A 144,179-nucleotide genomic window follows, 5' to 3' on the forward strand; every position below is an offset into this window, starting at 1 on the left:
ATGTGATCTGATTCTCCAACATGATTGTTTTTAAAGGAATTGCATTAACATTTTGCAGTCGCATTCTGCCTACGTCTGGCTCCTGCCAAGAGCTTTGTGATCGAATCTTCTAAGCTGGTATTATTGCTGAATGACAATCCCTTAGCGATATAAGTGGTTTTGTTACTCAGACAGAATGCAGTGTTCAGACAGACTGAATTGATTGCTGCTGGCACTCCCAAATCCCTGATGCCCAGTCAGCATCAAACTCCTGCCACTGGTCCTTTCCCATCATATTTTATGTTTAAAAGCCATTTTACTTCTATTATTGACTAACTGAGTTCATTAAAAGGCTATTGAGTTTATTTAAAGAAGAATGATTTGGTGAGTTGGTGAGAAGGGGAGAACGTTATTGAATGAAATTACATATTAAATAACTTGTACAGAAAGTATCCTGCAAACAATTTTAAAGTGAGGCATTGAAGGTTGGGTGTGCGGAGTGGTGGTAAAAGGATTCTCAGGGGTAAAGCTTAAAATGCAAGGAACAGCAACTTTGCAGATGTACCTGTGGTTAGTTCCAGTAACAATAACATAAGCATATCTCATCAGGACATCAGGGCTTAGCAACTATCTGATCCCCTCTGTCTATCACTCCCATCAATTCCATGCCCCAATCACCCCCATCAATCCCCTCCCAGGATCACTCCCAGCGAACCCCTCCCCAGATCAGTCTCAGCGATTCCCCTCCCCAGATCACTCCCATCAATCCCTTCCCCAGATCACTCACATGGATCCCTTCCTCAGATCACTCCCGTCCATCCCCTCCCCAGATCACTCCCACCGATCCCCTCCCCAGATCACTCCCATCAATTCACTGCCCTGAAGCAATCCTATTTTTCAAACAAGTATCCAAATCTCTCTTCAAACAAATTACAAACTGTCTCAAGAAAGACCTGTGGTGGAACATTCTACATCCTAACCACTCTGTACCAGGATATTTATTCTAATCTTTCCTGTAATGCTTGATGCAGCTGTCTTCTGTTTGTATATGGAACGTAATCCACCTCCTACAAGCACATTTATTCCAATTAGATCTTTGTGTATCGAAGAAACAAACTTACAACATCTTCACATTCTATGCACTGCCTGTCTTCTCATTAGGCATTCAAACTGTAAGGTTAAAGATACTTTCAGTTATCTTAAAACCTTTTACTAAAGATCAAGCCAAGTTTATCCTTTCCGTTTAAAATTGTACAGAGGTGATGAGTCTTAGATCTAGAACTCTTGGTGGGAAAGTGGGAGTCCCACAGAGCTCTACCTGATTCTGTCATGGACAGATACATCTGCAGCTGACAGATTGGTTAGGATGAGGTCAAGTATGTTTGTCCTTCTTGTTGGTTCCCTCATCAGACCCAGTCTAGCAGTTATGTCCTTTCGGACCTGACTAGTTCAATCAGTATTGGTGGTGGACATTGAAATTTCCCACCCAGAGTACTCTCTGTGCTCTTGCCACTCTCAGTGCTTCCTCAATTAAACATAAACTTAATAACTCAGAACCACACTTAATGAGAACTGATGGAGATTTTAAACATTTCTGAGTTCAGTTTTTCTGGCCTAAACAAATCCACATGATGAGTTTTTAAACACTTCTTTCCATTTGAGCAGTAATCCACACAATTCGACATTACATATCGGCGTTAAACTCAAACTAGACAATAGTCTGCAGAGAAGGTTGGAGAAGAACTGCATATCCGGCAGAGACTGTGGAAAGAGAAATGTTTCAAGACCAGTAAGATTCTTCTTCTGAACTGTCCTGATGAAAAACCTTACCTGACTTGAAACATTAACTGTTTCTCTCCACAGATACTGTCAGACTTGTTGTGTTTCTCCAGCTTTCTACGTGTTTTCCACATCTTCAGTATTTTGCTTTTACACAATAGAATCATTTAGCTGGCTTATCCCTTATTGCTAACTTTGGTTTTCCTTAATGAAGCTTATTTTCCACTGAACTAACAACTATACCTCCCTAATTTTCTTCTTATTCCATGTAATTGCTATTCTATCAAGTCAAATCTTTCATCGGAAATCTGCTTCTCTTTCTGTATCATTTGCACCAACAAATAGGATGATGTGAGCTCAAATTTTTAATATGAAATGGTTCAATGTACAATAATACATATTTAATTAAGTTTCTTATTACTTCATCCTGGAATTGATTATGCTGTCCTTACCCAGCAGCCTACTTGTATTTTAAAATGACTTGTATTTCGCTGCTTAATAGGCAATAGTTAAAGGTTAACATTACTACAATATGAATATAAATCAATAGTAATGTACATTAGCAGACTTCAAGATAATCTGAGTAACTCTTGCCTTACAAAACTCCTGCCCTGGTCTTGGCGCTTAAAAAAAAATTCCTATATCCAAATACATACCAAGTCCCAGTCACTCATCATCCTGTATTCACTGACCTACATTGACTCTTGACCCACCAACTCAGACTTACCTTTATCATTTTAAGAACTCTCATCATGGGTTTTGAATTCTTACCCTGCCTTTCCTCTCCTAGCCGTCTAACCTCATCCAGCCTTCCAGCCCCCTCAACTGGGTTCCTCTTATGCTAGACTCTTAATGTCATAGAGTCAGAGAGATGTACACACAGAAACAGACCTGCAGTCCAACTCATCCATGCTGACCAGATATCCTAAATAAATCCAGGCCCATTTGCCAGCTAAATATCCCTCTAAACCCATCGCATTCATATACCCATCCAGATGTCTTTTAAATGTTGTAATTGTACCAGACTCCACAGCTTTTTCTGGCAACTCATTCCATACCTACATCACCTTCTGCGTGAAAAAGGTTGCCCTTTTGGTCCCTTTTAACTCCTTCCCCTCTCACCTTAAATGTATGTCCTCTAGTTTTGGACTCCCCCACCCCGGGAAACGACCATGACTTTTAACCCTATGTCCATCATGGGTTTATAAACCTCTATAAGATCAGTCCTCAGCCTCCAATGCTCAAGGGAAATGAACCCCAACCTATTCAGCCTCTCCTATAGCTCAAACCCTCCAACCATGGCAATATCCTTTTCTGAACCCTTTCACATTTCACAACATCCTTCCTATTGCAGGGAGACAGAATTGCAGACTATATTCTAAAAGTGGCCTAACCAATGTCCTGTACAACTGCAACATGACCACCCAATACCTATACTTGATACTTTGACCAATAAAGGCAAGCATACCAAATGCCATCTTCATTATCCTGTCTACCTGCGACTCCACTTTCAAGGAATTATGCACCTCCACTCCGAGGTCTCTTTGCTCAGCAACACTCCCAAGGACCTTATGTGCACAAGTCATGCCCTGATTTGCCTTTCCAAAATGCAGCACCTTACATTTATCTAAATTAAACTCCATCTGCCACTCCTTGATCAATTGGCCCATCTGATCAAGGTCCTGTTGTAATCTGAGGTAACCTTCTTCGCTGTCCACTACACCTCCAATTTTGGTGTCATCTGCAAACTTGCTAACCATACCTCCTAAGTTCACATTGAATCTTTTGCTTGGGTCCTGAACGTCTTTGACTCACCATCTCTTTCTCTCTCTCTTTCTCTTTAAAGCTGTTTGAGACAAGTCTTAAAACTTACTTAAATAAAACAAAGAACTGTGGATGCTGGAGATCTGAAACAAGCAAAAAAAGACAGAAATTGCTTGAGAAACTTAGCAGGTCCGGCAGCACCTGTGGAGAGAAAGCAAAGAGAACAGAGTTCAAGTGTCACTGGACTCAAAATATTAACCTTGCTTTCTTTCCACAGAATTCCTTCAGTAATTTCTGTTTTTAATTTTTTCTTAAAACTTAACTGTTTGGTCACCTGTTTAGTGTGGCCTTTTCTGGAGTATTGTGTACAGTTCCAGTTGCCCTGCTATAGGAAGGGTATTGTTAAATTGGGAAGGGTGCAGAAAATATTTGCAAGGATATTACTGGGACTGGAGGGTTGGAGTTATAAAAATAGGCTACAACACTTTTCCCTGGAGCATAAGAGGTTGAGGGGTGACCTTATAGAGATTTATAAAATTAACTAGGTTGCAATGAGTTACTAATTCTGAAGGTCTGTAACTTATTAAATGTCTTTTTATTGCCTCAACTAGCCTCACTAATATTTTCTATCTCACAAGCATGCCAGAGAGCTTGATGTTGAGAAATCAGGGATGACGTCTACTCATTACTACTTTCTTTGATGGACCTCCATGTTGGACACCAGGCACAATCTATGGGTACACCTCCCCACAACCATCTGATGAAGGAGCAGTGCTCTGAAAGCTAATGCTTCTGAATAAACTGGTTGGACTATAACCTGGTGTTGTGTGATTTTTAACTCCCTCAGTACAGCTGTGATAAGCTCCGTAATCAATAACACAACTCCCCCACCTCTTTTTCATTCTTCTCTATCTCACCTCAAGTATTTAAATCAAGCTGCCTCTCTTAACTAAGTTAAAAATCACACAACACCAGGTTATAGTCCAACAGGTTTAACTGGAAGCACACTAGCTTTCGGAGCGATGGTCCTTCATCAGGTGATTGATGAAGGAGCGTCGCTCCGAAAGCTAGTGTGCTTCCAATTAAACCTGTTGGACTATAACCTGGTGTAGTGTGATTTTTAACTTTGTACACCCCAGTCCAACACCGGCATCTCCGAATCATCTCTCAACTAAGTCTCTGTAATAGCAACAACATCAAAACCGAAGGTGCTTGCATGACCCACAGCTAATTAAGACATTCAAATTCTGCAGTAGGAGGCACCAAATACTGTGCTGTGATAGACCTAGCATCGGGTTCACTGCATGTGCAGAATGTTTCCCTGCAGTGGGCCTAACAACAATTCAACTCAGCCAAAGTCCGGACCCCAGAAATCACAAATTACAAAAGTCACTGTGTTCTTAAAATCCTGAAGGTGGACTCAGTTGGGAGTGCACAGTAACTTGCCTGCTGCAGTGGGACATTGTACACAATAAGTCCCACCCACACAGGCAGCACAGGCTTTGCTGCCATATCAATAGCTTGTTTATCCCCCTCATACAATAGCGTTAAGCCTTATTGTTGATTCACAGCTGGCTGCAGATTCAGAGTGCAATGAGATGAGATGTAGAGACGGCGTAAGATAAACAGAAGTGAACTGAGAGCCAATCCAGGGGTTAACATGGCAGCCTGAAGTGTCAACAAATTGAGGCCTGTCTTTGGACACTGCAGTGCATCACTCAACATTCCCAAGCATTTTATAACCCACAAAGTATTTTTTATTGAAGAATATTTGATGCAGTAATATAGAAAATGCAACAGGCAACTGGTACACAGCAAGATGTCTCATTGAATGCATTTATTGGGTACTTTGATATATTGAAAGAAAATTCAATGATAGGGTCAGGGTTAAAATAAGCTAACAGCTGAGTTTATATGGGAGAATGGTTGCTAGATGTTCCGGGCTTAGAATGTTTAAAAAGAACAGGGAGGATGGAAAAAGAGGAGGGGATGTAGCCTTGCCAATTAGAGAGTGCATCACAGCTACAGAAACGAAGGTTGTTGAGGGAGATTTGTCTACTGAGTCTGTATGGGGGGAAGTTAGGAACAGCAAGGGAACAGCCACCTCATTGGGAGTTTTCTACAGACCCCCTAATAGCAGTAGAGAGATTGAAGAACTCATAGGCGGGCAGATTTTGGAAAAATGCAGATGTAGCAGGGTTGTTGTTCTGGGTGATTTCAATTTTCCTAATATCAACTGGAACCTCCTTAATGCAGATGGTTTGGATGGAGCCGTTTTTATCAGGTGTGTTCAGGAGGGTTTCCTTACTCAGTATGTAGACAGACCGACAAGGGGAGAGGCCATTTTGGATTTGATGGTCGGTAATAAGCCAGGACAGGTGTGAGACCTTGCAGTGGGAGAACACTTTGGTGACAGTGATCACACACGCCTCACATTTAGCATAGCCTTGGAGAGGGAAAGGAGCAGTTACCGAGGGAAGATATTTAACTGGGGAAAAGGAAATTATGACACTATCAGACAGGAGTTGAGAAGTACAGGCTGGGAGCAATTATTCCACAGAAAGGGCACAGCAAACATGTGGAAACTGTTTAAGGAGCAGTTGTTGTGAGTGATGCACGAATTCGTTCCTCTGAGACAAGTAAGAAGGGGTAATATTAAGGAACGTTGGATGACCAGAACAGAGGAGTTTCTCGTCAAAAGGAAGAAGGCAGCTTATGTAAGGTGGAGGAAGCAAGGATCTAGCACAGTTTTAGAGGATTACAGGCTTGCTAGAAAAGAGCTCAGAAATGGACTGAGGAGAGCCAGGAGGGGGCATGAAAAATCCTTAGCAAGAAGGACTAGGGAGAACCCAAAGGCATTTTACTCATACATGAGGAATAAGAGAATGATCAGGGAAAAGGTAAGGACGATCAGGGACAGTGGAGGGAACTTGTGCGTGAAGTCTGAGCAAATAGGTGAAGCCCTAAATGAGATTTTTGCTTCAGTTTTCACTAATGAAAGGGACTTTGTTGTGAATGAGAACTTTGAGGAGCTGGGATACAGGCTTGACCAGATCAAGATTGATGAAGTTGATGTTTTAGAAATTTTGGCAAACATTAAGATTGGATAAGTCCCCAGATTTATCCTAGGCTGCTCCAGGAAGCGAGAAAGGAGGTTGCTAAGCCGCTAGCAAAGATCTTTGCCTCCCCACTCTCTACGTGAGTCGTATTGGAGGATTGGAAGGAGGCGAATGTTGTTCTACTTTTCAAGGAGGGGAATAGGGAAATCCCTGGTAATTACAGACCAGTCAGTCTTACGTCCGTGGTCAGCAAAGTTTTGGAAAGAATTCTGAGGGATAGGATTTATGACTATTTGGCAAAGCATAGTGTGATTAAAGGCAGTCAGCATGGCTTTGTGAGGGGCAGGTCATGACAAGACAAGATGAAGAAGGAGGTGACAAGACAAGATGAAGAAGGTCGAACAGTGGATGTGGTGTATGTGGACTTCAGCAAGGTATTGATAAGGTTCCCCGTGGTAGGCTCATTCATAAAGTCAGGAGGTATGGGATATAGGGAGATTTGGCTAACTGGATTCAGAATTGGTTGGCTGACAGAAGGCAGAGAGTGGTTGTAGATGGAATGTATTCCTCATGTAGGTCAGTGTTGAGTGGGGTCCTGCAGGGATCTGTTCTTGGGCCTCTGCTCTTTGTAGTTTTTATAAATGACTTGTATAAGGAGGTTGAGGGGTGGGTTAGTAAATTTTCAGATGACACAAAGGTTGGAGGTGCCGTCGATAGCATCGAGGGCTATTGCAGGCTGTAGCATGACATTGACAGGATGCAGAGCTAGGCTGAGAAATGACAAACGGAGTTCAACCTGGATAAATGCGAAGTGATGCATTTTGGAAAGTCGAACCCGAATGCTGAATATAGAATTCAAGACAGGATTCTTGGCAGTGTGGAGGAACAGAGGGATCTTGGTGTTCAAGTACATAGATCCCTCAAAGTTGCCACCCAAGTGGAGGGTTGTTAAGAAAGCATATGGTGTTTTGGCTTTCATTAACAGGGGGATCGAGTTTAAGAGCCCTGAGGTTTTGCTACAGCTCTACAAGTCCCTGGTGAGACCACACTTGGAATATTGTGTCCAGTTCTGGTCGCCCTACTACAGGAAAGATATAGAGGCTTTGGAGAGGGTGCAAAGAAGGTTTTCCAGGATGCTGCCTGGACTGGAGGGATTGCTTATGAAGAGAGGTTGACTAAGCTTGGACTTTTCTCTCTGGAGAGAAGGAGGAAGAGAGGTGACCTGATCGAGGTATACAAGAAAATGAGAGGAATGGATACAGTCAATAGCCAGAGACTTTTCCCCAGGGCAGGATTGACTAGCACGATGGGTCGTTGTTTTAAGATATTAGAAGAAAGGTATAGAGGGGATGTCAGAGGAAGGTTCTTTATGCAGAGAGTTGTGAATGCATGGAATGCGTTGCCAGCTGTGGTGGTGGAAGAAGGAGAGTCATTAGGGACATTTAAGCGACTGCTGGACATGCACATGGATAGCAGTGAGTTGAGGGGTGCATAGGTTAAGTTACTTTATTTTACATTCGGATTAATCCTCGGCATAACATCGTGGGCTAAAGGGTCTGTTCTTTGCTGTACTTTTCTATGTTCTATGTCACAAACTGCAATGTGATGAGGACCAAATAAACATTGATCAGGACATCAGGGAGTCAACTCCTCTTTGAATAGTGACATTGAATCTTTTACAGTCTCCTCAGAAGGAAGATGGATGCTGGTCTCATCTGAAGGATAGCATTGAAGAGCAACACATCTGACCCTGAGCATGAAGCAAGAATGAATCTAATTATGGGAATCCGCCTGCACAAAGTGAGCTTTGATGAATGATACAGAGTCATAGAAACAGACCTTTTGGTCCAACTCATCTGTGCCGACCAGATGTCCCAATCTGACCTCGTCCCATTTGCCAACATTTGGACAACATCCCTCTAAACCCTTACTATTCATATTTCAATAATTCAAACATGTTTTGAATAGTGTGCTGGTCTGAGAACAAGCCTAAGGAATGACATGGTTGGAACTAGTGGCTGTATGACAAGGCAATTACTATCCTGTGGTGGCTGGCTAAATCCTGGAGTCTCCTAAAACAATGTTCTATACCATAACTGGAGAAAATGCATTTTGCTTCAAACAATTGCTGCTAAAATACAAGAGGTTAGCATCCCTGCACCTTCTCCAGTCAAATGCTGATATGTATCAGTAAGCCAGGGCTTAGACTAATATTCCACTGAAAGTGAGTTCACATCTCACCATGACAATCTGACAACTTGAATTCAATTTGAAAATATCTGGAAATAAACAAAAATGCCCAAACGACGTGAATGTCCTTTGAGAAACAAAACCTGCTATCCTTAACAGTCTGGCCTGTGTGTAACTCCAGGCCTATTTTAACATGGTAAAAATACTCAATCATTCAGACAGATTTGTGGGGGAAAAAAGGTAAGGATTCAGATATCTGACCTTTTCTCAGATTTCAGCATTCACAGTAGTTTGATGTTGGGCTATAGTTCACTCTGAAGTTGAGAGTCAAAAAGTGCAGCACTGGAAAAGCGCAGCAGGTCAGGCAGCATCCGAGGAGCAGGAGAGTCAGCATTTCCGGGATAAGCCCTTCATCAGAGCGGGCGAGGGCATTCCTGATGAAGGGCTTATGCCCAGAATGCCGACCCTCCTGCTCCTCAGATGCTGCCTGACCTGCTGTGCTTTTCCAGCGCCACACTTTTTGATTCTGACTCTCCAGCAACTGCAGTCCTCATTTTCTGCTATTCACTCTGAAGTTGCCTAGCAAGCTACTGAGTTGTGTCAAATCTGTACAACAATTGCTGCCCTCGCCAGCAACACCCACATCTCCAGAATAAAAATATAGAGAATGATCTGTATTACACAAGTAAGTCTTTGAGCAGGCTTCACAATAGCAGAAAACAGGTCAAACACTATTCTGATGATCTAAACATTTACATAATCCATTCCATTGGCCAAAGCTGAAATCAGGTTCTTTATTTTACATTAGAATTGTCTGCATTCTTTGTCATGAAATATATGTGTTACGCACAGAATGTGTCTCCTGCCCTGTGCCATTTACAGCAGTTACAAAGTTACATCTGTAGCTGTATAGGCACCCACTAGTGTAATATCATGAGCTCCTGTTATGAAACTCCAATCGCCTGTTGCGAGAAATTGCCTCTTCCGACACGCAGTCAGTGAGGCATCAGGCACTTACATTGACTCGGTAATGTCATTAAGCTGCAGGGGTCTTTAAAGGGCTGCTGGTTGCCTTGGAACCTGCTGAATTGCTGAAAAGGGGTTGGACTGTATGAAAGGAGAGCAGTGATTGATTGGCAAGTGGAATCTGACTGGTAGAGATGTTGATCTGGAGAAAGCCCCAGATGGATGATGACTGAATGTTAACTACCTAGCTACCAGCCAGGTTGACTCTGATTGGTGAAGGCATTGATACACTATATATACACAGTGGCTCAGTGGTTAGCACTGCTACCTGACAGCACCAGGGACCTGGGTTCAATCCCAGCCTTGGGTAACTGTCTATGTGAAGTTTGCTCCAATTTCCTCTCAGTCACAAAGATGTGCAGGTTAGGCGGATTGGCCATTAGAAATGTGGGGTTGCAGGGATAGGGTAGGTCTGGGAGGGATGCTCTCTGGAAGGTTGGTGTGGACTCGATGGGCTATATGGCCTGCCTCCATGCTGTAGGGATTCTATGATTCTATGTACAAATGATCTGCTAACAATGTCTTGCAAGTTCATCAATGCTGGTGACATCGGATGTACCACCCAAGCTCCATCCTTCTGCCCTACATCAGGTCCATAATAAAAGTGTTCTAAAGCTGACAGACTAAAATCATGTTCAGTGTATTCCACCTCCACAATGCCAATGCCAATGCCAAAAAGGAATTGCAATCTATGTGGAAGGTCAGAGATTAAAGTGCGATCCCAACACAACTTGCGAGTGATTCTCGGGAGGACTTTGTCCTTCTGAGAATACCTGAATGACGTGACAGCAAAGATCAAAGAAACAAGCTACTACTGAACATACTACAATGCTGTGAAACACTGAACCTCTGATCTTACCGTATCAGACTCCTCAGCAGAGGTTTGTGCACCTCTTTGGAAAAGGCCACTGTACACACATCTTACAATCAATTGAATGAATCAATGTGTGTAAAAACTGGATCCCTCCAGGCAAACCTCTCCCCAGCTTTCTCTGCTCAATTACACCCCTCCCCCATATATCTGCTGACTGTTGAAAACCAAAGTAGGCAGGCAGGAGGCTGGAAGAACACAGCAAGTCAGGCAGCATCAGGAGGTGCAGAAGTCAACATTTCAAGTGTAACCCTTTTACAGGACTATCACAGGCTAGTTGAGACCATCCATGCTCGATCTGACTTCCCATTCCATGCTGACATACTGAATGCACCTCTTCCCTGCCCTTCAGTTTGGTGTCCCATATGGCTCAACCTTCCTGAGCAAAATCTGTTAAACATCCTTTGGTTCGAGGATGGGACAAGTTGAAAACAAGTTCCTTTTGACAACCCCCATTTGATAAATGCAGGCTTTGAACTACAAGGGTTGTTTTTCAGAATGGAGGCTTGTGACCAGCGGTGTTCCACAGGGATTGGTACTGGGTCCACTTTTGCTTGTCATTTACCTAAATGATTTAGATGAGAATGCAGGAGGTGTGGTTAGTAAGTTTGTGGATGATACTAAAATTGGTGGTTTAGTGGACAGTGAAGAAGGTTATCTAAGATTACAAAGAGATTTTGATCAATTGGGAGTCGGTCGGTTTATAGTAAATGTCCATGTTGATTCGGTCGCCCGAGATAGAAAAGGAAAGGTCTAGGCCGAATCAACATGGACATTTACTATAAACCGACCGACTCCCACAGCTACCTAGACTACACCTCCTCCCACCCTGCCCCCTGTAAAAACGCCATCCCATATTCCCAATTCCTTCGTCTCCGCCGCATCTGCTCCCAAGAGGACCAGTTCCAATACCGTACAACCCAGATGGTCTCCTTCTTCAAAGACCGCAATTTCCCCCGCAGACGTGATCGACGATGCCCTCCACCGCATCTCCTCCACTTCCTGCTCCTCCGCCCTTGAGCCCCGCCCCTCCAATCGCCACCAGGACTGAACCCCACTGGTCCTCACCTACCACCCCACCAACCTCCATATACATCGTATCATCCGTCATCATTTCCGCCACCTCCAAACGGACCCCACCACCAAGGATATATTTCCCTCCCCTCCCCATCAGCGTTCTGAAAAGACCACTCCCTCCATGACTCCCTCGTCAGGTCCACACCCCCCACCAACCCAACCTCCACTCCCGGCACCTTCCCCTGCAACCGCAAGAAATGCAAAACTTGCGCCCACACCTCCCCCCTTACTTCCCTCCAAGGCCCCAAGGGATCCTTCCGTATCTGCCACAAATTCACCTGCTCCTCCACACACATCATTTATTGCATCCGCTGCACCCGATGTGGCCTCCTCTATATTGGGGAGACAGGCTGCCTACTTGCGAAACGTTTCAGAGAACACCTCTGGGACACCCGGACCAACCAACCCAATCACCCCGTGACTCAATACTTCAACTCCCCCTCCCACTCCACCAAGGACATGCAGGTCCTTGGACTCCTCCATCGCCAGACCATAGCAACACGACGGTTGGAGGAAGAGCGCCTCATCTTCCGCCTAGGAACCCTCCAACCACAAGGGATGAACTCAGATTTCTCCAGTTTCCTTATTTCCCCTCCCCCCACCTTGTCTCAGTCAAATCCCTCAAACTCAGCACCGCCTTCCTAACCTGCAATCTTCTTCCTGACCTCTCCGCGCCCACCCCCACTCCGGCCTATCACCCTCACCTAGACCTCCTTCCACCTATCGCATTTCCAACGCCCCTCCCAAAGTCCGTCCTCCCTACCTTTTATCTTAGCCTGCTGGACACACTTTCCTCATTCCTGAAGAAGGGCTCATGCCCGAAACGTCGATTCTCCTGATATTTGGATGCTGCCTGACCTGCTGTACGTTTCCAGCAACACATTTTCAGCTCTGATCTCCAGCATCTGCAGTCCTCACTTTCTCCTTGTTTAGTGTTATAGAACAGAGAGACCTAGGCATTAAGGTTCATAATTCTTTAAGTTTGCCTCAAAAATAGATAGGGTGGTTAAGAAGGCATTTAGCATGCTTGCCTTCAATTCTCAGACCTGTGAATATAGGAGTTGGGACGTCATGCTGAGGTTGTACAGGACATTGGTAAAACCTCTTCTAGAGTACTGTGTATAGTTCCCGTCACCCTATAATAGGAAGGATATTATTAAGCTGGAAAGGGTTCAGAGGAGATTTACCAGGATGTTGCTGGGAGTGGACAGTTTGATTCATAAGGAAAGGAGAGGGTGAATAGGCTTGGACTTATTTCACTGGAATGCAGGAAGTTGAGAGGTGATCTTATAGAGGTTTATAAAATCATAAGGGGCATTGATAAGATGAATAGCAGAAGTCTTTTACTTAGGGTGGGGATTTTCAAGACTGGGGGCATAGTTTTTTTTATAGATTTTTTATTGAAAATTTAACATTTTTACAAGTTTACAAAAATAAACAAAACTCTCAAGTACAAACATTGATATACAATTAAATCTTAAATAAATAATAATCAATATTTAACAAAAGAAAAATACCAAGAGAAAAAAAAACAAAACTCAACTAACTACTAATCTAACCTACAACTAACCAGAGTGTATAATTAAGTCTCTTACATTATTCAAATAAGAGAAAGAAACAAAAACCAACAGATAACACAGAAATTGGATAGTGAGATACATGCTCGGAATGTGTTAATATCAAATGTAACAAAACCCGTATTCGTGTGGGATTCCTCTCCGAAGGGGCCCCGGACCAGCCAGGTTCGCAATCTCAATTAAATAAAAGCCCTTGTTAGGATAGCCGAAATATCTGTATTTATATAATTCAAGAAGGGCTGCCATATTTTATGAAATAATTCGGTCTTTCGGTGCACCATATTGGTAAGGAAGTCAAGGGGAATACATTCCATAATTAATCTGTGCCAATTTGGAAGTCCAGGGGGGCCCTCAGCCGCTCAATTTACCAAAATATTTTTCCTTGCACAGAAAGAGAGAATAGAAAATAATCTCTTCCCGTGCATATCCAGGGAGGGTAAGTTCTAAAAGCCCAAAAGGAGAGATACAGGGTCCACTTTAATTTCCGTTCCTAAAATTTCTGTCAGGGTACTTGCTACTTTAGTCCAGTATCTACGGATCTTATGACAGGTCCATAGGCAATGTACAAGAGTGCCCACCTCTATTTTACATTTGGGACACATTAGAGATGCTCCTCTCTTAAATTTTTGCCAATCGATCCGGTGCTATATGGGCCCTATTAAGTATCTTCAGCTGGATAGCCTGAGTTCTGTTGCAGATGGTGATTCTTCTGGCGTTTCTATAGAGATTTCTAGCCCCAAATCCTGATCCCATGTTTTAAGCAGATTGTCCATATCTCCCGATACTTCATCATGTAGTAAATGATAAATAGTACTGACGGAAGATACCCCATGGTCGTAGCACTCTACATTCTCTATCTGATTTATAATGGCTATCTAATAACGTAGTCTTCTTCTGTATATAATCTTGAATTTGGAAGTATCGAAAGAGGTCTCCATTAGGTAATCAGAATTTCTGACGCAGCTTTTCAAAAGACATCAGGACCCCTTCTTTAAATAGGTCCCCTAAACATGAGATACCCCTGAATCTCCAGAGTTTTAAAGTGGCATCTATAAACCCTGGTTGAAATCCCCATGCTTCCACTATCGGAGCATAGGGGGATGTTTTATGTGAGTTGCCCTCATTTTGCTGCATTATATTGCAAGCTTTAATTGTGTTTAGTATTATAGGGTTTTTACAGTGGTCCATAATGATTTTCCTCTTGTCTGAAAATAAAAGGTTAATAAGTGGGCATTTTACTTGAGAAGCCTCGATGTCCAGCCAGATTGATTGCGGGTCAGACAAGACCCAATCAGCTATGTAACTTAATAGAGAACTTAACTGATATTTCCTAAAATCTGGGAAATCCAATCCTCCCCTTGCCTGTGGAAGCTGTAGCTTCTTCAGCTTAATGAGGGGCCGTCTATGATGCTGCACAATCCCATGGAGCATCCTCCCTAACAAAGTCAAAGACCAATCAGTTCAAAATACAGCAAATTAAGAGGGGACACTACTTTGGAATTTGCAAGGGAAATAGAAATGTATCAAGAAACACCGAGAAGCTGCCTATTGAAGGTACGTTCTCACACACATACACAAGGTAGTGCCCAGTTTTGCCTCTTATTGTTATTCTACAATTATTCTTTATTTTTCTGTCTGCTTGTAGAAAATGGCATATTAATTTTGCCAGGAAATTTTGCCTGCAACTGCTGAATCCATATGAAGATAGAATCTGTAGTTTTTAACCTAGAAGTGATAAATGAAATGGAGGCAAACATAACCTTTATTATTGTTTCTCAACTCAATTCAGTCAAATTAACTCACTGGTAACATGGCTGAATGACAAAAAGATCCGTTCCACTGCTTAAGCACATTAATTTCTTGAGGTGGAGTCTTTGGGAGGAAATACTAAATGACATCTCTCTTTTTTGTTTGTTTTCATATAAAATATTGAGCAACACTATCTACCAAGAGCAGGGGGTCTCCATGTGACCTGGTCAATAAGAGTTAAAAAGTATTAACAGATTATTTATGCTATTTGTTGTTTGTGAGGATTTTGTAGCTCTGTTGGATTACAAAGAAGGTATTTAAATTTCTGAAGGGCTTTATGATGTTCTGAGAAAATTAGAGGCATTATCTGGAGGCAAGCTGATTCTAACATGCAGTTATTCAAATCGGGGCAGCACAGTGCCCAGCACTGTTGCCTCACAGCACCAGGGATCAGAGTTCGATTCCAGACTCAGGTGACCATCTGTGTGGAGTTTGCAGTTCTCCATGTCTATGTGGATTTCATCTGGGTGCTGTGGTTTCAGCTCACAGTCCAAAAAGGTGTACATTAGGTAGATTAGCCATGGGGAATGCAAGGTTATAGGGATATGGTATGGGGTGTGTCTGGGCTGGGATGCTTTTCGGAGGGTCAATATGGACTTTATGGGCTGAATAGCCTGTTTCCACACTGTAGGGATTATTATTCGATGAAATATGGGTATGTAGTGGCTCAAGTAGCATAACTTTTTTTTATTAATTCAGAAGTTGTGACTGGGTCAGCTTTTATTGCCCATCTCCATTTGCCCTTGTAAGCTGTTCATGGGCATTAACATCAATACTAGGGAAACTGAAGGCTATGTTATGTGTCTGTACCTGAACCATGATGGGGCCAGTGTTCCAGCAAACTGTGGAACTAGGGAAGTAGACAGGGTTTTAAATTATACAAAGCAGGTGAGGGAGTAATCTTCTGTAGTTGTAGCAAGTCAAGGGATAGAGTCAAAGCAGTAGAGCAAATTCTTAACAAGAGAAACGAAGGCCACAGAATGAACAAGGAAGGAACAAAGAAATCAGAGAGTTCACCAACAAGCAACACTAAATGCTGTAGAGATAACAAAAAGATAAAATTAATGACTCTATCAGAAAGGACATAGCATTCATAACAAAATAAACAAATTGATTATGCACATTGAAGTTATTCAATATGATCTGATTGCTATTACAGAGTTTTAACTGCATAATGACGAACATTGGATACTGAATATTGAGGGGTAAATGCCATTAAAGAAGAATAGGAAGCTAGGTAAAGGTGAAGAGGCAGCACTGTTAATCAAGTATGGCATTTGTGAAATAGTAATAGATGACCTTGTTTTACCAATTCTGAAGAAGGGTCACTGGACCTGAAACATTAACTCTGCATTCTCTTCACATATGCTACCAGACCAGCTGTGTTTTTCTAGCAATTTGTTATGTTTCTGATTTCCAGCATCAACAGTTCTCTGGTTCTGGTTTAGGAGATCAGGATGTAGAATCAGTTTGGATGGGGATGAAGAATAGAACAGGAAATAAGTCACTAGCTCGGCTCATTTACTGCTTCTTCAGTCTAACCTTGATGGTGGGGAAACTATTAGAAGCAATTCTGAGGAACAGAATTAATCTGGACTTGAAGATGCAGGAAGTAATCAAGAACAGTTGCATGGATTGGTTCGGGGGAAGCCAAGTTGACAAAATCATTGAGAAAAAAGAGATGTACAGAACCAAAACAGACCCTTCGGTCCAACTCATCCATACCAACCAGATATCTTAACCGAATGTAGTCCCATTCACCAGGACTTAGCCCATATCCCTGTAAACCCTTCCTATTCATATACATATCCAGATGCCTACTAAACTGTTGTAATTGTAGCAGTCTCCACTACTTCCTCTGACAGCTCATTCCATACATGCACCATCCTTTGCATGAAAAGGTTGCCCCTTAGGTCCCTTTTAAATTTTTCCCCTCTCACCATAAACCTATGCCCTGTAGTTCTGGACTCCCCCACCCAGGGAAAAGACCTTGACTATTTACTCTATCCATACCTTTTGTGGTTTTATAAACCTCTATAAGGTGACCCCCTCAGCCTCTGATGCAAGGGAAAACAGCCCCAGCCTATTTAGCCTCTCCCTATACCTCAAACCCTCCAACCCAGGCAACATTCTTGTAAATCTTTTTTGAACCCTTTCAAGTTTCACAATAGCCTTCTGATAGGAGGGAGACCAGAATTGCACGCAATATTCCAAAAGCGGCCTAACCAACGTCCTGTACAGCTGCAACATGACCTCCCAACTTCTATACTCAATGCTCTGACCAATAAAGGTAAGCATATCAAATGCCTTCTTCACTATCCTATTTACCTGAGACTCCACTTTCAAGGAGCTATGAAACTGCACTCTAAGGTCTCTTGTTCATCAACACTCCTTAGGATCTTACCATTAAATGTATAAGTCCTGCCCTGATTTGCCTTTCCAAATTGCAGCACCTCACATTTATCTAAATTAAACTCCATCTGCCACTCCTCAGCCCAAGGGCCCATCTGATCAATGTCCCATTGTACTCTTGAGGTAACTTTCGTTGGTGTCCGCTACACCTCCAATTTTGGTGTCATCTGCAAACTTACTAACTATACATCCTATGTTCACATCAAAATAATTTATATAAATAACAAAAAAACAGTGGATCCAGCACCGATCCTTGTGGCACACTAATGGTCACAGGCCTCCAGTCTGAAAAGCAACCCTGCACCATCGCTATCTGTCTTCTACCTTCAAGCCAGTTCTGTACCCAAACGGCTAGTTCTCTCTGAATTCCATGACAGCTAACCTTGCTAACTAGTCTACTACGAGGAACTTGTTGAATGCCTTACTGAAGTCCATATAGATCACGTCAACCTCTCAACCTCTCTGCCCTCATCAATTCTCTTCATTACTGCTTCAAAAACTTAAGTTAGTGAGACATGATTTCCCACGTACATCTTCAATTTCCTTCTCCACAGTAAACTATGCTCCACACAAAGTCACCTTGCTGATCCTAAAGGGCCCTATTCTCTCCCTCATTACAATTTTATCCTTAATGTATTTATAAAATCCCTTTGGATTCTCCTTATTTGCCAAAGCTATCTCATGGCCCTTTTTTGCCCTCCTGATTTCCCTCCTAAATATACTTCTACTGCCTTTATACTTTTCTAAGGATTCACTCAATCTCTGCTGTCTACACACAACATATGCTTCCTTCTTTTTCTTAAGTAAACCTCAATTTCTCTCATCATGCAGCATTCCCTACACCTACCAGCCTTGCCTTTCACCCTAACAAGAATGTACTGTCTCTGGACTCTCGTTATCTCATCTTTGAAGGTTTCCTATTTTCCAGCTATCCCTTCATCCATGAACATTCACACCCAATCAACTTCTAAAGTTCTTGCCTAATACCGTCAAAATTAGCCTTCCTCCAATTTAGAACGTCAACTTTTATATCCAGTCTATCCTTTCCTATCGCTCTTTTAAAACTAATAGAATTATTGTCTCTGGCCACAAAGTGCTACCCCACTGACACCTGCTTTATTTCCCAAAAGTCGGTCAAGTTCTACACCTTCTCTAGTAGGTACATCCACATATTGAACCAGAAAATTTTCTTGTACACACTTAAATTCCTCTCTATCTAAACACTTAATATTATGTTTAGAAAGTTAAAATTCCCTACCATAACCACCCTATTATTCTTACAGATAACTGAAATCTCCTTCCAATTTTTTTTCTCAATTTCCTGCTGACTATTGGGGCATCTATGATACAATTCAAATAGAACATTACAATGCAGTATAAGGTCATCATCCTTTCTTATTTGTCAGTTCCATCCAAATAACTTCCCTGGATGTATTCCCAGGAATATCCTCCCTAAGTATAGCCATAATGCTACCCCTTACCAAAAACACCATCCCTTTCCTCTCTTGCCCCAATTTCTACCCTTCCTTTAACATTTGTATCATGGAACATTAAGCTTCCAGTCCTATCCATCCCAGAGCCATATGTCTATAACTGGTATGATATCCCACACCCATGTTCCTAACCATGCCCTGAGTTCATCTGCCTTCCCGGTTAGGCCTCTTGCATTGAAATAATGCAGTTTATCAGTACTACCTCATTTTCTGCTTTGTTCCTGCCTGCCCTGAATGTTTGACTTGCTTCTTTTCCCAACTCAAATTTTCCCAATCAGTCCCAAATTCTTTTGAAGTAGTAACAAGTTGTTTAGATGAGAGCAATGAATTCAATGTGGACTACTTGGACTCCAGCAAGGTCTTTGGTAAGACCCTAAGGGAATACTAACAGCAAAGGTAAAAACCCATGGCCTCCAAAGAAATTTGACTAAGTGAATCCAGAATTGTCTAAGTGGTCATAAGCAGAGGGTAATGGTGGAGTATTATTTTTGTGACTGGAAGTCTGGGATCAGTGGTGTTCCACAAATATCAGTGTTAGGAACCTTGATGTTTGTGGTATAAATAATTTAGACTTGAATGGAGGAGGATTGATCAGTAAGTTTGTGAATGATATAAAGATGGATGGAATGATAAATAGTGAGGAGGATAGCCTCAGATTACAGTAGGATGCAGACAGGTTAGTCAGATGGACTGATCAGTGGCAAACAGAATTCAATTTGGATAAATGTGTGTGATGACTTGGGCAGGACAAACAAGGCAAGAGTGCTCAGTGATTAGCACTGCTGCCTCACAGTGCCTGGATGTGTCTGCGTGGAATTTGAATGTTCTCCTTGTGTCTGTGGTTTCCTCCCGGAGTGCAAAGATGTGCAGCTGAGGTGAATTGGAGTGGGTCTGGGTAGGTTGGTCTTCAGAGGGTCAGCATGGACTCAATAGGCCAAATGGCCTGCTACCACTCTGTAGGGATTCTATGGAAATACATGATGAATGGGAAGAACTGATGATCAGAGGGACTTGGTATGCATGTACACCGGTCCCTTAACGCATCAGGGGAGGTGGAAATAGTGATTCAGAAGGAATACTTTAACTCTACACCTCAGCTAATAAAGGGCAGGGAGATTATGTTGGAATTGCATAAACATTTGTTAAGCCGTAGCTAGAATACTGTGTGCAGTTCTGGAATCCAAATTATGGGAGTGATGTGATAGCACTGGAGAAGGGTGCGAAGGAGATTTACCAGGGCGTTGCCTGAGCTACAGAATTTTAGTTACGAATTGAGGGGCATTTTTCCTTAATGGAGGTATCAATGACCATGGGCATAGACTTAAGGTAAGAGACAGGAGGTTTAGAGATGTGGGGAAAAAGACTTTCATCCAGAGCATGATGGAAATCTTTACCATGCTTACAGACAGTGAGTTAAAGACAGAAACCCCCATGCTATTTTAGTATAATTTGGTAGTGTGTACACTTGTGATGCCAAGGCACACAAGGCTATGGGCCAAGGTTTAGAAAATTGGATTCAAATAGTTTGGTGGTTGTTTTTGACCAACACAGACATGATGGGCTAGAATGCCTTTTTGTGCTGTAGACTTCTTTGATTTGATAGAAAATTCACATTAGACTTCCATTTAGAGCACACTTTCAGTTCTGAAACCACATCTTGGTTAGGATGCATTAGATTTGGTGGTGCTATAGAATAGCAATTGATTTAGGGTGCAGGTTTGCTTGCTGAGCTGTAGTTCAGATATCCAGATGTTTCATTACTTGTCTAGGTAACATCAGTGGCAACCTCCAAGTGAAGCAAAGCTGTTGTCTCCTGCTTTCTATTTATATCTTTCTCCTGGATGGGGCTCCTGGGGTTTGTGGTGATGTCATTTCCTGTTTGTTTTCTGAGGGGTTGATAGATGGCATCTAGATCTGTGTTTGTTTATGGCGTTGTGGTTGGAGTGCCAGGCCTCTAGGAATTCTCTGGCATAGATGCCACCGATCAACCCCTCAGAAAACAAACAGGAAATGACATCACCACAAACCCCAGGAACTCCATCCAGGAGAAAGATATAAATAGAAAGCAGGAGACAACAGCTTCGCTTCACTTGGAGGTCACCACTGATGATGTTACCGAGCCAGGTAATGAAACGGCTGGATATCAAACCTACAGCCCAAACCTCAACCTGAGCTACAAACCTTGCAATAGGAATGGATTTTGAGGGATTGATGCCTAACCAAGAATTAAATCATGAAGGCAGATACATAGAGTAGAGTTGTAGTTCCTTAGTATAGAAGGTTAAGAGGTGATATAACAGAGGTTATGATGAAAGGAGTTTAAAAAGGAAAATTACTACTTCTGGTGTGTGGAATCCAGAAACAAAGCAATCTCAAAATCAGAACAGTTTGCAGATGACACCTGGAGATAATTTTTTTTACCCCCTGCACAAATGGCAGCAGAATCTTGCCTCCAAAAAAATTGAAAATTTCCAAGTTGGGATTGATATTTATTAGGTAAGGGTGGAGTGTTACAGAAACAAATGAATGTGTACTTGGGCATAAGATACCAATCAGCCAATGGAGTTTGAGAAGTGGTACAGTTTAATCACTTTCCTATGACATATCACAAAGCATAGAGCTCCAGGCCACAACTCCATCAATAACAGAGGGTGTCTCCAAAGCAGGAGACAACAGTAAAACAAAAAACAATTCTGATAGGCCTCATCTGATATACATCAGCCATGTTATTTGCAATACTTAGAAACTGATGGGTTGTGGAAACACACACATGGCACTGCAGACAGGGTCACTGGGATAAAACCAACTGAGCAAGGCTGCCTCCCAAATGGAAAGGAATTTCACCCATTGTTCTTGGGTGTTCAGGCAGGGTTGGGGAAGGAGTAAAAAGCATATAAAAACTTACATTTTAACTTCTGTACAGGTATATTAGAGACCTGGTTCACAATGCAAAGGGATGCCAATATCATAGGTTTAATTCCCACACTGGCTGAGGTTACCATGAAGAACTGTATCATTCTCTCCCCTTGCCTGAAGCATGGTGGCCCTAAGGTTAGACCATCACTAGTCGCCTTTCTCTAAAGGAAGAGCAACCCTATGGTCTGGTAAGATTATGACAACTTTTACCGATTAGAGGAATGCCATGAGAGGAGGAAATGAATTTGAGACTTACAACCGCTTCAGTTAGGAGTGTAAAATAACCTTAAGAAACTTCAGCTCAGAGTTAGAGTTGAATTCCAAGATGTTGATCTTGTACAGCATCAAGGAAGAGAGAGAGTTGAATTAGAAGGTAGTGACATCCCTTATATCAGGCAGTAAAACAGGTTTAGTTAGTAGCCAGGGAAAAGTAATAAGATGCAAGAAAGAGAGTAAGGGTCTTGATCAACTATTCACAGCAACAGAAGCTTGAATTATCTCACAAAAACGAGAGCTGGGATCATTGTTTGAATTTATACTAATGATTCAGATTTCGAAAACATGTGCAGGTGACACTATTTGGGCAGAACATTATATATATGGAGGGATACAAATTATGCCATTCAAACAAACTTGCAAAGTATTGAATGAATTTAATAGTTTAGAAATAAGGTTTAGTTTTAAAAGAAATGAGAAATAGGAAGTTAAACTTGTAACAGTCCTGGTTAGATCACTTGGAATACAGTGTCTAGTTAGGGTTTTAGTAGCATCTGAAACAAACTGCTTCCATTTCTTGGGGAAACAACTTCAACTGAAGGCCATCGATCAAAGATACCACCATAAAATGAAATTGTGGGATTCACAAGCAACGTATTTCCCTAGAGAACAGGAAGTATGTGGAATTCCCTAGGCCAGGAAGTAATTGAGATAAATAACGTTGATGCATTTAAGGTGACAGATGAGGGAGGACAGAGGTTTTTGCTGGAATGTTAGGTGAAGGAGGATACATGAAGGCTCAGTGAAGCATGAATGCCAGCATGGTTTACTGGGATTGAATATGCTGTTCCTGTACTCTATACAATTTTGTATTTGAAATTAACCCCATCTTTGAACCAAAGTCTATTTTCTTGACTGCTTCTTTGCAAAATTCAGTTCAAGCTAAACGATAAAGATCTGGTTTCAACATATTTATCACTCTTTGGAATGAGAGAACAGGATGGAGGTTCTGTAAAGTCGCCAAACATCACCATTTAGAAAGGAGTAGTTGGTCCTGTGATTTGGAGAAAGTGAGGATTGCAGAAGCTTGAGGTGAGAGAGTCGAAAAGTTGCACTGGAAAGTGTGGTCTTATGACTTATTAACGCTGATCAGACTCTTATGAACACAGTTATCATTAATCAATTGTAAATGTTCTGTCAATATTTTCACTGGCACCATTTTACTGCTTCAGTTAAGATGTTACAGGATACTGATGCTTTGTGGTAAATAATGAGTCCACACAATATAGTCTTACTATTTTAATATAGCTCATTGAAAATTTAAAATTTCCCATCACTTTAGTACAAATGAATTCACTCCCCCAACTAGGGGAACAAGTCAGTTACTGCCAATATGATACATGTAATCAAAAATAATACATTTACAGTGGATAGATTCCTGGAAGACACCAAAGGTGCACCACAATGGAGCGATTTTAGCCTGCAGCATTGGAAACTGAACATCCAATGGGATTTTAAAATACACTGGTCAGGATAACCATTCGGAAAGTAATTGAACAATAGTTTATAAAGAACTAACTTGCATTGAGAGAGCACCTATCACTACCTCAGGACGTAAAAGCAATTCTGAAGTGTAGTCACTGTTGTAATGTAGGGAAATTCAGCAGCCATTTTGCATACAGTAAGACTGCACAACCAGCAATTGGATATTGACCAGATGATCTGTTAACTATCATGTTGTTTGGAGAGATAAATATGGATTAAGATGCACTGTAGAACTCCATGCAGCTTTAAATTACTGCAACAGGATCTTCATATCCATCCAAAAAGGGATATGGAACCTCAGTTTAATGACTTGAGCTCACTTACCCTAGGGAAAATACACATGCTATTCACCTTATCTGTCAGAGTCATGATTTATTAAACCTTTTATAAAAGGTCACCCCTCAACCCCCAATGCTCCAATGTAATCAGTCCCAGCCTAACTCTTGTCCTGGCAACAGCCTGGTAAATCTTTTCTGAGCCCTCTGCAATTTAATAATATCCTTCCTGTAATAGGGCAACCAAAACTGAACACACTACTCCAGAAGAGGCCTCACCAACACCCTTTATAACCTCAACATGACGTCTCAACTCCTTTACTTAAAAAGGAGTGAGCAATGAAGGTGAATGTGCTAAATGCTTTCTTCTGAACCACCTTGCCTACTTAAGTGTCGAACTTTCACCTTAGACCGTGAATTACGGCAAGGTTAAGACCAAGGATAGCAATCTGCTTTTTTTGTTCAGATGGGTACCTTGGGGGTTGGGTTTTCTACCAAGACAGACAGACAGACTGACCAGTTTTAGTATAAATAATCTTCAGCAGAGGAAAATTATCCCTAGTTTTAGTCATTGCCAGAAGTTCTGCAGTTTCTACAATCCATTTTTAAACAACAGTCCTGGAAAGATGCTAGGATTGAGACTGCAATTTGCAAAGTTCACTTACAAACACTTAACACTTGTAATACACATTTCATTGTACTCCGTTTTAACAAGACATTTAAAAGATGTAGGATTTATATTAAAAACAGGCCACCAAGGAGCATTATGGCAGCATGTTATGTGCTAATACATGAACTTAACGAATTAGAACTTTTACAAGGTTAATTCCAAAGGGAACGTTTCACACAATCACCACTTTGAAACTATTTGCTCATTTGTTCTAATGAACGTCTTACTAATACAATGAAAGTCAAGGAGTATCTCTCATCTCGTCATCCTACAATTGCTAGAGATGGACCAAACAGAAGGATCAACAAATTGGAGGGCATACAATATATAATCCCAATAATGGGTTGATGTATAAATGAGCAACGAGATCAAATTGCCTAATAGTATAGGTAATTAAAACAAAATCTCACTAGCCTTCATTCATTTTGTCATGTGGACGATATGGCAAATATCACTGACAGTTTATTTCCTTCTTTCACTCTTCCTCGCCACCCCCCTCAACAGTTTCTAAACTGACACAATCTTTAAATGCAAAACAAAAAAAGGACTACAATCTAACTACATGCAGTATTAAGTTAGTTAGTTAAAAAAAAAAGGTAAAAATCGAGGTAACCTTTATTTCAGTTGACCATAACCCATTTACAGAGACTGGATTTCTGGAGGGGGCCTTCCAACTGGTCTGTGCAACTTGGGCACAGCTCAGTTTGTCTAGTGTTTTTACCATTCCTCCTGGTTATACCAATGGTTGGAAGAACCCCTGACCCCCTCTATAATAGTATGCTAAATTACCAATAACATTAAGAGCATTGGCCATTGGAACGGCCAGATATCCCAAAGCTACCTTGATACTTGATTTGATGACATTGCTGTCATCTCCCAGATAGAACAATACTTTTCATTTTGGTTGAAACGGATCAATGAAATCTGTTTCTGGCAAGGACAGCCCAACTATTGCTTAAATAGCAAAGAGCTGGAGAAGGATCCTGAATTACAAACAGGCATTTCAATAAAACCAAAGTGGAAACACTGTCAAATCTTTATTCTTGAATCTTTGGTACATTCGATTTTTTTTTTTTAAGTCTAAAATGAGTGAGTGAAATGTGTCCCAATTAAAAAAAAACACAAACTTAGATATCTTTAGAAAGTATTTACAATAGAAATTACAATATAATACAATAGAAGTGTCAAATTTATAATTATAACATCAAGTTTCCATGAAACTCAACACAATGAATCTGTGTCAATTTGCATTATGGTGTTTGTAGCACGCAGGGCAAATTAGGAGTAGGCTCAGTTGTAAGTAACAGTGCCTTGTTTTTAAAAAAAACTTGAATTACTCAAGCGTAGGGTTTTAATACCTCGTTTTGCATCAGAAGGATGATTTTGGTAAACCATGGCATTATATATATATTTCTTTCTTTTAAATTCACCTTTTTATACCCCAGATCCATACAAAAAAAAACTTTCTAGAGAGTAATAATACAATATATACAGCATCTTCACACACATCAGTCTAAGGGAACAAGTTATCCAAGCAGTACCATCCATTCCACAAACACCACAATTTGGGCATCACTCACTTACACTATGTAACAAGTCTTTGCTGTTACATGCTATCAAGTCATCAAATGAGCACTTGTAGTGTTATTTACAGCATGTGATGAAATGCAAATTAGTTTATAGCTGTTTAATTCCTCTTGAAAAAGGATAAAAGGAAAAGGAATAAACCACCTCTTAAGAGGGCAGGGGTGGGACAAGGCAGAAGTGGGTAGAAAGAAAGAAAAGGACACCTCACACTGCTGGTTAGAAATAGTGTAAAAATCACAAAATTTGAACATAAAAATTAAACATATGGCAGTATTCCATACACAAACAGTGCCATAACAGCTGCACTAAAGAGGCCAGAGACTGGGACAGTCACAAACCAGGCCAGGAAAATGTTACGAAATAAGTGCCAGTCCACAGCTTTGCGTGATCGGATCCATCCCACAGCCACCACAGATCCAACCTGGGGAAGCAAGTTATAACAAATATACATTAGCATAAATCAAATGGTGATGATGGCTGTGGGGGTTTTGTTCTAAGGAAACAAGAAAAAACATGATTGAAGAGTAGACCAATACTAAGTGACCAGAAGCGTGTCAATAAGCCAATCAGCAAAACCATGCAAGTCACAGACACACTTTGCATGTATTCAATAGAGTGCTTGAGTTGCATATTATGCATTATAATTAGAGACTGCACCCTATCAGATCAACTTGACTCTCAACCAACTGCGAGTACTGAAACACTCTTAAAAACCAAATTATTTAAATTGAAAAATTTTCAGTTGGATATAGTTTTCAAAAAGGCACCATCGTGCACTCCTTACATGTAGATTGTATCAAATCGGATGGTTCTGAAACATCAGAATCTTGATGCTTAGGACGCTGTACTCTTAATGACATGTCTGTATAGTGTGCCCATATTTCCTTTAGGTAAGGTTTCCCAGCTACAGGAGTGCAGGATCAGTGATATCATCGGTTTGAGTTTGTCGCAGTATCACAGGTTTGGAAAAGTCACTGGTCTACTCTTGAGAAAGATAAATAAAATAGGCTAGTTAATATACTAACATTTATTTTGTGATGCATTAGGTAGTAAAACCAAGAAGTTAATATAATAGTTGGAGAGCAGAGCAAGTTAAAAGACCTCTAGCAAAAACACGTTTACTGATGCAGTTTGCCTTCAAAACAAACGATTATACACTGAAGGTGGTCCTTCCTCTATCCCCGACAGTGGATACAGAATTTCTCTATACAGACCAAGTACAAGCCAAAAATTGACCATCAGAATAAGTTGAAGCATTTCAAATTCTTGACCAGGTGCAGTCCATTTAGGGAAAAGCAGAAAAAGATTCAATTTATTCTGGTCTAAGAGGGAAAATAATTTAAGGTAGAAAAATGATTGTCTTTGCGAAAATCTCCAGATTTCACGATTTGTCTACCCTCAACTAACTCAATTATTTGAACACCGAATAAGAGATTTAAAATTGAGGCCGAAATACACTGTTTGATCCAATTCCTTTTCTATCACTTATTTCCCACTCCCTATTTATTTCACTAATAGCAACACAGCAGAACTCTGGACTTAACTGACCTATACTTGCTGACCATTCAATGGGATCACAAACATTAAGGAGTCGGTTAGTATTGGGCACAGGCATTCTTGTGAACATCTGGATATTTTGGAAAATTGCGGGAAAGACATACCTGGTTTCCAAATTCACTGGCAAATTTCAAAGACTATAACTATGGGTGAGGTGCCGGAGGCTATAAGCAGCAGCCTGGGAATTACATCAGTAAGTTATTGGAGCTGATTCAGAAAGATTGCATTTAAATACATTGGGAGTCAAGGACTGATTAGGGATAGGCAGCATGGTCTCACAAACTTGATTAAGTAACCAAAAGATTGATGAAAGCAGAGTGGTAAACATTGTCTACATGGACTTTAGTAAAGCCTTGGTCAAGGTTCTGCATGATAGACTAATCAGTAAAGTCAAATCACAGGGGATTCTGGGTATGCTTGCCAATTTGATACAAATAGGCTTAACAGCAGGAGACTGTGGTGGTGGTGGAGGGCGTTTTCCCAGGCTGGAGGCTTGTGACTAGTGTGTTCCACAGGGATTGGTACTGGGTCCACTTTTGTCTGTCATTTATATAAACAGTTTGGATAGAATTTAGGATACATGGTTAGTAAGTTTGCAGATGACACCAAAGTTTTGTAGAATAGTTGATAGTGAAGGTTATTTAAGAATATGAACAGATCTTGATCATTTGGGTTAATGGGCTAAGAATAGGGCGGCACTGTGGCTCTGGTTAGCACTGCTGCCTCACAGCACCAGGATCCCAGTTTCAATTCCAGCCTTGGGTGACTGTGTGGAGTTTGCACATTCTCCCTGTGTCTGCATCGGTTTCCTCCCACAATCCAAAGATGTGCAGGTTAGGTGAACTGGTTACGCTAAATTGCCCATAGTCCAGGGTGAATGGGTCTGGATGGGTTACTCTTCGGAGAGTCAGTGTGGACTTGTTGGGCCGAAGGCCCTGCTTCCATACTATAGGGAATCTAATCTAATCAAAGTGGCAGAGAAGAGATTAATTTGAATAAATGAGGTATTTTTGGAAAAAACAAACAAGGGCTGGACTTATACAATCAATCAACGTAGGACCCTGGGTAGTATTGTAGGACAAAGATACCCAAGGGTTCAAGAATTGTTTGAAATTTACATCATATGTGGACAAGTTAGTTAAGATGACATTTAGCATGCTCGCCTTCATTGCTCAGACCTTTGAGAATAGGTGTTGGGATGTCATATGGAGGTTGTATGGGACATTGATGAGCCCAGTTACGAAATACTGTGGACAGTTCTGGAGCAAAGGAGGTTGAGGGGTGACCTTATAGAAGTTTATAAAAGTCAAGAGGGGCATAGATAAGATCCATAGCAAGGTTCTTTTCCATAGGGTGGTAGGAGTTCAAAACTTGGGGACATATTTTTAAAGCGAGAGGGTAAAGTTTTAAAAAAAATAGTTTGTGTGTGAAATGAATTGCCGGAGGAAGTGATGGATGCAAGTACAGTTACAAGTACAAGAATAGGAAGGGTTTGAAGGATATGGGTCAATCACTTGGAAGTGGGACATGTTTTGTTTGTGAACGCAGTCAGTGGGGAGTAGTTAGACTTGACTCTTGACTAGACCAGTTTACATAAAATGCAATATTGTAAGCCATGCAAAGTCAACGTCAACACTGTCACATGCTAAATTATTGCATTATGTATCATTTACAATGCAATTGACCAGGAAAACAGCACACACTTCCCTGTCACTGGGGGTGCTACTTAGACAGGAGGCTGGAAGAACAGAGGGAGCCAGACAGCAGTTGGCAAGTCGACGAACACACAGAGCGAGAGATCGATCGCGCGAGAGAGAGAGATTGCAAGAGAGATCTATGGCACAACTGCTGGTAGGAAGACATGATAGGTGAGCTCAAGTGTGACATGCAAATTCATCATTTCAAACAAACATATACAAAAGAAAGTATAGGTCCAAATAATATTTTACTGCCATGTCAATTATTCACCATATTTAAACTGCACTGAAACCTGGTGTACACACAGCATTAAAAAAAAGCTATTCTATCCATTTTTTTAAAAAATCTAAAACTTAATCCTTTTCACAAATTGACTAGTTTGAGGGGGAGGTCTCCTGCACACTACACAAAGAAGGCAGACTGCAACAATCAGCATGGTTTTAGTTCATTGGTTTGATGTGCTAAAGGTGGTAGCAAACGATCACTGCATTAACATGACGTGAATACCTTGCAATGAGTGGAACTTATTGGAATGCCCACATTTGAGGCTACAAGTACAGTTAGCGCACTCATTACTTCAATGCAAAATCCACTGTGAAGAAATAGAAAATATATAAAAGTTTGTAGTAGAAAGAGCATGTGAAAGACATACCATCACAAACATGCAATGTGGAACCAAGTGAGTGAGGGAGAAGTGTTCCACTAAACACCAACCTCTACCCCAAGGAAAGTACTGCAAATCAGGACACAGTGGCAAAAAGAGCTCACCTTGAGTTAAAGCAGCACAATAACCATCAGCTAAACTATTCAAGGCCATCGAGCGACACAAAAAGCATTTTTGGACAGTCTGTCAGCAACTGTAAAGGGAGTGCAGTTTGAGCTTTAAATTAGCCTATGTCCCGATCGACAGTGCAAAGAAAGCACAAAAAAGATTTGTTCACCATAAGTCAAGTGAAGTGATTTTCTTTCAGTCAGGACAGAGCTTATGTTATAGTAAGGTTTTCAAAACTAGATGGAGAGATAGGACCAACTTAAAGGGATGACCTGATTATTACATTTGCAGTATGAGACCTAAACTGCATAATTACTGACTGCTTGCCTTTCCTACATCACAACTATTTTGAAAATATGCCATCAGTTGTAAAGCACTAAGTCATAAAAAGGTATAATATTAATACAAATCACGTACACCACAGCAGTAGGCCATCCTGTCTGTCAAGTCTATCCCGGTCTTCTGAACAGTTTCCTTTAACCATTTTTTTGGGCCACATTAATATTTTTAAAAAAACTCTACGTTGGTCACAATTATTGCGACAATGACTTGATCAACAATAGTTATCAGCTGATATCATCCCAGTAGTGACAAATATGTTTTTCTAACAAGGAGGGCATCATGGCAAAATCCAAATAGGTCCTCATCCACATTATCCAGGAGGAACCACTAGTACAGTAATCAGCAGCAGCTAAACTTGTCTGTGGATAATGGGGGATTGCAGCCAGTTACAAACAAATATACTGGGATTTTTTGCAATTACATACCGACCAATACCTGGAGTTTAAATTCTCTTCCATTGGTGAAAGCCCCTCTCATTTTCTTCTGCTCAAGTTATTAAGATCAATGAACAGAAGCTTGGATAGAGAGATTTTATTTAAAAAAATGCTCCTTTAAAATCTCAGCTTTAGCGAGATTATAGCAAGACTATAGAATTAAATAGCTGAAGGCACAGCATTAACAATGGATGACTGAATTGGTGATGGGCAGGAGGCCAGAACTGGAAAACTGTGGAAATTGCCTCTAGTCTCTCACAATGATGCTTGTCCTCTGCCATCTGTCTAGAAATATACTTCTAATCACCAGCTTTTAACCCTGTTAGTACTTCCTGACGAGTTTATGGGAGAGGCAAGGAACAGGAACGAAGGTAGGAAATCAACATGCATTGCCGACACTCCATCTAACTCACCCTTTATTTTACGAAGTGTGATATAACTCAAGTGGAGTTCACTTTGTCTGATTCCATCAGGGTAATGTTAGCAGTAGAGTACCAGTCTATGCCTTTGAAATTCAAGTCAATTTACCACAAAAATGCTTTTTGCAACCAAGCCTGGCACCAAATTAGGTGCAAAATGATCTTCTTTGCTTTCCTGCCTCAAGATGAGTCATGCCACCAGGAACTGATGAGAGTCAAACCTCAGAGTAGTACGGACTGAACTGCTCATGTTGCAGTCACAGGGCATACGCATACCTTGCAGTGTGTGGTACTGATTGGAAGTCCAACATTGGAAGCAACCACAACTGTGAACGCCGAAGCCAACTCAATAGTGAATCCACTGCAGGAAGCACAAAACAACACTTCACAGTCATTCAAGTCTCTCAAGATTAATACCATGAAGCTTCAGGCAGCATGCAAGAGTCTTAACGCAGCTCTGGACAAGCCAGTGCAATCTTTTTGATAATATCCTGCGGTCATGTGGATTTTTTTTTGGAAAAATCAAAAATAAAATCATTATAACAAGGTAAAGGCAGAATACATTCATATTTGTGCTGAAATAAGTTATTGCTGGCATCAAACAAATTAATTATGTATGAGGTTTAGTTCACATGTATGAAACAGGCTCTACAGGATTAGAGTCTGATTTAGTAGCATGCTTATGCATTAACTCAGCACCATACTGACAACCATGCTTACCAGTGTGACATCACATGGAAGGGCCTCCAACTCTTCTCCCAAACATACCACCAAAAACCACTGCATACTAGAGAAACAAGTGTGTCACCCAAAATGGTGCAGCAACTCAAAAGCACGCCAGTGGCTACTTCCAAGAGTTGAGAATTTTACTGATATGGTAAAATCAGTGTAACTTCCATTACTCCCAACTTTTAAACTCTTACTCTGGTTAATTAAGTTCAGTCCTGCCATACAAGTTAAAGGATTTCATGTCAGAATGTACACACATCAAATCCAATGATTTTTTTGTTTAAAAAGGAACAGTAATGAAACACAGAACAAAAGGAAGAACTGTTCATGCAGTACTTCCTCATGGATTCAAGTGATTGATCTGTAGGGGTGAAAAAGGTAAAGTGAGCCCAATATGTGCTTGGTGGTGGTAGAAAGGAAGTTTTTCATTCTCTGAAGAAACCACATTAAAAGGATATAAAGGAATAGCGATGTAGGAATTTATGCCATTGAGTGTTTCTTAGCAAATTACTGTTTAGACTTAGCAAGACTTGCTTAACTGGTCTGGAGAACATCTAGGTGGTTTTGGACTTTAAAAATTTTTTTCTGCGGATATGCAAACCAACACATTGCCCATTGCTAAACACCCAAAAGATTTTGATGGTGAGCAACCTTCTTAGACCACTACAGTCCTTCTGGTGCGGGTACACCCACATGGCTTTTAGAGAGCAAATCACAGGAATTTTACCCAATGACACTGAAGAAAATAGCGATGTAGTTCTAAGTCAAATGGCAAGTAGCTTCCCGTTGGTAGTATCAGCTGCCTTCTAGATGGTAGAGGCCACAGATTTAGAAGGAGCCTTGGTAAGATGCTATAAAGCAATCCAGACATCATGCATATTTCTGCCATGTGTATGCCAGTGGTGGGAGAGGTGCTGATCAACTGGGTTGCTTTGTCATGTGATGCTGTGGAGCTGAATGTATGCTCTTTTGGACTCACTTTTGTGGACACAAAGATATTCCATCACACTCCTGATTTTGGCAGAGAAGGTAGTACTTGGGCTCTGGGGACTCCGGAGACAACTTACTCACAGAATTTTCAGCCTCTGACCTGTCATTGTTACAGTACTCATATGGCCATCCAGTTTAATTTCTGGTTAACAGCAAACCCCAGGATGTTGACAGTGGGGAATTCAACAATGGTAAGGCCATTGAGCATTAGGGAAGAGGAGAATTATTCCTTGGAGATGGCAGTCATCTAAGCACTGTGACACAAGTTACTTGCCACTCTTCAGCCCAAACCTGAAAGTTATTCTGTTCTTGATGCATGTGGATTATTTCAGTATCAGAGGATCAAATACTACTAAACATTAAAATGTTCATTGTGTAGACAGTAGTTTCTGACTCTATGATGGATGGCAATGGGTACCTGGAGAAACTCCTGCAATGTCCTGGGACAGACACCAATAATGTAAATATACCCATGTCCAATTCTCACCCACTACAAATTATCAGGCCTCTTGCCTGATAATATCTAAATGTTACTTAGATATTAAAAAGGGAAGGTACTGTTGTATTGGAGCTTAGTTATTCTGTTTTTGGACCAAGTCAGTAAACCAAAATCAGTAGCTAAGTAGCCTGAACAGAACCCAAACAGAGCAGACAGCAGATTAATGGTATTTTAAATATTCTGCTGGATAAGCAGTCATCACTCTGCATTGAGCGCAAGATGGGGTGAAAACTGACTGGATTAGCATCAACTTTTCCTGTTTTTTTTGTGGATTAACGCACCTAGGAAGTTCTTGGGTAACTGTCAGAAAAGCACCTGTATTGCATCATATTGGCTAGGATCACAATTATTGAGCCTTGCAAGATCTTGTGGGGTAGTGGCAGCATTCCTACCTTTCAGCCAGGAGACCAGGGCTTAAGTCTTATCCGTTCCAAGGGTATGCAACAACATCTCTGTATGGGTTGATTTAAAAAAAAACAAATTCACAGCTAATTCAGAAGCAAATGCCTTCAGTACTATCGCTGGAATAGAATCAGGGCCCATAGTCTTTACAGTATTCAACACCTTCAGCTGATTCTTGATATCACACAGCGTATTGCATCGGCTGAAGACCAGCATCTGGGAACTTCAGGTGGTAGCCAAGGTGTATAATCCACATGACCTTGCTGGGTGGAGATGGCCAATACTGTTTCAGCTTTGTCTTTTGCACAGAGGTATCCCCATCATTGAGCATAGGGATAATTATGGAAAATCCTCCTCCATTTAGTTAACTGTTCATTACCATTCACAAACAGATATAGTTGGACTACAAAGTTAGTGTGATCTGTTTGTTATGGGATCAATTGGTTTTGTCTACAGTTTTACTTCTATTGCACAGTATCCTTCTTTGTAATTTCAACTTTGCATCACAATTTACATATCCTTCATGCTGCTCCTGCACTTCTTATTGAAGCAGGATTGATTTCTTGGGCTCAAAAACGTTAGCATGGAGGATAAGCTATACCACAAGGTTATAGATTGTGGCTGAATAGGATTCAGCTGCCACAGATCTATCCCATTAGACACAGTGGTAGTGCCATATACTATTTCTAAAGATACCTGTATGTAAAGGTGGATGTCTTGTACCCAATCAGTACATTCCATCATTGACTTTATTCAAGAGTCCAGAACTCTCCAGCAAGAGCTGCATCCATAACCATCTAGGAATACCAAGGCTAAAGCATATATAATGCTGGTCACAAATACCACACTCATCATTACATAATATATAAAATCACGTCAGTTGTTTGTTGAACTGGGCAATTACCTCACTATTCAAAAACCCAGGAGCACATGAAAGACATATCCAGATTATCTGTGACAGTTGATGTACTTAATTTGAAGAATAAGACTGACGTTTTGATTTTTGTGTGACAACTGCAGGGTTTAAATGGGAGGGCCTGTCAGGCTAGCTGCTAGACAGTTGGTTTCCTTTTTGTTATTCTCAACATGTGGGCAAAGCCAAGATCTATGCCCTTGCACAGATGAGGTCAGAAACATTCAAGATGCCTTCAAGTGCCAACTAGTATTTGATTTGCCAACCGGAGACATATTTGGCACTATCACATGATGGAAGGAGTTTGGGGTACAAGAGAAAAGGGCTGAGGTACACTTCTCAATGTTGAGCATGCCAAGAATACAATAAATATAACATTTGTCAAACTACCACCATAACACAACATGCAAATGTTCTGGATACCACCAGCTCTTACCTTGATGGGGTGATTGGAGTGAGATCTTTGCCCAATGTTTGAATGACTCGCCTCCCCCAGACCCAGAGACCAGCACAGATACCCAAGCCTCCATATAGCAGCAACCAAATTGGTGTAGCAGCATTCTGCAGCACAGCTCCCTCCTGATAGATCAGCCAAAGAGCAACAAGGGGACCAATTGCATTGCTTAAAGAGAATAAAAATAGATCAATGCCAGAAAGAAGAAGCAGACATCTCAATTTAAAATAAACAATAAGAATTACACTCATGTTTGAACATTAAAAGTTTTCAGTGATATTTCAGCAACTTATGCACCCAGCAGGAGCAGCTAGTAAAAGGCATGTTCTGGGGATGGTCCTGTTCATACTATCTAATCCCCACACAGGAAAGGGCAGATGGAGATAGGAGACTACTGCCAGCTTCTCTCTCTCATCCCCTTGTGAACGTGGGGGTGAAGACAGACTGCATCAGTGTGTAAACAGCTCATTCATTGATATGGGTGTACCATCACTCACCTAAACAGAGCATCAGTAGGTTCCCAATTCAAGCCCCACCTCCACAGACAAGCCAAAAAAATGGACTCCTCACTTGTAATCATTAATTTTCAGAGGGTGACTGACAATATTTAAAACCATCAATAAAATTGTACTTGCAAACCAAATGATTAAACCTAAATTTTCTGCTTCAAGTTTAATCTGCATTTACAGCACAAATCCAGCAACTTCATGCCACTCATTATACATTCATAGGAAGACAGGTGGTGAAGAGTTGTTTGTTCAAAGTTAACAGTGGAGAGGCACACCAGAGAATGAAACTTTTAGAGGAGAGTATAACTATATCTTTACTTTACTAGCAATTTATAGTGCTAAGAACCAATCACTTCACTGTTATGGTCATGTCAAATTCTGACCTATTGTTTCATTTTCAGGATATGCAGGTTGCTCACAAGGCTACATTTACTGCCCCTCCCTAACAGCAGCTCATTGAAACACTAAGTTTCAGCCATGTAGTTATAGGACTGAAGGCTCATTTTGGGCCAGAGCAAGTAAAGACTGCTAATATTTTTAAGGGAAGAAGTCCTGCAAACTAGAGGTGCCTCATGACAGAATAATTCTGCGCTCACTTTTATTGGTACTTTCAATTTCCAAAATTTGTACTCCTATTCTGTAGATTATTCTTCCAGTAATATAATCAGCATTACAGTCCTGCAACATAATCACCATACATTGCATACATTCTGAAACACAGAAAGGTGAAAATATGTATCCTTTTAGTGTTGCTCACCTGAAATTCAGTCAAGAGCTAGAGATATTTATCTCTGCCATATTAAATCTACTAATGTCTGCATAGTAGTTGCTGTTGTGTAGAGTTGACAAACAGACTTCTGGGCAACCAAAATAGGCCTAGATCCTGATCAGGATTTATAATTGGTCAAGTTAGGAGTCATTTGTGTGTATTAAAATATGCATCTCAGATGCAGTCTTCTTTACAAAAGGTTAAACACATTTGAGTGTAGACAGTATCAGGATTTCAAATGTATCCACAACATCTCAGTCAGAGCAGACACACTAGATGGAAATAGTCAGTATTTAAACAAGCCAGAGTGCAAAACCAGTTCATGGAAGCAACTTCTGCAGTACAAACTATTCTTAAACTGAACTGTGCCTGTAGCGGGCTCCAAGACATGTAATAGTTAATGTGCATTTCTCCGGATCCCGAGCTTCAGGATATTTACTGGGGCTGCCATGTTCAGAACTCGAAGGAATCAGCAGCACTGATCACAAATGCCAACTCAAACCCCATGTTTAAACTCAGATTTTAAAAACAATAACAAAATGTTAATGCTTCCAGGCTGGTTCCTCAGCTACAAACAGACAGTGGAGTTGCCTTCCAGTTTCCTTCCCAGGAACTCTTACATGAGACCTGGTAAGAAGATTCAACACTAACCATGTAGGGACGCGGCAACTCCCACCTTGATGGGGCAAAGGTCAGTGTAAGTGGGTTTAAAAGGAGGGAGATTCTACAGTTTAAAAAAAACGGGCCCAACATATCCAGAATACATCATCATTACTTCCAATACATAGAAGGGGTAGAAGAAATTCTAACACCAGAAGACAGATGAACATCTTTTTTGGTCAATAATCTTAAGGATGTTTAATATGCAGGTAGCAAGTCATGAACAAGGTCATCCAAAGTTCAAAATGTAACAGCATTACCATCAGTAGTTCTATAGTGGGAAACTTCACCATCATTTATATTTGTTAAAATTCCAGTGAACCCAGTTTGTCTTTGGAGAAGGAGAACCACCAATGATTTACCCTTAACTTTTAACTCCCTCCACTGCCTTGTCATTTAGTATAGTAATCATGGACAAGTAATCAACCTATTGCTCAGTATTTAAGAAATCCAATAATTTGAATTAAGCAATAGTAAATGCAAATTCAGCAATGAATTTTATTTATTTCCCTTCAGGATGTGGGTACTGCAGACAAAGCAGTTAGTGACTGCCCACTCCAGCCGCCTGGATAGTTGCCCAACTTGCTAAGCTATTTCAGATGGAAGCTTAGAGTTAATGACATTGGTATGGGACTGGAATTACAAATGAAATAAGCATGGAAAGAGAAGTGCATTTCCTTCCTTAAAAAAATTATTTTTAAAAAAATCATTGTTTGTTCTTTTCATCTTGAAATGACAATCCAAGATCCTATTCTGACTGGAAGGGAGACTGACAAAGAGAATCATGGAATACCTTGTGTAAACTAAAAAAAATTACAATTTAATCAAAAAGGTAAACAGATCATGAAGGGATAAGTGAGCGGGGGGAGGGCGCGCAGTGGTGTGGAGTGAATTATGCAATTAATCTGACTCAAAAACAGCATCGTGTGGAACTCAATCAAATCATTCCGGAAAGTTGAACGTCTCCTTGCATGCTTGTATTGAATAAAAGATAGTTCGCTTGAGCAAGACATCGGACTCAAGTTGTTGGATTTAGGGGTGATCCCTCATCCTTTACAATACTGGTCATGGATACCTGCCGTATGTATTAAATATACACATGTTTTATATATAGACCAATTCTCAAACTAGTTACTCATTCTCTAGACTGCCACTCTAGTAACATAATCACAATGCAATATAATATGCCAGACCATTGGAATAAAGCAACTTGGGCCTAAGAGCTGACTACATTTGGAAGAGAAAGCCAGATGGTAGCTCTCATTTCACTTGGATGGGAAACAGCTGGGATGGGGGGGGGGGGGGGGAGGGAGGAGCTGGTAAGCTCAGGCCAAGGAGCAGAATGTCAAGTGACTCTCCAGAAGGGTGACAGCAACAGAAGTGGTGTCATGTGTCCAGCTACAAGTCCAAGTACTATGTGGTCTCCTGCAGCTGCCAAGGTGTTAGCACGTGCAGTGGGAAACTATGTTTGCTATAGAACTAAAGAAAGAACTTGTATTTAAATAGAGGCTTTCACAAGCTCACAGCATTCCAGAACTCTCTGCAACCAGAAATATTTTTGGATGTGTAGCCACTGTTACAGCACAAGGAAATGGAGCAGTCAGTTTTACACTTAGCAAGTCCTGCAAACATCAAAGCAGTAAATAACCAATTAATTTGTTAAGCAGCTATTGAGAGATCATTATTACCCAGGAAATTGTGGAGAACTTTTCTTTGAATGATTGTAGGACTTATTTTTGTACCTACCAGAGGGAACAGGTGTTAAGATATTATTGGGGGTGGGATGAAAAAAAGAAAACAGCAAGAGTGAAAAGGATAGCAAGTGCAAACACTAGAGACAGAGTAGGCCCCTTATATTACACACACTTCATAACAGTCAGATCACACCCATAAAAAGAACAAACACTGAGTTGACAACATACTCCAAATAGACTACGTTCACTTTTAAATTTAACTTCAATGCTTATCACATCCTGCTTTTCCTAGAAGTGCAGCAGATCTAGTTCAACGTCATTGCAGTTATCAGGGACAGATTTTAACAGCTTACAAGTGCTGCTACTTAGCTTGGAAAAATACAGCTTCAAATCTTGGATGTAGGTAGTTGTTGATTCAAGCTCCAGCCTCATCGGATTCCCAACAGTGCAGCAATTGTATTATCATCAAGAGGTGTAAGGCTTAAAACTCACAGCTTTGATTCATAGGCAGTGTCCCCACTGAGCATTTTATTGGTTCAAATGGAATTTCTTTTGCATCATTTACTAGTTTTCTACTGAAAAAAAGTCAAATCATTCTGACCCAACTCACTTGTGATAGACAATAGTTGTTGAAAGCATCTCCTTAAATCCCCATTTCAAGCAACCCAATTCAATTCCATTTTTCTAACTATCAACCTTACCTCCCCATCCCACCAAAGAGCATTAAACCACAAGTTATAAGACTCCATCAAAGTCAACTTGTATAAAATACAACATCTGGAGTTAAAAGTGGTCGAGCTCCATGATTAGATTTAAGGCCAATGAAACATGACGTCTGCTAGGTCAGTTTTGGAGTTTTAACAGTGGTTCGTAACCCCAACAATTAACAGATGCTGACGAACAAGCTGTGAATTTCTCAAAGTTACAGCCAGCATACTTCGGGGAAGTGTTACAGTGATGTAAAAGGTAATCACGTCCTTGCCATGTTTACTGAACTTGTTGCAGGTCCAATTTCACTTTCTGATTAAGTTTCTATATCTATCTACATAGAGGACTCCTATTTTTACAAACTTAAAACAAAGTAAATAAATAGTTTTACAGTTACAAGCCTCCCAATTTAGAAAGTCAGCAATAAAGCACTCAAAAGACAGAGTCCACCCTCATGTGTAGATTAAAGTGCATATCTAGTTTCCATTCTACAAAAGATGTTCAAGCACTGCAGGAAGTGGAGAAAATAAGTTTTACGAGGATCTTATCAGAATGGATAACTAGCAACGGTCGAGCAGACTACAGCACTTTTATGCAGGGAAAAATAAAATCTGATAAACCCTTTCAAAAATATTTAAAGGCCTAACAATGATTTGGAAAGATTGTCTGTGTGGAGCTTGCACATTCTCCACATGCCTGCGAGGGTTTCTGCCAGGTACTCCAGTTTCCTCTCAGTTGACAGATGTGCCAATCAGATGGATTGTCCGAACTGTCCAGGAATGAGTAGGCTAGGTGGGTTAGCCATAGAAAATGCAGGGTTATGGAGTTAGGGCAAGGGACTGCGTCTTAGTGGGATGCTCTTCGAGGGATTAGTGTGAACTTGATGGGCCAAATGGCTTTTTAACCCCACACTGCAGAGTTTCTAAGATCTCCCTCTGCCTTAAAAATATGCAAGGTCACTGCTTCGCCCGCATTCTCTGGATTGCAATTCCAAAAGAATCATGATGCTCAACAGGAAAAATTCTCATCAGTTTAAATGTCCCCTGGTTCTGGGTCCTCCCGTAAGAAGAAACACCATCTCTGTACATTCCCTGTCAACCACCCTCGGGATTGTGTACTTTTCAATTAGGTCAGCTCTTGCTCTAAATTCTGGTGTATACAAGCATATATCTTGTCAAACCTTTCTCCGTAAGGACAACCTAGAGTTCCAGGAATTAATTTAGTGAACCTTACAAACTTCATCTGACAACACAATGGCACCTCTCTTTAAATAATGTTACCAACAGCATGCACATTATTCCAGATCCAGTTATACCAGTGCCTTGTACAACTGATATGACTTCCAGCTTTGTAGTCAATTCACCTTGCAATGAACGATGGACATTCTATTCGCTTTCCAGTTTCATGTTCACCAGAGTAGTAGTATGAGTAAATTGTTGGAGTGGTGGGCTCTCTCATTTGTATGCTGAAATATCCTTTTAAATGCCTGCCCCTACATCCCTCTGACCTATTACTTAACCCAATTTGGCAATTCCCTTTAGCCAGCTCTCCTCTCGTGCCTTCAATTATACCTTTTAAAAAATTGTTTTAGACCCACTACCCTCTCCTTCAAACAAGATGTAAAATTATGGGACACGGATAGTTAGGAGTGACCTCACAGAATCCTTTTTAAAAATTCACTCGTGGGACACAGACATCACTGGCTTGCCAGCATTTACTGCCCATCCCTAATTGCTCCTGTGGTCGTGGTGGTAAGCGGTCTTGAATCCTGCAAGTCACCTACTGTAATTTGACCCACACTATCCTTAGGGAAGGAATTCTAGGATTTTAACTCTGCTACACTGAAGAAATGGCGATATATTTCCAAGTCAGGATGGTAAGTGGCCTGGAGGGGAACTTGCCGGTGTTGATTAACTCATCTCGTTGCACGATAACAGGTTTAGTATAGCCAGCTCCTGCGTCTGGACCAAAACATGCTGTTCTAAAAGACCATCCGGAAATCATTAAATGGATTCCTCACCATCTGACTTTTCAAGGCTGTATATATTATAATCTCTCACGATTAACATCATGTGTCTCAGCAGACAGGCTCATTATTTCTTCCTTTATACTCCACCCTAACATCTAGCTGCTGTTTGTGGGCTTCTACAACATTCCCAGAAGGATTTCAAGCCTCTATTCAAATGGTTCACATATTAGTTTCCTGAACTGGTTTTAAAATAAATACATGTGATGAGAGCATTGTTGGCTGAGCCAGCATTTATTCCCCAAATCTAAATGCCCATAAGTCTTAAGTGTCAAACCAGGAAAAGATGACAGCTTACTACCCTAAAAGGGCATTAGTGAATCAGATGGGTTTTTTTCCCTGACAGTCAAGAATTGATTCATGCTCATTAGACTCCAACTTCCAGATTAAATCAAAATCAAACTCAAATTCCACCATCTGCCATGGTGGGATTTAAACCCAGGTCCCCAAAACATTATCTGGGTCTTTGGATTAACAGTGCACATCACTTTCCTCTGCGCTAACACCATGACCTTTTCCCAAGTTCCCGCCACCCCTAAATGTCCTCCATCCTTCAAAATTCAGGTCCCAATCCATGTCATCCTGCAGCCATGTTTCTGGAATTACACCTGTGACTACACTTCAAACCACATTTTACAAAATATGCAAGTGGGAGAAGGAAAGATAAGGATATGGAGACAGTGTGAGAAGATGCAATTGGATAGGAAGGAAGTAGGTGTACAGAGTGTAAACATTAGCATACACCATTTGGGCCAAATGGTAATGTGATTTGCTACATAAATAAAAAAGTTTTCTTTAGATGGGTTCATACTAGGAAAGAGGAGTTTTTGTTTTTGAAGCTTTCAAGTCAAGCCAAGATAAATACAAATGCAAGCCACCATTTTGCTTAAATTGCTAGGTGGTTTCACAAGCAGCTGTTACTGCTTCCTTGATGCTCATCCACCTTTGGCATTTCATATGACTTGGCACTGGTTCCATACAAAGCTTACTTATTAAAACCAAATGGATGTGCAGCCAAAAAGTTACGTTTGCAGTCCTGTAAAGCCTGTTCAATTTAACTCAACCTACACAGTCAGTCCATGGGCCAAAGTTTGGGTTCAACGAAGGAATGCACAAATATATGGTTAGTATTTGTGGAACTTTTCCAGAGGCATCTTGGAAAGTTAAACTTTGACCACTTGAGCTTCAAAAACAAAAAAGTGGAAGCGCTGTAAAACAAAATAAACCGTTAATAGGACATTCTTTACTGTCTCTGAACAACACCTGGGTGCGTTGAGAATTAGTCATCTGAAGGTGCACCTGGCACATTCTGAGACTGGTGGGTGCTGAAGGCATGGAAATGGATAATATTATTGAAGTTGACAAGTTTCCAGTGAGTTTTGTGGCTGAGTTTTCTATTTCAGAACTGAATATCAGATACTAAATTAAGGCATATTTGGTAAGCTTCAAACAGAGTGACTTTCAGAGAGGTAACAGGGTAAATTTTAATCCTTCCTTCCCTTTAAGTGTCCCTTGAGCCAGATTTAACCTTCTACCTCAGGGAACGAGGATTCTACTAGCTGAGGCACAGATGACCCGCAAGATAGAGAGTGTTGCCTTTGGCATGGGTGGCTGCTTTAAAAGCACCACAATATTTAGTGGAAATAAACAATTTTATCTGAGCTTACCTCACATCATTCCCACCATGTGCAAATGACCCAAAACAAGCAGTGAGGATCTGCAGGAAGTGAAAGAGCAGATGGACTTGGGGCTTCTCCTCTTCCTCTTTGTCTTCATCCATGGCATTTTCTGGTGGTGGTAAGGGGTCACTCAGCTCACTGGCAAGCTTCAACTCCACCCCACCTTCTTCTGCCTCAATCTCTGCCTCAGCCACTGCATTGCAGTAGCTGGAATAGCTGTCATAGCGTAGCCGCTTCTTAGAGTAGGAGGCCATTTCACCCACGAGCTTCTCACTGTCTTCTGTCCCCACAAAATCAGAGGACTTGAAAGTTGGCTGGACAGGCAAACCGCAGATAGCAGCAGTATAACACGTGTAGCTATTGTTGCGACGGAGAAGGCGGTAGGAATTTTCAGGTTGTGGCCGATCATCAGTAACCTTGTCCAAGTGTATTCTGTGCAACAGATCTTTGTACAGTCCAGAGTCTTTGTGCACGGTATGGTACACGTGACCATCACTCCTTGTGTGTCCTTCAAAATTAAATGCACCATTTGAAAATGGAGATTTCAGGCTGCCATTTGTAAGAGATGCAGCTCTACCTGCAGAAATAAAAAAATCAACAGAGTTCAGATTTTAATGTTGGAACTAGATCCTTCCAAACAAACAAACCAACCACACAAAAGTTAGTCATGCCATAAATGGTATCATCTTTTCCTGGTGATAAATATCCAAACCACACAAAGAAATCAACTTCTAGGGTTCACGACCATCCTCTTCAGACAACCCACAAAGGGCGATGAGTGAACAACCTTGCTACTGAGACCCATAATACAAGTACAGAAAGAAAAACAAAACCAAAAATCAGACAAGGAGCTAATCTCGATCTCCTCTTTTCATGAACTCCAACTGAACCAAAAATCAGCAACAACATCACATGGCAGGAATGACGTTAGGTAAACTCAAGAAGTGTCACTAAACCGTTTCCACTGAATGGTACATTGTGCTTAAAAGCAGCCACCCATGACAAGAGCAACAATTTATTTTGTGGGTCAGCTGTGCCTCCAGAGACAAGTGGTCATGGGTTAAAGCCCACTCCATAGATGATTTGTGCAGATCATTGATATTGATGCAGTATAAAAAGGAAGGGTTACCATGGTTCAAACTGCTGACCCAGCTTGGTTTGCAGACTCAGATTTGATTTACAAAAAAATACAGCTTCTAATCCTAAACTGGAACAATAAAGAGGCCTCCAAAAGGTCATGGAGGAATCCAGGAGAGGAGATAGCAATGAAAGGACACGACCTCATTCCCATTTAAGTTACATCACAGAAAAGTGTAAAAGGAAAGAGTTAGAAAAATAGAGACGGCTGTTCAAATGTCAAATTTCTGCTCCAAGCTGTTCAATCCAAAAGTTCTTTTAAGAGAAAGGAAATTAGGTGGCTTATTGAGAAGCGGGAAAGTGCTACTGGAATCAAACTGGACCAGAATTAGATAGATATGAAGAGTTAACATAAGACTGGGGAATAAAAAGTAAATAACTGGTACAAAACAGCATTTATTATTGGTCTCTGAACTGCACAAAAATATAAAATCAACTAGAAAGCTTTAAACTTAGCTGACTTAGAAGCTGAATTAGCTGTCTTTCTTAGTCAGTGCATTCCTAGGAGTTGGGAGGTCATGTTGCGGCTGACATTGGGTTAGGCCACGTTTGGAATATGCATTCAATTCTGGTCTCCTTGCTATAGGAAGCATATTGTAAAACTTGAAATGGCTCAGAAAAGATTTACAAGGAAGTTGCCAGAGTTGGAGGGTTTGACCTATAGGGAGAGGCTGAATAGCCTGGGGCTATTTCCTTGGAGGCTGAGGGGTGACGTTATACAAGGTTTATAAAATCCGGAGGGACATGGATGTGGTAAATAGTCAAGGTCCACCCACAGCCCAGAGTCAAAAAAAACAAGAGTGCAGAGGTTTAAGGTGAGAAGGGAAAGATTTAACAAGGAACCAAAGGCGTAACTTTTTCATACGGAGGGTGGCGAGTGTACGGAAAGAACTCTGGAGGAAGTTGTGGAGGCTAATACAATTACAAGATTTAAGAGACATTTAGATAGGTGTATAAATAGGAAGGGCTTAGAGGGAAATGGGCCAAATGCCACTATGAGACTAGATTAATTTAGGATATCTGGTTGGCATGGACGAGTTGGACTGAAGAGTCTGTTTCCACGCTTGTTCAGTTCTATAACTTTATAATCAATTCCACAGCATCAGTAGCAAAGTTGAGGGGTGTTAAAAAAAGGCAGCATCTACACAGTCATCTTGAGACGATATGAAAGCATCAATGAGTCGTACACTTTACAGAAGCCAAAAGCAGCAGCTGCTGCTACACGCTTCATCTGAAAACTGATGGACAATCCAACAAACTCATGAAACCAGTGTTTTCAAACCAGAAGGAAAGGGAAGTAAAATTAGTCACTGCCAGTCTGGCTGGTTCCACCTTCCCACGCAGTGGTTTCCTCCACAATTACTTTGGCCAGTGTACAGTGAATGATGAAAACATTCATAAACAACAAAAACATATGTTGCATTGGCCGATAGTTTTAGTATGCCGTACTTGTACAATGATTTTAAAATATATCAAATCTCTTTGGGTATTCCCAGTGGAGCAGTCATGAAATACGGGAAGGATAACCCTTCAGAGATGGGCTGAAATTCCTTTGTTTTAATACCCAAGACAACTCCAAATTGATAATATAAACAAACATTTGTAGTTACTGGAAATCTGAAACAAAAACCAAATGTTGGATAAGCTCAGCAGGTCTGGTAGCTCCTTTTGAGAGAAAAGCAGAGCTAACATGAAAGGCATCTGGATGGGTACATGATTAGGAAGGGTTTGGAGAGATATGGGCCAGGTGCTGGCAGGTGGGACTAGATTGGGTTGGGATATTTGGTCGGCATGGACGAGTTGGACTGAAGGATCTGTTTCTGTGCTGTACATCTCTATAACTATGACTGTGACTCCAGTGGCATCTCAAAAGATGCTGCCAGATCTGCTGAATTTCTCCAATGCTGTTTTGTTGAAGACTCTGAATTAGTTGTCTAAGTTCAATCCAGAGATCCACGCAAGTAAATCAAATCTGCACAAGTATTAGTTTAACACAAGTTAAATTTTCACCTGCACAAAGCTTCAGACCTCCAAAAGTAATCAAAGTGCATGAAATGTTAAAAATGTTGTAAAAGAAAGGCATTTTTCCTGTCCGGTACATCTCAGCCATGGGTGTATGAGGGAAACAAAGGGTGTGCAGAAATATCTGGTTAACAATGCTAAGCTATAGAGCAGTGAGATTGGGGGGGGGGAGCACGCACAAGAGAGACACAGTCATAAAGAGTCACAAAACAAAACAAACAGAAGCAACACATTCAAACAAAATAGATAATTCAAATCTGCATGGAGAGGAAAAAGTGCATTAAAATAAAGTGTCTTGACAGAGAGACTCAGGCGGCTGTAACCAGTTGGGAAAAAGAAGCCCAAGCAGGCCAAAAATGGCATGTGACTCACCATTTGATACTCCAGTTGATCCAGCAACATGGCTGTCTGGGATTCCTCCAGCATCGTCACAGATTTCACCAGTTAGAGGCAGCACAGACTCATCCCCATCCTTCACACCTGGCAGTTCTTTAAATACTGGTGTATCTTCATCTTGGCTTTTATCAAGACTTTCATCTGATATCCTACACAGCACACTTTGCTTCAGTTTATCTGCAAGATAAATGGGTCAGCTCTAACTTCAACCAGGGTTCAATTCCCAGTACCTACAATTCTCAACATATTTAAATGGCAAGGACTTACTTTCTATTTTCCTCTTCATCCAAGGGCATACCAACAGCCACACAATGATTGCACACAGCAGGGCCCCACCGAGGGTGATCACTATTATTGCCCAGAATGGGAGTGTGTCCAACCCTAGCACTACAAGAAAAATAAACTCCATTAAATAAATAATTGAGGCTCAGCTCAGTAAAACCCATAGCACAGTTTGCAATCCAACTATAGGAATAAGAGTAGCCATAGAGCACGGAAACAGACACTTCGGTCTAACTCGTCCATGCCAACCAGATATCCAACATTAACCTAGTCCCATTGCCAGCATTTAGCCCATATCCCTCTCGACCCTTCCTATTCATATATCCATCCAAGTGCCTTTTCAATTTTGTTATTGTACCAGCCTCCACCAACTCTTCTGGCAGGTCATTCCACAGAATGACTATTCTGCCATTCCATTAAAATGAGGGCTAGTCTGCATCACAACTCCATTTATCCATCTTTGGTTTGGACCCCTTCACCCTCTTACTCAGCGTTACAAAAAAAACGATTAATCAGCTTCAGTCTCAAAAGATTCTTCAGAACCCATAACCTTTTACAGACTAAGAGAATTTGTATTTACATCACTGAATTACAAAATAATTGTCAACACATTATACCAATTCCCAAGATGGGGTGATAAACATAATTGACTTTTCCTTCTTTATATTCTTTCATAGGTGTCAATGTCACTGACAAGTACTTGCTGCCTTCCAGTACTGTCCGAGATGATGATGGCAAATTGCAGTCCATATTGAACACTAGTCATCAGGGAATATTCCTACCTCTGGCCTTATTATGGAGCAACGATTATTGACGAAGCTCTAAAGATGCCCTAGTCTAGGATACCATTCTGAAGAACTCCTGCAGTGACTGAAAGTTAGATGACTGGCCTCCAGAAACCACAACCATCTTGTTCTGTGTTAGATACAACTCTAAAACAAGGAACATTTTCATTGATTCCTTTCAACCTAAATTTTTTTGGGATTGATATAGTTATTGGCCAAATGCTGACTGGATGTCAAAGGGCAGGAACTCTCACCTCTGAGTTCAACTCCTTTTCCATGTCTGAACTATTCTTGCACGACAGACATCTGCCAAGTGCCTTCCAAGCACTCAACTAGCATCAGCAAGTAGGTCATTGCCAACTGATTTTAAAATTATACATTTTTTCTGCCACTTTGTTAGTAACAGAGAGTAGACGTTCGGAGCAGTAATTGGCTAAGTTGGAATCATCCTGTTTTCCACGTGATATATTAGGGCAAATTTCTACATTAATGCATACAAATTAGGTGTTGTGATTGCATTGAAACAACTTGATTAGGGCAGACAGTCCTAAAGCACAAGTCTTCAGCCCTCAAAACTTTTACTGCGTCCAGAGCCTTCAGCCCTTCCTTGATATCACATGAAGTGAAGCGAACCGAATTGGTGAAGATTAGTGTCTGCAATGCTGGTGATCACAGGAGGAGAAAAAGATGGATTATCCATGGAGCACTTCTGGCTGAGGATGGCTAAAGTTGCTTTAGCCTCATCTTTTGCATGGATATGCTGTGTTTCCCCAACATAGTGGACGGGATTTTTGCAGAGCCTTCTATTCTGGCTAGTTGTTCGGATTTGTTTGCTATTGGAACACTTGGCTCGGTCTATCATGTATGCTGCTTGGCATCTAAGTCATCTTAGGTTGCTTCTTCATTGGGAACGACCTCATTAAGAATGCTTGACACACCTGCCAGCACTCTTTGCTGAGCCAAGGTGGATTCGTTTGCTTTGAGTGATTGAGTGAAGGATGTGCCAGGTCACAAACTGTGACCAAATACAATTCTGCTGCAGTGAGTGGTTTTGGTATTATATTGTTTCCCTTCAAGCTGGGAGGGAAAGAGCTTGCAATTTTGGACTCTAGGAACAAGCCATCTAGCTCACCTTCTATATTGCAGTATTCACATGCTACGAGTCAACTATTTGTATCAATGAATCTCTTATCAATTATTCTACACCAGAACCAGATATGGCAGGGAAATGACATGTTGTTGATACTGTAATGTCTTCTGGGCAACTAGGTAACAAATGTTGACTTAGCCGGGCGATCGAACATGCACGCACACACACAAACACGCACACACACAAACACGCACACAAAACTCCCAAGGACCCGCATACTTGTGGAAATTTACCTCAGTCAGTCAATCACCAAATCATTGACTCAACAACCAGAAGACTTATGACCACCAGTATTTAAACTTACTATTTTTAAGTCTCATTTCAGATGTCTGAAAAGTTTGAGTATGACCTCTGGTCCACTTACACACCCGGTATCAGGAGCGAAGGCTTCCAACTATCACATCAGGATGGACATCAGTTCAGAATTGATAAGTGAAAGGACAGTGTTTGACCGACTTAAATCAGTTTATGCATTTACATTAGCAGTATTACATTTGGGAAGAATTCATGGCTCGGAAGTTTATACAAGTTGTTTCTGCTCTGGGAAGTTTCCTGACGCAAAATTTCAAAGCTCAGCAATTACAAAGTATATTGTGATAAACTGGTAACTAACATTCCTATTTTGGTGGATGGATAGATAACAGAGGCTAAGAGTGTCTGCTTAAATTTGCATTATTCTAGTTATAATTAAAAAGTTACAGCGTTGCTTCCAAACATTAAACTCATTACTTCAGATAGATCCAAGGTCATTAATTTATAGTGTTTCTCTGTTGAGAAGTGTTGCTTAGCTACATAGCTATCCTGGAATTAGAATGCAGACTGCATCCAGAAAGTAGTGAGACCTAACTTTGGTTCCTATTTTTAATAGCCAGTTATTACAAACACAACAGGATTGAGGAGGACTTAACCAGAGAGGTCACCTTTGATTCACTTGTTCCTAGTTACTGTTTCCACTCGTTAACCAACAATTATCAAATGTAGATGGGAAGAAAATAAATTTTGCTGTCAATGCAAAATGGATAATGCTGAATTGTTAGAATCAGAAAGTGGAGCAGGTGTAAAATAAATGTCCAGATAGCTGTTGCAAAAGACCAAATTTCATCCCCAATAGGCCTAAACCACCATCCAAAAGATACTTACTTGGAGCGCCTGTGAACAAAATTGAGAAGGCATTGATCCCTACAGTAGCAGCATAAAACAGCGGGAGTGCACGCAGGCCATTCGGCACTGGATCATCCTACAGAAATTGCAACATAATTTGTGATTAGAAAATCAGAGACAGAAGGAGAATAATATGGTGCTGTAATTTGCAACATTAACCTCTTCTTAAAACAAAAAAAAACCATTTACCTTTTTCAAGATGAAGAATCGAATTAAGACGAAGAGTAGGCCAGACATGGCCCCAGAGAGAAGTGGGGAAATGAACCAGGAGGCAACTGCAAAGACAAATTCCACATAGCAAAGAAAGGAAAAAACAAAATCACTTGAAACTGCATAATTCGCCCAAAGAACATAATTGGAAAACACATCAGGCTGCCATTTGAATTTAATCCAGATTTGATAGGTGACAAAATGACAAAAGTTCCACAAGGTGGCCATTTAAACGTCAGCAGGACAGGCTGTCCCAAAGGTGATTTTTCATTGATATGAAAAGATGCAAGTCGACAGGTTGTCTCCAAAGAAAGGCTTATCATTGGAATCAAATTTAAATAGCTTAACCTGGAGCAGAGGGTGGCCCCTCTACTTTTGGACATGGCTTTGATAGGGCTTAAGAGTACATTCAGGATCTCAATGCATCTGTACCAGTAAACCATACAATATTCTTGCTTAACTGAATAGTACAAAGGAAATCCATATCTGGTACACTGTAGCGTTCAGCAAATGTAATAAATGACAATTGGATGCGTGCACTACATATTTCAAATGTTCTCCTGATCATCCTCCCTTGTTCAAAATCTTCAGTCTTATCCTATTCCAAACCCAACCTGGCTTATCAGAGACCACTGGTCTCACTGCCCTAGAGTAGCTATTGCCTCCCAAACCTTCATACTCCATGCCATTCATTATTACCTCCAACCACAAATCCCAATGCTGATCATCCTATATACACATCTTTTTCCAACCTACCCACGAACAGATATGCTTGCAGCTATCCAAAACTAAAAGCTGGCGTTTCTTGTCCAAAACGCTGCTGCTCCCCTTTTCTTGAAGGTGCCCTTAAAATTGGAACATTGGCAATCCTGAAGGAAAGTACTCATGAAACATATTTCTAAAAGAAAAAATCTTCAGCAAACTCCAAAATTAAAAAAAAGTTAAAAATCTGTAGCAAAATGGGAGACAAATGTTAAATGGAATAACAGAATAAAAAGTTCTCTTTTATCCTCCCAAATACTGCAGAGATGTAAAACTTTGAAAAAAAATTTATGGAATGCACTGCATGGGAAGTTCAATTGAAGAGATCAAGGGGGCGTTGGATGCTTATTTAGATTGAAATGGTATGCAGAAATATGGAGTAAACTGGGGGTGAGGGTGAGGAAGAGAATAGAAGTCTCCTTCACCATAATAATGGAGTTTAGTGGTACCAGGAGTTATCACTTGTAAAAAAAAACTATCAAGCTAGAGGTCATAAATTCAAGTTGCCATTAAGTAACTCAGGCATAAATTTGGTTCGGTAGAGAGTATGGATGCATCCAAGTGGGAGCTATGAAATAATAGCATTAGGGTTTATTCTAGGCCATTATTGTAATTGCTTCTCCTATGGGGGTTTACACACCTCTCAGCTAAAGTATAAATACTCTCTGCTGTTTCTAACCAGCTAGTGAAGTGCCTTCAGAGAGACTCAAGGAGTACTACTTACTACCATATTGGAGAAAAACCTTCAAAAAAAAAAAAAAAAAATGTAGTAGATATAACAACCTCTAGGGAGCTAAGAGGATTACTTCCAATTCCAACACAGATCAATTGATTATGTGTTAGTATACATGGACTTCTTGATGCCTATACAGCTAACCCTCATAAGCTGACACCTGATAAAAAGCAACGTCCATTGACACAGGGCCTCAAAATAAAACCCCCATATATCCGTTTGGATCCTAGGGACCCTACACACTGGCAACAGCTCCATCTATCAATGGCACACTTCCTGGTTAAGTGCAAACATAAAATCATTTCCTTTAACTGACCAGAGCAAAGTAGTCTCAGGCTTCAACCTTCTACAGAAAAGAGACATTAGAAGCACTATAGATCAGCGATAGATAGGACTTTTATTTCACATGGTGCATAAAGAATAGCTCAAAGTAACTCCAGCCATTCAGGTCTGACCACTACCCACATTCTGAATGACTGTCTAAAAGAGATAGCTCACAGCATCACACTTATCTATACTGCATCTGTTGAAGCTGCTGAATCAATTGTTAACTTTGACATCAAAACTATAACCTCTTGTCCAGGAAAAATAACTAGCTAGAAATGAATAGAAAAATGTTTGGTGGAAATGGAGTGAGTCATGATGAGACTTTTATGAAACATTAGCATGTACATTGACCTTCCAGGTCAAAAAGGCCAGTTTCAGTACATTTCTGGAGCTCTGATGTTCTACAATTAATAGGTACAAAAGGTTTTGCACACTTTGCCAATACTAGAGTCTACTGATGAGCATAAAAATGAAGTCAGAGCATTGTAAATGTAAAGTGTAACCAATGAAGTGCAACAGTAGAAAATACTGACGTAATAAAGCTAGAGGGGATTTGTAACTATTAAAATCATTGCTCTCATGCACAATACATTCACGCAAAAACAACAGAAAAAGGTCACTTACCAATTTTGATAAGTTGAATCCATCGAACACTATGAGCACCAAATGAAACTAGTGAGAAACCAATGGTAGCTCCAACTATACAGTGAGTGCCTGATATCGGAAGCTTTAAAAATGAAGCAATCAGCTGCCAGATAGCAGAACCTAAATAAAAACAAAAAACATTTACAAATTCAAGGAACTAACAAAGTTCTCCCTGTAAATACTGATCCCTCAACCAACAACCCACGGGGAGATTATCTGGTGATTATCACATTGGTTGGTTAGATTTTATTATGCTTAAATTGGTCACTTGTTTCCTCCACTGCAACAGGGACTACACTGCCAAAAAAAACTATATTAACTGCAAAGGTACTTGTGAGCTTTCTTTCTCAACTTTCAGGACCATATAAATACAGCTATTTTTTTCATTTCCCCAACATGAAAAGATTGGTAATACTGCAGCTACTTATCTGAACCCACAGTTTGGAATTTGGTTTCTAGCCCCAGAAAAGCTCGGTTACATGACATGGCTCACTTGTACAGGAACTGTTCTTGCCAGCAGTGACCTCATCCTTTATCTGGGTATATGTGGTCTTCTTTCGACAGAAGAATTGAACTCCCTCAAGTCACTTACATTGACTGGAGTTGACAGGTGCTGGCACACCAGATTTAAGTGACAATTTTTTTTTTTAATGTTTTTTTTCAGGGAGACAGTGAAACGAACAACCAACAGACTAAGTTATTAAGCAGGCAGTCACTAGGCCATTTACATTTCTACCAGAACATTGGGAAAGTCAGCTACAAGTATTTAAACAATGCCTGAGAATACAAGTACCCTGCAAATTTCTCTCCTCCTACACCAGAACAGGCACAAAATTACACTGTCAAAATCTCATCCCAGTTGAAATCAGGAACATGAGAGCAGCGAGCACTTAGACAAATTAGAACTGTTACTCAGCAACTAGAAAACAAAAAGCATGGTAAATGTGTGTGTGTGCGCGTCCAGAAATTCTATCTGGGTTAGGAGAATAAAACACCACATTAGTGGCAACAGGGGAAAAAAAAACAAGAACACCAATTGCTCATGTTTGAAATACACAGGTGGGGAAATGATTGGAACTTTGTTACCATACCCCTAACAGTAAAAATAGGGTCAAAAACCTGTAATTGAGAATCGTACCAAAAACCAGCTGTCTCACATGATGGGGAAGAGCAGAGGTTGGACCTGGGTAGACAAAGTTAAAAAAGTCACAACACCAGGTTATACTCCAACAGGTTTATTTGGAAACACTAGCTTGCAGAGCACTGCTCCTTCATCAGATGGTGATGAAGCACTAACCTGAAGGGGCAGTGCTCCAAAAGCTAATGCTTCCAAATAAACCTGTTGGACCATAACCTGGTGTTGTGAGATTTCTTTTAAACCTTTGGTCACATGTAATGAGCAACACTAAATGTTAGCACCACTAAAAAGATGCCTACCCAATACAAGTCAGCATTCAAACATGCAGTGTCAATTCATACCTTCAAATGGAGTCAATGGTGCCCTATATTGGAAAATTTCTAAGTGATATTTTTTGTTTAAAATTCTCTAATTAATCTGTTCATGCACAGACTCAGTTTGTGCCCTTTACACTTAGTAAAACTGAAGAAACTCAGCTTTTAAAAAATGCTTTCCAGCAGCAATTCAAACTGTACAACAGCGATGAAATTAAAATAATTAACAGCCATATGCATTAATAAAGGGGCAAGACACCTTGCTAACTAAAGTCAAATTGTAAATTCATGCAGTGTGGATTCAATAAAAGTGGACTTCAGAACCTCTCGTGAAACAGCTGCCCTGCGGTTAGTGACCAGATGAAGAGCACAGATTCTGAGTGAGATAGCTAAACAGTGAATCAATGCAGCTTGGTCAAACATTCACCCAGGTCAGTGTGACCATATTGGAGACCTGACCCTCATGGATGTTGTCCACAAAACCAAGCATTGCCACACACACCAATTGTTTTAAATGTAGCACAGGCGTCATCAGCAGTAAACGAGAGAGATTGTGGATGCATTGATTGCTATATTTCCAAAAATCGCTAGATTCCAGAGATGTATCAGAGGATTGGAATTCAATGTGTCACCCTGTGCAAAAACACTTAACTATTAGTTAATTATAGGACAATTAGTCTAACATTTATAATTGGAAAAGTATTGAAATCAATTAAGGAAGTACTAGCAGAACATTTGTAAAGTCACAATATAAATCCAGCAGAGTCAATAGGACTTCATTAAAGGGAAATCATGTCTGACTAATTTAGAGCTTCTGAAAGAAGTCTCAACGAGAGAGGATAGAGGGAAACCGTGCGTTGTATTTGGACTTTTCGGTGTCTGGCAAAAAGTCATAAGAGTCCATGGAGTTGGCATGGATAGAGAATTGGCTCCTGGGCAGGAAACAGCAAAAGGGGATAAGGGGTTCTTTTTCAGGTTGGCAACCAATGACCAATGGGGTTCCACAGGGATCAGTGCTGGGACTGCAATTGTTTATAATATGTATTAATGACTTAGAGGAAGGAAGTGAATGCACTTAAGAGATGAAAATAGGTGGAAAGGCATACTGCAAGGGGGATACAAACTGTTTACAGAAATATTGATGCACTAAGTGGACAAAAATGGATTATCATGTGAGAAAATACAAAGTTGTTCATTTTGGAAGGGGAGAAAAAAAAAAGTATTTATTTAAATGGAGAAAAACTGCAGAAACCTGTAATACAAAAAGGGACTTGTTCATGAAACACAGAAAGCTAGCAAAAGGTGCAGTAGATAATCAGGAACACTAATGGAATTTTGCCCCTTATTTCAAGGGGGTTTGAGTACAAGAGTAGGGAAGTCTAACTACAACTGTACAAGGTGCTGGTGAAACTATATCTGGAGTGAGGAGAGCAGTTCAGGTCCTCTTATTTAAGGTACAACACTATTTCCTTGGAAGCAGTTCAGAGAAGCTGCATTAGTATGGCAACCAATATGGAAGGATTGTATTAAGAGCAAAATGTTAAACAGGTCAGGAATCTACTCATTCTCAATTCCAATGAGAGGTGATCTCATTGAAACATAAAACGATTCTTAACAGGCTTCATAGGGTAAATGCTGAGAGGATGTCTTCCTTCATGGGACAGTCTAGGACCAGAGGGCGTAATTTTGGAATTAAAGGCTTCCAATTTAAGATGGTGATGATAAGAAATTTCTTCTGAGGGTTGAACGCCCTTCGAACTCCTTTTAATAGAAAGCTGTGGGGCAGGGACCTTGTATATACTTAAAGCTGAGAGAGATTCTGGATCAGTAGTGGAATAAGGACTATGGGGAAAGAGCAGAAAAGTGGTTGTGAGGAATGTTGGATCAGCTGTGATCCTATTGAAAAGCAGGTTCAAGAGGCCTGCTCCTATTCTCATGTTTATGGTGGTATACCTAGCTTACATATATGCTTCATTATTAAGAGACATTGTAAGTGCTCCTAAACCATTTTCCTAGGCAATAAACCATAGAAGCCTTTATGTCATGTTCTCATGTTGAGTGATCAGGGAATGCAACGAATGCCATATTCACCTACTCAGCAACACATACTCCCAAAATCAGGCAGTATGATGTTCTCCCTCTACTTTGGCAATTGAGTCCCATTCAATGACCAATCTCAGAAGAGCTTTCTTGCCACCACACCAACTACCTGAGACTTCCAAGAGGCAGTTATGCTGCAGCCCCAGTACAGCCCTCTCTCTCTGCCTTTGTTCTCATGTCCCTTTTAAAAGGTATCCACCAAAATTCTTCCTCAGACTTTAAAGCTTGAATTGACCAACTGCCAACAGTTGGAGGAAGAAGTGTTCCATATTATCAAAATTGCTGGAGAAACTCAGCAGGTCTGGCATCACTGTGGAGGGAATGCAGAGTTAATGTTGAGTCAAGTGACCCATCTTCAGAACTGATTAAGAAGCAGATAGGAAAGTGGTATTTTATTATGGGGTGGTTGAAGTGGAACAAGGGAGAAAGACCAGTGAGCCTCACCGGAGCATTGCAGCAGACCCAAGTCTCTGTTGAGCAGTGTTTTGAAGTGGCGGGCAACTGGCAGCTCGAGATAATTTCTACAGACAGAATGTAAGTGGTCCACAAATTGGTCACCAGCCTGCTTAGTCTATTGTGAGCAGGAAATAGACTAGATTTGGTAAAGTACAGGACTGTTTGAGGTATTGGATAGTGATTCAACTTCAAATTCAATAATTTTAGTGCATGAGCCCATCTTGTTCCATGTGTCTTCCTCAACCCCACAGCCTGTCATGTAATGGGTCACTTTCAGTATAGCCAACCCCCTGATCACCCATCTAGCTTCTCTTCTTCCATGGCTCAATATCCTGAATTCCTTTGTCTGCCTAACTATTCCCACCCCCATCCTCTCACCAATTCTTCCCAGCCTCAGTTATGAAGATGGGTCACTGGACTCAAAATGGTAACAGTTCCCTCTCTATAGATGCTACCAGACCTACTGAATTTCTCCAGCGATTTGTTTTTGCTAGTTTCAAATCTCCAGCATCCACCCATTCTGTGTTTTGTATTATTCCATATTAACACCACCTTTGGTAAGAAGACAAAAGGTGGTTCCCGATTTACCTCTTGTATGAGCCAACTTTAATTCAAATACTGAGCTCCCTTGATCTGGATTCTCACACCATTAGGGAAATTTTTCTTCAAGCACACTTTTCTTAGGTCACCCCTCTGATTTAGTCAGTCCACAAATTCCACAGCATCATCCTGAATAACCCTTCCAGATAATGACCATGTTCAACAAGACTGGTTTACAACAATAGACAACAGTGCAAGGCAAAAACGTAAAGGTGTATTTATTCTACGGAATACAAATGAATAATTATGTAACATTATAAATTTCACAAAAAACTGTTAAGTCCCAAAAGATTAAGCAACACTAATATGGTACAGTTTACATTTTTCTCATTCTAGATTCCACATTTCTTCAGTAAAACCAGATTTAAGTAAAAATACGTTTGAGTGCCGATTTCAGAGAGTGAAACGTTAAACTTGCTTTCTTCAGCCAAGTTAAGATGTTTTGTCAACCAAAATCAAATCTGCCTCAAACCGAAGTCTCCTGCTCTTCTGTACTGTGTACATGGACAGGAAGAGGAAGTGGTAGTTCTTGGAGCTAGGGCAAAAAAAGCAAGTTCTTATGGGGGAGCTTGTTGCAGATACCCAACAAATGCTCAGAAACAACAATGATGCAGTCTGACGATTGGCATTTGATATTTGTGAACATGAGTCACACAGCATGGAAACAGACCCTTTTATCTTGTTCAAATAATTCTCAAAAAAGGAGAGGAGCACCTTTTGTTGTATTCTAGCTGCAAAATCATTTCTAAATGAAATGAAGCACGTATCCAGGAAACACTTTTCAGTTGGTCTATACGAAGAGAAATTGATGGAGTGTGAGCAAAATACAATTGTGCAATAAAAAGTGTTTTTAAAATTTTGTTCAAATATGGCCATCACTGGAGAGGCTATATTTGCTGCCAAAATTGTGGTTCCTTCCTTGAACTGCTTCAGTCTTTGTGAGAAAGGTGCGCCCACTAAGCCTTAGAATAGGATGTAACAATTTTGAACATACCTCAGTGACTTTCTTGGTCAAGTTAAGATGATGCATGACTTGGAAGTTTGCCCCTTGACCTTAGAGGCAGAAGCCCAGGAGAGTGAGGTGATGTCAATGTTGAGTTGTTGCAGTACATTTTGTGGAAACTACATACTTTAGTCACAATTCACTAGCAGTGGAGGGAGTTTAAATAATAGGAAGTGTAATTCAAGATGCACAGAGCTTCAAGCATTGCAGCTTTGCCCATCCAGGAAAATGGTGTGATCCAGATTTCTGACCTGGCCCTTGTTCAGAGTGTAAAGACATCAGGTGACCCACTTGATGCAGAATTCCCAGCCTCTGACTTTTCACACCTCATTTTTTGTTGGCAATCAGGTTGTGCCTGGAATGGCATCATCATTCAAAGCAAAATATAACCCAGTGAATAAGCTTGATTTACAGATCTGGAACAACAGGGAAAACTCCAGCAAGCTGGAGTTCTTTTCTCAACAGAAAGGCAAAGAGGAGGATATCTGGCAGAGTAGTTAAAATTATGATTGGAGTTTAACAGAATGGATGTGAAGAAATTGGTTTTACTCAAGACTGAACCCAGACCAAAGACAACAATCAAACACACAAACAAAAACTACACTACACAGGCATGAAAGTGAATATGGAAGCAAGTGAAGCATTTATTCAGTTTGAATATAGGAGGGAGAAGGGAATGGGGTATTGAAAAATTTCACAGACAAAGTCAGTACAATGAAAGAAAGCTCAGGAGAACAGAATGGAGCAGTTGAGCAAGTGGCTGATTTCTGTAGTGCAGATTTAATGTTTCTACTGGAGTGTGCACGGTGTGTTGCATCAAAAAGGAGAAAGTAAGTATCTCCTACACTTTCTCCAACAAGTATAAATGCATCAAAAATTATTGCAAATTGTTAGAGCGTGGGCTAGAAATAAATACTCTTACCCACAAAGATTTTGCCACTTCTATGGTGTCTCTCATTCCACTCTGCATTTCCCACATGGTGTTCTGCCAGCATATGGCAGAGCATAAATGTGCCCTTTGTGTATATTCAAAACAAGGATTGGTTTCGGACATATCTTGGGGTCATATAGCTTGACCAGCTGGTACACCACCTTCATCTCAAATTTAGGCAACAAAATATCCAAATAGCATCAGCACTGTTTACTCAGCAACATTAAAAAAAGTGTTCAGCTGCAAAATGGGCTGTGTGATAAAGTGACAATTAAAAAGCTATAAAATGCAACATTCTCCTGTATGTTACCTCTGCAGCAGGAGTGATTGCCCTTTGGTGAACTGACAAATGACCCATCATTTACTCCTCATTTGGCTGAAGGCCACTCAGTTCCCCACATGCTGGTACTAATTCCATGTCAAGGTTTCTGCACTGCCAGTATTAGGACAGGTAGCTGTAAGCATGCACATCAGGATTAAGCATTGTTGCTTTATTTTCACCTCCTGGAGCTCCTCTAGCTGGGTACATGTAGCTCTTGGGTGCTTAAAACTATTGGAAGGGTATAAGGCAGAATGAAGGTGTCATTTTCAAAGTTCTCAATGAGATCAGGCGCTACAAACCCTGTTGCCACTGTCCTCATTATTGTCATTGGGTTCAAAGATACAAGTCTCCTCGTCGTTGCTTGGTTTTGCAGTGCTCCCTTCTTACACTGTTATAGAGGGCAGAAACATCAGTGTGCGTGCACCACACCTCAACCTGAGTTATGTGGAGTTAAAGGGGGTGGTGGAAGGTTAGCAGCAATAGAAGGCATGCAGGGATGTTTAGGATATTATACACAAGACCCCAAAGTGCCTGGGACTGGAGTGTGATACGCAGAGTAGCAGCAGAGATTTCATGGAGTGGAATAAGCAGATGTCAATATACCTTCATTGCCAACTGGGCTGTCAACATCAATCATTAGCCTTCTGTGATATTGCCGCTACCAATTCCCAGGGCACAGACTCAGAACAGATGTCCCTGGGCCACATGATCCCACTTTCTTTGGTAGACTTCAAGCATGTTCTAGCTCTCTATTGATGCTTTCCTTCTATCTACTAGTATCACAAAAGGTCAACAAGTCTATACAGAGCACTATGGATCCTTCTGTTTACCCTGCTATTCAGTCTGTAATTGCATGCAAGACAGCAATACCATGTGTTCGTTTCTTTCAAGATACCGACTGCCTTTTAAAAAACAAATAGGGCAAGTTGCCTGTACCAAATAGTTTGCAAAAAATGCAGGTGTGCGCAGGGTTTCAAGCAACATTCTGGAACTGACAGTGCAAGGGTCACTCAGGTTAAAATGTTGCAATTATTCAGGTGAGGTGTGTACATGAGTAAACAAACTGTTCACCTCTATCTGAATGGGTACAGTCTGGTGGTAAATTGCCATCTTAAGCCCAAAATACAGGCCTGTCTATCTTTAAAAGCTTCAAAAGAAAACCAACACAATTTAACTAAAAGGCTATTAATTATTGCAGAGTGTAGTAATGATTTGTAATAGCAATTGTAAAAGAGAACAATTGTCTAGTCAAGTTGGTGTTAGCTAGAGAACTGTAACAAATTATATGCAAAAAGCAAGCGAATTATATTTGTAAGAGGATGGAGAATTATGTATAAAAGAGATAACAACAGCGAAGTTTGAAGCAGATTTCTCCTGTTGCTTTCAATAAAATTAAGGGTTTGTTGCGAGAAATATAAACAAAAGGGTGTGCAAAAGAGTTGTGAAAGATAATTTAGAATGAACGACAAAAGAAACCAAAATTTAGGTAGAGAATGAAAAAAACTGACAATAAGCTTTCCAAGTTTTTGGCTCTAATTCCCTCCACAAATCACCTCCAAAGGATATTGTGTATACTCAAGTGATAGTCGATCTCACAAAGATAGACCTTTTTTTGCTAAATAACCTGCAACTTTCCATACATCTCTTAAAAGTTGACCCTAGCTCTTCACAGAAACAGATCAACGTTTATGAGTCAGTGTTCTGGCTGTCATGTCCTGCTCCAGCTTTCCAATCCACTGGTTGTTTCGTTCCACACTGGCTGTTGTGTTCTATTCCGGGTTTTCAGAAGTACCATAATTTGTTGTTTTTTTCTCCCCTTCTATTCATTCAGAGATCGACTGGGCTTCTGCTAATAGTATGGTATGAATTTTGATGGGAATGAATTTCAGTCCCTCAAAAGTAGTATCCATGTAAGAGTCGACCCCATAAGTTTAACCTTCAAAACAACGGACTATTACTAGAGTACATACAATATCTCTGGAAAATCCATTTTTGACCATTCTTATAATTTGACTTTATGTATAGTTACCAATATTACTGACCACCCAGCCTTCACAAATAAAAAGCATTTGTTTTCGCTGGAAACTAGTGGATTACCTTAGTTATTTTTACAACTGAAAAGGCCCTTTGGAGTTAAGAAGCATCAGAGGCTGAGGGGTGACCTTATAGAGGTTTACAAAATCATGAGGGGCATGGATAGGATAAATAGACAAAGTCTTTTCCTGGGGTCAGGAGTCCAGAACTAGAGGGCATAGGTTTAGGGTGAGAGGGGAAAGATATAAAAGAGACCTAAGGGGCAACTTTTTCACAGAGGGTGGTACATGCATGGAATGAGCTGCCAGAGGAAGTGGGAGGCTCCTACAATTGCAGCATTTAAAAAAGGTATCTGGATGGGTATATGAATAGGAAGGGTTTGGAGGGATATAGGTCAGGTGCTGGTAGGTGGGACTAGGTTGGGTTGGGATATCTGGTCGGCACGGACGAGTTGGACAGGAGGGTCTGTTTCCGTGCTGTACATGTCTATGGCTCTACTTAACACCAATGTTGGAAATTAATGCACAGCACACCAGCTAGGCCTGACAACTGCTTCTAAGAGGAGATTAGTCAGCATTTTGTCGTCAAATTTTTGTTTTTAAATATATAAAATTGAGCTTCACAATTTAGATATTGGTAGCTGACTTCACATTTCTAATTTTGCACTAAATCTAGCACCACACTATCAATGCACTGGACGTCTAGCTAAGAAAAAGGGTAAGAGATCAGATAGATTTTTACTGAATAGTTGTATCTCTTCTTTCTATAGTTGAAAAGAGAATTTTATAAAAACTGCTGTAAAATGTAGGTGATGTGGACATCAGTCTGACTACCGTTAAAATACAAAAAAATATATAAAATCAAAACCACCATGATAAGATATAAAACGATGGGGATTAGGCTTCCAATGGACAGAGCTAATTGAATGCCTGCCGACTCCTTCTAAATAGGACGACACTTAGTTAGGATGATCACAAGATAACTGCAGATACGTACCTGTGATTTTCCTACATAGATTCCTCATTGGACAATTTGTACATATCTGACAAAATCTGAATGGCTGGAAAGGGTTTAACAATGGAGAATGAACATAAGCAGATGCTTTCAGGACTTTGTACTTATTTGCTTCATGAGTCTGAAGAAACATAATTAGCTTTTTTTTGTGACTTTCACTTGAAACTTTCTTTGCAGTGGGAAAGGGGAATGGGGTGAAGGGGTGTAGAAGGATTAGCATGTCAGAGGGTACAAATTCTTACACCATTAATTTATAGGAGGCAAGAACAAGTACAATTATGCAGTTTCATTTGGGCAGACTGCAGTCATATTAGGCTCATTGCAATCAGTTCAGATACCACTAGATGAAGTTCCATGTCAATTCTTACTCTCTACTAATACAGTTTAAACTACTTTTTCGTTTTAAATGCAAACAAAAATCCAACTAGCATCAATAATCTCAAAAAAAAACACAGGTTACTTACCAAGCATTGCACTGACTTCACCAGCCATGAGCACGTTCTCACTCCCATTGTACAGATTAACATCTATGATCCCTTTCCGGATAGTTTCTCCAACCTTCGCTCCCAGCAGTACAGATCCGGTTGTTTCAAAAATGGAAGCCAGGATGCAGGCCTGGCGTAGTGTCACGACACCAGAGCCCACAGCAGTACCAAATGAATTGGCCACATCATTCGCACCCACAGAGAAAGCAAGGATAAAGGCTATTATAAAGCCCACTACCACCATCCACAAGTAATTCTCCAGCATCATTTTTGTGTTTTTTTTTCCAAGTATGTGCACAGAAGAGGAATTGAAGAAACACAGACACACTCACTCGCTCTCACTCACTCAAAACACAGGCCAAGCTTCTGTAAACTGTTTTCTCCTTTTGGGAAAGTGCTTAGTAGTATTCAGAGATGTCTCACTGCTAACTAATGCTTCTCTGTGTAGTGTTAATAAAGTTTTTTAGGCTTGGGATAATCAGGTGAATGCATTCCATAGTTAAGAGTCCAGCTTGGCAGGCAGAGATGGTCACCTCCTACAAAAACATTAAACAAAAAGAAATAATCAGCAACTTTTGCTTTAGTTAGGGTTAGAAAGATTAACAAATTCATGTCCTTTACATTAAAGCATAAGCAACATGATGAACACTTGCACTCAATATAGACTGTCACATGGAGTTACTAATTAGACAAATGCTCTTGCCTGTAAGATTTTCACACCTAAATGCAACATGATGGCTACTGCTTCATCTTTTGTGTCAGTCTAACAGTAGGCAATGCAGTCCATCAAGACTGCATTCTGAAATATTTTAACTTCTGCAGGATTTCCTCAAATAAAGGTAAACGTACATCATTGTTTTACAACAGAAAAGATACGTGCGATATGGGCACAAAGGGCATTTTGGTAAAACAAACAGGGGCAGGACTTCTACAACTATGGTAGAACAGAATGACATAAGGGCTCAAGTACATCATTCTTTGAAGTTTGCATCACGTAAACAGGGTGGTTAAGGCAGCATTGAGCACATTTGCATTCTTTGCTCAGACTTTTGAATAGAGGAGTTGAGACATAACGTTGAGATTGAAAAGGACGTTGGCGAGGCCTCTTTGGGACTATTGTCTACAGTTTTGATCACCCTGCTATCATAGGAAGGTTATAATCAAATTGGAGAGGGTTCAGAAAAGATTTACAAGGATGTTGCTGCGACTGGACAATTTGACACAAAAGGAGAGGCTTTTTTCACTGCAGCACAGGAGGCTGAGAGGTGACCGTGGAGAGGTTTATAAAGTCATGAGAGGTATGGAGAAGGTCAACAAAGTTCTTTTCCCCAAGGTTGGGGGAGTTCAAAACTTTGGGGCATATATTTTATAGGGGTGAGGAGAAAGATTTAAAAGGGGCTCTTTTTTTTCCACGTAGAGGGTGGTTAGTGTGTGGAATGATGCTCCAGAAGAAGTGGTGAATGCAGGTACAGTTGCAATATTTAAGAGACATTTGGATTAGTACATGAATAGGAAAGGCCTGGAGGAATTTGGGCCAAATGCAGGCAGGTGGGGCTAGTTTAGTTTGGGAAAGTGGTCAGTATGGACTAGTTGGACCAAAAAGGTCTGTTTCCACACTGTATGACTACACAGAAGGAGAAGAGAATATAGATTAAAAAGAAAGGAATAATTATTCCATTAGTGCCTTTCATAATGTCCAAAAGCATTTCACAGCCAATGGGAAGTAGTTTCCCCCCTCTAAGTGGAGGCTTCAATTGTTGTAGGTATAAGAATATATAACAAATTTCACAACAAAGTCTCAAAAGCACAAAAAAAATTTAAAACAAAAATCAAGATCACAAGGGCTATAACAATGATAAACTGCCACTTCTGGCTAATTAGAAGATTGCAAGAAAGGATGCATGGGGCAGATTCAGCATTTCTGCCGACTGCAGGCGAAATCCAGATAATGAATGGTGCCCGAATTGAATGTACATTTGCACAAACTGAAAACAAATAATGTTCCAGAAAACTATTTGGACTTTATACATGTTTTTGTGCTTTTAAATAAAATATTCTTACATTATCTAATAATTGAAAACATTTTACTATTTGATTCTCACTTGCTATTACTTATATTGTTTCATCGGGTCACTTATTACTTTTATGGTAGCTTTAAAAATGATTTATCTATTTATCCCTGATAAATCCCTGACTTTATAAAGCTCTGGTTAGGCCCCATTTGGAATACTGTGTCCAGTTTTGGTCCCCACACCTCAGGAAGGACATACTGGCACTGGAGCGTGTCCAGCGGAGATTCACACAGATGATCCCTGGAATGGTAGGTCTAACATATGAGGAACGGCTGAGGATCCTGGGATTGTATTCATTGGAGTTTAGAAGATTAATGGGAGATCTAATAGAAACTTACAAGATAATACATGGCTTGGAGAGGGTGGACGCTAGGAAATGGTTTCCGTTAGGCAAAGAGACTAGGACCCGTGGACACAGCCTTAGAATTAGAGGGGGTAAATTCAGAACAGAAATGTGGAGACATTTCTTCAGCCAGAGAGTGGTGGGCCTGTGGAATTCATTGCCACAGAGTGCGGTGGAGTCTGGGACGCTAAATGTCTTCAAGGCAGAAATTGATAAATTCTTGATATCACAAGGAATTAAGGGCTACGGGGAGAATGCGGGTAAGTGGAACTGAAATGCCCATCAGCCATGATTGAATGGCGGAGTGGACTCGATGGGCCGAATGGCCTTCCTTCTGCTCCTATGTCTTATGGTCTTATAAGCAATTATACCACTTTAAGATATGCTCAAAAACTAATAAAAGCTTTTTTGTATTCTACTGAAGACCACCAAAACTAACCTGCACTTTGAACTGGATTAGAATATGGGTGTTTAGTCAATTAACCTGCTTGCTTTTCACATGGCAGCCTTCAGCAAAAGAATAAAAATTCAGGACCACAAACAACCATTATTTCTACATTGGCTTATGCCCAAGACAGAGAATGAACTTCAGACATTTCTGGGATTTTGCCAGACTTTGGATATAATCTGTCTTTTTTGGATTTAAAAGAAAATTTAAATATCCACAAAAATCCTCATCTGTTTTGTACAATACAAAACCACTGTTATTCCATCTAACTTTAGACACATCTTTATTATTTTTAGACTTAATAAAACTAAACTCACTCCCACATTTGCACGTCTTTCCTACACAAGATGGGATAAGAAGCATTTCAAAAAGAATTGCAAAGACATGCTCTCCACGTTGGTACTTCTCAATATGCACCAGCTCTTACAAGGCATTGTTCCAGAATGTGAACAGGAAGGAAGGATTTACAGCACTATGGAAACAGACAGCATACTCCATCAGGCTAACACGAAGTCACAGCTACCTGCTGGGAGGGCAAAGCCAGAGTGAACAGATTGTTCTCAAGTAGCTAGCAAGGGAATGAAAGTGAGAAAGAAGAACTTGTGGGGGTTTTCTTCTTCACTGTGTCAACAATACTGAAGAGAATCATTATGTTTAAGCACAGCAAAACAAAAAAATAAAAAAAAACGAGGAAGGGAGGGAGAACAGTGGGCAAAATTCCAATCCTGTTAGCACTTCAGAAACATAACCAAGACATGTATATTTAAACAGATTTTAAAAAAAAACAGGAGTCTGAGCATAAAAACAAATTCAAAATGTGAATTAAAGGTATTGGCATTTAAGTGCCATTTCATCCAATATTCTTGTGCTCACCATCCTGCCTGGATGCCAGTTTGGCAATGCCTCTCCATTTTTATAAATTTTCACTCTGGTTTTCAAATCACTTTATAAGCTCATTCCTCAAATCTCAACCCTGCAATATTTTGACATTTGCATTCCTCTAATTCTGGCCTAAGAATCCAAGTGTTCAGCCATGCTTTCAAGTGCCCTGACAATAACACCCCATAGTTTTCCTCTGAACTTCTCCAACTTTAGTTTTCTACTTCAAGATACTCTTCAGTGTAGTTTGATGGAGAACATCTTAATGTCTGCATGTGATTGTGTCCAATTTCATTTTTAATAAAAGATACTTTTTCACTTACATTAAATAGAATCCATAACTACAAATTGTTAATGCTTGTTGATGGCCTACGAAACCTACTGTGGATAATGCAGCACACAACTGTGGAACTGTGATAATTTCATCATTTCCTTTATTTGGAGGGATATGGGCCAGGTGCTGGCAGGTGGGACTAGATTGGGTTGGATATCTGGTTGGCGTGGACACGTTGGACCAAAGGGTCTGTTTCCATGCTGTACATCTCTATGACTCGAAGTCCACACCGACCCTCTGAACAGTAACCTACCTGGACCCATTCCCCTACATTTCCACTGACTGATGCAACTAACCTATGTAACCCTGAACCCTATGGGCAATTTAGCATGGCCAATTCACCTAACCTGCACATTTTTGGACTGTGAGAGGAAACCCATGCAGACAGACAGAATGTGCAAACTTCACACAGTCGCCAGAGGCTGGAATCAAACCCAGGTCTCTGAAGCTGAGGCGCAACAGTGCTAAACACAGCCATTGTGCCATCCTGTTGTTGATATTGATAATTTCAGGAAAAGGAGTTTGAGACTTTAAAAATTGGGAAGAACCAGAATCCATAAATTATACATAGCTCAAGTGCTCAGTAAACTAACCACTTAAAATGAGGAAAGTGCATCACATTTTCTGCTAACATGCAAAAGAAAAAAAAACACAAAACAAGGGCACAGTAAAATTAGTACTAGAAATAGGAGCATTTGTCCAAGAAAGGTCAAAATATAAACTTACTGTGCAAAGAGATGCTGAAACTATATAGTTTGGTAACACCTCCCAGCAAGGAAGGAGAGAGCAGTAAACTTAATGATTGATTTTATGTAATTATCCGTTTACATGGACAATTTAAAAAAATTTCACTTATGGAATGTGGGTGTCGCTGATCAGCCAGAATTCATTGTTTGCCCTAATTGCCCTTGAGACAGTGAGGGCTAGCTGCCGTTTTGACCAGAAGAGTCAGTGTGCTGTAGGTACACCCACAACATCCTGACAGAATTCCAGGATTTTGACCCAGCAGTGAAGGAACAGCAATATATTTTCAAGATGGAGGTACTGGTGTTGGATTGCAGTGTTGTGATTTTTTAAAAATAGATTTTCAAGTCAACTCAGGATGGTAAGTGGCTTGAACAGGAATTTGCAGATGGTGATGGTGTCATGTATCTGTTGCCCTTGTCCTTCTAGATGACAGTGGTCGCGGGTTTGGAAGGTGTGACCTCCGGATCCTTGAATTTCTGCAGTGCATCTTGTAGATAGTACACACTGCTGTTACTGAGTGTCAGTCTACCTCCATTCAAGAATATGAGAGAGCAGGGTCCATAACAGAGAGATGACATCTGGATTATATTGTACAGTCATAGCTCTCAAGAATATTTTCATGTCATTAAAACAGAAAACTTTGATATGTGATGATAATCCAGTTGGCAACAACAAGTATAAAGCTACATTTATTTAGCACTTTCATGACTTCAGTCGTCCCAAAACAGAGTTTTGTATATAATGATGTACTTTAAACTGATGCAAACTAGCCAGTTCGGATGATGAGGCAGTCAATTTCCACAATGGACAACCACAAAACATTTAGCTAATCATGAGATTATCAAAATGTTCAGTCAGAGTCAGGATGATGATGGATGACAAAAGAAGCTCCATTACTTTCTTTCCAATAAAACAGAATCATGAACCAAGGCAGCATTATGCACTAACTGAAAGATGCACTGCAGCAATTCACCAAGGCTCCTTCTGTAGCAACTCCCAAACTCCAAAGACCAACAACAAGAGCAGTCATATTAAAACTCCACAATTCTAAGTCAGAGGTCACCTCATTATCACTGGATCAAAATCCTGGAACTCCTTCCTTCGCATGAGATGTACCTACATCACATGGATTTCAGTGGTTCAAAGCAGCAATTCATCACCACCTCTGAGAACAATTATGGATGGCCAGCAAATGCTTCCTTGCCAGCAAGATCAACAACCCCAAATGAAAAAGCGCAACCTTCTGGATCAGAGATATGACGTTTACTATTGAACCATAGTTAAAAACAAACAGGAACACAATTGTTTACATGCATTTGTTGACGTTAACAAAACCCTTCACATACAATGCTGATGCAGAGACCTGGAAATTGCATTGAAAAGTTAGACATTTTAAAAAATGCTTCAACTTCAAATTTTTCCACATTATAATATAGCACTCCATTTCTCAATGTACATTTAACTGTTAGAACCATAGAAGTGATACAGCACAGAGGACAACCATTCAGCTCATTTTGTCTATGCTAACCCTAATACATTCAGCTGCCTTTTCTGATCCCATCTTCCTGCACATGGTCCATAGTCCTGCAGCTTACAACACTTAAAGATGCAGATCCACATACGTTTTGAAGAGTTCAGGGGCTCTGCTTCCACCAACTTCAGGGCCTGATCAGGTGTACCCTAAAACTGTGGGAAGCTAGGAAGTGATTGCTGGGCCTCTTACTGTGATATCTGTATCATCGATAGTCACAGGTGACGTGTCAGAAGACCGGAGGTTGGCTAACGTGGTGCCATTATTTAAGAAAGGTGGTAAGGACAAGCCAGGGGAACTATAGACCAGTGACCCTGGCGTCAGTGGTGGGCAAGTTGTTGGAGGGAATCCTGGCGGACAATATGTATAGGTATTTGGAAAGGCAAGGACTGATTAGGGATAGTCAACATGGCTTCGTGTGTGGGAAATCATGTCTCACAAACTTGATTGAGTTTTTTTGAAGTAGTAACAAAGAGGATAGTGGAGGACAGAGCAGTAGATGTGACCTATATGGACTTTAATGAGGCAATGAGCTAAGAAGTGGCAGATGGAGTTTAATTTAGATAATTGTGAGGGGCTGCATTTTGGGAAAGCAAATCTTAGCAGGACTTATACACTTAATGGTAAGGTCCTGGGGAGTGTTGCTGAACAAAAAGAGACCTTGGAGTGCAGGTTCATAGCTCCCCGAAAGTGGAGCCACAGATAGATAGGATAGTGAAGGTGGCATTTGGTATGCTTTCCTTTATTGGTCAGAGTACTGTATTGAGTACAGGAGTTGGGAGATCATGTTATGGCTGTACAGGCCACTGTTGGAATTTGCGTGCAAGTCTGGTCTCCTTATCAGAAAGATGTTGTGAAACTGGAGAGGGTTCAGAAAAGATTTACAAGGATGTTGCCAGGGTTGGAGCATTTCAGCTATAGGAGAGGTTGAATAGGCTAGGGCTATTTTCCCTCGAAAGTCGGAGGCTGAGGAGTGACTTTATAGAGGTTTATAAATTCATGAGAGGCATGGATAAGATAAAAAGGCAAAGTATTTTCCCTGGGATGGGAGAGTCCGGAACTAGAGAGCATAGGTTTAGGGGGAGAGGGGAAAGATATAAAAGAGACCCAAGGGGCAACTTTTTCCATACAGAGGGTGGTGCGTGTATGGAATGAGCTGCCAGAGGAAGTGGTGGAGGCTAGTATATTTGCAACATTTAAAAGGCATTTGGATGGGTATATGAATAGAAAGAGTTTGGAGGGACATGGGCTGGGTGCTGGCAGGTGGGACTAGATCGGATTGGGATATCTGATCGGCATGGACAAGTTGAACCGAAGGGTCTGTTTCCATGCTGTACATCTATGACTTATAATAATGCAGATAACAAATTCCAAACATATACGAATGTCCATGCAAAAAAAAAGGTTTTCCTCACATCCCCTTTAATCTTTCTGCCCTTAGCTTGAATCTATGACTCCTGGTCTTTAAGTCTCTGCCAAGAGAAACAGGGTTCCTCCTGCCTACTCAATTGGAGGTATACAAAATTGTGAGCAGTAATGTCACCCCTCAGCCTTCTGTTCCAAGGACAACAACTCCAAATTTTCCAACCCTGGCAACATTCTAGTAAATATTCATTGCACTCTCTCCAGAGTAAACATCCTTCCTGCAAAGTGGTGACCTAAACTGCACACAATACTCCAGTCCTGGCCTCAGTTTCAATTTTGTATTCTATACCTCTGCTAATGAAAGAAAGCATTCCATATGCCTTTGTTACCATTTTCTCTATGTGTACATCTACCTTTAAAAAATGTTTGAACTTGTACGCCAAGGTCTCACTTCAATCCTTCGCAGTATACTCCCGTTTACTGTGTATTCCTTTTTACTATTTGGCCTCCCTAAATAATTACCTCAAAGTTAACAAGAGTTGAACTCCATCTGCCACTTTCCTACCCACTCCAACATAATTTGAGTTACAGTATCCTCCATACTACCCAGTACATGTCCAATTTTTGCATCATCTGCAAATTTCCCCAAATGTGTCCTCCACAGTCAAGTCAAGAATTGTGACCTAAACTGATGAAAGTAATATAGCATTCACCTTTGTTTCCAGTTTTCTTCTTGAATTTTTAAACTTAAAGAACAGTTCCTCAACAACAGTTCTACATACAACATACTCTTCTGTATTGACATTTTCAGTCCATAATAAATTGTACTTGGTCTCAAACCACTTCACATATTCACATAAGGGAATGTCATGGCTAATTTATGGGTCATGGCAAATTGCAAAATATATGCTTAGTTTCAATTATAACTGGAGATAAAAAGCTGGCATAGTAAAAAAAGTGACCATGAATTCAGATTGCAGGTAGTTCACTACATTCCTTCAGGGTGAAAACCTGCTTTCTTCCTCCCCTTACTGGGATAGTTGTTGTGCTCACGACAACTGATTTTCCCTCTGAAAAATATACTAAAACACAAAAGATTGCCACACTGTAATTGTACCCACATCCACTAATGTTTAAAAAAAGACATTTGGATAAATCCATGAATAAGAAAAGGTCTGCAGGGATATGGGCCAGGAGCAGGCAGGTGAGACGAGTTTAGTTTGGAATTATCTTCGGCATGGACTGGTTAGACCAAAGGGTCTGTTTCTGAGCTGTATGGCGATGACAACAAAAATCTTAGAGTCATTTTTGTGGGGGAATAGTGCAGACTTTGATACCAATAAACAGAAAAAAAGTTAATTCCACAGCACCTAAGCCCTTCACATTCTATTACCGTCGTACTTTGTTAATTTATTTAACAGAGGCCTTGTGTGGATTGACACAAGAGTGCTAGGAAACATTTGCCCAAAAGATCTGGCCGAAACTTAGACCAGTACAGAAATTACACGAATACTAGACTAGTATCATTTGAGGACAGCTTGTGCACACTAGGATTTGCTTCAAACATTAAAAAAAAAGATTTCTATCCCTGAAAGCCACAGTAAATTGCAAGTGCAGATGAATTGAAATTATAGGAGGGCTCTGAAGTAAAGAATACCCAAACTGTACATTTAAATGTACCTGTACCATATTTGGATGCTTAAAAAGGGTCATGATAAACATGCTGGAAAATGTTGAAAGATTTGTTGAAATAACTTGCACACTTTTTTAAAAAAAAGTCTTCACATTCAAGTGTTTATATGTAATAGGTTGGTTTACATGAAACTCTTCAAAACACATGGCAAGTTGTAAACCCGTTCTAGATCACACCTGCAGTGTTTGATCCAAAGTACATGAACGTGCACAGAACAGAGATTGGTCACTGGGTCCACTTTACACAAACACTGCTTCACCACTTACCCTCAGGGTACTCCTCCAATCCGTAAAGAGACCAGTCAGGACAGTCCCAGACCTAGGACTAAGCTGAGCAATATCAGGTACTGTGTATTTTTTCCTTTCTTGAAGCAATCCTGTGTTGATGATTCGAAACACCCCCTCCCTTCCCCAAAAGAGCAAACGCGGTAGGGTGTTAAGCATTTTGCAACTCACCACAAGCGTCATTTAACATGGGCAACAAAATATAAATTCAGAACTATTTTAATATACAAACCAAACTGCAATCGAATGAAAAATAGTCGGAGCTTAGAAGAAAGCAAGAGATCGCAAAGTCTAGTTACAACAGACTGAGTTTACATATTTAGAAAGTTTTACACTGGTAAAAGCAAACACACTTCTCAGAAAGAAACCAAAGTAATGTTGCCTACCTCCTCTCCCTCTAAGACTCACGCAGTCTGCAGCCAGTTACTTTGAGGACAAGATACACCCGTCCAGATTTATACTGCACTCAGTCCCTGAGCCCTTTCCCAAATAGATTTTTTTTGAACCTGACAGCACAACTGCTGGTAGAGTCTAAGAGCGTAGCGCTGCACTTTTATAATGCGAAGGCTGGGAGGGTCACCTGGTGCCACCACATATGACAGCAAAACGGGAGCAGAGAGGGATCCGTGGGAGGTCTTTGGCATTTCCCCAACAAGCATGTGTTGCACATGCAGATGCCACTCGCCGAGCCTGGGCACTTCTCCAGCCTTACGGAGTGTACAGAGGAGCATATGAATCACTTTTTGATGCATTCCCAGCGCTTGATTTTGCAACTTTTAATTCGAACGTATGCAAAACCAGCCTTTCTCCCGTCCCGGTAATAAACCAACAATTACCCAAATTAAAATTGGATTCCTGAGAGCAATCCACGAAAACAAAAGAACGCTGAAGAAACACATGACAGAGTCCTGGCAGTTACTGAGAGCTTCCTGTGATCCGCTTCAGATACTGATTCGCAGCTTTTGCATACACACAATACAGAAATGTTCTGAATGGAGCGCGAAGGGCGGGGGAGAAAGATGATACGACGTGAGAGGTCAGACGGGAGAACAGTGAGTGAGACGGGGCACAGAAACCGCAGGCTCTGGTGTTTACTAGGAGCGACAGAAATTATAATGGAGGTTGGTTTATTCCTGTTATACCCCAGAAACCCCTCATGAGGGAATGTAATGTTCCATCTTCTAAAACATTAAAACTGCCGAATGTACCAGAATGTTTTACAAAATAGTCCAATATATCTGCTTGAATGGTTGTGCAATGACCTACAACAGCTGTTACACATTCACTACTTGAAAACCTTACACAATGATTTACCTTGAAGTGCTGTGCCTTCTCATTTCACACCTTCACATTAGGCTTTCACCCGAAATGCTGGAATTTGCCCTGTAGCCTGGTGCAACTACACAAGTCTGGAGTCCTTGAATCATCAGCAATAAAGATTTCAAACAAGGTGAGCAGACAGTTCGTAGTTGCTTTTCAATACCTTCTCTTACTCACATTTCAGCAAATTATATGGTTCCAACCACTATATAAACCAGTAGACAAGATATATTGCTCATTTTTTGACTACTTTTGACACGAAATACACTTTTTAAAAAAAAACAATACGGTAGATTTGGACCACTGTAGATTATTCAGCCCACTGTCTGCTCAAAATTATCATGGCTGATCATTAATACCTTTTCTGAAGTGGCAGGACAAAAATCAATAACTAGGGGACACAGACTGAAGATAACTGGCAAAATAACCAAAGGGATGGGTCGGAGAATGTTTTTAAAAACCCAGATACAATAATCTGGAATGCACTGCCTGAAGCGTGGTAGAAATCATGCTCAGCAGTAATTATCAAAAGCAGACCAGATAGTTGAAAACAGAAGAGAAAAAAACAAAGCCTTTCGGGTAAGAACGGGGTGAGTGACAGTAACTGGAACAAGGTAATCCTTGTGCAGGCACCAGCACGATAGGCTAAATGACCTCTTTCTGTGCCAGAAATATGCTGATATGCAAGAGGGCTCGGGCTACCTACTTTGGAGTTAGAGAAACTTCAAACACCTCATATTGTGATTTAAGGTAAATCTCATCATATGGAAACAGACCAGCAACAAAAAGGAAAAAACAAAGAAAAATGTTGCATATCAATCTGGAAAGCAAACGAGGAAGGAATGTTTCAGCAATAAAGCTCATGCCATGATAAAAGGGTATTCAGAAATTTATTAATGAGAGATTAAGTATTTACATTAGCTAGTCTCCAGTGTCTTCCTCACCCGTGTCCTATCATCCTGTCCCACTGGCTACATGATGAAGGAGCAGCACTCCAAAAGTTTGTACTTTTGTTGGATTGTAACCTAGTGGTGTGGTGTGTGATTTTTAAAAACTTTGTCCATCCTAGTTCAACACCGGTACCTCTGCATCATCCCTAAAGTAGGGGCACTACATGGTGATCAGCAGAAGTCCTAGGAGTACAGACTATGCAAGGGGAAACTTGAACTTAGGACAGCAAAAAAAAAGGGAATAAGAAAAAAAATATAAAAAGAATATCTAGGAAAAGAGCAGCACCCATCAAATCCACAGTGGCAGCTCACCACCACCTTCTCAAGAGCAACTAGGAGCAGGAAATATGTTCTGACCAGCCAGTAATGCTCATATTCCGCGAATGAATTAATAAAATAAAAATGAGTTTAGCCTCACACTTCAGTTTCCTATTCTGAATAACAGACTCCATGTTAGAATATAGAAATAATCAGAGGCAAAAGTCATGTGTTTTAGAACATCAGGGGTTCAACTGAGTGCACAGTCCAGATTGGTGCTTTTTATTGAAGTGCTGAACCATTTGAAGATGTCAATCACAAACTGACATCTCGTCTGCTCCCGAAGAATGAAAAAGATCTCAATACTACTTAGAACTGAGGAGCTCTCCCGGCTGTGTTGACTAGAACAGATAACCTGGTATTTTAGCACACTGTGGAACTGTTATGAACAATTGGGGGATCACATTTCCTGGATTATAACAAAAATAGTTTCAAATCAAATCCTGCTGTGTGTTGACTCACAATGCCATTAGAGAGGGAATTCCAAGATTTTGACCCAGTGATAGTCAAAAGGAACGGCAATATATCGCCAAGTCAGAATGGTGAGTGGCTTAGAGGGAAACTTGAAGGTAGTGTTCCCATATAGTTGCTGTCCTTGTCCTTCTAGACAGAAGTGGTCATGGATTTGGAAGGCGCTACTGAAAAATGTTTGGTGAATTTCTGCAGTGCATCTTGGAGATAGTACACACTGAAGGGAGTGGATGCAAAAGATGATCTAAAAGTGAACTATGCAAAATTTGGATGTGTTGATATTTAACACTATCTCTTCACCATAAGGGTTCAAGTTCTACCTGCTCCAGAGGCATCTCGGAACGAGGTTGACTAAAAAAGTCAATACACAGCAGGAAGAACATCAGGTCAGTTATATTTAAAAGGATTAACTTATTTAGGCCAACTGCTGATTTTCACTATTAGTCTATATAGCAACGCTGGTCCCAACTTCAAGGGTTTTGCAAAAAACAGCTGCTCCCATGCATGGATGCAGTACTGGGCATTCTATTTGGACTGGAAGAATAAACAAGAGTATACAGGGCCGGACAACTTGTGGGAAGGGAAAAGGGCTCTTGGAAGGTTACACCTACCCAAGGTGCTCAGTTGATGCAATTCTCCAAATTGAATCATAGTAAGGCAAATTTTGTTTTAATATAAAACTCGACACCCTCACTGAAATCTACAAATCACAATTGCAAACTTCAGAGAAGGGAGGATAAGTACACGAATGCCCATGGCGTGAGGTGCTCATGGCCATAAGCTTAGAGTTCTTCCATCCAGACAAGGAGATTGAGAGATGTTGTAAATATCTCCAGTTTATTCATTTTGTGGAAGGAAAATCACTAACATCTCCTATCAAAGACACCCCTCTCACAGCATCTGATTTGTGTAGCTTGCAGGTTTCCCCAGAGTGCAGGGTGGCACAGATTGCATGGATGTCACTTTAGAGGCGCCGCATGTCAATTGTGAAGTAGTGTGACCATTTAAGAGATTCCATGACACCATGCAAAATAAAGTTTTGTATCCTGACAGGTATCACATTTCCACTATTCCACTATCATCTACACGGCAAAGCCATGAATGGCTATGGGTCATCAAGCTGACAACAATCGCTCATGACTGTGCAGGACCATGCACATGTGAACAGCATGCATACAATGCAAGTCATGCTGCTATAAAATGGTGTACTGAAGAAATACCACCACTGCCTGGAATTCTCTGAAGGACCCCTGCAGTGTCAAGCACAGGGAGACAGGAGTGAAGAATCTGCACCAACAGCAGGGTCAAATAAGCCACAAACAGAAATGGACTGAGAATTACCAAGGAGGCTGTGCAGACTAAGACATCAATAGCAGTGAAGATCACTAATTAACCTGGGCCATCTAAGAAAACAGCATATTGATCACCCCATTAAGGCAACAAATTTTGTGGTGACAACACATCTGGCTCTATCAACCTTTGCATTAGCTAGTTAAGCCTAAAGCATAACGTCCAAAACTTGCATCAAGGACTGGCATAAATATCTCATTTTAGCTGCACTGTTACTACAAGACACACCACCTTGTTGCTCTCAAGAAACTAAACTTTCATTTCCCCAAACAAAATTTGATAAACAGGCAAATAATTGCTTCTGCCAGATCATTTATAAGCAATCTCTGATATTCTTTGGTGCATGTTGATCCATCAAGAACAAGACTGGTAGGTCAAAATCTAATTTTTGCAAATTGAAGGATATTAGCCAGTGATATGTATTCACTAAGAATGACCTGTCAATCCCATATGGGTCACCTTTCCTTAATGCAGATCTATTGCTTTGCAGCTGCACACAATTTTCTGCCCATGCTAAATACATGGCCACTGCAAAAAGGAACTAGCTTATTCTGTTTATTGAGTGGAATGAACAGAAAAACAGGAGAAAAAAGGGTCTTTAAAAAATTCAAGCATGGATCCTTTAGAGTTTTCAGGGGAAACTGGGTTTCATAATTGACAAGAAAATAAAAGGAAGATAAAAAGCAGTGACCCAAAATTGAGTAATAGACTAAGCATAGCAAGATCATTTATTGGTTGTCCTTTGTATTTAAACAATACTTTTGCCATAAGCACATAATTAGGAGCTAGAGTAGGCAATTCAGCCTCTTGAACTTGTTCCACCATAGCTGATGGCACCTCAGCCTGAATTTCACTTTCCACCCGCTCTCCATGACCCTTCAACCCATTACTAGATTTTTGTTTTAAAATTTTCTCCTCAAATTAACTCAATGTCCCAGCATCCATTGGGGTAGTGAATTCCAGAGATTCAAAACCTTTTTGAGAGAAGTAATTCAGTTTTAACTCTGCTATCCCTTATCCTAAAACTATGACTTTCCCAAATGAGGGAGCATCCACTCTTCATCAAGCTCTCCAAGTGAGCTTCAAGTCCTTGCACTAAGTGTGGAACTCTCCATCTTTTAATAATATGATCATTGGTGCCATACTACATAGTAAGCTGCCTTGATGTCAATACCAGCTACTAATCATCTATGATCTTTACCTATGCTTGAATCAAGCAGTGTTAAAATTTCAAACTAAATTATGCTGACTGAGCCAAAACTTGAGTAATAGACTGATGATTGATCTCACCACATTATTTGTGAAAGGCTGATAAAGGCAGTAACTGTCCTAAACTAGGAATAAGACACCCCTGTGCAATTTCACATGAGTAAAACTTGGTACAACAGCTACGAGGAAAAAAAGGTTGTGGCACTCTACAAGACATCTGGTAAATTTTTAGTACCACTGATTTAACCAAGTTGGCAGGATACTGGGGAGTTTCTTTAGGTGGAGCAGCAGCATCCATGAAAGCCTCAGAGAGGCAAGTTCTACAACTTCAGCCAGCAGCATTTCCTGATGCTCAGTTGACAAGATACCCAGCACAGATGACAGGAGTTAAGAATTTATAATTGGTCTGCTTTTGCCAACACCATTCCTGACTGGACATTAAATTGCACAAGAACTTTGCAGTGGTCATTTCCACCAATGCCTTAATGGAAAGTAAATGGAGTTGGACAAGGAAATCATCTAACAGGTTTAGTCAACAGCTACGTGAATCAGGCCAGCCGGTTCAATCCGGTACGCCCATCTCACTCTTAATAAAGTACCTTTATGACTGTGCTCGGTCTTTGTTTGAAACTTTTGGGGGAAGCAATATTCACAAAAAGACAATGTTACAGAATGAAGCCATTTGATCCATTGTGTCTGATCAACTCTTCAAATAAGTATTATGACTGTGACATGCTCCTGCCTTTCCCTGTACCATTGCATATTACTTTAAACAGTCTATTCTAGTTGTTTTTATGTCTCAATTAAAAGATGCAGTTTACTCCAAATTCCAACTACTCAGCATGAAAATTTGTTTTCACCTCACATTTACTGCTTTGTATTTGTGCCCTCACATTTGACCTGGTTACAAGCAGAAGAGTTTTCCCCTACCTATTCTACTCAGACCTCAATTTTAAAAACTTTTTGTTTTGGTCTCCTTTTAATACGCAGGAGATTTAGCAGCTTGGAATAGGAGTAAAAAGTAGATGGTGATCAGGAGTTTTGGTGCCTAGAGTTAATGTTGACAACTCAGAAGGTCATTTCTTAGCCAGTTTTATTTCTATGGGCCAATTCTGCCAAAATTGTGTTCGAGTACTTAAAAGGTCAAATTGAAAAAAAACTATTCCTCAAGTTGGGCCAGTCTCTATTAGCTGTACACCCCAACCAGATGCATGCGATATATTGATTGGCTGGTTCATAGATGGAAAACTTGCTAGCTAAGGATTGATATCACAATTGCACTGGTCTTGACTGCTTCTGGTAGGAGAAACTGGGACAGAAAAATCAAAACAGGGTAGAAGGAAACCTTCCCTTTTTTGGAAAGATAGATGAAAAAGAATAAACTGTTATAGCCTGGGAAGATTTAAAGACAATAGGGCCCAAAGAACATATTCCACACAATTGTTTCCATTTGTAGAAAAAGGTACGCATTGTAAAACTAGAGGGATCCAAGCAAAAATCGGCAGCCACATGTCTGTCTGCCTAGCACAGCCAAGTACAGTATTTACACCGTGGGAACACATGAGAAAAAACTAGTTCATCTTGTTTGGCTTACTGTCTTGATAGTCACATGACACAGCACAAGAGAACAGTTACTGTTGACAAAAGCATAAGAAAAAGTAGTAAATCTCAGTTGTCTGGCCCTTCCAGCTTACTCTATCATTTAATAAAGATCCTGATAGATATATACACCTTCAACTGCACTGTCCTATACATTCTTCTTATCCCATGATCCCCTCAAGAGCCCAAAACCTACCAAACTTAAGTCTTGGAAATACTCAATGACTGAATATTGAAGCAGATGATATATGGAGAATTCCAGAGATCACAACCCTCAGTGAGGAAATGTTTCCTCATCCATAACCGAAATGGATGCTTCTTTTTCCTGAAATTCTGATCCCTAATTCTGGATTCTCCAGTGTGGGAAGCTACCACTTAGCAGTTATTTTCCAATGCGTCCAGAAGGTCATCCTTCAAATTCAAATTTTTCTAAACTCCAGATATTAAAAGGCCCATTTCACTCAAATTTCTTCTCCATGACAACTCGTTCCAGGAAACAATTTAGTGAACGTCAAGGAAAGTAGAGCCACCAACATTTTATCATCATGTACTCTGGATGTGATCTCAGCAAAGTCACAAACAAAAATCAAAGGGGACACTTTCTTGCCCTTGTATTCTACCTTCTGTATAAAAGAAAACACTCTCTACATTCCTAACTCACTGTAGTTGCATGTCAGCTTTGCAGTTAAGTACAAGGCCAATTGCTTCTGAGCACCAACTTTTAATAGTTTAAAAATATTCTAATCTTCCTACCAAAGTGAATAATCCACATTGTAATGCATCCAAGTCCTTACCCATTAATGATCTATTTCACTCAATTAATCCTTTGCAGTTTCACCCTTCTCACAACTTAACTTTCCCACTCAATATTGGATTTCCAGCAAATTTAGATCAATTATACTTGATCCCTTCATTCAATTCACTAAATAAGTAGCCAAAGGACTCTTATTGATGCAAGATCACCCAATAATAGCTGGTCAACATGCAAATTGCCATTTATTCCTACTTTTTTCTTCCAATGTTAATGAGATTAAATATTGGCAAAAATTGAATTTCCCAACATTTACTATGTAGCATGATATTTCATTTAAAAGCTACTTAATTTTCAAATGTTCTAGCATATGAAAAAGGGGAGAATTAAGGAGTCATGATGTCAAAGATTAACATCAACAATTTACCAGGTGCCAAAAGCTCCCTAGTATTAATGTGTAGTTGTCAAAAATTAGTATTCATTCTTAAAGAAAATGGTGAACTACCCCTCATAAGGGAGGGCAAGGGGACAAAGATCACCCAACGTCATGACTAGGCGAAAGTGAGGACTGTAGATTAGAGTAGTGAGTGTGGTGCTGGAAAAGCACAGCCAGTCAGGCAGCATCAGAGGAGCAGGAAAATCAACATTTTGGGCAAAAGCCCTTCATCAGGAATGAGGCTGGAACCTCTGGGGTGGAGAGATAAATGGGAGGGGTTGGGCTGGGGGGGGCAGATAGCTGAGACTGCAATAGGTGGATGGTGGTGGGGGTAATAGTCAAAAAGGTCAGAGGGGAGGTTGGAGCGGATAGCTGGGAAGGAAGATCGACAGGTCATGAGGGCAGTGCTGAGCTGGAAGATTGGAACTGGGATAAGGGGGAGGGGAAATGAGGAAACTGGTTAAATCCACCTTGATGCCATAGGGTTGGAGGATCACAAGGCAGAAGATGAGGCGTTCTTCCTCCAGGCATCAGGGAGTGGTGATGGAGGAGGCCCAGGACCTGCACGCCCTCGGTGGAGTGGGAGGGGGAGTTGAAGTGTTCGGCCACGGTGCGGTGGGGTTGATTGGTGTGGGTGTTGTGACTAGCTGTCTTTATGGCCAAAAGTTACACTGTGTAAGCTATATGTCCCTAGAAATATAATAGGTTCAGAGAGAGATGTACAAAGGACAAGAGGGGCTGCAGAAAGCCTGCATGGGCTAGGCCAATCCTATGCTGGAGGGAAGATCCACACAGAGACAGAGAATGGAGCAGACTCAGGGCAGAGAGGAGTTCTCCCCAGACATCAGTCTTCACCAGGCAGATGAACAATGGGCGAGGGAGGAGGGAGAGTTTCCCCAACAAATCAGCTAGAAAAGGAGGATGCAGCTTCCATCACTTTAACAAGACTGAAACAGTCCATGCAGACACACACAGTCTGTCTGTGGTATCAATGACCTGGTCACAGTTATACACTTTCTCCAACATCATATCTAAAGCATATGTCACGGCAGCTTAGTGGTTAGCACTTTCGCTTCAGTGCCAGGGATTCCAGCCTCATGCGAGCTTTCACATTCTCTCCTTGAGTGCATGTGTTTCCTCCCACAGTCCAAACATGTGCAGGTTAGGTGGATTGGCAATGCTAAATTGGCCAGTGTCTAGGGATATGTAGACTCTAACCTCACATCTTTAATGCATTGTCTGAACTGAGACGTCACTTTTAAAAAAAAAAATGTAAAACCTTAACTTATTTCAGGAATGTGACTTAAAGTAGTTCTGGGATTTACATATTAAATGAATCCAAACCTGCAACTCCATTCTAAAAAATGAAAGACAACAGCAATCTAGCTTTGTTCAATATATCGCATCAGTTGTATGACACTGATCCTTTGCTATAAATCTGGTGTTTTACAATCCTGCCCAACTAACTACGTGAGAAAAGGAGCAGCGCTCAAAGCTAGTGCTTCTGTTGGTTATAAACCTGATGTTGAGATTTTTTAAACTTTGTCCTCCCCAGTCCAATACCGGCACCTCCACATACAGACTAAATAGGAAATGTGGGTTATAGAAATTGGGTAGAGGGTATGGGTCTGGATGGGATGCTCGGAGGGTTGGCATGAACTCCAAAAAAGGACCAAACTTCCTACTTCCACACTATAGGGATTCTATGGCTCTAAGAAGGAATTTAATAAATTATAAAATCAGAAAAATGACTAATCAACAGACCAAGATTGTTAAAACAAGACCAAAGATCATCTCCAATTCCCCAAGCCCTCATCTTGCACAAAATCTATTAAAAACATTAGCAAAATGTATTTTCCAAGTCCAAATATACTACCTCCACCTGTTCCCCCTTAACGACCCTGGTTACATCTTCAAAAGATTCATCAAGCAAATACACTTTGTAAAACCAGATTTACTCTAAACAAGGGGCGTGGAACACTGCCTGCAACAGTAGTAGACTCAAATTCAAGGGCATTTAAAATGGTCATTGGATAGACATTTGGATAAAAATGGAATACTGTAGGATAGATGGGCTTCAGATTGGTTCCACAAGTTGGCACAACATCAAGGGCCGAAGGGCCTGTGCTGTAATGTTCTATGCTCTAATTACATTCTTTTCTTCCCATTACCACTTTCATAATAACCTGGTGTACTAATGAACAGCCTGTATTTCCTCACTTCCTCTCTCCCAACTTCCTCCAAAGCAATCTTACATTTGTTACTTTGGAATCCACTAGAAGCATTCCAAAAATTTATGAAAATTTTGCAAGACTACAAGGGTATTTTTTCTTCTGCAACAACCTCTTTTGAGCCTCAGGGATGTGGGGATGCAAGCTTTCATTCCCATTCATTTTTCCAGTATTCCACATCTTCCTCTATCCACCACCCCCTACCCCAAGTAAAAAAAAACAAACCTCTTCACTCTAATGAGTGAGAGTCTTCATTCCCCACTATTTCTGGAGAATTTGCAGTCTTCTACCATAGAGACAGACAAAACAGATTTACTTACCATCTCTTACTCCTTCAAACTCCACATTTGATATGATAAATTTATCCTGTCTCATCCTCTTAGCAACAGATGCTTAATTTCAGTGTTACTCACACTTGTCAAAGCCTTTAGAACAAAATCTTTTAGACTTAAGAGTCAGATGTACAGCACGGAAGCAGACCCTTCAGTCCAACCCGTCCATGCCAACCAGTTATCCCAACCCAATCTAGTCTCAACTGCCAGCACCCAGCCCATATCCCTCCAAACCCTTCTTGTTCATATACCCACCCAGATGCCTTTTAAATGTTGCAATTGTACCAGCCTCCATCACTTCCTTTGGCAGCTCATTACCACCCTCTGAAAAAGCTGCCTCTTAAGTCCCTTTTATATCTTTCCCCTCTCACCCTAAACTTATGCCCTCTAGTTCTGGATTCCCCGATCCCAGGGAAGAGACCTTGTCTATTTATCTTATGTATGCCCCTCAAGCTTTTATAAACCTCTATAAGGTCATCCCTCAGGGAAAACAGCCCCAACCTGTTGAGCCTCTCCCTATAGCTCAAACACTCCAACCCTGGTAACATCCTTGTAAATCTTTTCTGAACCCTTTCAAGTTTCACAACATCTTCCGATAGGAAGGAAACCAGAACTGCACGCAATATTCCAACAGTGGCCTAACCAATGTCCTGTACAGCCGCAACATGACCTCCCAACTCCTGGACTTAATACTCTGACCAATAAAGGAAAGCATACTAAATGCTTTCTTCACTATCCTAGCTACCTGCGACTCCACTTTCAAGGAGCTATGAACCTGCAAGATGGAGGACAGGAAAAAGTTCTGGCTGTAACAGCAACTCCTTTGAGGTATTTTAGGTGTTGGAGAAGATTTCCTTGAATTCCTGGAGCAACAATTACTGTTTCATACACTGTTGCATTGTTTTGGAACTTTGGGGGAAAACTAAGCAAAACAACAACACTTTTTTAAAAAAAAGGAAGAACAGAAAGTAAGCACATGGTGAGGTCAGTGCAGGAGAAAGAGAGAGAGAGAGAGACTTTCAGACTTGTCTCACACTCAAACAATGACAAATTCTACCATAATGAATGCTCTGTCCCAGAGGATCCCTTACAAGATAACTAATTAATATGGTCTTGTCTCCCCCCCAAAAAAGTGTAAAGTAACATCTCTTATTGTTCCACAGCATCGTACTTTTGGAATGATGGCTCAAAATGTATTCCATGGAACTTTTCTTTCAAAGAAATCTTGCCAATTTTGTGTTCAAAAGGGGATTAAAGTCCCACATGATCATAGATTACTGTTCAGCAGTATAGCCACTGTTAGGGGTATTATAACCCATTACATGTTCTGATCTTTTGTGTCTCATCTTCACCCAGACAAGTTCTGCTACATGCTCTACTGTGCCAAGATACATCCTCATCACCGTCATGTCATATTTATCATATGGGCTAGCACAAACATCTGCTACTTTCTGCCTCTATAGTACATCAGATATTTCTGGAATATATAATTCCCAGTGATGACCAACCATATATCCAGTAGCCATCAAATCAAATCCATTTCCCTTTTTGTGCTATTACTTTATCTACCACATCAAGAATCTGCCATGCAATCCTACATCTTTTCCCATAAATTACTGCACTAATCTGTGGCTGGTTTAATAAACGTGCGTGTGTTCTACACCATCACATTTAGCCTGGAGACCAGCTTCACTCAACAGCTATGCCTCATCACAATATTTCAAGATTAGTCTTCATGAAACATTAGCCCTCTGAATATTTTCTTCCTTCGTTCCACAAGATTGCTCCCACCCACTCTTATCTGAATTTAAGATTATGCCCCATAAAAAAGGGAGAGAATCCTTAGCTCAGGGACACACCCTATGATACAGAGGTGAAAGGTTCAAAGTCCTTCTCCACATAACTCTGATGAGCAAGATGAAGACTGGGTGGATGCCGAGTTGATGTAACTACACCTAATGAGTACAGGTGGACCCCTTCCCCACCCACATTTGGCTGATTAACAATTACAAGAGCCAGGTATGGGTCTTTAACTGGTGCAGAGGTACTTCAGAAATATTTAAAACATCTATGCAGAAGGCAGTGGCAGCCATCTGAACTATTACTCCCTTTTGATTCAACAGTTTCACATCGGAGAGGAATTAGAACCTGCTAGAGGGACAAAACAATGAATCGAGACCTTCCTGCTCAACAGATAGAAACTATGCAATGAAAAGACATGATGCTTTAGGCTTCCATACTGTCCCAAAATAAAGACCCTATCCACCAACATGCAGGTTTGGGAGAAGGAGAATAATGTTTGGAGCCACAAAGATCACATTCTTCGACGAACATGATAAAGCACAACCAAATTAATCTACTTACAGAAGCAAGTATAAGCAAGAGACTGGGAGAACACTGCAAGCCAGGCTGTATTAGGAGGTGGAGAAGTCGACTTTTCGGGTATAATCCTTGGAGTACTGGAGTACTGAAGGGTTACACCCGAAATATCCACTTCTCTGCCTCCTATGCAGCCTGACTTGCTGTGTTCTCCCAGCCTCCTGCTCGTCTACCTTGGATTAAAGCATCTGCACTTTGTCTCCACATAAGTACAGCAGCTATTTCACACACAAAGATTAAATTACCTTTTAAAATATTTTCAATGCTAAGAGAAGATACACTGAACAAAAAGAATCCCTCACTTTGAATGCTGCACATCTAAATGTTTGCTAGAACCAGCAGACAGCATGCTTGTTGAACATTAGAGAGTCAATGGAATATTTCATTCCAAATGAAAACTACTTTCCTGGGGAAGCCTGCCCATTTTAAAATGGAATAATCCATACTCTCACCAAACTGTCCTACACTTTCCATGAAGTAAAAAGTCACATTGAAAATAGATCGGCGTGCACAAACTTCATGAGGCACAAGATTTGACATATTTTGGGTCAGATTTTCAACTGTTGGGTCACAGACACACAAACAGTGCAGGATGGTAAGAAAATATTTTATCACTAACAGAGCTGAAGGATTTCCTTCAGAGATTACAACTTCATTTCACTCACCAGATGATAAACCTCCATCTGAAATAATCCATTCATTGCGACTTAGGGCAAAAAAGGTAACCCACAGCTCATGAGGATTTCAATCACACCCCTAAAAAAGTTAAAATTAACATATGTCTGAAAGATCCTTAAATTCCTCACACCACAAAAGTGGCCATTTCCACCCCTTTCCAGGAAGGTAGGGGAATATTTACATGAGTTCAGGAGTGGTGGTGGGTGGAGGATGGAGGAGAAAAAGAGAAAGTGGGAAATCAAGAAAGCATCAGGCGATGCATACATAGCTATTAAAGCCCTTCCTGCCCAAGAAAAGCCAGTGGAAAGTACTCATCAATAAATCTCTCAAAAGGAGACAAACTGGAGTTAAATCTCCTCTGGGCCACCCGGACGAACCAACCCAACCACCTGTGGCACAGCATTTCAACTCCCCCTCCCACTCCACCGAGGATATGCAGGTCATTGGACTCATCCACCGCCAAACCACAACAACGCGACGGTCGGAGGAGGAGCGTCTTATCTTCCGACTGGGAACCCTCCAACCGCAGGGGATGAACTTGGACTTCACCAGTTTCTTCATCCCCCCTCCCCCCACCTTGTCTCAGCCGGATCCCTCCAGCCCGGCACCGCCTTCCTGACCTGCAGTCTTCTTCTTGACCTCTCCGCCTCCATCCTACTCCGACCTATCACCCTCACCTTGACCTCTTTCCACCTATCACATTTCCAACTCCCCTCCTCCAAGTCCCTCCTCCCTCCCTTTTATCTTCTCCTGCTGAACACTCTCTGCTCATTCCTGAAGAAGGGCCTGTGCCCGAAACGTCGAATCTCCTGTTCCCTGGATGCTGCCTGACCTGCTGTGCTGTTCCAGCAATAAAGTTTCAACTTAAATCTCCCCCCACCATCAAATAAAAAGGGGCTTGTCAAATAAATTTCTAGCTTTGTGGAATTGCATCTAATGGAATGCTTACTTTCCCACTCAAAGTGAAAAGATCTTTAACCTCTCTAGGAAGAAGGGTCTATGACTCCAAGTTGAAAAAAAAAGAAGCCACGCCAGAGGTGATAAGGTACCACATTATTTCTCTCTCCATCTTTGCAGATGGTTTGACCATCTAGAGAATGTGGTCTTCTACCGTGGAGACAGACAAAATAAATTTACTTAGCATCTCATACTCCTACAAACTCCATATTTGACACTGTAAATTTATCCTGTCTCAAACTCTTAACTTCACTTAGCTTCACTTGTTACTCACATTCAACATCACTCCAGTGTTGGCTTGCTCATGTTTGACTGCTTTCAACTCCATTTCATTTCTACAGGGAGTCATAGCAACATTTTCTCTTCCTACCCCAACAGAATTAGCCCTGGTGTCCCCAAGAGATCTGTTTTTGGCACCCCTCCTATTTTATATCAATGTTCAGATCCTTAGAGACAATGTTCAAAGACACAGCATTAGTCTTCAAATGGATGTTGTGACCTAGCTCAACATCAACAGATCTCAACTCTTCTGCTGTCGTTAAATATCTGACATACAGTGCTGGGTAAGCAATAAAACTTCCTGTTCAAATATTTGCAAAACTGAAGCAATGTCCTTCAATCTCCATTCCCTACTGTTGATTCTATCCACCTGCAACCTCCGTACCTAACAGCAGTCTGAAATTAATCCAGTCTGTTCCTTACCTTGGTGTCACATTTGGTCCATAGTGGAACTTGGATCTTAATTTGTGACAAGCCCAAGACCACATATTTCTATCCCAAACATCATCCAAAGTTGCCATCACATCAACCTTCATTTGGATAAGCCATCGCTAGATTACTCCTAAATGCTTTTTGCTGGTCTCCTGAATTTTACCCTCAAATTCTGTGTGTCATCCAAATCTATGCCACTTGCATCTTAATTCAGTGCTTCCGTTTTTCCTTTTATTCCCAAGTTCATTGACCTACAGAACAGTTCTTGGTCAAAGAATGTCTTAATTGTAAAGTTCTCATTCTTATTTGCAAAACCCTCTATTGCTGATCACTTCTCCATCTGTTCTCCTTTAAGTCTGGCCTCCAGTACATCCCCAATTTTAAATCACTGCACACATGGAGCCTTCACTTGCTTTGGCCTTGAGCTCCAAAATATTCTTCCTACACCCCTCTACCTTACTTTTTTCATTGCACAGGTTCCTTGAAATATTCCCTTTTGATAAAACTTGTGGTCATTTACAGGGACTACTGTAGTCAATGAAAAAGAATTCCCAAAATGTTCTATGACAAACAAATTTTCTCACTGAAGGAAACTTTTGTTTTTGGAAGGTAAATATAAGAACACAGAAATTCCAAACAATTAAAAGGAGAAAAGGTTGGCGTGACAATGCCTTGGCAAAAGCAATGGGAAACCTATTGGTTCCCAAGTGGCGATTGGTTTTGAAAATTAATTGCAGCACGGTGGCTCAGGGGTTAGCACTGCTGCCTCACAACACCGTGACCCGGGTTCAATTGCCGCCTCCGGCAACTGTCTGTGTAGGGTTTGCACATTCTCCCAGTGTCTGCGTGGGTTTCCTCCCACAATCCAAAGATGTGGGGGGGTTAGGTGAATTGGCCATGCTAAATTGCCTGAAGTGTTACATGCAGGGATAAATGTAGGGAAATGGGTCTTGGTGGGTTGCTCTTCGGAGGGTCAGTGTGGACTTGGGCCAAAGGGCCTGTTTCCACAGTGCAGGTAATCTAATCTAAAATCTAATTGTCGAGATGAGAGTCAGCAGGGAAAAAAAAATTTCAACAACAGCAGCAGATTCTTCGGTGGTTAACAGGAGAGAGACTACGTGCCTGAAATTGCCATTGTGAATTCAGAATAATACGCTGCCTCTCTGGTGCTGGGTTCAGGATGACACAAAACACATGGGTGGAGTGTTGGAACATCTAGATATCAAAGTGCATCAAACAATTACCTTGCTAGAGGGGGAATGAATATTAAATTCTATATGCAGACTTTAGGGAACCAAGGAATAAATGATCAAGCACAGAACTAAAAAAGGTAGCAAATCTATAGATTTTTCCAGGTGACTGCAATACCAAGCCTAGAATTGGAAGGCAGAGGAGGTCAACTTTAGATTCCTGAAGTGTGGGGACTAATTCTGGGGAAGGTGCAATTTTCACAGATGAGAGGTCACAGCTCAGAGCTGGAACTAATATCCACAGAGTGATTTGCAAATACTTTGGACAAGTTTTAAATGACTTGAATAGGGTTGGGCACCAGCACTTGAATTGTGTACAAAAGATCAACAGAGGCAGATAGCACTAGAATAGGGCAAGTGAAATAACCACACAGAGGCCAGTATCCTTTACAGAGAGAGTAAAGTCACCCTTTACAGAGAGAGACAGAGAGAGCTTCTGTTTTCAGAATGCTCTTAATCAATCCATTGCCAGATCAGATTCTGCAGAATGCAGTGGTCAAATGCCAGCAGAGGAATATTTAAGGAACATAATCTCAGCATCAAGGCTAGATTTGTTACGGAAAGAAGGACAAGGAACAATCAACAATAAAAATTTTTAGTGGAAGTTGACCATTTTACTGCAGGAAGAATAATTCCAAGGTGGGACTAGTTTGGGTTGGGATATCTGGTCGGCATTGACAGGTTGGACCGAAGGGTCCGTTTCCATGCTGTACATCTCTGCGAGTATATGGATCAAATTTAAAGACCGTCAGGTAATAAATACAAACAACTTAATTTAAATAAAAGGACAACTAGAGCCTGCTAGATAACAAGAGTAAGTCAACAACAAAGCAAAGCAGGGGAAGACGAACAAAAAATGACAGATGTCAGGTTAGTAACACAAGGAGAACCAGGTTAAACATAGAGTTTACACAGAGAAAAGTGACAAAAGAAAGGAGGTAAAGAGAGCTGATTATCAACATAATTAAAAACACTATCGGATTCCTTTCTCTCCTCTTAAAACGATTGTATGGGGAAGGTGGGGCCAGATGGACGCCAATGCCAAAGTCATAGCAATAAGGAGTAGTTCCAATACTGCTTGGGCTAAATGTTGAAAACAAAAAAAAAAAATTAGACATGCAGGCTATATTTAAATGTTGATATGTCACTAGGAGCAGCTGGGCTGCATTCAAGAATGCAGAGTGAAGAAAGTATGGAAAGTGCAGAGGTACGGCAAACTAGTTTGAGAAAACACAGTCACTAAAACAGAGGACCCTAGGCTTTATAAAAAAACAGAATGCAAAAGCATGGAAGTTACAATTTATTTGTATACAGTTGTTGGGGGGGGGGAGAAAAAGAGTCTACATCAGAATAGCAGGGCAATCAACTGAGGGTAGTGTCCAATTCTGGGCAATACACCTCATGAGGGGTGTAGAGGTATGAGAGAAGTTGCAGAAAAGAACAAAAGTTCTGGTATTGAGACTTCAATTAGATAGATTAGAGAAGTTGGGATTCTCCTTAAAAAGGGAAGGCAGCTATGACTAACAAATGAAGTTAGACAAAAAAAAAGTAAAGGGCAATCATCAAACAGGATGAGAATTCAGAATGTTAGAAAAGACTGAATTTTAAAAGAGGTACTATTTGAATTACAATATTTACAAAGACATTAATTAAAGTATGATTCAGTTAATTATTATATACAGACATGGTTACAGGGTGACCAAGATTGGGAACAGAATATCTGGGGCATTGTCTTTTACTAAGTACAGCCAAAAAGAAAACAACAAGGTGTTCTTGAAGGTAGTAAATGATCAGCAAGTCAGACTGGCTTTAGCACCACCCAAACTCATTCCACACTTCTATTTCAAATCTGAAGAAGCAAATTACTGCAGATGCTGGAATCTGTACTTAAAACAAGAAATACTGGAGCTACAGTGGATTAGAGGGAGAGCAAGCTAATATTTCAAGTGTGATGAACATCAGTGAAGGTTGTTTATAGGCCAAACAACAGCAAATATTGAACATTAAGTTTAAAAATCAGGAAACAGTATAAAAGCTAGGTAAACCTAATCGCAAAAAAAAACTGAAGGATGAATTCCTGGACTGCGTACAAGATAGGTTTCTGAAGTAGGATATTAAGTTGGTTTCTCAATTGGACCATTTCGTTACATAACACTTAATAACTTTGCTGCAGGAGGAAACTTTGGGAAAGTGACCATGATTGAACACGAACGTGATTCGATCATTCTGAAACTAGGGTCTTTAAGGGAAAGGTATGAGGGGCAAATTAGCTATGGGACCTTGAGAAAATTAACTACAAGATTTGACAGTAGTCAGGCAATGAAAATGGTAGGGCATGATCTGTAGCAGATATACATTCCTCCAAAGGCATGGAGCACAATGGGAAATGTGAATAAACTGAGGCAAACAAGTTCAAGACCGCATTAGATTCAAGTGAGAACGTGTATAGGGTATAAGCAGGCAGGGAAAGTGTTAAGTTAGAGTTTTGTAAAACAAGGAGGTTCAGCTGAGCATGACTCGGATCAGATAAGAACATACAGTTAACAGTGGAGTGCTGCAGGCAAGGGTAATGGGTTAACAAGGTGGAACAGCATTCATTATGTAGAGCCATTTAACAATATTGGAAGCATTTAGTATGTAAGATCAATTTAACAAGGTGAGCAGTATCCATTGTATGAATCCAGTTAACGAGGTTAGAAACATTCATTGTATAATAGTAAAGGGCTTGCTCTCTGCTATTGGTACTCGCTGATTGCAACAGTCACCCAATTAATATATTGGTTGCCTTATCTGGATGCTCCTCCCTGTAAAAAGGACTATATAATTCATTAAGAATCTGCTATTCATAAGAAGATCATGAACTTCTATCTCTGTGCACAAGGATGATTGTTCTCTCTCCCTCTTGGGCCTGGAACAAAGATGAAGGGGGTAAAACTATACTGTCTGTGAGATTTTTGCTTTGACAGAGGGGGAGAAATGGGATGATGATACAAGGAAGTGGCTTAAGGATGACCAGAAACAGAGGGAAAAAGAGAGCATGAATGCAAGCTAAAGATCACAGTGAAGGAAAAGGTAGGTTATAAAAAAGTTGGATATTTGTGAAATTGAGAAAAAGGATGAGATCACTCCATGCTTACATGAATGGATGAAATGGGTAAAGACAAATGGATTTTAAAAAGTAAAATTCTGCATGACAATGCTGTTGGGTTTTTTTTTGGGAAAATGTTACTTGCATTGTAAATACACTTGGAATGCCCAGAAAGCCTTTAAAGGTCTTGCACAGGAGGTTTGAAAACAAAATTGAGTGAATGGGGAGCATAAAATACCAGTATGGTCTGAAAATTAGCGATCTGAACACAGAGCAAAAACAAAATCATTCTCAGGATAGCAACTTGTTAATAGTAGGGTACTGCAGGAAGTTACAAGAAATTGTGTAGGCTACATGAATGGATTAGAACATGGCAATGGCAAATGGAATGAGAGAGTGTAAAGTTATCCACTCTGGTATAAAAAACCACCAGTACCTGTACTACTTAGTTCTTCCTTACACGCCCCCCCCCCCCCTTGCATATTCTTTCAATGGGATATAGCCCATCACTGGCAAGTATGTGTTCCTATCCCTAACTACTCTTGAAATGAAAAGGTTGTTAGGCCACTTCAGGGGGGCAGTTAACAAGTCAACCACCATGCTGTGGGCCTGGAGTCACATGTAGGTGAGGATGGCAGATTTTGCTTTCCCCCAAAAAAATTAAGGTGAGATTTTACTTTAGACAATAGTTTCCTGATCACCATTAAGACTTCCAGATTTTTAAAATTGAGTTTGAACCTATTTAAACCCATATTTCCAAAGCCATAGTCGGATTCTCTGGATTACTATTGCAATGACAATACTAGTGGTGCCCAAAGTGATGTGGGTGCCCTTGTTCATGATCTGTGATAAGTTAACAAATGCAGGTGCCACAAGCAATTAGGAATGTAAATATTATGTCAACCTTCATCACCAAGGTGAGTTGAGTAGGTTTCCTGCTACAATTGTACAGTGCCTTAGAGAGATTGTATAACACTCTGTGCACTCTGGTTTTGGCCGCATTACATTTACTCCTTGGCAATCAACAACAAACAGCTGTACCAGACTAAATACTTGGGATTGCTGGGGAGAAGAAATTGAGGAAACTTGCTCATATCCTTGAGCTGAAGGAATGACTGTCTACATCACCCTGTTAGAATTTTGTCTCCAATGAGACCATGTTTCCCTTGGTTGGGTAGTTTAGAACAGGAAAGTAGTAAGACTTTTTAAAAACCTGAAGGGAGGGAGAATTTTAATTTTTGGATTTCTCTACCACAGAGGACTGAATGCTCGGCAGCACACACAGGCCTGCTTAGACACGTTTTGCCCTTCCCTACTAAAATAGTCTTCACTTACAGGATCCATATTCTTCTTTCTTTCCCATTCATGCATTCATCCATGCTTTAATACTACTATGGTATCTGCTTTCAATACCACCCCTGGCAGCACATTCCAGGCACTCTCTGCACAGGAAAACTTGCTTTGCGGATTTTAGAATTTCTCCCCCTCACCCTGAACCTGTGTCCCCAATTAACCTCTCCAACCTGGGAGAGAGCCTCATACTTTTCAGTCTACCCAAGCCAATCACCATCTTTTAAACCTCCAATCAGGTTGCCCCTCAACCTCCTGCATTCTAGTGAAAAACCAATCCAGTCTATCCAACCTTCACAGCTAAAATTCCCAATCCTGGGGCAACATCCTAAAACTCTTTCTGTACCCTCTCCAGAAGGATGTGGATGCTTTGGTAGTGTGGTGACCAGAACTGTATGCAATATTCCAAAGTATGGCCTAAAGTTCTATAAAGCTGCAGCACAAACCTGTCTACCCTTATACTTAATGCCCCTTACAATGAAGGCAAGCAAGCCATAGTCTTCTTAAAAAGCTACCTGATCTACCAGCACTGCCACCTTCAGTGATCTGTGGGCCTGCACACCTAGATCCCTCTGCATATCAAAATACCTAGGGGTTCTGTCATTGTGTATAATTTCCACCCGTAACTGACCTTACAAAATTCATTACCTCACTTTTGCCTGAACTCCATGTCACTTTTTCTGCCCATGCCTCCAACTGATCTATATCCTCCTGTATCTCTGACAATTCTCACTATCCACAACTCCAAATCTTTGTATTGTCCATGAACTTCTTTCTTAGACCAGTTGGTTTTCCTCCAAATCATTTACGTTGATCATGAACAGAAGTCCCAGCACTGATCCATGTGGAATACCACTAGTCCCAAGCATCCTTCCACCACTACCCTCAGTCTCCAATAACTGAGCCAGTTGTTTCCACCTTGCCAGCATCAACTGCTTTTCCTCTCAATTATCCACTTTATCCCCTCAAAGTTAGTGAGGCATGACCTCTTCTACACAAAGCCATGCATGAAACACTCAGGCTTGTAATTTCTGGATTATCCCCATTACTCTTAAACACCGGGACAAATTGGCTATTCTACAGCCCTCTGGGACCTCATCTGTGGCCCAAGAAGACACAAAGATGTCTGTCAATGCTCCAGTAATTTGCTCTCTTGCCTCTCTATATTCTGGGACAGATCCCATCAGCACCCAGAGATTTAGCTACCTTTAAAATGCACAACATCTATTCCTTTTTGTGACTTGGCTTAGAAATTCAAAAGATCATCATCATCCAGATCTTCTCTATGAATACCAACAAAGTATTCTTTTAGAACCTGGGGTACCATACAAAATGTCAGGTAAAAAGCATCCAGATGACCTGTCTATCTTAAATGATGAGCTAAGGGATAAATATTAAATCATGTCTTAGTGACAGTCAGGCAAGAAACTTCACATTGCACCCAGAAAGCCACACCCCCCTCTTAGTGAAGAAGCAGCTTTTTAAGATTGGATATTCTCCAAAGATAGAGTGCCATTAATGACTCAGGAACAAAACTTAAAATTCAGTGATTTGATTATCAGGTATTTTCCCTGTTACTCAGTGCAAATCATGTTTCTCAAGAACAAATGACCAGTCTCTGCCAATATTTATGAGCATTAGTCAAGGACACAAAGTCTATTTGGGAAAAAAAAATCCACACAATAATAAGCTTTCAAACTTCAGTGAAGAGGGTGTAGAGCAGTTAATCTAACTCTGGAATTTGTGTAAGAAAAAACAGGATGAACATTGGAAGAAAAATAATTCGTATTCTAGAATGTTCCAGGTTGTCAGTGATTAAAAGGAGTTATGCACCAAACATACAAAACAGTAGTTGCCCAGCTTAACAAAATACTACTCCCAAGTATAGAAAGATTGAGGGGTAAACCAACAGTCAATTATTTTCTAACATTCCTATTAAAAGCTCTCATTTTAAGTCAAAAGCACACTGCAAATTGTCATTGAATTTTAAGTGTTCAGAAATGTGCATACCCATCCTACTTTCCCTTACCCAGAATAAGTAGACAGTATATTAAAAATTCAAAGAAGTTTATTCAGAAATCACTGTACCCATTCCACACAGGACAGAAGAAATCTGGAACTTCAAAAAAAAAATCCCAATTCCAGGTTACTGTACTAGACTGATGTGTTGGGTATGACTAGCAAAGAACATAATGCAATAGCAGATAGTTATGTTAGATCAGTCATGAATTTGCTAAATGGCAGAACAGACTAGAGATGCTAAATGGACTACCTAAATTTCTATGTCATACATTTTAGTCAACCCCCCCACCTCTCCAAATGGAAATAGTAGTACTACAAGAGACTCAATGTCCATGCCCCATCCCATTGGCTACTTTAACTAGAAATTCATGCCAAGCTCATGTTTGTTGACACAAGTATAGGAAATAAAAGCACAAACATATTGGGTGGGAAAATACTGACTGGATGCACAAGTGGTGCTGGTGTAGAGTCAAAGATAGAAAGCTGAAACTAAAATCTCTTTTAGTCATGCAACAGCTGCAGCCCAAAAAGCAGGATGAAGGGGGAAAACAAAATGCTGAACCAATTCAAAACCAGCACTGATATGGGAGAATCCTAAAATGTATGGCCAACAGCACCACCCTGTGGTGGCACACAGCACTTCTGGAATTCCTTCAAGTTCTTCCCATTCTCCACTTTAGAGAGCTTCTTTTGTTAAAATCAACACCTTAGTCACCTATGCCCAAGACATTTAGCAATTTGTTTTGGTCTTGTTCATTCTCCATTGAAGCATTCAGGAACATTTTTATTCCATTTAAAAAGGTGCCAAATCAATGCAAGTCTTATTGACACTACTTTTAATATTAGTGTCTGCAATTTAGAATGAAGTGATTTAGATTCCTCATTACGTAACTTCTGACTAAAGTTTCTTCTGGCTTTTGATAAATTGGAGATACAAATGACTCAAGTTGCCGCAACACAAATTTATCTTCCATTAATGCTCCTGCCGCCAAAATTGGCAAACATTTCATTTGCTTGGACTATTTCAGGCTAGGTTCAAAAATAACCAGCCACATGAAACAGTGAGACAAATTCCTAGAAGGAATGCAAAACCCAGTAAGTCCAAATCATCTCACTGGTTTGAGTGGTAGCAAGAGCTGTTTTATTAAAAAGCTCAAATCCAACTTCCACTCACAAAGCAGCATTAACCTGTCTAAAGTGCAAATCCAAAAGATATTTCATGTGATAAAGCCTTTGATAGCAAGCCATACAAAACAATATTTGGCCAAAGGTTTTAAAAGGAGTAAACTTTGCAAGAGAATACACATGAATATTTAGACATGTGACAATTAGAAAGGATATTAGCTAGGAAAAAAAGTTGGAGAGGTATTGTTGTTTCATGATGGTACAACAGAGAATCCCATTCAAGAAGCTTGATTAACAATATTTTCTGAAAATTGTTCACAGGGCTCAGATGTTGCTTGCTATGGGTAGAGTGGAATTTACTGCCCATCTCAAATAGTCCAAGTGGTGGTCATGAACTGCCTTGTCAAACTGTTTCAGTCATTAAGGTCTAGGAAGACCCAGAATACTGTCAAAGGATGGGTTCCAGGATTTTGACCCAGAGAAAGTTAAGGAATGGCAATATAGGTCCAAGTAAATGTGTATGGCTTGGAGTGGAACCAATAATGGAAACACCAAGTGCATCTGTTGACCTTGTCCTAGCAGATGGTAGAGATCGTGGTTTGTAAAAGAAACAACTCTAGTTTCAGAGTACCTTTGTAGATGATAACAACTGCATCAGTTGTGGAAGGAGTGAATGGGCTGTTGGTCAAGCAAGATGATGTCAAGCTCAAGTGTTATTGACACAGCTCTCAACTAGGCATGAGAGCTGTATTTCAATCACCATTCCTTACTGCAAGATGGATAGACTTGAGGGAGTCAATGAGGAGGTCTACTCAGTTCCCAGCCTTTGACCTGCTCTATAGCCATAGTATTTGTATGGCTGATCTAGTTGCATTTTCAGTAACTCCTAGGATAATGGCAGTGTCATAGGGTAATTATTGAGTTGCTCTTGGAGAAAGTCACTGATCGGCACGTGTGGGACTTACTACTCATTATACCAAAATCAGAAATGTTGTCCACCTTTTGCTGCATTTAAATTGACTGCTTCAGTAACTGGGAGTTTTGAATTGTTGAACACCCCTACTTCAGGCCTAATAGGGGGGGAAAAAAAAAACATCATTGAATCAGATGAAGGTAGTTGGGTCTAGAAATTTCCCTGAGAAACTCAATAGGGTTATTTTGCAGTTGTAGCATCCCTCTGAGCCAGGAGCTCCAAGTTTAAACCCCACCTGCTCCAGAGATAGTAATATCACTGTATTGATCACAAAAAAAATCCAGCCCAGTGAACTCCTGTTACAATGGCAAACTTCCAACAACCATCTTTTGTGATTGCATGACTCCAACCAGAAAGCAAACAGCAGAGTCTCTGTCCTATAGATTTCAGTTTTGTGACAGCTCCCAGAATTTTTGGTTCATGTTTGTATTAAGGCTGTAAAGGGACTAAGAACCAAGTGACCCAAGCAGAACCCAAAAAATGAGTGCCAGTGTAGAGGTTACTACTGAACAAATGTTGTGATAGCACTGAACTGGTTGACAACAATCGCTTTACTTATGATTGTTGTCAGTTAGCTTGGATTAGTCCAGTTTTGTGTAAAACACATTGGGCAACTTTCCACATTGTTGGATAGCTACACTGGAACAGCATGGCTAGGGGTATGAGTATGTTGCTGGAAAAACACAGCAAGTCAGGCAGCATCCAAGCAACAGGAAAATCGCCAGAGCCCTTCATCAGGAAAGGGGTAGGAGTATGGCTAGTTCTGGAGCACAAGTCTTCAGTATAATCACCAAATTGTCAGGGCAAACTCCCACTGCCTCCAGCCCTTTCTTGGCATCATGGAGTGAATCAATTTGGCTGAAGGCTTGCACCTGCAATATGGAGAACCTAAGACCACCATGATCCACTTGACACTTCTGCCTAAAAGACATACCTCAGTTTTGTATGAAGGTGGTGGGCTCACCCATCCCAAGGGTCAGAATGCTTGTAGAGGCCTACTCCTTCAGTTGAGTTACTTAAATTGCTCACAACCATTCAAGAGCAGATGTTGTAGGACTACCAACCTTGGATCTGGTGCATTGGTCCTGAAATTGTTCAGCTGTGTATATTGGATGCTGTTTCTCACAATGTTGATACCTCATTTTAGCTATGTCAGTTGCTGATCCAGGCAAGCTCTCCTACAATTTTCAATAAGCCAAGGTCGATCTATTGGCTTGATGTAGGAGTAGGGAATACAGGTCAAGAGGTTACAGATTGTAGCTGAGATGAGAAATGACAAATGCAAGTTGCATGTGGAAGTGGCGTACAGATACCCAAAACAAAGTGTACAGAGAAAGGAATAACATGTCAAAAAGGTATGACTATAATCATGGGTGATTTTTAATCTCCTTATCAACTAAAAACTTTGAAAAGGAGGAGGAGTTCAAAGGATACTCCGTTTCTTGGAGCAGCTTGTTCTAGAACTAAACAGACAATGTGTTTAAGCTTAGTGTTGTGTAATGGGACAGGATTAATTAAGGAGCTCAGAGTTAAGACACCTCTAGGTAGCTGCAACCATAATAGAACTGAATTTGACATTCATATAGAGGAGTCAACCCAAGACTAGTATTTTAAAGTTTGAGAGCATAAAAGCAGACAAGCTAATGTAGAATCTCAAACAAACAAGTTAGGGATTAGGTCAATAGAGATGCCATGGCAGACAGTTAAGAGGACCCGAGTATATAGAATAGATACATTCTGAAATGAGAAAAAATTCCAAAAGGAGAACCCAGTATCAAAATTTCAGGGATTATTATATAAACTTTTATTAAAGTATATAATTGCACAAAGATGGGTGGCAGGTCAGAAGATTAGATAACATTTTAAAAAGAGGGGAAAAGAGTGTACAGAATGTGCTCCGATTTTAAAATATCTATACTTTATATAAAACATGTCCCATGATCCCATGTCCAGATGAATTAAGTATATTTTTGCATCTGTTTTTAAATGTAGAACATACCCCTAACATCCCAGAAAGAGCTATAAAATCAAGAAATGAGGGGAAGGAACTTGGGAGAACTCAAAATTACAAATTAAGTGGTACTGAACAAACCTTTGGTGTGGAGTTAACAAGTGCCTAGTCCAGATGGACTTTATCCTAGGATCTTAAAAGAAATGGCTGTAGGATGCAAGGGAGCAATTTATACATTTTTAAACACTATTTTTACATTTCTGATTTTGAACTAGTGGCTTTATTTTTTAGTTTGTGCATGAGTTGTTAAATTATTCACTTGTCAGTATTACTGAAGGTCTTTCTGGAGCCATAACTTTCTTTTAATATAAAAGCATGGGGTTTTGTTTCATTGGAAGAGTTGAAACAGACCTCTTATATTGAGGAGCATTAATTCGATGTGTTTAGAATGAACAGTTTTTGTTTAGGGAAAATACCCATAATTTGGAAAGACTAGTTCAATTCAGAGGCCTGGGCTAAAATTATACTCATGAGAGACTGGAGTTGGTTCAGTAGAAAGTTAGAAAATAGGTTTCCTTAATGTTAAGGGTTTAGTGTCAAAGCTCCATACCAGAACCATTTGATTGGAACAGTGTTTGGGTTATTTGAAGTCAATAAATTTTACACTCAATTGTGCAACTAATCAATTAAAGAATTGAAAGAAAACAGTCAAGTGTAATCTATAGATGTGATAGAGAAGCAAACTGTCTGGTATTTGAGTAAAGTGATAGTGGTGGGACAGATGAGATTGTATTTTTGTAATTTGAAATCTTTCACATTGTTCTATTTTGTCTTTTCTTTAGCATAATAAACTTCTGCTTTGTTTTAACCAAAGCTGCAGCATAACATGTGTGTTTTCAGTGAAGTAGCCCTTTGTAAAAGAAAAGTGATTTATCAAGCCAGATTTCAGTCGGAGGATCAAGCTTGTCAGAGATGTACAGCATGGAAACAGACCCTTCCATCAAACCCACCCACGCTGACCAGATATCCCAACCCAATCTAGATAGAGCCTGTAATAACAATGGGGCTAATAACTTCAGAGATAGCTGCAGCACTGGTTTGTTTTCTAAAACTCCCTAGATTCAGGGGAAAGCCATTAGACTGCACAATAGCAGAAGTAACTCCTTTGTTCAAAAAGACAAAGTAAGGCAATACAGGACAGTTAGCTTAACACTTGTCATAAAGAAAATGTTTCAAAGCTATTATTAAAAGACATCGTAGCATTATTGCATTGGGGCAAAGTCCACATGTTTTCTGAAGGGGAAGGACGTTAAACAAAAACTGAGTCCGTTGTAGTTGGAGTCATTAGAAGTTAGACAGGTGATGTGAATAAGGGGCAACTGAAAGATTTATTAAACTTGGGTTTCCAGAAGGCATTTGGTAAGATGTCACATCAAAAAGATTATTAGGAAATGCAAGAACTCAAGATGTAGGGGATAACATACTGGTGTGGAGAGAATATTGGTTAGCTCACAGTAAACAGTAGACATTAATATTGGTAAGATGTAACTAGTGGCATGTCACAGGAATCAGTGCTGCATTCTCAACCATATACAATTTTAATCCAAATAGTTGATAAGGACAAAAAGGATGGTTGCCAAATTTACTGATGACACAAGTAAGGCATGAAAGCAAGCGGTGAAGAGGACATAAGGAAGGCTACAAAAAGGGATAAAAACACAAACAGGTTAGGTAAAAGGGCAAAGATCTGACAAGGGGAGTACAATGTGGGAAACTGAAATTGTCTATTTTGGCAGAAAAAGGAAAGTTGAGAGTTCAAGAGTTTTGGGATCAAGAGTGTGATGCTGGAAAAACAACAGGTCAGGCAGCAGAGGAGCAGGAGAATAGACGTTTCGGGCAAAAGCCCTTCATCTGTCCAAAACATCAATTCTCCAGCTCCTCTGCTGCCTGACCTCCTGTGTTTTTCCAGCATCACACTATTAGACTCTGATCTCCAACATCTGCAGTCCTCACTTTTTTGAGTTTTGAGATGCAGAGGAATTCTTGTACATGAATTGCAAAAGGTGGGTGCTACAAGTAATGAGGAAAACTAATAGAATGTTATCATGAATGGAACAGAATACCAAATTAGGGAGGTTATGTCAGTCATATAGCACATTGGTGTGGCTGGATGTGGAATACAGTGCATAATATTGCTTACCTTATTTAAGGAGAGATGTCAATACCGTTGGTTTTGATACAGTGCGATAGGTGCAATTGCACAAGAATGGAACTAAGAAAACCATGCAATAGCAGCACAATTTGAACTAATGGGACTGGAATCACATTATAGCCAAATGTACAAGTAAAGAAAGTGTTCTACTAATGTAAATTCTACAATCATGTTAAAGCAAATTTAATGTTGAAGAAACACACATTATAGCAGAACTGATTTGTGTATGTTGTGATGGAGGCAGTTCAAGAAGGTTCACTAGATAATAGAATGTTTAGGAGGGAGGAAGAGTTGAGGAAAGATTGGACAAGCTAGGGTGGTATCCATTGGAGTTCACTTAATCGAAACAAGAGTTTTTGACAGGGTCAATGCAAAGAGGTTTTCTTGTAAGAGAATCTGGACCTAGGGGTTATTCTGTTTAACAGAGACAAAAGTTTTTTGAAGATCACGAGTCTTTGGAATTTTCATCCAGAGAAAAATGATAAAAGCAGAATACAATATTATTTTTAAGGTGAGGTAGATGAGAATATGGTGGTTATAATCAGATCATCCATTAACTTATTGGAAAGTGGAACAGGCTCAGGGACTAAATCGCCTCTTCCCAACATGTTTGTACAAACAAACTTCCAGAACTCAGCCTTAGCAGCTGATAACACAGCCATCAGTAGTGAAGTGATTTGAAATTGGAGTTCTATTTTGATTCTGAAAGGGTTTTGTAGGAAAAGGAGTTGAGTGGGACAGCAGGGGAGAGATGTGGCAGCCAAATCAGAACTTAAATTTTTAAAAAGTATTAATGAATGAGGAGCCAAACAGTAAACTCAAAGGAAATGAACATGTCCACATCAACCCTCCAAAGAGTAACCCACCCAGACCCATTCTCCCCTCCCATATTTACCCCTGACTAATGCACCTGACATTATGGGAAATTTAGCATGGCCAGTTCACCTGACCAGTACATCATTGGATTGTAGGAGGAAACCCACGCAGACGGGGAGAATGTGCAAACTCCTTATAGGCAGTTGTCCAAGGTGGGAATTGAACAGTGATTGTGTGGAAACCAGTCAGAAATTGACAAATTCAGCTAACAACAAATATGTATGATGGCATTAATAACAGACCAGTGAAGACCATGACCAACTTGGGTGATGTGAAGTGGCCTTGTGATGGTAAAACATATGGTTGAAAATTCACAAGGTAATCACCTGACCCCAGGGAAAAGACTGTCTGTCTATTTACCCCTATCCATGCCCCTCAATTTTGTAAACCTTTATAAGGTCACCCCCTCAGCCTCTGACGCTCCAGGGAAAACAGCCCCAGCCTGTTCAGCCTCTCCCAATAGCTCAAATCTCTAATCAGACAGAAGCCCTACAGTCCTCCAACTATGGTGACTTCATCCTTTTACTCAAATAGTAATAAAGCAATCCCATATATAATGGCTCAATTTCTTAGTTAGAATTAAAATCTGTTTGTTTTGATATTTGCAACAAAAAGTTTCCTTTCATATGGCTAATAAGTAATACTACGTGCTTCATAGAAGTGCAAACACCAAACCATAAAGACTGACACCAAGCCTTCAGGACCAGGTGGCAACAACAACTTGATCAAAGGAAGGTAGGTAGGTTTTAAACAATAAAGAATATACCAGAAAAGATTCCAGGAGCAATTTCCAAAGCTTAGGGCAGAGGTGCTAAAGACAGTTGCTAAATTAAGGAATTAAAGGATTTGACCACAAAAGGGTAAGAATGTTTAAATCCAAGGACTACTATTTGCAATAAAATCTGAACAAGGTTGACAGGTTAAATGAGATATGGGATACAGGCAGATGAGTTTGAGCTATGCTGAAGCTCATAGCAGGGGTGAAATGGAAGAAAATAAGTCTACTTAAGAAGACAGCAATGTAACAAGATGCCTTTGCAGAGAATTTGAAAGACAGAAAAATGGTGGAAACACACAGGACTGTCAGCATCTCTACAAAGATAGAGACTAGCATTTGCTGTGTAGTGCACAACATGCATTAGAACATCCAGGTGAAGACTCTTAAGCCAAAACTGTTCAGATGCTAACAGGCACACTAGTTTTAACAGTAACATTTTCCATTTTGTCAGCAATCTTATTACCAAGCCTTGGATTCACCCACGATACTAAATATTCCAGGATATGCACATGGGCCACTTTAAAACAATGCTTATGATCATAGCCACTTCAGAAAATAGAAGCTAATTAAGAACATTAAATAGAAGTTGTAGGCAATTTAGCCCTCAAACTGTATCACAAGATCTTGTGTTGAACAGGTATCTTTAGATTCTTGTTAGGCAAGGGAGTAAATGTACTTTCATTTCTAAATATTCAATTACCCTACTCTCTCCTCATTCTGAAGCAGAAAAGTTCCATAATTGCACAAACCTCTGCTTTTGTAGGACTGAAAAAAAATCTAATTTTCCAACAATGTCTCCAAATCCTGGACTCAAAGGGAAGTATCGCTTCCACATCTCAAAGGGTAGTCAAGATCTGGTGTACTTCATCAATTCACCACTGATTCTTCCTTCAAAGTAGAGTTGCAGGTAGATAGGATAGTGAAGAAGGCATTTGGTATGCTTTCCTTTATTGGTCAGAGTACTGAGTACAGGAGTTGGGAAGTCATGTTGCGGCTGTACAGGACATTGGTTAGGCCACTGTTGGAATATTGCATGCAATTCTGGTGTCCTTCCTGTCAGAAAGATTGTGAAACTTGAAAGGGTTCAGAAAAGATTTACAATGAGGTTGCCAGGGTTAGAGGGGATTTGAGCTATAGAGAGACTGAATAGGCTGAGGCTGTTTTCCCTGGAGCATCGGAGGCTAAAGGGTGACGTTAGAGGTTTATAAAATAATGATGGGCATGGATAGGATAAATAGACAGGGTCTCTTCCCTAGGGTGGAGAGTCCAGAACTAGAGGGCATAGGTCTCTAATCTCTCCCCTCTCTCCCTAAATTTAACAGCAACTTAGATTGTACTGAGCAAAGAAAATACATCTAGAGAACCATTCTAATTAGTTACTGGGATACAAACAATGATTCAAGCTATTTCAGTCACTACTTTCCTTCTATCCATTCCATACAGACTAAGTTTTGCAACTAACTTTCCTTCCATTTCCAAAATGGAAATGTATAACTATTTGCAAAAAAAATTCAAACCGCTTTATACAACACATTCATGGGGATAACTTACAAATATTGTTCAGCAAGGTCTCCTCCTTACAGCAGATGAATTTAAAAGATACAAAGCATTTTTATTTCTTGCTATGTAACAATACTTCTATAAACTAAAAAGTCAAATAAACTAAAGTTCATCCAAGGTTCCAGCCTATCCAGAATTACCACGTTAAAATCAGTAAGGTCAATGTCCTATCTGTGTAGAGATCATAGCCAGACAAGTTATTGAAAGCACAAGTAGATTTGGAATATAGATGCAGCCATTAACTTTTGACAGACTATCCTCAATCCAGTAAATAATTTGGCAAATCCCAGAAATGAAACATTGAAAATAATGACACAATTAAGTGACAGTTTGTTACTGGACTAGTATTCCAGTAATTAAATTTTGATCCACACAGCAATTTGAATTGGAATTTTATTTCATTTTAAAAAATGGAACAATGTAGACCTCATAATTAAACTAATTTATTGAAGCCGAGAGGAAAATTCACACATGCAAGTCACTCACCACGATTTGACTCTTCTGCTAACCTCTGAAGTAGCACAGCAAGTCAGTTTCTACCATATTAAACCACTACCAGGTCAACCAAATAGCTCACTATAGCCTGTTCAGAACTAAGATGTGCAATATTCCAAGAATGCCACCATCCAGAAAGAAACAAAAATAATGCAATTAATGCGTTACTATTTGTTTTGGCATCTGTCTGGAGGCACATGCAAATTCCACATCCACAGTTTAGACAAATTTAAAAAGGGACCTAATAGGCAACGTTTTCATGCAGAGGGTGGTGCATGTATGGAATGAGCTGCCAGAGGAAGTGGTGGAATCTGGTACAATTACAACATTTAAAAATGCATCTGGATGGGTATAGTAAGAAGGATTTACAGGGATATGGACCAAGTGCTGGTAAATGGAACTAGATTAGGTTAGGGTATTTGGTAGTCATGGACAAGTTGGACCGAAGGGTCTGTTCCCATGTCTGACAGCAGACAATCATTAATCGTAGCATAAAAAGAAAATTGGATTCTGCAAGAGTCCAGAGCTGAGGAAGGCACTTGTATGTTAAAAGGAGTTAGAGAAACAAATGTACAAAAAAAAACAGGAAAGATCATCTAGCTATCACAAAGTATACAATTGAGCTTTGTCCGAACACACGAAATAGGAATGTTAGACAGCCAAACAGCCCCAAATCCATTCTGCCATTCAGGGAGGTCATGAATTCCTTGCATTTTGAATTCCCCTCAAAGGATAGCACCCCATTGGCCATTTTGATAAAGTTAGTTTGTACAGTCTGTTCTGTTATAACATGTATTCCTTCAATGAAGATTGGCTTTAATGCGATTGAAGAATCATTTGTAGAACGCAAACTTTCCTTACTTGCATTGGCTATAACATGATTCCAGCCCCATTAGTTTAAATGCTGTGGCTATAATGCCATTTTCTTATAACGCGAGATTGCACAAGAACAGAACTACTGTATTATATCAGAACTGACATTAGCACATAGTGAATCGTGCTGAAACTCCTAGATTCCCCAAAATTCCACTTGCTTTCCGTGACATTTCTCTTCTTCCTGACAGCTGCACATTTCCCCACTTTATACTCCAGCTGCCTTTTTGCTTGCTTCACTCAACCCATTGGCAAACTCCTTATGACTTCATAGCCTACTTTAACCACTTGTGTCTTCCCACAAGTTTCACTGGCATACCTTCACACCAATCAATGAAAATTGTGAAAAAGTTGAGGTCACAGTACAGACCTTTGTACACTCACGCCTTGCCAATTAAGAGATGTGGGCATGCTGTGTGTTTTCTCCTTTTAATAAAAGTTTCAATTGCTGCTTCATCTTCTGATTATCCATGATTTTTCTAACTGCCCAGCTATAACCTTACATTCCCACATCTTCCCCTATGAAGGGCAGATGTCATGCTCACTCATCCTACCTATAATTTGTTTACTGCTTCCCTTTTCGAATAGTGGAACCTTTCTTCAATCTATGCTGTCACTGCACAGTTCTAATGCTTTTTAAACTTAAGTCTAATGCTCTCTAATGGATGGCAGGCCCTTCTTTAGAATTCAGTGGGATGTATAATGAGTATTTTGAAATATCTTAATGTCTGCTGCTGCATCTCTAATAACCTATCCCCTAGATCACTTTAGCTAGCTTGGTTTTCATGCCCACATTGTTGCCCATTTGAAGTTAAAGTATTAGCAGTAGACAGTTTTCTCCTTTCAACCAGGATGTCAAATTCAATTATATTGGGGTCATTGCTACGAAAGACTATCTCTAAAGCTTATTAATGACTCCTGTCACATATATTCAAATCAGTTTTTTGCAATCTGTTCAGTTCCAAATTGTGCTACTGTAAGAAATCTCAAGCATTCAATAAACTTTAGGCTACTGATTTTTCTTCATTTGTAAATTAAAGTCTTAATGATCACTGCCATCCCTCTAATCACATATTCAAATTTCATCTTGCATACAGTATCCTGCCTTGTGGTTAGTTAGGAGACTTCTTTCCTCCTCTACACCAATCAAAACTAACTGCCCTGATCTCCTGAAAAAAGTTTACCTCTACCAATGGTAGAGATGCAGAAACAAGTAAAGATGAAACTAAGTAGGAACACAAGTTTAGAAATGAAAGTACTTGTGGACTGGAAGCCAGATTAGGTCAGTGAACTTAAATGCGTAAACTGTTTAGTGACAGCCAGAGACTTTCCCCAGTTGTTTGCTTACAGCGTCAAATACTTGTGAAAGTTAGGTCAGCCCCTTTACCTCTCTGTTTGAGGTACAAACAACTTGTGGGAGCATTTTCAATTCACTCCTTCCATCCATAAAACAATTTTAGTTTTTTAAAAATCACTAATGTACTTGTTTCAAACTGTTGAAATCAATATTTAAGTTTATCATTTTATTTTCACTTAATTTGAAATTAATAAATTAGAGTAAACCAGTAAATTTAATAGCATGTACAGCCTTGTGTACAAACAATCAACTGACGGGATGACAGTTGCCCATTTCGTGTACAGAACTCCAGAGCAAAAACAAAGACTAAATATACCTTGAACAATTTTATGACTAAAGATGTCTACAAAACATGAGCGACTGGGAGCCGTATACACTTTTTTAAAAAAGGAGATGGCGGCAGTGTGATTTTATAAAAATACAAAATGGAATTTCTACAATTCTAATCAAACTGTAGAATCATTTAAGAGTCTAAACAAGAACATGTGCAAGACTCTGGGAAGAGTTGACCACAGACTTTATGTAATATCAGTAAAATGTAAAGATCAGTGACGCATACATTATGACAACCGCTTTCTACACAAAAAAATCCCAACACTCTTCACATGAATGTTATCAAACAAATCAGACAAACCTCAATGAGATTACAGCATGTGCTTTAAAAATGTTTCAGTAACAGTGAAATTAATTTTCACAGATGAATTACAAGAATCCATTCAGGACAGTATTCTGGAACAATTTTTATAACAAAGAACAAGGGAACTTGGAAAGTTAGTGGTAATATCTTGGGGACAGCCCATAGCACAGTAGAGGTGTTGTTGGACATTAGAATATTTGAAGGTGGACAAATCTCCTGGTTCTGGTCAGATATATCGAAGAACCTTGCAAGAGGCAAGAGAAGAAATTGCAGGGGGGCTGGCTGACGTCTGTATCATAATTAGCCACAGGAGAGGTCCTGAAAGATTGGAGGGTAGTGAATGTTCTGCCATTATTCAAGAGCTGCAAAAAAAAAAACTGGAACTATAGACCAGTAAGCCTAACATCTGTGGTAGGTAAGTTACTTAAGATTCTCAGATAAGACATGCATGCATTTGGAAAGACTGTTCGTTTGATTCGGAGTGGTCAGCATGGCTTTGAGTGGCAGATCATGCCTCACAAATTTAAGAGTTCTTTGGAGGGACTGGACATAGTCTATATGGATTTCAGTGAGGCCTTTGATAAGATTGCACATGGTAGGCTGCTCTGGAAGGTTAGACCACATGGAATCTGGGGGAGCTGGCAAATTGGGACACATTTGGTTTGACGGGAGGAAGCAGAGGGTAGTAGTGGAAGCATGCATGCCAGGCTGGAGGCCTGTGACTAGTGGTGTGCTTCAATAGTCTATGCTAGGCCCATTGCTGTTTAATACAAATCGGTGATCTAAGTAAGAGAATGTATAAGGCATGATTAATAAATTTGCAAGTGACACTAAAATAGGCAATATTGGGGACAGAGGAAGGATCTTAAACTGTAGAAAGTGCTTCTTCAGCTGTGAAGAAAGTGAGGACTGGAGATCAGAGCTGAAAATGTGTTGCTGGAAAAGCGCAAAAGTCAGGCAGCATCCAAGGAGCAGGAGAATCGACATTTCGGGCATGAGCCCTTCAGGAATGAGGAAAGTGTGCCCAGCAGGCTAAGATAAAAGGTAGGGAGGAGGGACTTGGGGGAGGGGCTCTAGAAATGCAATAGGTGGAAGGAGGTTAAGGTGAGGGTGATAGGCCAGAGTGGGGGTGGGGCAGAGAGGTCAGGAAGAAGATTGCAGGTTAGGAAGGTGGTGCTGCATTCGAGGGTTGGGACTGAGACAAGGTGGGGGGGGGGGGAAATGAGGAAATTGGAGAAATCTGAGTTCACCCCTTATGGTTGGAGGGTTCCTAGGTGGAAGATGAGGCGCTCTTCCTCCAGCCGTCATGTTGCTATAGTCTGGCGATGGAGTCCAAGGACCTGCATGTCCTTGGTGGAGTGGGAGGAAGAGTTGAAATGTTGAGCCATGGGGTGGTTGGGTTGGTTGGTCTGGGTGTCCGAGGTGTTCTCTGAAACGTTGCACAAGTAGGTGGCCTGTCTCCCCAATATAGAGGAGGCCACCCTCCTTGATCAACTTGATCAGCTGTGGGCCAAGTAATGGCAAATGGAACTTAATATACAGAGGAACTGCTTATCCAGCAAGATCACAAGTCCCAATGCTTGGCTAAACTATTATTTGGCATTTAAATATCCAAACAAAATACTCCCCACCCATGTCCTTTGAATAATTGAGGTTCCTCTGTAGTATATGTGAAGTGTTGCATTTTTGGAAAGCTGAATCCAGGAATATAGTGAAATTGAGATCTTGAGTTCGGGCGCACTGTTCTCTGAAAGTAGTCACAGGTAGACAGGGCAGTGAAGGCAGCTTTTGGCACACTGGTTTTCATTGGTCAGGGTACTGAGTAGAGATGTTGGGAAGTTATGGTGCAATTGTACAGGACATGGGTGAGGCTGCACTGAGTATTGTGTACAGTTTCGGTCACTTTGCTGTAGGAAATATTAACTAGAAACAGTGCAGAAGAAGCTTACAAGGACACTGCCAAGGACAAGGCCCTGAGTTATAGGGAGAGGTTGGACAAGCTAGACTTGTTTTTTTCCTCCTCTCTTTAGAGGAGACTGAGAGGGAAATCGAATAGAAGTATGAGATCAGAGGCAAGGATAGGGTGAATGCAAATCAGTGGGGAAAAAGGATGAGGGCATAAAGGTAAGAGGGGGAAAAAATAAATGGGAATCTGAGGGGCAACTTTTAAGATGGTGGTACACATAGCCACTACTGCTGGCAACTCATTCTGAGGCATATACATTAACACTTAAAAGGCATTTTGACAAACACATGAATGGGAAAGGTTTAGAAGGATATGGGCCAAGTGCTGAAAAATGGGGTTAGTGTGGATGGACATTAGTTGGCATGGACCAGTCTGGGCCAAAGGACCTGTCTCCATGCTATTGAACGGAATCTATAAGCCATACTGGATGTAGTGACAAGTGGTAACCCAGAATTAGTTAATATGACAACAATGTTCTGCAAATAGTGATCATAACATGACTGCATGATATTGAATCTGAAAGTGAATATTTTTATAAAAAGAGAAACATAGATTAAGTGGCTATAGTAAAATAGGCTCTTCACAATTGGATAAACAAAAATATTGGGACAATCCAATTCATATAATCACAGGAACATTTTCAGACTAATCTACCTTTGACATCAACCAGATGGAATTTTGCACACTATAGAACTGCATGACTGAGGAACATAAATACCTCCAACAGTGTAAAGAATTCTATAAAACTGCAAACTACATAAACTAAGTGCTGAAGATACTATGACAGCTAATTTTTCATCAAATAGGACTCCAATTCATATAGCACAAACAGACCCTCCCTCCAGCCAGTCCATGCCAACCGTAATCCAAAACTAAACTTTGCCCACACACCTGCTCTTAGCCCATATCCGTCCAAACATTTCTTATTCATGGACTTATCCAAATGTCTCAATGTTCTAACAACTTCCTTTTTGAAGTTCATTCCATACACAAACCATTATGTAAAAGAATTGGCCCCCCCATGTCCTTTTATTAAAATAAGTCTTCCTCCTCTCTCCTTAAAAAAATATGCCACCTAGTCACAGTCATAGACTTACAGCATGGAAACAGACCCTTCAGTCCAACATGTCCATGCTGACCAGATATCCCATCCCAACCCAATCTAGTCCTACCTGCCAGCACCTGGCCCATATCCCTCCAAACCCTTCCCATTCAAATGCCTCTTAAAATGTTGCAATTGTACCAGCCTCCACCACATCCTCTGGCAGCTCATTCCATACACATACCATCCTCTGCGTGGAAAAAGTTGCCCCTTAGGTTTTTAATATATCCTTCCCCTCACCCTAAACCTATGCCCTCTAGTTCCGGACTCCCCGATCCCAGGGAAAAGCCTGTCCATTTATCCTATCCATGCCCCTCAAATTTGTAAACCTCCAAGGTCACCCCTCAGCCTCAAACTCCAGGGAAAACAGCCCCAGCCTGTTCAGACTCTCCCTATAGTTCAAATCCTCCAACCCTGGCAATATCCTTAAATCTTTTCTGAACCCTTTCAAGTTTCACAACGTCTTCCCGATAGGAAGGAGACCAGAATCGCACGCAATATCCCAACAGTGGCCTAAACAATATCCTGTACAGCCACATGACCTCGCAACTCCTGTACTCAATACTCTGACCAATGAAGGAAAACATACCAAACGCCACCTTCACTATCTACCTGCGACTCCACTTTCAAGGAGCTATGAACATCATTCCAAGGTCTTTGTTCAGCAACACTGCCTAGGACCTTACCATTAAGTGTATAAGTCCTGCTAAGATTTGCTTTCCCAAAATGCAGTACCTTCCAGTTATCTCAAATAAACTCCATCTGCCACTTCCCAGCCCATTGGCCCATCTGGTCCAGTTCCTGTTGTAACCTGAAGTAACCTTCTTCACTGTCCACTACACCTCCAATTTTGGTGTCATCTGCAAACTTACTAAGTGTACCTCTTATGCTCACATCCAAATCATTTATGTACATGACAAAATGTAGAGGGCCCAGCACCAATCCTTGTGGCACTCCACTGGTCAAAAGCCTCCAATCTGAAAAACAACCCTCCACCACCACCCTAAGTTCTACCTTTGAACCAGTTCCGTATCCAAATGGCTAGTTCTCCCTGTATTCCATGAGTTCTAACCTTGCTGATCAGTCTCCCATGAGGAACCTTGTCGAATGCCTTACTGAGGTCCATATAGGTCACATCATCTGCTCTGCCCTCCATCTTCTTTGTTACTTCAAAAAAAAACTCAATCAAGTTTGAGAGACATGACTTCCCACACACAAAGCCATGTTGACCATCCCTAATCAGTCCTTGCCTTTCCAAATACATGTACATCCTGTCCCTCAGGATTCCCTCCAACAAATTGCCCACCACAGATGTCAGGCTCACCGGTCTAAAGTTCCCTGGCTTGTCTTTACCGCCCTTAAACAGTGGCACCATGTTTGCCAACCTCCAGTCTTCCAGCACCTCATCTGATACAAATATCTCAGCAAAAGGCCCAGCAATCACTTCTCTAGATTCCCACAGTTCTCGGGTACACCTGATCAGATCCTGGGGATTTATCCATCTTTAACCGTTTCAAGACATTCACTTCCTCCTCTAATCTGGACATTTTGCAAGATGTCACCATCTATTTCCCTACAGTCTATATCTTCCATATCATCTTCCCCAGTAAATACTGATGCAAAATATTCATTTAGTATCTCCCCCATTTTGTGGCTCCACACAAAGGTCACTTTCCTGATCTTTGAGGGGCCCTATTCTCTCCCTAGTTACCCTTTTGTCCTTTAATATATTCATTAAAACCCTTTGGATTCTCCCCCCTCCACCCTAGGGAAAAAGCACCTGCCACTGACCTTATCTTATACCCCCTCATGATTTTATAAACCTCTTATAAAAAGGTGACTTTAATCTGCTACACTTCAATGAAAAAAGTCCCAGCCTATTCAACCTTGCCCCATACCTCAAACCCTCCATTCCCAAAACATCCTGGTAAGTCTCTTATGAACTCTCTCTCTCCAGTTTAATAACATCCTTCCTGTAAGAGGGCAGCCAAAAGTAGATGCAGTACTCTAGAACAGGCCTCACCAACATCTTGTACACACACATCATGGCATCCCAGCTCCTATACTCAAATGAAGGCAAGCATGCTAAACACCTTAACCATCTTGCCCATATTTGACCCAAATTTCAAAGAATTATGTACCTGAAAACCTAGGTTTCTCTGTTCCACAACACTACCCAAGTCCCTACTTTTAACTGAAAGTCTTGCCCTGGTTTGTTTTACTCTTAAGACCGATCAGATCTGAAGACTGCAATAGATTTAAGGTATTGTTTTAATTCTAGACTTCCTACATCTACAGCATTTTGCTTTTATTGCAGACTTCAGGTTAGTTTAGCTGAACACCATGCACATAGGATCCTAAATATCTACAAGTAAATCATAGCATGTGCCCAAGCAAAAGATTAGATTAGACTACTTAGTGTGGAAACAGGCCCTTCGGCCCAACAAGTCCATACCGACCCTCTGAAGAGTAACCCACCCATACCCATTCCTCTATCACTACGGGCAATTTAGTATGGTCAATTCACCTAACCTGCACATTTTTGGACTGTGGGAGGAAACCCGTGCAAACCTCACACAGATAGTTGCCCGAGGTGGGAATTGAACCCACGTCTCTAGTGCTGTGAGGCAGCAGTGCTAACCACTGTCACCATGCTGCAAGTGACTCAAATACTCATTGAGTTAACAAAAAACTTATCTTCCTAAACATGCAGAATATTGCTTGCAGACATTAAACTTAATGATAAAACACATGGCAAGCAGTACTGCAGGTTGGGGGCAAAGGGTTGAGAAGTATAGAGATCAGACTGGGCCCCATCTCTGTACTCACTGTTTGGTCCTTTCTGGTTAAATCCCATTGGACAGGGTGGTTAAAAACTGGGTGCAACTCAGGAACTTAAAGACGTTTGCATTCAGCTTGAGCTTTACCACAGCCATTGGTACCTGACCACCTAACGATCTCATCTCAATTTGCTTTCAAACCACAAGTTGCCTTAGAATGGCCCTTAACTGCCGGTGATGCAGGAGAGATGTCAACCTGGGGGTCTTTCCACCTAAAATGGAAATTCCAGCAGAAGCAGGAAGGCATGGAGTTGACCATTTCTCTTCTCTTCCCCCCCGGAAATGGGGGGCTGGGGGACGATAAGGGCTGCAGGGCTTGCCAGAAGCAGCACGCGAGAGTGGCAGTTGTGGGGGTGGGGAGCTGCGGTGGTCAGTGTCACGCGCAGACACGGGGGGGGAGGGGGTGAATTCAGAACCGCGCGTGGTCACGCAGTGTTTGTGCGGGTTGTCAACGCCGACACACGCGCTCGGGGCGGGTGGCGTCAAAGTCGCAGGCGGGAATGGCCAGCGCCACGCGCGGACACTCGGGTCAAAACCGCACGGGGAAGTGTATGGGGGGGGGGGGGGGGGAGGAAGGTGTTGTTGGCTAACGTCGCGCGCGGATACGGGATTGGGGACTTTGGGGTTGGAAGGACAAATGTTGCGGGCTCCCGCGCGCCGCGCTCCCGTCACCCAATGTGTACAATGGGGGGTGGGCCGGCGGAGTTCCGAGTTTGGTGTGGAGCGCGGGTCCGGCGCACATGGGGCAGGTGAAGCTCGCGCTTCCAGTGTGCGGTCGGTGTAAACACGGAGCCGTGCCTCAATGGTGCGAGGGGTCACTGGGTCATCTCGCGCTTCTTTCCCCCCCCCCCCAAAAAAAACCGATCGTCAACGGACTGAGGAAAACGGAGCAACAATCTGGGGGGGGGGGGGGGGGGTTATAATCTCCTCCCACCGACACCGGCGTGCGGCCGTGAAGAGGTGACCCCCGCCCCTCTACGACTAGGTGAAAGGAAACAAAACAAGAACAAGTTTCATTCAACAAACTTGGCGGCGCCTGGGGCCTCGGTCACTCACCCCCCCCTCAAATGCCAGAACCGTTCCCCAACAAGCGATGTCTTGTCCCGCACTCGCCCCGTCTGCGTGAGTCGGCGGCCTTCCCGGGGGTGGGTGGTAAAGGGCTGTTTCTCCGCTCACGGCAGGTTCGGTCTGAGTGAGATGCCGGCCTCCGGGATGGTCTACACCGCCATGTTAACCCGAGTGCGAGCAGGAGGGAGCGGCTCTTTATAGCAGCTGGGTGGGGGGGAGGGAAGGAGGAGCGGCCACTCGGTGTCCTGTGGGTGGGAACGACAGAGCTCTCTCCCTCTCTCAGACAGACAAGTGCTTGTTTACTCAAAGGAGAAGCAACCTTCCCCTCTTCCTTCTCTAACGCACACTGCACTCTGACGTGCAAACCATCACACCGGTATTTGTCAGGAATATCGGCTAAAGCATAAACTCACTGCTGGAACAACACACACACACCTGCTGTAACCACACCACATTCAGCACCAGTTGGGAATACCCCAGCTCCAACATCATTTCACCCGTTGAAGGTATTGTAGAAATATTGCAAGTTGTTGTGCCAGCTGCCGTATCATAGCCACTGACTCATAACCCGACCTTATTTACAAACATCAACTCCAATCATTCCATTGACGCCAGGATCAAAAATATCAGAAACGCCAGCAGCCATTCCAGTCACATCGGATCTACACACGTTCTTTTGCTTTAAAAAATGCTAGAAATAATCATGCTACAAGTAATCACCAACAGCGGCTCCAAACGTATGGTGCTACCTGGCTTAAGCCATACCAGAACCATCATTTCGCAAACCAATGAAGTGAGCTTGCTTTGGAAGTCCAGCAGATGGATGCAGGTCTGGTACAGAATACAAACTATTCTGAAGGGATTCTTTCGTGCAGAATGTCTCCTGATGTCACTGCCATAAGGTACTTCACTGCTTAAAAAGAGGCACGGCCAAAAAAAACCTATAAATTCTGAAAGAATAGAAAAACTTAGTTGGAATCTGAGGCAAGGCAACCTGCATTAGTTTAGATCCCGAGAGTAGTGTGGCCATTTGAAGCATTATCGACCCCACAAGTGCTTTATCCCTGATGTGTTGCGTTTATTGACCGTTTTCCCAGATGTATTGAAGTGTAACTACAGTCAATCAGAATCTATAGGCCCAGAAAAGATTACCATAAACCATCCACAACCATGGTTAGCACTTTACCCTTACCCAACTTTGCTCAATTTAGATATTATTTGAGAAACTAAATTATTAAAACAGTTCTAGAAAGATAAAGAACCGAAATATTCCACTGACAACAATTTTTTTTTTACTTGGACCAGAATTTTAATCAAGGCACACTTCCTGTCAGCAGAACTGGAACTGTGCACCATTTATTCTCCTCTATTGCTTATTGCCATTTATTATGTAATTCTACTGTGCACAGGAGACATGGGTGATTTCACAGCAGGAGATGTTTTACGTTGCTGAGAATGGTCATAAGTCAACGATACAGCTGGTACAGATGGACTATTAAAAAGAGCATGCTGGATAATCAAGGAGGCTGTGCATCATGACCATTCTATCAGTACTTCTACTTTTTGAAACCTCCCATCACTCTCTACCAACTTTCCGTGGGACCTGTCCTGGGGATACCCACCCCATCTTATTATCTCAATTCCTTTAACTACAAGGGAAGTGTCTGTACTAGACAGAGAGCGGCCCACAGTTCAGCTATGCCACCTTGTAGATTCCCCTCCATGTCATCAGGGCAAAGTTGAGGATGCCCTTCCCTCCAGATGGCATCACTAGTACCTGCTGCCTGATCAGGCAGCTTGGATGGAGCAAAGGACAAGGGTTTATAGGTGCCTTCACAAAGGAGAATGGGAGTGGTAGATCTACCCCTCAGGAAGGCATTGGAATTCTAAGGAGACAATGGTCATGTAGATGCCTCATTCTTTGAACCTTGTGTAGATAATGTTGTCTCTTGTATCCCATGCACATATCTCCATGGCCATGGCATCCAATAAAGGTTCATTCATATGTGGGCCCTCCTTATTTGAGGTGGAGTGTTGCAATCCCCAGTTGTCCTGTTATATAATATATTCATGTTGCATGATCAGGTTGTACCATGTACAGCAGATAATGACAAAAATGCTCTCTACAGTGTATACTGTTGTACCCCTTTGCACTAGTCGAGGCAGAGCTGCTTTTATTCATTCTTGGGATGGGGGTATCACTGGATAGGCCAGCATTTATTTCCCCTTCCTAGTTGCCCTTGAAGGTAGTGGTCAGCTGCCTTCTGGAATCATTGTTGTTCATGTGCTGTAGATAGATCCACAATGCTGTTAGGGAGGGAGTTTCCAGTGACTCTGAAGGTATATTGAGCAAGCCTAAAGTGTGTTTTGGGCTGGCTGTAGTGAAGGTATGAGTTTGTTTGTACTACTATTCTTCTAAACTCTGGAGTTATCAACAATGTCTGCAGGGAATAGCCCTCTTACCCAGGATCCAATAGTCAATTTGATCTGGATTCCCAAATCTGAGCAAGCAGTTATTTGAACAAGATAAACATACTGTTGTTAATGTATCTATTCGAGACGGCTCAGGGAATCCCTAGTGGACTCTACTTAAGCCTCTCTTGGTTTGTCCCAGAGATCGTATTCTGTGGCAGTCTGGAATGTAAAACTCTTACAAACAATTTAGTTTAAATTATTACCTTTACTTACCAATGACATCAATGTCACACTATAACATAAATACCTACAAGCCAGATTTTTGCTAAGGTTTTAAAACCATTAGCAGAGTAGCGGCGCCTGCTCTAACCCCTAAGGCTATTCCCCTTTATTGCTGCAAACTGCCTTTACACAGAAATTGTTACTAAAATTAAACACTTGTCCTTAATCAGATAAGCAGCAATAAAAAGACAAAAGTTTGTAGAGAAAGAAAAATTAAGTGACAGGTCTGAGTATGCTTGACTAATTAAGCTACATGCACATCAAAGTGGGAAACCCTGATCAAGCTAGGCCAAATGCCTTTAGCTAGGTAAGTTCTATTTTAACAGTACATAATGAGAGACTAGTCTAAACTATGTGGAAAAGTTCATGAGGTAACTTCACTCCGCTAACATGGCCAGTATCATTGTCCTACAAAATGGCTTTTTTTTTAAATCATCTTAGATTCCCAAAATGCAAATTAAATTCATAACATTCCCAGATCTCTACCTCCGGGGAACAACACGCAAACACTCTATCCATGACAGCAAGTGTACACTCAAACTCAGACCACAAAGAGTTAACCTTTCCCCCAGCATCCGTCCTGTCTCTCCCTCCCTCTCTCTGTCCCTTGATCCCTTAGGTCAGTAAATGTAATTTACACAATGTTTTCTCGCTCTCCCTCATGTATGCACATTCCCAACTATCTTACTATCTCGGTTTCGGCCTTTGTTTTCCTAGCTTGTAAAGGTATTGAGACATTGACATTCCAGAACAGTCAAGATTAGGGAGCTGACCTTCATAAATTCAAATCTGCTCCGTATGGTATACATGAAAATGTATCAGAATTGTTCTATTATGTGCATATTCTACTCAGCTTATTAAATTACAAGTTATTTTCCTGTTGAGTAGGAGTTTAAGAGTCATCAATATAAACCAGAAATTCAGTTATCCAACAGTAAAATATGTGCAGCTTCCAGCCCTTGGTCAAAAGGAAATACTGCCACCCATTCCACAAGTGAACAAATGCTATCACCTATTGACAATAAGAGCAGATGTCCTGAATTCTTTTGAACAAAGGCACCCCCCCCCCCCCTCCCCCTGGCCGCTGACAATGGTCAAGCACTTTCCTGCATATCCTGTAGCAGATGTGTAGGGCTACAAGCTTTCTCACTGTGAAAGTTCCTTGGGAAATCAGCATGACTCTTCACCTGTAGTTACAGGCTGGTTGCACAAAGAATGATAGCCTTTCCTGGTCCTAGGAAGTTTTATTAGTCACATGACTGCAGCAGATTACTCTTTGCATTCTAGATAAACAAGTGATGTGCTGACCACACCTTCTTCCTTCTCTCAGATCCCTCTTTACTCCTCCCATGTCCCAGCCACTTCCATATCACATCACCTCATCCCTGACTCATCCTAGCCAGTTCCGAACCACCGTGCAAGCCATCATTATCTTACTGTCTACTCTTCTGTGGCAGAGATCAACAAAGATAACCACTATCCTCAGAAACAACTGCATAAATCCAACTAGTTCAAACTGACACTGATAACCTTGAAAGTACAACATAGTTACGAAGGTTTTAATATAATGAGTATTCGTGGCACTAAAACGTATTGCACATGGGAACTCGCCTCAGACAGTGAGAGGCCTGACACATGAGAAACCCACTACTAATGTAATGTCTAAATTTAAACCCACTACCCGGACATTGAAATTTTAGCTGCACCCAAGTTAGGCATCCCAGTTGTTAAGTTTCCTGCTCTTGCAATCTCCATAACTTCCCTATAACCCCATCCCTTCTTCAATTACTAACCATGGTATGGAATTAAAAACCTTGCAATCTTCTGTTAAAGTTGCTCCAACTCTGTCCTAAGTCTAGTAATTTTAACTCTATGCCCCGTTGTTTCAAGCCCTTGATAACTGGAAATAGTCTCTCCATTCACTCTGCCCCCCATTTTCATAATTTCAAACATGACTTTCTAAACTCTATTTCCTCTTTGCAAATAAAAACAGGAAAAATGTTCCATGTCATTCAAAGCATGCAATCTTCATTATTCAACTGTTTGCATTCACAGATGGCATTCCTGTGGTCCTAACAGCACAGGAACTATCATGCTGCATTGAATATTCGGCCATCTGTGTCTATACTTCAATTTATAATCTTCTAAAAAAATTCTCACCATAATCTTTGTTTAAATATATTTTTAAGTCACCTATACACTTAGTATCATGGATTGTGACATGAAAAGAGTAGCTAATCCCCATTGTTAAAAGGATGTGGATTCATCCTAAATGATAGAATCCTTTCACAACTATCCTTGCCCTGAAAGTACATATACTGTAAGACTACTTGTCAGTATTTATTTCCCAATGCCAGTCAACATTGAATTTAAGATTCCCAACTTTTTTCCTTTACAGTGCAATTAATAGAAAAATTCAAACTTACACAAGCCAACAATAATCTTCTCTAACTACACAGCAACAATTCTGATGATGGAAACAATAGAGGACCCCACCAGACATTTTTAACCTAAAAGCTTACTGTTTAATAAAAATTGTGGGCTCAATTTTCTGTCTCATCTCTTGCTTGACCCTGCAGGTAACTAAAAAGTGCCCTTACCCTGCCACCCTAATGCAATCTCAGTCAATATGCACTTTGTTCAGGTTTAGGTTACTTACATTGCCAGGAGCTTACAACCAGAAGCAAAACTGGAGTAATGTTCACATACTTAACCTCAACCTTTTTGTCTAAGCCTCTCACCCACAGACTACCAGCTGTTCATTTATGATAGAGATATTGCCAAATACATTCTACAACACTCGCCAAGACATATCACACTGTCATGCAGAAGAAGCTGGCATTAGCAATAAACTGGAGAGAAAAGGGCATACCAGAGCATTCTTCTCTGTTGGAGGAGAAGAGGGCACCAACCATTATGGGAAGGATCTTACCGAGGTTGTAGACACTGACAGGGCTGAAGATGACAGTACCTTTATTTTTGACCCCACTTAACCAACTTCATTCCCAATTTACTTCTGATATATTGGCTACAACTGGTGTAAACACACAATTTCTACTTTGTCTTTGCATCGCAACCTGTACATTTTGATTCCAAATACTTGAGTTTCAACCTGCCTAGACAGTGAAGGAACAGCATTAAGATACTAATAACAAATACACTGTCACTCAATTCCACATTTTTAGCAACCAGTTCAGATCCTCACATACTTGAAATCCTGTGGTTATCATAGAGGCCAGTATAAAGGCAGGATCTTCATGGGCTGAGAAGTGGCAGATGGTGTTTAATTTAGTTAAATGTGAGGTTTTGCATTTTGGTAAGGTAAACTAGGGTAGGACTTATACACCTAATGGTAGGACCTTGGGGTGTTGCCAAACAAGGAGGTCTAGACCGGGTGATTAAGGAGATGTTTGACAAACTGTGGCACGCTTGTCTTACTTGGTCAGAACATTGAGTGTAGGAGTTGGGATCCCATGTTGCGGCTGTGCAGGGCATTGGTGGCCACTTTTATAACAATGCGTACAATTCTGGTTGCCCTTCTATAGAAAGGATGTTGTTAAACTTGTGACCATGTAGAAAAGATTTACAAGGATGTTGCTGGGACTTGAGGTTTGAGTTATGGGGAGAGGCAAAATAAGCTGGGCTTTTTTTCCCCTGGAGTGTCAGAGACTGAGGAGCGACCTTAAAAATCAAGAGGGGCATGGATAGCATGAATAGCCAAGGTCTTTTTCCTAGGCTGAGGGGCTCCAGAACTAGAGGGAATAGGTTCAAGGTGAGAGGGAAAAGATTTAAAGGGAATCTAAGGGGCAAAGAGTGGTGCGTGTATGGAATGAACTGCCAGATGAAGTGGTGGAGGTGGGTACAATTGCAACATTTAAAGGACATCTGCATGGGTATATGAACAAGGGTTTAGAGCGATATGGGTCAAATGCTGGCAAGTGGGACTGGATCAGACTGGGAGTCTGGACCATGTGGATGAATTAGACCAAAGGACCTGTTTCCATGCTGTAAAACTTCATGACTGTCAAGTTGCAGACGAGTACACCACAGGAAGATTATGAAACCAGGAGAGTATAGGTGTGAGCTAGATAGGAGTGCAATGTCAAAGTTTTTCTCCAGAACTACTCAGATAAAGTTTTCTATGGACCAGAGGACAACAAGGCTCTTGGATAATAATAATACATAAAATAAACAGAAGAACATTATCACACATATGGCTTCCTTAGGCTCAGGTGATGCCAGGAACCTGGACTGTTCAGATTGGGCTGGGTTGAACTTGGTAAGTCTACCAGAAAGTTTGCAGTGCATGCAAGAAGCAAAGAAGAATCTGGCATCCGTTTGATACAGGGCTTTAAACAGAGTTTGGAACTCACCTTTTCTACATGGAGACCAATCCAACTGCACCTGTGGAATCACAATGACTATCTAATGCTGTATCAATGTCTCAGCTTCCACTGTAGCACAATAGCCAATCAACATCAGAGTGCTGCAATAGAAGTTTATCATCAGTGTTCAAATGCGTTTTCAGGGTGGCAATGTAGTCCACAGCCTGTCTTCTAACAAATTACTGGAATCACCTGTACTTCAGCACAAACCTAATTGACTTCTCTCAAGATGATGGTATTCTTTATCCCAGCATTGCCATTGCCTTTGCTATTGCCTTTTAGCCAGCCAGGCCAAGCTGCTGCCACGCGTTCAATCATGAAAGTTAGCAGCCTTCCACCACCAAAGATACACTCACTGGGTAACACCTAATAGGAAGTTTGGAATAAGCAAAGGCATAAGAAAGCCAGACTCTAAAGGGAATACACAAGGATTATTAATGTAGTTTTGTATGCAGTGCATCGTATTTAATTTATAAATTTGGATTGGAATGTGTATTTTATGTTGGCTTTTGTTTTTGTGTTGCAGCCAAGAAGGTACTATGATGGTCAATGACAGATGAAGATTAAGACTATGAGCCTGTTTGTAAATAGGAGAATCGGTGATGTGGTTACCAGTATGACACTTCAGTTATTTCTTTCAGTACATTTCAGGCTGAAAGGGCCTTCCTGGATTCTACCCTCTCTTCCCCTTCCTCCTCCACACCTTCTCATTTGAAGCTGGTTGCAGGGAATGTAATGCGTTACGATGGCAAGATGTGCAACAGATCACCATAAATCTTAAGATCCATTAGGCCCAAGCAGAACAGGTTCCTCCTCTTGAAAGATCCATGCAATGGAAGTCTTGCTTGAGGATACTAACGGTGTTATCTGAGAGATTCTTTGTGGTACACTTAATCATATTCATACTGCATACTTGAAGATGTTGGCTGTGGAACAGTTATGAACCATTTCAGTAGTGGAGAGCCTCGATTCCAAGTAGCCAGTCTTTGGTTTGCCATAAAAATGTGACTGACTCTGAAAATAAGGATTATGTTGCTGTTGGGATGGGGGCTGGAAAAGCCTTTAGAATCAAGGGGATGGAGAAAAGAATTGTTGGGAGTTCTGGCAAACCAATGGCAACATAACAAGGGGTTGCTGGAAAATGAGAGAAGTGAGACAAGGCATTTGCTGGACAACCTGTCAAGATAGGGTTGGGGTTGAGATGTGGCAGGAGATTGCTGGAAAACCCATGAAAGTTGGGAGGGGCAAAGTATTGGTGAACTGAGATTGGTGAGTTGCAGACAAACCTGACAGAGCTGGGGAGGATTGGGGGTGCCAGAAAAACTGAGAGCAGAGCGAGGGTGTCACTGACCATCCCACACTAGCTCTCTGTAATAACTGAAGACCAATTTCAGTTTGCAGCTGTGTGAAGGAAGATGCAAACTGTGTGGGTTTTGCTGGCAAAGCTTAAAAGTTCTTTTCTCTCCCTTCTCTTCACAGAAGCCACAGCCAATTCTGACATTGCCATCTACCAGTTCCACCCTCTGCCCACCCAGTACACCCAGAGGACAGCCCCAAACAAAAGCCACATGCCTGCCACATAAAAATGCATGTGCAAAAAAGACTTGAAGAGACATTGAAAATCTGGGGCAAATGGCCAAAATATGTGATGGTCACAAAGTTCAGGATAGTTGGTAACTTGGCCCTGGAGGTTGAATTGCAGCTGTCACAGTGTAACAGAGGAATGCATAGTGTCTGCTTTCAGTATATTGGACATTCATCTGCATAATGCCTCCACTATGGTCACACAACTACACATTGAGGAGGTGGAAGCTCTTGTCAGAGCTAGAAAAATTAAGCTGCAAGTATGATGCATCACTCATACCGCATTACTGTTTCTCAAGTCTAGTGTCACCTGTGGCTAGAACTCTTCTGAGTTAGTAAGTTATAGGTTCAAGCCCCACTGCAGACACTTGCAGAGGTACTGTAGTCTGTTGCATCAGTAAAGTATGGGTCTGAGTACTAACCACTGGCAACTGATAATTGGGACACTTCTCTGCCACCAATCCACCTTTCGATGCTAAATCCAAAGAGCTTAATTATCAATGGTACAGGATAGACTACTACAGAGTCTTAACAAGAAGAGGCACTTACTTTACATGACAAGTTTTAGTTTTTATTGCATGATAGGTATAATTAGCATTAATTAGATGGGCATAACCACAACCAGCAAGAGCCAGGTATATCATGAATGTCTCCGGTGGGGCCTAGTGTAAGACTAATTTTCTTTTTATATTCATTCGCAAGATGAGGGCATTGCAGCCAAGGCCAGCATTTATTGACCTTTTCTAATTGCCCAGAAGGTATCTCAGAGTCAACCAAATTGCTGTGGATCTGGAATTATGAAGGCCAGACCAGATAAGTATGCCAATGTCCTTCCCTATAGGGCATTAGTGAACCAGATGGGTTTTTCTGACAATTGGCAATGTATTCATGGTCATCATTAGATGCTTAATTCCAGATTTTTACTGAATTTAAATTCCACTACCTACTGTGGCAAGTTTCAAACTCAGGTCCCTAGAATATTACCTGGGTCTCTGGATTAACAGCCCAGTGATAATACCACTACCCCATTGCTTCCCCTCCATTGTTTCTTCTCCACAAAGACTGAAATATCATCAGGTTGAATGAAGCAAATGTAACTTCAATGTTAACAATTTCAGAAACTGTGCATTATACAAGATCTTCCTTAAGCCTTATTCTCTACAGTAAATATTTATACATTCATGTATGTAATCACTTCTATATTTATCACTATCCATCTCTTTCCAAGTCTGACATTATCATCATGTTGGGAGGAGCCAGTGTAACTTCAACATTAACTCCTTCAGAACCTTACAGAACATAATATTTAGGCAATGTTAGATGTGTCATGCTTGAGTAAGATGTATTGATCTTGTAATATAGTTCAAGATGTTAATTTGAGGTCTCCTGTAATTTGGATGCAAAACCAATCCCATGGCACTACTTAAAGAATTCTCCAGTGTCCTTATCAACATTTGTCCATCAACCAGATTAAGCAGATTCATTGTAACTAAACAGATTTTAACCACAGGGAAACTATGAACTGTTGACATATAACTCCAACTCTCTAAAGCCCTCCACAGATACACAGACAAAACAATTATGCTTATGGATGGATTGGAAGAAAATACTGGCAAAAAAGTTCAATGGCACCAGTCCTTAGGATTCAAATGCTTTAGTTCAGTGAACTTCACTTCACAGGAAACAGAGTGACTGGTTCACAAATTATTATTTGAAAGCCACAGCTTATAGTAACTATTGGAAGAAAACAACTTGCTTTGCTTAGCTTCAGGTATTTTTCTGGAGAGAGAGGGAAAGAAAAAGAGAGAGAGAGAGACCACCCCTCAAGGGCTTCTCCCTGTATAATTTGCACCCGCAAGCTATCCAGGAACCAGGTAGATGACATTTGAATCCACAGCTGGTCACAATTGCACAAATTAATCAGCTATGTATTGCTGGCTAAATCTCACTTTGTAAATATGCTCCAGTATCATGCCATCAGTGTGCACTTTCTCCTCTTCTTACTGAGCAACAGTATAAACATGACTTACAATGAGTTTCAATAACTTTTAAAAAGTACAGCAATTCCTTCCTCAATCCTTAGTAAAATAGCACTTTTTTTTCAATTCAGTCCACAATTAAAATAAAGTTTAAAAAATGCAGTTTTCGTATGATATTTCAAAAACCTATTGCATCACAAACAACAAAACATGAAACTTCTATCCATTCATCATTATATAATCTCAACACTTATAAAATGATGAAATAAGTTCAAGATTTAATGTATGAGAATGCTGCAAAATATTATACAATTGTTAAAAATAAGGTCACCATAGTTCCAGAGGACCATTATGTTGCTGTCTCATTACAGACAGATGATTGGTGGTGGTTTAACATGAGGGTCACCAAGCCTCAGGTGAGGGTAGAGGTTGAGAAGAATCATCCTTCATGGTAACTTCAGCCAGTGCAGGAATTGAACCCTTCAGTTGGCTTCACTCTGCAACACAAACCAGGCATCCAACCTAAATATCCATTGTATGGTTGAAATAAAATACTCCATCTGAATAGTCTCATCCTCTGAATTTTAAACTTTCTGGCAAATGTCAGTGGATCATTGTCAGTGTAGATTAATATTTCTGTTACCTTGTCAGACATCAACTTCAAATTGTTGAAGAGCCAATAATCCCAAAATCTCCTTTTCTACAAAAAAATCTTTTTGTTTCTGTTACCAACTGATACTAAATTTGTTTAGTCCATTTGAATTGATTTGTGGTAATGAGATCAGAAATTCATTAAAATTAATTGAGGAAATGTTCTCAATTAAAATGAAGAATCCTTAATGTTAGATCAGGTAAATATTCAGCAACTATAATGTTTTCAGCCAGAGATGAAGTATTAGTATTATTGTTTTTGCAAAGTGAATATGTAAAAGCAAAATTCAGTAGTCCATATAAAAGGTTAGTTAAGTAACTTAACATATAAATGCTCCTGCTTGTAGGAAAAAGAATCAGTTATGCTACATATTTGTGTTGGAAAGGTATCACGACATAGAGATTAAGGAGAAGCAAGTGTGTCAAGTGGTCAGATTAAAGAGACATGAACAGTGAGGTGGAAGAAGAGGTAGACAGTTCTTCAAGCCCATTTCCAACAATTTGGTTAGCTAACATCATTGGGACCAATTCTAAACTGTGTTACCATATTCAGAGGAAGGACAATGGGAGGATCTAGTAGTCTAATTGCAATATCTCCTTCTAATATCTGGGTGTACCACTGTTTGCTGAACAACTGTCCATTCTTCATCTGTAGCCTGTGAGAATGTCTCTACTTCCTCATCAAAACTCAATTTTTAATATTATAACTCCAGAACTCCTTCCGCCTCAGTTTAAATATGAACTGTCTGTGCTACCCGAGCCTCAATTAACAAAGACAAGTCAAACATATCTTTCAAATTATCCTCCTTATTAAAGAGTTTTGACTATCCTACCAACTACCAAGTGGTATTACGGTGACCTCTAACAATGGAGTTTGTTTAGCCTTTGCTGTTGGTTATGACATGAGAAAAAACCAGCTGGAACCTTCTTGCAAGTGTCCCATCTCTTAAGGCTCATTCAAACTTCCCATGAAATGAAGACAAAATGATAAATTTCCATTCCAGTCAAATTCTTTCCAAGGAGTAAATCCACTCCATCCACAGATAATTTCTTAACTACTCAGACTACCACTAATCCAGATAAATCACATCTAATTAGACTTTGTACAATGAGACTGTACTCTCCACTCCAAGTGCATACCCTCACACTTTCCAGCATTATATTTCACCAGCCAAGTTTTTATCCATTCAACTAACCTATTTATATCCCTTTGCAGACTCTGTTTCATCTTCATCACGCTTTCCCACTTGTTTATGAGCCATCTACAAACTTGGCTCCTGCATATTCACTTTCCTCAATAAAGTCATTAATATGTATTGGGAATAATTGTGGTATTCTAGCAGTTACAGGTTGCCATCCTGAAAATACTCCCTTAATCTGAACTCTTGTCTTCTATCAGTAAGCCATTCCTCTATCCAAGGTAACATACTGCCTCCCAACAGCATAGGTTCTTACGTTATGAAGTAGCCTAAATGGGTTGTACATGATCGAATGCCTTCTGGAATTCAAATATATTAAATCTGCTGGATCCTCTTTAATTTAACTTGCTTGTTATCTCTTCAAAAGAATGTTACAAAAATTTATTAAGCATGATTACTAGTTTTAATTTCATTGTTATTCGTGTAGGATTTTTCATGCAGATTAGCTGCCAAGTTTGCCTGCATTACAACAATGATTACATTTCGGAAGTACAGGTATTGGCTAGCAAATTTCCAGCACACAGGATGCGAGGATGTGTGCAATCTAGGTATGAAGTAGAGAATAATTAGCCCCAAGAATTCTTATTAATTGTCCAACATTGTTGAGGTATACGCCCAATATCAAGTCAATGTTTATCCTTCGTACTTTTCATTTCAATATCACTATTTAGTACAAGCCCATATTTGCAGTATGGGTTTCTAAAATTTGAGACAATTTAGCTGAGAACAGTAAAGATGAGCATTTACCCCACTGTTTTTGAAATATAATGTTATCATCCATGTAGTTTATGGTCCCTGATACATTTTGTTACTTGAAGGTAACAGAGAATGGGTTGAAGAAAGGATTAATCTTAATTCTACTTCTGCATACCAAATTTCCAGAGACAGATTACTGCTCTAAAATACATTTGTGATGACTTCTTCACTACCTGATGTTTGGTGCTGCTGTCTGCCAATTATTTTCTTCTTTTGGGTGCTTTGCCTTTCATCTGATTTGAGTTTAAAATGAGATGTTGCAAAATCCCACGGCTATCTTTATTTAATTCTGCAGTTCTTTCTAAAATAACACAAAATGTAAAATAATGAGCTTCTAATTGCATTTAATTAGTAAGCTAGAATCATGGAGAACTTACGTTTTTGTTTGTTTCACCTTGGACTGGTCAGTCAACTTTGTGGACATGACTAACATAATGAGGGTCCAAATATGATGATATCTTGTATCAGCCCCACAAGGCTGACAACAAGTCCAACAGTTTGGTAATCCAGTGGAATTATCGTGTTTTTACAGTGCTATTTCAAGTAGTACTTCAGAATTAAATGAAATAAACTGTGCATCACTGTTTCTAATAACCTATTGTTTTGGCCCAAGGCATAACGTTTATTTTTGTGGTGGGGCAACAATGTCATTGAGACATTTTTCTATTTTTGTTTTAATTCTTGTGACTTCAACTATCTCACTTCCTGTGGTTTTACTGGGCAATCTGACTTCCAGAGGTGTTTGTTCATTGACTGAGTCATGCTTGGCCCTTGTGTAAATAAGTAAGGAGGACAGTACTGTGTTAATAACTTACTTCAGTGTTGATGATGTTTCTCATTACCTTTTCTACAGTTCCTCCTCTGCCTGGGTCTGGATTTTACATAACATTTCTCAATAAATTTTTTAGGAAAACTTCTCAGACATCATTGAAGTGGTGAATTTCCTGTGACACCTTCTAACTGCTGAGGAACTTTTTAATTTGATGGTTACACCATTCCAGCCAGCCTCACCATATGCCTCCAAGTAGGATATCTCTTGCCATTCTTTCAATTGGATTTTGTTTTCGTACCCAACCCTCATTCAATGTGGTCTATTCCCCTCCCATTCTAACAAATTAATCTTCAAGCAAGATAATTTTTTCCTTTAGATTTTTGTAAAAACAATAGCTACGTAACAAATTTGATGCCCTGTCTAACTTACTAAGAAAGTATAGCATTTGACACTGAACTAGTTACACCAGAAAATGTCCTGAATGCATAGAAATACAGCAGATAGTGGCAGGATGAGGCCATTCAGTTCTTGCAGCCTGCTCTGGGCGGCACGGTGGCAAAGTGGTTAGCACTGCTGCCTCACAGCGCCAGAGACCCGGGTTCAATTCCCGCCTCAGGCGACTGACTGACTGTGTGGAGTTTGCACGTTCTCCCCGTGTCTGCGTGGGTTTCCTCTGGGTGCTCCGGTTTCCTCCCACAGTCCAAAGATGTGCGGGTCAGGTGAATTGGCCATGTTAAATTGCCCGTAGTGTTAGGTAGGGGTAAATGTAGGGGTAGGGGTATGGGTGGGTTGCGCTTCGGCGGGTCGGTGTGGACTTGTTGGGCCAAAGGGCCTGTTTCCACACTGTAATGTAATCTAATCTAATCTAATCTGCTATTCATCACAATCATGGCTGCTCATCTAATTCAATAGCCTAATCCTGATTTCTCCCCATAACTTTTGATCCCATTCACCCCAAGTGCTATATATCTAGCCTCCTTTTTGAACACATTCAATGTTTTGGCATCAACCACTTCCTGTAGTAATGAATTCCACAGGCTCACCACTCATTGAGTGAAGAAATGTCTCCTCATCTCTGTCCTAAATGGTCTTCCCCGAATCCTCAGATTGTAACTCCTAGTTCTGGACACACCCACGTTGGGAACATCTTCCCTGCCTGGACCCTGTCTAGTCCTGTTAGAACCTTAAGTCCCAATGAGGTCTCTCCTCTTTCATCTGAAGTTCAGTGAAAACAATCCTAACCTAGTCAATCTCTCCTGTAATGTCAGTCCCGCCATCTCTGGACTCAGCCTGGTAACCCGTCACTCTAATTCCTCGAGGGCAAGAGCATCCAGTACTCTAGGTGTGGTTAAAGAAGATAAGATTTAACTTGCCTTAAATGGCCTCACTCCCTGCTAGTTTTGGAAAGATTGACTATTTGGTGGCATTAGTGATCATATGGAGGGAAGTGAGAAAGAGAGGGAAAGAGTAGAGGGCAGAAAAGGCCTGACTTTCATGTGGAGCCTAAGGAGAAGTGATAAACTTACCTGGAGGCCTTTTTCACTCATTGATCCATCAAACTGGTTTCCCCTCTTAGGCTTAACTTAAAATTGATGTGGAAGCTCAATGATTTCATTGGTCCTTGAGCTACAACTGTGAGCTAGCACTGCACTGGCTCTGGATATGTCAATTGCACCCAACTATCCCAGCGCTCCTGACCAAAGGAAGGTCCTGGCAGCATCACACAGTACACACTTTCTGATACACAGAAGTATAACCCATTCCTGCATTTGACTGTAAGCATCATATAGTTTTGTATTACACAGCAAATCATATCTTTATCATGAATGTTAACTTGCTGTATCAAATACAATTAATATTTTTAAAAAACATTCCAGAAAGCAATTTATGATGATTGTTCTAAAAATGCTAAATAAGGCATCTGGGAAGGAACAGAATAATGAGAGTGCTGTGTTGATCTATATAATTAAACATACTATTTGATGTTTGTCTGAGTCGTAGAGACCATGAAAGGTTCGTGCTTGATCCTCCTGTGTGAAAAGATGGTCAACTTAAGTAGACTATAAAAGTAGCAGGGGCAATACAAATGGTCTCAAATGGGCAGAAGGAAAATAGTGATATCGCCAATGGTCCTGATCACTATTCATTGATTAGGAGGGTTTTTTTTTCCGAGAGTACAAATGCACTTGGAATTATGTGTGTGCATGTGCACACAAAAGTATTTGTTCAGAAGAGTATACAGGGTGCAGGAATGAGAGTCTTAGATTCCTGGGACACTGGCATTGTTGCTGGAGAGATACCATCTGTTGCATCCGAATGGAGATGGGATTGGAATTCTGTGCAGGGCATTTGCTACTGCTGTTGGGGAGAGTTTAAAATAACTCAGCAGGAGTTTGGGAGTCATGAAAAAAGTTAGAAAATAATACCAGGGTGCATGAAATGCTGGGAGAGATAGATAGTACAATAGAGAATAGCAAGTTAATAGGTGGAGTACAGTAAGGGAGAATGTAATGAAGTCTAAATCAGGATTATATTGCACATATGTGAATGTGCAGAATATAGTCAAGGTTGGGAAGTTACAGGCACTGTCATGTCAAATTACGATGTTCTGGATAACAAACTTATGGCTTAAGGCAGGGCAGAACTGGCTTCCTGTAAGAAAGATGTTCAGAAAAGATAGGAAAGTTGTCAGGGTGGAGCTTTTGTTTAAGGAGTTCTCTAATAACTGGAGAAAGGGAACATTTCAGTGGGTTCATAGATGAAATTGATTTAGTTGGAGCTAAGGAAGAAGTGTGCAATTACACTGCTTGTTGTCATTTCAAGACCCACAACAATTGGGAAGCATATAGAGGAACAAATCTATAAGGAAATTACAGAGAGATGTAAACATTAGAGAGTAATTATAATGGGGGATTTTAAATGCCCATAAATCGATTGAAACAGTGGGAGTGTCAAGGACAGTGAGGAACAAGCCTTCCTAGACTGTGGTCAGGAGAAGTTTCTGCAGCAGTATGTGTCCAGTTCAGAGTGAAAGGGAACACTGCTAGACCTGATGCTTGGAAATGAGGTATGCCAAACAAATCATCTGATAATGCCAGACCATTTAGGGGACAGTGTTCATTGTATCATAAGGTTTACAACATTGGCAGCCCATGACATTGGGCAACCCAGGGTATGAATAATCAACTAGTGGAGTGTGGACTTTAATGTAGAAAGAATAGAACTGGGCTGATAGTCTGGAGCCAAACATTCAAGGGAAAAATGGAGGAGATGGTTTGCGTACAGTCAAGGTATATTATCACAAATGGGAAAGGTAATTAAATCCAGAGATCCCTGGATAACAAAGGAGATAGAAATTAAGTTCAAGAAGAAAAATTATGTTTATGAAGTTTTTGGTATTGTTATGCCTCATTGAGGTAGCATACTGGAAATCAATCACGGAGTTGTTAGAAAAAGTCTATAAAACTATAGAGAGTCTAATTGATCCATCTGCTTTAGGAACCAATGCTATTAATGAACTCCAGCTGCTTGGTCTCAGCTCAACCAAGTAGTTTTCCAGTATGTAATGAATCTCTGTCTCCATTGGAACTTATTTTCTGATGTCAAATTATAAAGATGTTGTTTTATCGGTCTTGTCTCCTCTCTCCCTCTCTCTCTCTCTCACACACACACACACACACACACACACACACACACACACCATATCTAGTTTACACATTATACCCAAGTATGTCTCTACAGATACTTTGTACTCCTTCAGTGTTCTTAGAAGATTCTCCAATTGTCCTTTCTCTAATTATGACTACATAGTGCCTACCTGTTCCAGAATTTCCATGTTATCTAGTCAACTTGTAGGAGATCCTTTGAGAACTGTCTCTATCATCTACTACTTCTCTTACACCCGACACACTTGTTCCTCCTGCTCTTCCCTACGATGATAACTTGCCAACATCTTACATAATCAAGTTTTCTTCCAATCAAGAGTATTTATTGATACATGACTTTACTAACCCTCCTAACTGCTTTGCATGGATCACTGAATATTAATCTGAGGTTTACCTTGTAGTGAATATCAGTGCTCAGTTCCCACCTGAAACATTCTAATTCCTGAATGTTTAACTGCCCATTCACTTTAAATCTTCCAAATGCTTTTGTGCTACCCTACATGCTCCTGTGTGTCTTTCTATAATCATGGACATGCAATCCAGATGTTATTTCAGACAAATTGGAGGAACCATCATCTATACTGCCTCATGGACCCTCCCAGCAACACAGATGAGGATATCTCAACAGTTTGCAAAAGGGCACAGAGTCAGTTCCAGACACCGATAGCTCCCAGGTGGAGGAGGGAGAAACATCCCAGGCTACTGGCAGTAGGGTCCAGACAACAGCTGATGTCCTGCCCACCTTCTCCCCATCAACAATCTTGTTCCCCTGTGAACAGTGATCAGTTGCAGATCAAGGCCTGTCTTCACAGTTCGGCTTACCTACTCTCCCTGTTGCAATCCCTTCAGAGCCAATATCCACATCATTGCACTTGAATCATGTTCTTTACAATTCAGATTGTGAGTGGTCCCCTGCCAGTGGCTTTCAACCTCAGCATTAATATGCCAGTGAGGTGCTCAGTATCACTCTCTTCTAGGTGTCCATTCCATCAACTCCACAGATTCCCGCTTCTGAGGTCATCACCCAAGCAATATAGGTGTGACCACAACTGCCTACCTCGCCCCCACCCTCCTTCTATCAGCCTCCCTTGCTGCCTAATTTCTGAAAATGATGGGATAGGAAGTTCATGGCCCAGCCCCTTGAGTAACCTGATGAGCCAGCACTAACCCTCACCTGTCCAATCAAACTGATGGATATGCATGACCCAGAACACAGACACTCTCCCGCTCCACCCTGTATACCTCAGACTTGCCTGTGGAGACAAATGACTGACTGTAAACTGCTCCCTACAGCATAAAGGAATGGTCCCTCTGTGCAATGCTATCCTGACCATATGCCCAATTGTGGCCAACATCCAGGGGGTGGATGACTAACTATGAGAGTTTTGACAACAGCTAATTTGTACAGTGAGTTTTGTAAGATTAAAACGCCTGATAAGTTAGTTATTAATAAGGCATTAATGAGTGTGAATTCACGACTGCCTAGCATCAACCTTGCCACGTTGTTTGTAGGAAGTGAACAAAGATATGGTGAGATGATCTAAAGGTTGAGATCAGTCACACCAAACATCTCATTCAATCCTGCCACTCATCTCTCCATAGCCCATGTCATTCAGAGCCTGGTGAGATTCCGCCCTGTCTAATTACTTGTTTTGCTAGCAAACAGCAGCCAATGGTAATAATCCACAAACAGCAAATGAGCTAAATGACCGTATAATCTGTTTCTGTCAATGTGGGTGAAGGGATAAATATTTGTCAGGACAATTAAAAATACTACTTCCCCTCCCCTCCCTGCAAAATGTTCCTCTCAAATATATTGTTGAGATGTTTCATGATCCATTATTGTTCTCCTCAACAAGCAGAAGTGGATTCAGTATAACTCATCATTTTAAAGACAGCAGTGCAGCATTCACTTAATGCTACACTGAAGCAACAGTCTGGATCACATGCACCAGTCCTACAGCACTACTCATCATGATCAAAATGTTCAACAGGACATGATTTGCCTTGTATGATCATATTCAAGGCTGGAAATTTCTATTTCCAAAAACAGCAGAATAAGCAAAGTCTTGTGTTTGTTAACATTCCTTTGAGTGCTCTTAAGCAATTTAAAACAGATTGATTAACTGTGGTAGAAGAATATTAGGAATGTATATTATGTGTTTATCTGCTTTTATAGTACAATAGTAACCTTTACTTTCCAATCTGATTATATTTCTGCATGAACTCAAGTGAATTGGTAATGTGCATTTTATATAAATTGAACATTAAATCAAAGATTTGAGCCTGATATTCTGTAGTTTAGTGTAACTTTGAAAACACAGTTTAGGTTTGTGCCCTCAATGTCTGTCTTGTAGTATAATTCTAGTTTAATGTAGTGTCATTTAGAATATATAGATGACTGGTGGAAATCAATAAGAATTGTGAAAAATATCAACCCCTCACTGTGAACACAAGATTTTCCAAGAATAATTACAGTATATCTTCGCAATAACTTTCAGTTCAATCACTGCAATTCATCTCCTTTCATTGCACAGAACTATCTGCAAATTAATTTTGGCTTCAGTTCTGTCTAACCAAACAAATAGCCAAGCATCTGACTGAAATTGAAATTAGCCTGGTTTCATTAACAGGTCCCATTATCCGATTCAGGTGGCTATTAAAGATGTTATGGCCCTATTGGAAGGGGATAAAAAACATGTATTCTCTCAGTATCTTGACTCCTATCTATCTTACCATCAACATCACCAAGCACAACAGAGGTATTTGTTACACTGTTGTTGCAGGGTACACCTGTGCACACAGATGGGCTGCTGTCTTTGCACATTTAGCAGTAATTATATATCAAAATATTCATTAGTCAGGAAAAGCGAGGATTCTGAGAGAAAGGGGCATTATAAAATTGCAAGTTCCATTTTTAGTAAACTTCCAAAAAACTAGAACCTTCTGTAATTTTGTTTATTAAGGGCTGGATTCCATTATATAAGTAATTAAGTTCTAAGGAAAGAAATTGGCATAAAATGTGTATTTCCCAATTTTGTGCAACCAGCGTCATAAATAGTGGGTATATTTAAAATCATGTATACAACCAGATGAAAAGTTTGTAAATCTCAGTTACTTCATTGTGCCCCTCACATCCATTCTACAAGTGATTTGGCAATTTAATACTGGAATCATACAGTCTCAATGAGTAGCATACCCATTTCTGAATGAACAAGTTATGACAAGCCTCAATCCAGTGTTACATTTTTGTTCCTTCAGAGCAGATGGGCATCACTGATTTGGCCAGTATTTATTGCTCATCCCTAAGTATCCTAAAAAGAGTGTTGGTGAGCTGCCTTCTTGAACCTTCTTGTCCCTGGGTGTATAAAGGCACCCACAGTTTTGTTAGGAAGGGAGTTCTCGTGTTTCGGCTCAGCAACAGTGAAGCAACAGCAGTATATTTCAGAGTTAGGATGGAGTGTCTCTTTGAGTGGAACTTGCAGGAGATCATATTTCCATAAATGTACTGCCCTTTGCCTTTAGGTTGAAAGTGAACCCACAGAAAGCAACTGATCTGGATGAAATCCTTAGCCATGCATTTAGATTCTGCTCGGGCAGCTGGTGGGAGTATTTGCAGTGTTCTTTAACCTCTCCTTACTGATCTGAAGTTCCCACTTGGTTCAAGAAGACCACTGTCATCTCGGTGCCAAAGAAAAAATCAGGTGGTGTGCCTTAATGACTCACATCCAGTCCATTATTATGAAGTCCTTCGAGGGGTTACTAATGGCACACATTAACTCCATCCTCCCAGATTACCTTGATCAACTGCAGTTTGCCTACTGTCACAATAGGTTCATGGTAAATGCCATCTCCCTGGTCCTATGCTCTTCCCTGGAACATCTGGATAACAAGGACATGTACATCAGATTATTACTTATTGACTTTAACTCTGCCTTAAACACCATAATTCCAACAAAATGCATCTCCAAACTCCCAATATCAAGGTCTCTGCTCCCACCCTCCCCCACCACCCGCAAACAGATCCTTGACTTCCTGACACATAGACTGTGATCAGTAAGGATAGGCAACAATACCTCTTCCACAATAATCCTCAATGCCAATACTCTGCAAGGCTCGTACTCAGCCCCTCACTTTACTCCTTATGTATTCATATACATTCATTACTGATGACACCACCCTAGTGGGTCACATCTTAAACAATGACAAGTACAGGAAGGAGATAGCTTAATGCCATGGTGTGAAGACAACAATCTCTCCCTCAATGTCAGCAAAACAAAAAAAAAGCTGGTCATCAACTTCAGGAAGCGGAGTGGAGGACGTGTCTGTCCGTATCAATGGCACTGAGGTGGAGGTGGTCGAGAGTTTCAAGTTCCGAGGAGCAAATATCACCAATGATCTATCCTGGTCCATCTACATTGACATTATAGTCAAGGAAGCACACCAACGCCTCTACTTCCTCAGAAAACTGAGGAAATTTGTCATGTCCACAATGACTCTTACCAATGTTTATAGGTCGCTCTCCATGATGCATCTATGACAACTGCTCTGCTCAAGACTGCAAAAAACAGAGAGTTCTGAACTCAACCCAGTCCATCACGAAAATCAGTCTTCCATTCAATGACTCCATTTATACTTGCCATTGCCTCGGGAAACAGTCAACATAATTAAACACCCCTCCCACTTTGGTTACACTTTCTTCCACACTCTTCTATTACATAGAAGATATAAAAGTTTGTAAACACATACCCAACAGATTCAAGAATGGTTTATTCCCTGCTGTTATCAGACTTTTGAAGATGATCTTCCTATGTCGGTGTAACACAACATTCTGCTCTATTACATTGATGTACTTCTGTAAAGAATAATTTGCCTGGATAACATGGAAAACAATACTTTTCACTGTATTTCTGTATATGTGACAATAATAAATCAAATGAAAATTTGAGGGTTTGGGAAGTGCTGATGAAGGAGCAATGGTGAATTGGTGCAGTGCATCTTGTAGATAGTACAGCCGTAACTATGCTGTGGTAGTGGAGGGAATAAATGTTGAAGATGATAGATGGTGTGCTTTGTCATGGATGTTATCGAGTTTCTTGTTAATTGTTACAGCAGCATTCATCCAGTCAAGAGGAGAATGTTCCACCATAGTCCTGACGTACTTTGGGAATTGCAAGTTGATTTAACTGCCTCAGAATTCCTAGCTTCTGACTTGCTCTTGTACCTGTAGTTTTTAATACAGCTGGTCCAGTCCAACGGTAACCCTAAGATATTGATAGTGGGGTTTCAGTGATGGTAATACTATTGAACATCAAGGGAAATGGTTAATCCTCTCAATGCAGACAATCTAGGTTGATATTTCAGTACAGCACTTAGTAATGCATTGTCATTTCAAAATAAAATCAAATCAAAACTCTACCTCATAAAGTGAAGAGAGAGTGATCCTATTTGAGGAGTAAGGGACATCTCTCAGATACTCTGATCAGTACTTATTTTCCAAATAACATAACTAAACATTTTTTCTGCCTGTTTATATCATTGTGGCTTGTGAACAAAATGGCTGCATCACTGAGGACTTTGGAACCAAAAGAGGTAACTCAGAACATTTTCTAAAGAAAGGAAGAACTTGCATTTAAAATGCACCATTCATGACCACTGGCCATCTTGAATTGCACTGCAATCGATGAGACACTTATGCAGTGTAGCCACTGTTGTAATGTAGTGACCAATTTGTGCACAGTAAGATTCCACAAACAGCAATGTGGGAATGACCAGATAATCTGTTTAGTTATATTAACTGAGGGCCAGGATAACTCCCTTCTCTTAGAGTCACAGAGATGTACAGCACGGAAACAGACCCTTCGATCCAACTCGTCCACGCCAACCAGATATCCCAACCTATTCTAGTCCCACCTGTCAATGCCCAGCTCAAAACCCTCCAAACCCTTCCCATTCAAATATCCATCCAGATGCCTTTTAAATGTTGCAATTGTACTAGCCACCACTACTTCCTCCAGAAGCCAGTTCCACACATGCATCACCCTCTGCGTGAAAACGTTGTCCCTTAAGTCTCTTTTATATCTTTCCCCTCACCCTAAACCTATGCCCTCTAGTTCTGGACTCCCCGACCGCAGGGAAAAGACCTTGTCTATTTATCCTATCCATGCCCATCATGATTTTATAAACCTCTATAAGGTCACCCCTCAGCCTCTGACGCTCCAGGGAAAACAGCCACAGCCTATTTAATCTCTCCCTATAGCTCAAATCCTCCAACTCTGGCAAGATCCTTGTAAATCTTTTCTGACTCCTTTCAAGCATCACAATATCCTTCCGATAGGAAGGAGACCAGAACTGCACGCAATATTCCAACAGTGGCCTAACCAATGTCCTGTACAGCCCCAACGTGACCTCCCAACTCCTGTACTCGATACTCTGACCAATAAAAGCATACTAAACATCTTCTTCACTATCCAATCTACCTGCAACTCTACTTTCAAGGAGCTATGAACCTGCACTCCAAGGTCTTTTTGTTCAGCAACACTCCCAAGGACCTTAACTTGACGTGTATAAATTCTACTAAGATTTGCTTTCCCAAAATGCAGCATCTCGCATTTACCTAAATTAAACTTCAACTGCCACTCCTCAGCCCATTGGCCCATCTGATAAAAATCAGAAGATCAACATCTTCTGAATTGATTTGTATCAGAAGACTCTGAGGAGATGAAGACACACAAAACCTCCTAAGGTATCTGTACTTTTCTAATTCTGGCCTCTTGAGCATCCACAATTTTAATTTCTGCAGATGGATGGCCCTGACTTCACTTGCCTATGATGCAAGTTCTGGTTTTCTCTAAGATATTCCTCAAAACCTTTGACTACCTTCTTATTTTCAGTGTGATATTTTGAATTATAATCCTCATGTGTTTTGCTTTGCGGCATTTTATTATCCAAAGTATGCTTTATAAATACAAGTTGTTATTAATTATGGTACTCTGTTTTAAAATCAAGTTATGACTATAAAAGGCTATTCAATGTACTCGTTGCTATCACATTAAGGAGCATGTAGCCATTTTAAAAATTATTAGTGGTTTAAAAAAAACACTGAAATCCCTTTGCCATCGTATCAAAGAGGTTTTGTGTGCCTTCAACCCTCAGAGTCCTCTGATATAAATCAATCCTAAACTGGCACTGACTGGAGTGAATAGAAGATTGTTCTTACTAACTAACAAATAAAACAGCTTTAATTAAACTTGCTGTAAATCACGATGCTACAAAGAGAAGATATTCAGTTTACAATACAGTGAAACAAGAAAATGCAGTAACTGACATGACCATGAAAACCACCATCTAGATCAGCACTATTTACATGAAAAATTAAATGTTGTAGCATATTTTAGAAGTGGAGAAAGGATGCCCTGGAGGAAAATGTTTTTAATACATTCATTCACATGACAAGGGAATTGCTGGCTAGGCCAGAATTTATTGCCAAAGGGGCAGTTAAGAATCAACCATGATGCTGTGATTTTGGATTCAGTCTAGTCTAGGCCAGACCAGATAAGGACAATAGTTTCCTTCCCTAAAAGGTCATTAGTGGATGAGATGAGTCTTTCTGACAATCACCAATGTATTTTATGGTCATCATTAGACTCTTAATTCCAGATTTTTACTGAATTCAAATTCCACCATTTACAATGGTGGGATTCAAATCCAGGTCCCCAAGAACTTTACCTGGGTCTCTGGATTAACAATCCAGCAATAATACCACTAAGCCATTGGCTCCCCTGTGGAGGACAGAATTATTTAATTTAAATTATTAATACAAGAAAAATAAATGAAGTAACATCTAATAAAGTGGACAGGGCAAGTGTTGCAGATGTGGTATGTAGGATGCCAGAGTGATCCACAGCAGCCACATCTGCATTAGTGGTTTGCAGATCAGCTCAGGGTTGATGAGTTGGAGGCCAAGCTGCAGATACAGCAATACATCAGGGATGTGGAAAGGGACTTGAGCACTCAGTTCCAGAAGGCAATTACACCCCTTAACAAGGGTCATCTGATTTAGTCATTGGTCAGGACCAGGAGACCTGACTGAAAGTGTGGCAGATAAGGGAGCTGAGAAGGAAGAAGTGGAGAAGCCTCAGCCTCTGCTGTTGTCCAACAGTTGTTCAAGATTCCTTCAGCTTCTACGGTTGAGAACAGGGCTGAAGGCAGATAAGTCAACCAACCATGTTCTCTGCAGCAAAGAGCATGAGTCAAGAAGGCTGTGTTGTTAGGGTTCAGGACATTTGTTTTGATTAGAAAAACATTTACTGTGGGAGGGGTAAAATCCAGTTATTGAGGTCCCACGTGTACCAGTGACAAAGACTAGGAAAGAAGTTCTGCTTAGGGATTATGAGTAGCAAGGGACCAAATTTAAAAGTAGATTGTCAAAAATGTAATTGTTTCTGGATTCTTACCACAAGCAAATCATCATAGAGTAAATAAGATTGAAGAGACAAATGCATGACCCACGCTATTGTGGAAGAAATAGGTTTAGTTTCATAGGGTATTAGCACCGTATTAGCACCATCCCTGAGGACTGTGGGGGCTGTACCATTGGGGTAGTTGTTACTTGAACCATGCTGGGATTAGTATTCTGATGAGCTGTACAACTAGGGTGATCGAGAAATTTTTAAAACAAATAGGAGAAAGGTGATGTGAGAGAAGATAAGATGCATCAAAAGGGAAAACAATGAGGTAATTTAACAAGTTAACAATTCAGGTAATGACAACCAAAGTGTGGTATGTGGAATAGGAAGAGAGTACAAACTCCAAAGTACACCCAATGAGGCCACAGAATGGAAAAATAATAAAATGACAGAGTTAAACACTGCATCTATATGTGCACAATATTCAAAACAAAATGGATGAATTGTTAGCCGAAATATGACCTAGTGGCTACCACAGAGACACGGTTGCAGGATGATGAAGATGGGATCTGAATATTGAAGGATATTTGACATTTTGAAAATATAAGAAGCTAGGAAAGTGGTGATGTAGCACAATTAAAGATGTCATTGGTTAAGTAGTGAAAGATGATTCCTCAAATAAGCAAGATGTAGAATCAATTTGAGTAGAGATAAGAAATAGGAACGGTAAGCGATCACTTGGTGCAGTGTGTACCCCTCAGGTGTAGTCACACTATAGAATAGAGTACACCAGAATAAATAATTGTTACTTATAAGAAAGATATGGCAATAATTATGAGTGATTTTTCATCTGCATGTAGTTTGGGCAAATCAGATTATCAAAGATGGCCTGGAAAACTAGTTCATAGAATGTATTTGGAATAGTTTAACCAGGGCTGCATATTTTCAAGCCAGCAAGAGAGTAGGCTCCTCTAGACCTGCCATTGAGCAATGATACAGAGTGAATCAATAATCAAAGCCTTGAGGTGACAATAATCTTACCAAGGTAGAGTTACATGTTTGGTTTAAAAGGCAGAAGTATCTGTCGAAATCTAGTGTTTTAAACCTGAAATAAAAGGTGATTCTTCTGTTCTGGAAGAGTCCCAGCAGTTTGGAAAATAGTTAATGTAACATTTATTTAAGAAAGGAGAAAAGCAGGAAACTATTAGCTACTTAAGATTGGTCATAGGGAAATTGCTCAGATCCATCATTAAGGAGGATAATAGCAAGACAATTCAAAAATTGTGAGGTGATCAGGCAGATTCAAAATGATTTTATGGAAGGGAAATCACGTTCACTAAGTATTAGAGATTTTGGAGAAAGTTGGAACAAAGGTGGATGAAGGGGAACCTTTGTCTGGTACATTTGTCTTTCTAATATAATATAATAAAAGGATTCATCCGCTAACAGTAAGCAGTGAATAAGGAGAAATGATTGAACAGGCTCAACATGTTTCCACTAGAAAGTTAGAAGTTAGAGGTGACTTGCTTGAAGTATGAAAGGCAAGAACATAAAAGCTAGGAGCAGGTGAAGGCAAGTCAGATCCTTAATCAAGCTCCACCATATGATATGACAATGTCTGGTTTCATCTTGACCTCAACTCCACTTTCCTGCCTGCTCCCCTTAA

The 144,179-nt window shown here is 40.6% G+C and overlaps 1 protein-coding gene and 1 long non-coding RNA gene across 6 annotated transcripts; one reads left to right on the forward strand and one right to left on the reverse strand.

The window, feature by feature from the left end:
• Positions 1–23,454: 23,454 nt before the first annotated feature.
• slc20a2 (solute carrier family 20 member 2) lies at positions 23,455–116,556 on the reverse strand. 5 transcript variants are annotated; one of them, XR_015759548.1, is made up of 12 exons: positions 73,589–73,749; positions 63,486–64,042; positions 53,089–53,229; positions 50,622–50,707; positions 50,412–50,508; positions 47,322–47,441; positions 47,031–47,231; positions 43,488–44,076; positions 35,437–35,622; positions 31,744–31,828; positions 30,008–30,092; positions 26,530–26,666 (listed from the first exon to the last, which is right to left on the reverse strand). XR_015759548.1 is itself a non-coding variant. In XM_043719864.2 (11 exons), exons 2-11 carry the CDS (start codon positions 63,772–63,774, stop codon positions 26,502–26,504), a joined length of 1,959 nt encoding a protein of 652 aa, XP_043575799.1. In that variant the 5' UTR covers positions 63,775–64,042; positions 116,406–116,556; the 3' UTR covers positions 23,455–26,501. The 5 variants fall into 5 exon arrangements, 4 of the variants coding, with proteins under 4 accessions (XP_043575799.1, XP_043575790.1, XP_043575781.1 ...); XM_043719864.2 differs by lacking the exons at positions 30,008–30,092; positions 73,589–73,749 and adding an exon at positions 116,406–116,556 and having other exon boundaries at positions 23,455–26,666; XM_043719855.2 differs by lacking the exon at positions 31,744–31,828 and having other exon boundaries at positions 23,455–26,666; positions 73,589–73,751.
• Positions 74,548–77,892, forward strand: LOC122564740 (uncharacterized). Its single transcript, XR_006315983.2, has 3 exons — positions 74,548–74,652; positions 76,568–76,647; positions 77,315–77,892. It is a non-coding gene; the product is annotated as an uncharacterized LOC122564740 (long non-coding RNA).
• Positions 116,557–144,179: the final 27,623 nt, after the last annotated feature.

The sequence above is a fragment of the Chiloscyllium plagiosum genome, unplaced genomic scaffold (assembly GCF_037043375.1).
Source record: "Chiloscyllium plagiosum isolate Xiang-an unplaced genomic scaffold, Cpla_swu_hap1 HiC_scaffold_2, whole genome shotgun sequence".
Classification (NCBI taxonomy): Eukaryota; Metazoa; Chordata; class Chondrichthyes; order Orectolobiformes; family Hemiscylliidae; genus Chiloscyllium; species Chiloscyllium plagiosum.

Bases quoted from the DNA above. Each gene is read 5' to 3' on its own strand.
- slc20a2 (XM_043719864.2), bottom strand. From the start codon at position 63,774: ATGATGCTGGAGAATTACTTGTGGATGGTGGTAGTGGGCTTTATAATA. The intron at 44,077-47,030 runs GTGAGTCACATG...TTATTTCTGCAG, and splicing joins ATCAACTGGAGTATCAAATG to GTAGAGCTGCATCTCTTACA. The intron at 35,623-43,487 runs GTAAGCTCAGAT...ATTCTCTTTAAG, and splicing joins CATGGTGGGAATGATGTGAG to CAATGCAATTGGTCCCCTTG.